This window comes from Salmo trutta, chromosome 15 (assembly GCF_901001165.1).
Source record: "Salmo trutta chromosome 15, fSalTru1.1, whole genome shotgun sequence".
NCBI lineage: Eukaryota > Metazoa > Chordata > Actinopteri > Salmoniformes > Salmonidae > Salmo > Salmo trutta.
This window is the reverse complement of record NC_042971.1, coordinates 14,514,039-14,658,217: the sequence shown is the minus strand read 5'-3', so window position 1 is coordinate 14,658,217 and position 144,179 is coordinate 14,514,039. Positions and strand designations below refer to the sequence as shown.

General features: G+C 42.3%; 1 protein-coding gene across 6 annotated transcripts; it reads left to right on the top strand.

The window, feature by feature from the left end:
• The first annotated feature begins 36,048 nt into the window (after window positions 1–36,048).
• gabrg2 (gamma-aminobutyric acid type A receptor subunit gamma2) lies at window positions 36,049–99,050 on the top strand. Of its 6 annotated transcripts, none has more exons than XM_029690490.1 (10): window positions 36,049–36,835; window positions 43,387–43,529; window positions 45,883–45,950; window positions 56,974–57,194; window positions 57,754–57,836; window positions 59,621–59,758; window positions 88,518–88,670; window positions 93,679–93,740; window positions 95,161–95,184; window positions 97,840–99,050. In XM_029690490.1, exons 1-10 carry the CDS (start codon window positions 36,720–36,722, stop codon window positions 98,116–98,118), a joined length of 1,287 nt encoding a protein of 428 aa, XP_029546350.1. In that variant the 5' UTR covers window positions 36,049–36,719; the 3' UTR covers window positions 98,119–99,050. The 6 variants fall into 6 exon arrangements, with proteins under 6 accessions (XP_029546350.1, XP_029546349.1, XP_029546345.1 ...); XM_029690489.1 differs by having other exon boundaries at window positions 97,837–99,050; XM_029690485.1 differs by having other exon boundaries at window positions 36,238–36,835; window positions 93,679–93,884.
• Window positions 99,051–144,179: the final 45,129 nt, after the last annotated feature.

Genomic DNA, 144,179 nt, shown 5'->3' with positions numbered 1-144,179 from the left:
TTCTGCTGAAAAGAGAAGACTATAATCTGTCAGCTGTAGGCTACCAAAATATTTGATCAACTTCCAAGTATTGTTTTACAAAGTAAAACAAGAGTGAGAGAGGCTTTTGGCATGAGCGCATAGGCCATCATATCATTGGGTGAGTCAGTGAAACTGGAAAGCATTTTAAGGACTATAATTTCCTGCTCATATTGTAGCATCCAATATGTCTCTCCATACACCTAGGCCTAGGCTATTGATGGATTCAAGACAAGGTCGTTTTCATTGATCTCAGATTCTTTGTTTGTCAGTGTCAAAGTAGCCTGTCATTTCAATCATTTGTGCGGTATTATGGTGTTTTCAACACAACTGGGAACTCTGAAATAAACAAGGTCGAATCGTGACGTCAGATACCTTCAGGTCTGAAAGTCGACACTTTAGAAAGAGGCCATAGTTCCCCATTTGGAATTCCGAGTTGGATGACCGTTCAAAACACATTTTCCCAGCCAGAGCTTGTTTTTTCCCGATTTCCCAGTTATTATGAACTTCACTGATATTGGAAGTCAGAGATTTTCCAGCTCAGAGTTTCCAGTTGTTTTGAAAGCAGTATTAAAAAAGATTATGCCAAAATCTCCAGTTATGTAAAATGGCGTAGAATTACATGAAATACGTTTATTAAAGGACATACATTTTCAAAAGCATATGGTGATGTCTTCACTATTATTATACAATGTAGTAAATAGTAAAAACTAAGAAAAACCCTGGAATGAGTAGGTGTGTCCGAACTTTTGACTGGTACTGTATGTATTATTGTTATGTTCATTGCATTGTTGGGAAAGAGCTCTCTAGGTAAGAATTTCCCTGTACTGTTTTACACCTGTTGTATCCTGTGCACATGGCGAATAAACTTGATACAAAAAAAACAATGGTACTAGCCATTCTGTCATCCAGGACCAGGAAGATGTTATTTTTGTGAGTTGCTAGACTTACGCTGTTTGTTTACAGACCATTATATAATAGAAGTTATGTAACATAATTAGAAATTCCTTTTTTAGGATCATTGCATTACATTCATTTAGTTTCCTTGTGCCAGCCGTGAATCCCAATTCAGATGTCTTGACCCCTTTTCTTGTGAACATACATTTCTTGGATAGAAGAGGAAATGTTATGGCTTTATCCCATTAAATTGCAAGTGAAAGCGATCATGCGGCTAAATAACGAATTTTCACAGTAATTGGGGCACTTTGGATACTGTGTAAAACTGTAAAATAGTTCCATTTCCTTTTTTAATGAGGCTATTAGACCAATGCTGAACATGGTAGAGTGGTGTGAATGTTAAAGCTTTGAACACTGCATTGGGTTTGTATGTGAGTGACCAATGCCTTAAACCTGAGGGTTGTCCCACCCTCAGGGCGATGCATTCGTAGAATTAGGAATTAGAATACTAGTAATAATAGTAATTTAATAGGATCTCTTTGGATATATCTGACTCAGCTGGCGGGCAGTCAGCATTGGAAACGGTCCTTGGCCCAGAGCATTTGTCCAGCCTGGATCTTTAGCATGGCGGACATGTCTGTTGTGCGTGGCCAAAGAGCTCTATTTTCATGTCACTTGACCAAAGCACAGGTTCCAATCCAAGTGCCAATGCCTTTTCGCAAACTCCAGGCGTTTACATTTGTTGGATGACAACAAATCAAATCACATCAAGCTATATTTATATAGCACATTTCAGACATGGAATGCAACATAATGTGCTTCACAGGGGAAAAAAAATTAATAAAAACAATGAAAATATAAACAGAAATATTTACTACACAACAAACATACGAGGATAAAAAACAAAAGAATAACAAAAACTGAACGACTAAAAAAAGCTAAGCTAAAAAGGTATGTTTCAAGATCTATTTTAAATATATCTACAGTTTCGGCCACCCTCAGGTTGTCTGGCATGCTGTTTCAGAGTCTGGGGGCATAGTAACTAAAGGCTGCCTCTCCATGCCTCTTGGTCCTAGGCTTTGGGATACTTAAAAGGCCAGTGCCAGAAGACCTCAGGCATGGGACTTACTGGGTACATAACTCAAAAGCATGTCTGACATGATTGGGGTTCAACAATTGTGGATTGATTTAAAAACCAATAGAATAATCTTAAAAATTATTCTAGAACTCACAGGCAGCCAGTGCAGAGACTTTAAAACCGTGTGATCTCCGTCTGGTCTTGGTCAGTACCCGTGCTGCAGCATTCTGTATGTTTTGCAGTTGACCATTGGCTTTCCTGGGTAGAACAGACAGGAGAGCATTACAGTAGCCAAGCCTACTTGTAATAAAAGCATGGATGAGTCTCTCTGCATCAGCCTGAGAGAGAAACGGCCGCATCTTGGCAGTGTTCCTCAGGTGGTAAAACGCTATTTTGGTCACATTCCTAATGTGTAAGTCCAGAATCTAAAATAACACACTATGTTTTTTTACCTGGTGTTTTATCTTTATTGCCCGTGAATTAAAATGTGCGGCCAGATTATCTCAACAATAAGTACCTCTGTCTTGTCTTGCTTTAGTTGGAGAAAGTTGTGAGCCATCCAAGTATTTAAATCACTAACACAGTCTAATAATTTATCCATGAAGCAAAATTCCTCTGGTGACACAGAAATGTAAAGTTCTGTGTCATGAAAATCAATAATGTGCTTTCTGATAACAGTGCCGAGGGATAACATACTATATAAACTCAACAGTATCAGACCCCAAATAAAACCTTGTGGAACGCAACGTGTGATATGTATTTTCTCTGAGTTATGTTCACCAAGGGTGACAAAAAACTCTCAATTAAATAGGTCCTAAACCAATTTAGAACTGGACCGGAGAGGCCAACCCACCTCTACAGTCTGGCCAGAAAGACATCATTGTCGCTAGTGTTGAATGCAGCACTTAAATCCAAGAACAGAGAGCTGTTTGGCGTCTGTGTTGGCTCTAAGGACATTTATCACTTTAACTAAGGTTGTCTCTGTGCTGGGCCTGAAAACCAGATTGGAATTTTTCAAAAATACAATTGGCACTTATAAAAATCATTTAGCTGTTTGAAAACCAATTTCTCCAGAATTTTGCTTGAGAATGGAATGTTGGAGATTGGCCAAAAATTGCTAAGAGGTGAATAATCTAAATTGCTTTTCTTCAGAAGGGTTTTCACGATAGCAGTTTTCAGTGCAGTAGGGAAAGTGCCAGTGAACAGGTAGTGATTAACAACAGCTTGCACTTCTTTAGATGTGCAATTAAAAACTATTTTGAAGAAGTTGGTGCGGATAGGATTGAGAAGGCAGGTAGAAGACTTAAGTTGTGATATCACTTTCCTCAGCATTTCTGTGTGTCAAACAGGGTAAATAAATCCATAGTGCCTTTGCTTGGTAGGCTGGGCACATGTCATTAAACTTCTCGTCAGGTCTTGCTTGACTGATACCCTAATGTTATAGGATTATGCCAAGTTGCTCTCTCAGTATATCATAATGGACCTGCAACTTTGACTTTCTCCACCTCCTCTCTGCCGTTCTGCAATTTCTCTGTAGTTGATTTGTTTCCTCACTCATCCAAGGGACTCTACATTTGGATGTGGCCTTTTTCAACTTTACTGGATCTATCATTCCAGGCTGTGATGCAGTCCAACAGTTTGCTCTTGATGGTGCTCCTGTAGAACCCTGTGAGGGTCCCTGGGGGCAGGACAAATTTATTCAGCATCCTGAGGTTGAAGAGTCGCTGTCGTTACGTCTTCACCACGGTGTCCGTGTGGTTTGACCATTTCAGCTCCTCAGAGGTGTGTACGCCGAGGAACTTGAAGTTTTTAACGGTCTCCACGGTGGACCTGTTGATGAGGATGGGGGCATGCCCAGACTTGTTCCTCCTGAAGTCCACAATTAGATCCTGTATTGTACTGACATTGAGGGAGAGGTTGAATACCTGGCACCACACCGTCAGAGGGCCAACTCCTCCCTGTAGGCTGTCTCGTCCTCGGGTGGTAATCAAGCCTACTACTGTCATTATGTCAGCAAACTTGATGATGGAGTTGAAGCTGTGTGAGGCCATGCAGTTGTGGATATACAGGGAGTACAGGGTTGGACTGAGGACACACCCTTGTGGGGCCCCGTGTTGAGAATCAGTGTCAAGGAGGTAATGTTGCCTATCTTCACCACCTGGGGGCAGCCCTTCAGGAAGTCCAGGACCCAGTGGCATAGGGTGGAGTTCAGTCCCAGAGCAGTGCACTTTGTGGTGAGCTTAGAGTGCACTATGATATTGAAGGCCGAGCTGTAGTTGATGAACAGCATCCCCACATATGCATTATATTTGTCCAGGTGGATGAGGGCAATGTGTAATGGCGATTATCATCTCCCTGTGTTTCTGACATTTTCACCTGCTTCAAGATGTCCACTATCATCCCCCTGCCAAAGAAAGGGAAAGTAACTGAACCTTGCTCCACTGATCCCTCATCTACTGGGTGTGCAGACTTATATTCCAGCCCAGAAATCACAAACTTGATTATCAACTCATTAGTGTTGAAATAGGTGTGTTAATGCTGAGCTGATATAGAACCCTGCACAACCAGCAGAGATCCAGCAGGGTTGGCCTGCTCCAATTATAATAGGTTCATATACTGAACAAAAATATAAACGCAACATGTAGTGTTGTTCCCATGTTTCAATATCTGAAATAAAAGATCCCAGAAATTTCTCTCAAAATGTGTGCACAAATCACTGTTAGTGAGCATTTCTCATTTGCTAAAATAATCCATCCCCCTGACAGATGTGGCATATCAAGAAGTTGATTAAACAGCATGATCATTACACAAGTGCACCTTGTGCTGGGGGCAATAAAAGGCCACTCTAAAATGTGCAATTTTGTCACAACACAATTCCACAAATACCTCAAGTTTTGAGGGAGCATGTAATTGGCATGATGACTTCAAGAATGTCCACCAGAGCTGTTGCCAGAGAATTTAATGTTAATTTCTCTACCATAAGCCGCCTCCAATTTGGCAGTATGTCCAACCGGCCTCACAACTGTAGACCACATGTAGCCACGCCAGCCCAGGACCTCCACATCTGGCTTCTTCACCTCCGGCATCGTCTGAGACAAGCCTCCCGATGAAATTGTGGGTTTGCACAATCGAAGAATTTCTGCACAAACTACCGGAAACAATCTCAGGAAAGCTCATCTACGTGCTCGTTGTCCTCACCTGTGTCTTGACCTGACTGTAGTTTGGCAACGTTGTCACGTCCTGACCAGTATAGAGGATATTTTGTTATTGTAGTTTGGTCAGGACGTGGCAGAGGGTAGTTTATTTATGTATTACGGGGTTTTTTTGGTCACTGGTCTATGTTTGTATTTCTAAGTGTATGTTCTAGGGTAGTTTTTCTATGTGTAGGTTGGGCGCTGGACTCTCAATTGGAGGCAGGTGTTTCTAGTTGCCTCTGATTGGGAGTCCTATAAATAGGTGTGTGTTTTGTTTGTCACTTGTGGGTAGTTGTTTGAGAGCACTGCTTTTGTTGAGCCTGCTGCTCTGTTTCTGTTAGTGTTTGCACCTGACAGGACTGTTTTGGCTGTCAGTTTTCTTGTTTTTTGTATAGTGTTCACATTGTTCTATTAAAATTCGAATGATGAACACATCCTCTGCTGCACCTTGGTCTACTTCCAAAGACAGCCGTAACAGAACTACCCACCACAACAGGACCAAGCAGCGGAGGAAATCTGGCGAGGACCGGGGAACACGACTGGTAAGGGAGCCCGAGAGGCAGCCCCAATATTTTTTTTGGGGGGGGCCCAAGGGCAGTTTGGCGGGGCGAGGATGGAGCCCCAGGCCAGCTCCCCGTAACCTTTTTGGGCAGAGACATACTGGACAGGTCCCGTGCTTTGGGGTGATGGGTGCTGTGGCGAGGCCGGGTATTTTCAGGCCGGTACACGCAGTACCAGCGCCCCGCATGTGCCAGGGGAAATTGGGCATCCAGCCAGTAGGGGTGATGCCAGCCCTGCGCTCGAGACCGCCAGTGCGCCTCTACGGTCCAGTGTTTCCCGCTACACGCACTAGCCTTGAGGTGCGTGTCTCCAGGCTGGCACGTCCAGTACCAGCCCCACGCATCAGGCTTCTAGTGCGTCAACCCAGTCCGACTCGGCCTGTTCCTGCTCCCCGCACTAGCCCTGAGGTGTGTGTGCCCAGACTGGCACATCCTGTACCAGCACCACGCATCAGGCTTCTAGTGCGTCAGCCCAGCCTCGCCAGTCTGGTGCCATCAGAGCCGCCCGCCAGTCAGGAGTCGCCTGAGCCGCCAGCCAGTCTGGAGCCGCCAGAGCCGCCAGCCAGTCTGGAGCCGCCAGCCAGTCTGGAGCCGCCAGCCAGTCTGGAGCCGCCAGCCAGTCTGAAGCCGCCAGCCAGTCTGGAGCCGCCAGAGCCGCCAGCCAGGCCAGAGCCGCCAGGGTCATCAGCCAGGCAAGCGCAGCAAGAGTCGCCCGCCAGCCGGGCACAGCCAGGGTCGCCCGCCAGCCGGGCGAAGTCAGGGTCACCCACCAGTCCTCTGGAGCGGCCAGGGGCGCCACCTAAGTGGGCGACACCGAGGGTGGAGCGGGGTCCACGTCTCGCACCTGAGCCGCCTCCAATATAGGTGGGTTGGGGAGGGGGGGTGTAGCACAGTGCCGTCATTGATGGCAGCCACCCTCCCTTCCCTCCCTTTAGTATAAGGGGGATTTTTCTGTTTGTTTTGGGGGTTTTCTGTGTTTTGTGTAGGTGCATCCGGGGTCTGCACCTTTGGGGGGGGTACTGTCACGTCCTGACCAGTATAGAGGATATTTTGTTATTGTAGTTTGGTCAGGACGTGGCAGAGGGTAGTTTATTTATGTATTACGAGGTTTTTTTGGTCACTGGTCTATGTTTGTATTTCTATGTGTATCTTCTAGGGTAGTTTCTCTATGTGTAGGTTGGGTGCTGGACTCTCAATTGGAGGCAGGTGTTTCTAGTTGCCTCTGATTGGGAGACCTATAAATAGGTGTGTGTTTTGTTTGTCACTTGTGGGTAGTTGTTTGAGAGCACTGCTTTTGTTGAGCCTGCTGCTCTGTTCCTGTCGTTAGTTTGTTTATTGTTTTTCCGTGGTGTTCACATTTTTTATAATAAATATGTTGAGCACGCAACCCGCTGCGTTTTGGTCCCATTCACAGCTGTGACAAACGTAACCGCCTTCAGTGGGCAAATGTTCACCTTCGTTGGCCACTAGCTCGCTGGAGAAGTGTTCTCTTCATGGATTAATCACGGTTTAAACTGTACCGGGCAGATGGCAGACAGCGTGTATGGCATCGTGTGGGCGATTGGTTTGCAATGTCAATGTTGTGAACAGAGAGCCACATGGTGACGGTTAGGTTAGGGTATGGACAAGCAGTTACGGACAACGAACACAGCTGCCTTTTATTGATGGCAATTTTAATGCACAGAAATACCGCCACTATACGCCGCCATCACCTCATGTTTCAGCATGATAATGCACAGCCACATGTTGCAGGGATCTGTACACATATCCTGGAAGCTGAAAATGTCCCAGTTCTTCCATGGCCCGAATATTCACCAGTATACGGTCCAGAGCATCCCATGTGCGGGATGCTCTGGATCGACATGTACAGCAGCGTGTTCCAGTATCCGCCAATATCCAGCAACTTCGCACAGCCATTGAAGAGGAGTGGGACAACATTCTACAGGCCACAATCAACAGCCTGATCAACTGTACGCGAAGGTAATGTGTCGAGCTGCATGAGGCGCATGGTGATTACACCGGATACTAACTGGTTTTCTAATCCACGCCCCTACTTTTTTTAAAGGTACTGTATCTGTGACCAAAAGATGGATATCTGTATTCTCAGTCATGTGAAATACATAGATTAGGGCCTAATGAATGTATTTAAATTTACCGATTTCCTTATATGAACTGTAACTCAGTAAAATCATAGAAATTGTTACATGTTGCGTTTATATTTTTGTTCAGTGTACGTTGTGTGTGATGCTTAACTTTATTTTTGTATACAACATTTGCTAGGCCTACACATACAGTGACTTCAGAAAGTGTTCACACCTCTTAACTTTAACCACATTTTGTTGTGTTACAGCCTGAATTTAAAAAGGATTCAATTGAATTTTTTTTTTTTTATGTTTACAAATTAATAAAAAATGAGAAGATGAAATATCTTAAGTCAATATGTATACAACCCCTTTGTTATGGAAAGCCTAAGTAAGTTCAGGAGTAAAAATGTCCTTATTAACAAGTCTCATAATATGTGGCATAAACTCACTTTCTGTGCAACAATAATGTTTAACATGATTTTTGAATGACTACCTCATCTCTGTACCCCACAAATACAAGTATCTGTAAGGTCGCTTGGTCTAGCAGTGAATTTCAAACACAGGTTCAACTACAAAGACCAGGGAGGTTTTCCAATGCCTCGCACAGAAGTAGTTGCCGGAGAGGAAGGAAACTCCTCAGGGATTTCACCATGAGGCCAATGGTGACTTTAAAACATTTACAGAGTTTAATGGCTGTGATAGGAGAAAGCTGAGGATGGATCAACAACATTCTAGTTAGTCCACAATACTAACCTAATTGACAGAGTGAAAAGAAGATAGCCTCTCCACATTAAAAACTATTCCAAAACGTGCATCCTGTTTACAGCAAGGCACTAAAGTAATACTGCAAAAATGTGGCAAATCAATTACCTTTTGTCCTGAATACAAAGTGTTATGTTCGGGGCAAATCCAATACAACAAATTACTGAGTACCACTCTCCATATTTTCAAGCATAGTGGTGGCTGCATTATGTTATGGGTATGCATGTAATCGTTAAGGACTGGGAGCTTTTCAGGATGAAAAAAAGAAATGGAATGGCTCTAAGTAGAGACAAAATGCTAGAGGAAAACCTTGTTCAGTCTGCTTTGTACCAGATACTGGGAGATGAATTCACCTTTCAGCAAGACAACCTAAAACACAACGCCAAATTGACACTGGAATTGCTAACCAAGAAGACAGTGAATGTCCCTGAGTGGCCGAGTTACAGTTTTGACTCATCAATTTGCAAACATAAAAAAAAAAAAGTTTTCTTTTTGTCATTATGGGGTATTGTGTGCAGATGGGTGAAATCTATTTAATCCATTTTGAATTCAAGCTGTAACACAGCAAAATGTGGAAAGAATCAAGCGGTGTGAATATTTTCTGAAGACACTTTATAACGCATAGGATATACCCTTAGTCTCTTTGGACATTCATTGGGACCTCTCTCTTCATCTGCAAACAGGCTTTCACAGCTTTCCATATCAGAGGACAGAAAACATTACAAAGAAACAGGCTTCATTATAATCAAATTAGACAGCACTGAATAGTAATGTATGCTGCTATTATCTCTCTGTCCTCAAAGTTTAACCCTCTAGAGACTTGAACTGGAGAATCTTTTCATAATGTCCTCCCACAAAAGAACCTGCCCTGTGCAGTAGCCTACACTTTCCCTTTACTGACAGCTGGAGCTGCAATGTCGCCCTCTTCCATGGCTGTTATCTAGAAATGCGTTTGGAGACCACTTCTAATTTACAATGATTACATTAAGAAAGCTAGCTAATACAACGTTAGCTAGCTGATTACATTTACTTCACTTAGCTAAACAGTGTGTAAAGCTAGCTAGCTAACTAGCAGCTTAGCTGAGCTAGCCTACAAAGTGGCCTACATAATGTTTTTACATTTCAAAATGCATTTACTTACTTGAATAGGCACTCCCACTGCCTCCATTTTATGTGTCCCTTCAAAAACTAAATAATGAGCAATCTTCACACTGTTTTTTGTGCTAACAATGTAAAACCGGCAGCCATGCAGACAAATGGAGACAAGGAAAACAAGTGTGTTTGTCACCACAGCGGTTTAGAACATGTTGTGACGTTTGACTTTACTAGCGTGATCCACTTTCAATTTCAATAAATATAAATTGCAGACTGTCGGCCACACTTGAAAACTTGAAAACTAGCATTTGAAACTAGCATAGGCAACAACTACCTGGACGGAAAACAGTGACGCACATAACACTCAGAACCCCTTCCACGGTCATGTGGGGGAGGGTTCTTAAAATGTAACAACCAATCAACATCTTTCCGCGGACCATTCAAACTGACGTGATTTTGGAGGTGTGGCAATACGAAACTATCTCAATATGACATTCTGCCTGAGGACTCAGGGCATGAAAGCCTTGCTTATTTTTTTGAAGCACTTAAGCTCCAGTTGATTCAGAACACACCTTTTTTCCTTCTTCTTTTGAAGATGCAGGAACTTGGCTAGGGTTTATAAATTAGAAGTAAATGAAATGTCCTCAATCACATGTCATTGACCTGTGTGCTCTGCTGCAGGCTAACCTTTACACACTGCCTGTTTATGTTAATGTTATTGTTTTTTTCCCCCACAGACCTTTTTTAGTCTGTTTATTTACATTGTTTGATTTGGCTCACAGCTCGCGCACCCCTGGCATGATGATAGCCACTGAACGAGTCAAACTTGGAATCTTTAAGTCTTTATCGTGAAGCAAAAATCACATTTAGTTTGGTTGTCCTTTGACTTTGTGTGTGACGCTGCACACACTGTTAGAATACTGATGGCTGACTTTGAGAAGGACGCCAGTCCATATTGATTCATACCATTGCAGTTGGGTGACATCAACTCTCATAAATATTCAAATTTCAGCCGTCTGACCAAACCGTTCCAACACTATTTGAGAAATGGACATTGACAAATACTGTCGTTGAGTATTACTCAGAATGCATGGCGACCATTCCCCCTCTCCCACAGTTTATTACCTTTACTGAAGGCTGTGCTTTACTCTGCCAAATACAAGAAACGTTGTAAGAGTGAAGTAACAAATAAAGAGGGGGAAAAAAGGCAAGTTGATGTAACAAAATGAATAGAGGGAGAAATAGGGAGAGAGAGAAATAGCAACAAAGGAGGGCAGAAAAAGAGACAGAATGCAAGAGAGAGTTTAAAAGAGCGTGAAGAAAAAGAGACGAAAGAGAAAGAGGGAGCAAGAGAGAGAGAGAGAGAGGGAGCGTGGAAGAAAGAGTGGAAGAGAGAGAGAAGAAGAGGAGGAGAGAACCTCAGCAAACACTCCATAATTCATCAGCTCATCTCACTGCAGTAAAGCCAGCAGGGGGAGTTGTTGTAATATTTGGTGGTGTGTGAAGCAATGCGTCAGGCAGGCAGACACGTACAGTCAGAAACAGCCTAGCTCTATCAATCCAGTCAATATTACCAAGTGCAGCAAGGGACTGTCAACTCAGAGGAATTCTGTGGCAGTAAATTAACCAGGCCGTCACTGGCTGTCATAGCTCACTGTAGGTGTGCAGCCCATCTTGGCCACAGCTCCATGAAATGTTTCCTGCACTTGGAAGGCACTGACATTTTGCCTGCTATAGTTCTCTGGTCTCACAGGTGAGACTAGCTGAGAGTCTGAACTGAGGTGTATTTTATGCAGAGCTGTGGTGGAGGATAGCTTGGCAGTATGGATATCTGTTTGTTTGAGTTGCAGGACCGAGTTTGCGCCTGAGCTCATATGATGTGTAATTTCTTCTGTGTACTTCTGTACCTGAATTGGGAGAAAAAGTAATTCACCCATGGTTTAGAGGAAATAGATGATATATTAATACTCATACTGTAATTAATAACATATATTTGTGTTGTTGTTTCTTTCGGAATCATAAAAACAGATTATGCCCTGGGGTGGTTATTGTGGAATGATATGAAGTCTTATTTTGTATTACATTAATAACTCATGCCCAGTCTCAATGCACCCAGAGACTCTGCTGCTATTGCTCACTGAGACTACAGCGGGAGAAGTTGATTTTTCAGCACTGAATAATGTCCCGCTGCCATGTCCCAAAGTCATGATGACCACTGACGTTGCTGCTTTCAACTCGATTCCAACTAAATTCAGGTCATAGGGTTTACATTGGTAAAATGTTAGCTCTAAATATTTCATTATCACTATGAAACCTGTGAGGAGGAGACACAAATAGCCGAGTGGTGTGACGGGGAGATAACGATCTGTAAAACGCATGTGTCAAAGCTGAAATGGAGCACAAGGCTTCCTCTTTAAGCCTTCCCAACACAGGCTAGGCAGCAGAGTGTGTACTCAGGCTGTGGGTCCGCTGGGGCCAGACTATGGTGGGTTAGCTGCTGATTGACAGGGGATCAGATACGCCGCTGACAGGGGAGGCGAGGGCAGCGCTATCTCATGGCCCCCTCTGTTGACACGCCGCCTGTTCCCATCCAGCCCACGGAGCCGGAGATGCTAAATGCTGCACTCAACGCTGGAGTATGAGTAGTGGAGGCAGAGAGGCAGGAGGTGGAAATATTCTAATCCAGGTTTGAACGCTCTCCAGAAAAGTTCTTACCTAAATCTATTATGCTCAAGTGAGAGGGTTTCCTTTCCACTAAATTTAATCACATGGCCGAGTAATTGTTTTTACGTTGGAGAAATGGGCCCCCTGACCGAGACAGTAGACAGCTGAGGGTTAGGCTAAGGTGTGGACCAATTAAAATAAGTGCATCTAATGCAGAGAGAAACGCTGCATATCTCAGCCAGAGCACTTTTCAACCAGACAGAGATATTGTAAATTAGGCTTAATGCATATTTGATTAACTCATAAATAACCCAATGCAGCACAAATCAGAAGTTAATACACATTGCTGCCAGGGTGCATTATTTGTCATTCGTTCTGGCCAAGTACAAAAAAATGACTGTGTAGCTCCAGACGTATTACTCAAACCTTCACAGTGTGAAGCTGAAATTGACCTTTACATGTGGGCATAAAAGGGTTGCTGCATAATTGAAAATCTTTCAAATCAACATTTTGGCCTTCTCATAATTTCATCTGTAAGCATTGTGATCAATGCAAATGATCAGTTCTGACTCTAACAAATGGAGTCTGCCATTTATTTATTTACTGTATCAGTACATGAATTGAAGATGAATAGAACACACTCTTAGAAAAAAAGGTTCTGGATAGAATCAAAAAGGGTTTTATTGCTTGCTTCATATATGGCACCCCTAATGGTTCTATATAGAACCCTTTTACAGGGGAACCCCAGGTGTTCTTCTTCAATTAACCATATAGAACCCTTGGGTTCCATATAGGGTTCTATATGAAACCAATTTCGGTTCTATATAGAAAACTTAAGGACGCCATAAAATATATGAAGTAAGCATAGAACCATTTTCGGTTCTATCCAAAACCTTTTTTCTAAGAGTGCAGTGTTCACTCACACTGTAAAACAGTAAACACACATGTAACATCAACGCTCTGTGCCTCAGAAGCCTTGACATGGGCTATGCAGTTACTCAGGCACACTCTGTTAGGTGGACAGAGTCTAAATCTGAACACATGCATCACACGCCGCCTAAGGCACTTCTCCCAAATTAGACCCAATATTGTCTCGGCTTGCCAGGTGATACATGGTGGCCTGGGGTAAGGCGGCAGGCATAAAGACACTCATAGTGACATATCTTCAACAAAGTCAAGTGCATATCTTCTCCAAAGTCAAGTTTCAGATGTGTCAAAGAATTATTAAAGGACAAACCAGTTTGTGACGCCTGGCCTTGTCAAGAGCAAAAAATCTGTCAACCTCTATCGTCTAGACTGTCCATTCTCTACTGGTCCAACTAGTGTATTCAGGAGCCAGGAGGTGTATCTAAGGTCATGTCAGAGCCAGTCCTTACGTGTTCCACTTCTTCGCACTGGCACTGTAGCCAGTGATGCAGTGTTGACAGTTGGCAGGTGAAGCGAAGCCCAGGGGTTGGGCCTCAACAAGCCAGCTTTAGCTGTACTTCTCACAGGGGTCTTTGAAGGCCGCTGAGCACGAGGCCTAACCTTTCCCCACCTCCTGCTGCTGCACCCCCAGGGATAAAGAGCCCTTGTTACACACAGCCTAGCACACGCAGCAGCAGAGACAGAGAGAGACATATACTGCATATTTACCTAAGATGACACAGGGCCATACTTAACATTCTGGATTTAGCACTAACCCATTCCATTTAACTCTCTGTTTTGTAAAAAAATATATATTTGTGATATTCTTAATTAAGTGTTCTGTGTCATGGTGATGAGTAAGTAAAATAGTTGGAATGGTGATGAGTAAGTAAAATAGTTGTGTCACGACTTCCGTCGAAGTCGGTCCCTCTCCTTGTTCGGGCGGCGTTCGGCGGTCGACGTCATCGGCCTTCTAGCCATCGCCGATCAATTTTTCATTTTCCATTTGTTTTGTCTTGTTTTACACACTTGGTTTCAATTCCCCAAGTACATGTTCATTATTTAACCCTCTGTTTTCCCCATGGTTTTTGTGCGTGTTTGTTTTATGTATTTCAGTCCTTTTGTGTGGGCTTGGTATTACTACATTTATTTGGTAATTTTGAGTAAAGTTACGTTTATTCCTCATCTCTGCTGTCCTGCGCCTGACTCCTCTGCACCAGCTACACCCAGACCTTTTACAGAAACACGCACCTTGTAAATGGAGTCAGCAGGAGCAGACAACCCCCGTTTTTCGGTCGAGGAGCGTGTCCAGCAGCATGCGACCATGTTGCAACATCTCGGCACCACCATGGATCGCGTGCTGCAGACAATGGACCGATGGGAGAGAGGAGGAGTTCTGCCAGCGCCTCCACCGGCACCACTACAACAGCCACCACCATTCACCCCTCCTTCAGCCAGTCCCAGAGGGATTCGGCTCGCGCTCCTGAGGGAGTATGACGGGACAGCTGCCGGATGCCAGGGGTTCCCACTCCAGCTGGAACTCTACCTGGCGACCGTCCACCCGGCTCCTTCGGTACATGAGAGCGTGTCAGTCCTCGTCTCCTGTCTCTCAGGGAAAGCCCTGGAGTGGGCCAACGCCGTATGCGGGGAAGGAGAAGCGGTGTTGGACCATTACGCGGAGTTCACCCGTCGCTTTCGGGCAGTTTTTGACCACCCGGCTGAGGGTAGAGTGGCGGGTGAACGTCTGTTCCACTTTAGGCAGGGGATGTGAAGCGCACAGGAGTTCGCCTTGGACTTTTGGACCCTGGCCGCCAGCGCGGGATGGAACGACAGGGCCCTGATCGATCACTACCGGTGCAGTCTGCGCGAGGACGTCCGTCGGGAGTTGGCCTGCAAGGATACCACTCTGACATTTGACCAGCTGGTGGATCTGTCCATCCGGTTGGATAACCTGCTGGCTACCCGCGGACGTCTGGATCGGGGCCTGTCAGTTCCATCCCCCAGCACCTCCGCTCCGACGCCCATGGAGCTGGGAGGTTCTGCGCTTAGAGCGACTGGAGGAGGGCCGCAAAGGGCACACTGCTGGTCGGTGCTGGGGAGGTTCCTCTGGAAGTCGAAACGGCAGGCAGGGTACTCTCGTGTCACCCCAGGTGAGTCGGCACCAGGCTCACTCAGAGCCCCCTGTTGCTCACATGTTTTTGTTTATAAATCTTCCTGAGTTTTCCTCGCATTCCCAGCATAAGGCGCTCGTAGATTCAGGCGCAGCTGGGAATTTTATTGACAGAGCATTTTCCCATAGTTTAGGGATCCCCATTGTTCCTGTGGATATGCCCTTCCCTGTGCACGCCCTAGATAGTCGACCATTAGGGTCAGGGTTAATTAAGGAGGCCACCGCTCCACTGGGCATGGTTATGCAGGAGGGTCACAGGGATAGAAGTCTTTTTTTCCTTATTGATTCTCCTGCATTTCCCGTGGTGCTGTGCATACCCTGGTTGGCCTGTCATGACCCCACTATTTTGTGGGACAGAGGGCTCTCAAGGGGTGGTCATGAAAGTGCTCGGGGAGGTGTTTAGGGGTTTCCGTCGGTGCTACTATGGTGGAAAGTCCAGACCAGGTCTCCATCGTGCACATCCCCTCTGAATATGCCGATTTGGCTCTCGCCTTCTGTAAGAAGAAGGCAACTCAATTACCACCCCATCGACGGGGGGATTGTGCGCTAAATTTCCTGGTGGACGCAGCACTCCCCAGGAGTCACGTGCATCCCCTGTCACAGGAAGAGACGGCGGCTATGGAAACATATGTCTCCGAATCCCTGGGGCAGGGGTACATTCGGCCCTCCACTTCACCTGCCTCTTCGAGTTTCTTTTTTGTGAAGAAGAAGGATGGAGGTCTGCGCCCGTACATTGACTATCGAGGTATCAACCAAATCACTGTGAGGTAAAGCTTCCCGCTGCCTCTCATAGCCAGTGCGATAGAGTCAATGCACGGGGTGCGCTTCTTCACAAAATTGGATCTCAGGAGCGCATACAACCTGGTGTGTATCTGGGAGGGGGACGAGTGGAAGACACCATTTAGTACCACCTCAAGGCACTATGAATACCTCGTCATGCTGTACGGGTTGATGAATGCTCTATCAGTCGTCCAGGCATTTGTAGACGAGATTTTCCGGGACCTGCACAGGCAGGGTGTAGTGGTGTATATCAACGACAATCTGATATTCTCCGCTACACGCGCCGAGCATGTGTCCCTGGTGCGCAGGCTGCTTGGTCGACTGTTGGAGCATGACCTGTACGTCAAGGCTGAGAAATGTCTGTTCTTCCAACAGTCCGTCTCCTTCCTAAAGTACCGCATTTCCACTTCAGGGGTGGAGATGGAGAGTGACAGCATTTCAGCTGTGCGTAATTGGCCGACTCCCACCACGGTAAAGGAAGTGCAGCGGTGTCTAGGGTTTGCCAACTACTACCGGAGGTTTAGCAGGGGCTTTGGTCAGGTAGCGGCTCACATTACCTCAGTGCTGAAGGGGAGACCGGTGCGACTGCAGTGGTCAGCTGAGGTGGACAGGGCTTTTGGTCACCTGAAGGCTCTGTTTACCTCTGCTCCCGTGCTGGCTCATCCGGATCCCTCTTTGGCGTTCATAGTGGAGGTGGACGCGTCCGAGGCTGGGATAGGAGCCGTGCTCTCTCAGTGCTCGGGTACGCCACCAAAGCTCCGCCACTGTGCTTTCTTTTCGAAGAAGCTCAGCCCAGCGGAGCAAAACTATGATGTGGGGGACCAGGAGCTGTTGGCTGTTGTCAAGGCTCTGAAGGCCCTTTTCTCATCTGGACTGACCACCGCAAGCTGGAGTACATCCGGGTGGCGAGGAGACTAAACCCTCGCCAGGCAAGGTGGGCCATGTTCTTTACCCGTTTTGTTTTCACCCTGTCCTACAGACCAGGTTCCCAGAATGCTAAGGCAGACGCACTGTCCCGGATGTATGACACAGAGGAGCGGTCCATGGATCACACTCCCATACTTCCGGCCTCTTGTCTGGTGACACCGGTGGTGTGAGCTGGATGCGGACATCGAACGGGTGTTACGTACAGAGCCCACGCCTCCCCAGGGTCCAGCTGGACGTCTGTATGTTCTGTCTGATGTCCTCGACCGTTTGATCTATTGGGCCCACACGTCACCCTCCTCTGGTCATCCTGGCATCGGTCGGATGGTGCGTTGTCTTAGTGGGAAGTACTGGTGGTCCACCTTGGCCAAGGACGTGAGGGTTTATGTTTCTTCCTGCTCGGTGTGCGCCCAGTGCAAGGCCCCTAGGCATTTGCCCAGAGGGAAGTTACAGCCCTTACCCGTTCCACAACGGCTGTGGTCGCACCTATCGGTGGATTTCCTCACGGATCTTCTTCCATCACAGGGTAACACCACGATCCTGGTTGTTGTGGATCGGTTCTCTAAGTCCTGCCGTCTCCTTCCTTTGCCCGGTCTCCCTACGGCCCTACAGACTGCGGAGGCCCTGTTTACACACATCTTCCGGCACTACGGGGTGTCTGAGGATATAGTGTCTGATCGAGGTCCCCAATTTCACGTCAAGGGTCTGGAGGGCGTTCATGGAATGTCTTGGGGTCTCGGGCTTTCACCCCGAAAGTAACGGGCAGGTGGAGAGAGTAAACCAGGATGTGGGTAGGTTTCTGCGGTCTTATTGCCAGGACTGGCCGGGGGAGTGGGCGGCGTTCATCCCCTGGGCAGAGGTGGACCAAAACTCGCTCTTCCACTCCTCCACTAACCTCTCTCCCTTCCAGTGCGTACTGGGGTATCAGCCGGTTCTGGTACCTTGGCATCAGAGCCAGATCGAGGCTCCTGCGGTGGACGAATGGTTTAAGCGCTCGGAGGCGACATGGGACGCCGCACATGTGCACCTGCAACGGGCCGGGAGGCATCAGAAGGCAAGCGACCGATCGCCACCGCAGTGAGGCCCCGGTGTTCGCACCAGGGGATTGGGTCTGGCTCTTGACCCGAAACCTGCCCCTCCGCCATTCAAAGTCCTGAGGAGACTGAACGAGGTTTTCTACAGGTTACAGCTTCCCCCTGATTACCGTATTAACCCCTCGTTCCATGTGTCTCTCCTCAGGCCGGTGGTGGCTGGTCCACTCCAGGAGTCTGAGGTGCGGGAGGTTCCTCCGCCCCCTCTGGACATCGAGGGGGCCCTGGCATATGCTGTTCGAGCCATACTGGACTCGAGGCATCGGGTGAGGGGCCTACAGTACCTCGTGGAGTGGGAAGGGTACAGTCCGGAGGAGAGATGCTGGGTGCCGGTGGAGGACGTTTGGGACCCTTCGTTGCTGCGGGAGTTCCACCGTCTCCATCCGGGTCACCCTGCGCCTCGTCCTCCGGGTCGTCCCCGAGTTCAGTGTCAGGGGGAGGTACTGTCACGACTTCCGCCGAAGTCGGTCCCTCTCCTTGTTCGGGCGGCGTTCGGCGGTTGACTTCACCAGCCTTCTAGCCATTGCCGATCCACTTTTCATTTTCCATTTGTTTTGTCTTTGTTTTACACACCTGGTTTCAATTCCCCAATTACATGTTCATTATTTAACCCTCTGGTTTGCCCATGGTTTTTGTGCGTGTTTGTTTTATGTTTTTCGGTCCTTTTGTGTGGGCTTTGTATTACTACATGTATTTGGTAATTTTGAGTAAAGTTATGTTTATTACTCATCTCTGCTGTCCTGCGCCTGACTCCTCTGCACCAGCTACACCCAGACCTTTTACAGCTTTGCAGGTAAGAAATTAATAAATTTTGTCTGCCACCACAAAAAGAACACAACAACTGTTTATTACCTCAGCTCAAAACCCAAATCATTCCAATATGTTGTGAAACATACAAATATACATCCAACCTTGCAATACATGAATTAAGTCCTCAAGGCGGTCTAAATTGCACTGATTAAAAATTCACATGAAAGATTACTAGAAGTGCAATTTGATATTCAAAATTCAGAAATATTAAATTGTGCAGTCTCAAACCATCAGGTGCTAATCCATGAATCGCAATACATCTCTTCATCTTTCCTAATTCACAGATGTACAGTGCCTTGCGAAAGTATTCGGCCCCCTTGAACTTTAAGACCTTTTGCCACATTTCAGGCTTCAAACATAAACTGTAATTGTTTGTGAAGAATCAACAACAAGTGGGACACAATCATGAAGTGGAACAAAATTTATTGGATATTTCAAACTTTTTTAACAAATAAAAAACTGAAAAATTGGGCATGCAAAATTATTCAGCCCCCTTAAGTTAAGTTAATACTTTGTAGCGCCACCTTTTGCTGCGATTACAGCTGTAAGTCGCTTGGGGTATGTCTCTATCAGTTTTGCACATCGAGAGACTGACATTTTTGCCCATTCCTCCTTGCAAAACAGCTCGAGCTCAGTGAGGTTGGATGGAGAGCGTTTGTGAACAGCAGTTTTCAGTTCTTTCCACAGATTCTTGATTGGATTCAGGTCTGGACTTTGACTTGGCCATTCTAACACCTGGATATGTTTATTTGTGAACCATTCCATTGTAGATTTTGCTTTACGTTTTGGATCATTGTCTTGTTGGAAGACAAATCTCCATCCCAGTCTCAGGTCTTTTGCAGACTCCATCAGGTTTTCTTCCAGAATGGTCCTGTATTTGGCTCCATCCATCTTCCCATCAATTTTAACCATCTTCCCTGCCCCTGCTGAAGAAAAGCAGGCCCAAACCATGATGCTGCCACCACCATGTTTGACAGTGGGGATGGTGTGTTCAGGGTGATGAGCTGTGTTGCTTTTACGCCAAACATAACGTTTTGCATTGTTGCCAAAAAGTTCGATTTTGGTTTCATCTGACCAGAGCACCTTCTTCCACATGTTCAGTGTGTCTCCCAGTTGGCTAGTGGCAAACTTTAAACGACACTTTTTATGGATATCTTTAAGAAATGGCTTTCTTCTTGCCACTCTTCCATAAAGGCCAGATTTGTGCAGTATACGACTGATTGTTGTCCTATGTACAGAGTCTCCCACCTCAGCTGTAGATCTCTGCAGTTCATCCAGAGTGATCATGGGCCTCTTGGCTGCATCTCTGGTCAGTCTTCTCATTGTATGAGCTGAAAGTTTAGAGAGACGGCCGGGTCTTCGTAGATTTGCAGTGGTCTGATACTCCTTCCATTTCAATATTATCGCTTGCACAGTGCTCCTTGGGATGTTTAAAGCTTGGAAAATCTTTTTGTATCCAAATCCAGCTTTAAACTTCTCCACAACAGTATCTCGGACCTGCCTGGTGTGTTCCTTGTTCTTCATGATGCTCTCTGCGCTTTAAACAGACCTCTGAGACTATCACAGAGCAGGTGCATTTATACGGAGACTTGATTACACACAGGTGAATTCTATTTATCATCATTAGTCATTTAGGTCAACATTGGATCATTCAGCTGCCGGGATATTATAGAAAAAGAAAGGTAAATAAGACCATTGTACATCATTAACAAATAGGCTATAATTTCATCAAAATATGTTAGATTTTTTAAATAATGTTTTAATTCTGTGTATTTAGGATACATTGTATGGTAGCTGTTCAACTAGAGTGTGCATGCTGGAATCCCTACTATTTATTACCAAATACAGTAAAAATGTAATTCCCACCACATAATGAACTGTGATGTTAAGGACAGAATGTGGTGGTAATGGCAAAATGTATTATTTCATCAATTTTTACTTATCTTAAGGCCTGAAAAGACACTCAAATTACATATACGATCACGGTTATGTTGAAATTGAACATTTAATTGCTAAGTAAGACCATCACATTTTGTAATATGTTAGGATGATTGAGTGATTTTAATGTCTATTTATGTTACTTACTGTGGTTATTACTGACTTTAATTAATTATTTGTCTATAAGTTGCCCCCTAAATCAACCAAGAAAAGGACAAGGACATACACTATATATATATATATATATATATATATACACTGCTCCAAAAAATAAAGGGAACACTTAAACAACACAATGTAACTCCAAGTCAATCACACTTCTGTGAAATCAAACTGTCCACTTAGGAAGCAACACTGATTGACAATAAATTTCACATGCTGTTGTGCAAATGGAATAGACAACAGGTGGAAATTATAGGCAATTAGCAAGACACCCCCAATAAAGGAGTGGTTCTGCAGGTGGGGACCACAGACCACTTCTCAGTTCCTATGCTTCCTGGCTGATGTTTTGGTCACTTTTGAATGCTGGCGGTGCTTTCACTCTAGTGGTAGCATGAGACGAAGTCTACAAACCACACAAGTGGCTCAGGTAGTGCAGCTCATCCAGGATGGCACATCAATGCGAGCTGTGGCAAGAAGGTTTGCTGTGTCTGTCAGTGTAGTGTCCAGAGCATAGAGGCGCTACCAGGAGACAGGCCAGTACATCAGGAGACATGGAGGAGGTCGTAGGAGGGCAACAACCCAGCAGCAGGACCGCTACCTCCGCCTTTGTGCAAGGAGGAGCACTGCCAGAGCCCTGCAAAATTTCCTCCAGCAGGCCACAAATTTGCATGTGTCTGCTCAAACGGTCAGAAACAGACTCCATGGCCTTCCCTGTAGCTCAGTTGGTAGAGGATGGTGTTTACAACACCAGGGTTGTGGGTTCGATTCCCACGGGGGGCCAGCACAGAAAAAAAAAAAAGTATGATATGTATGAAATTGTATGAAATGTATGCATTCACTACTGTAAGTTGCTCTGGATAAGAGCGTCTGCTAAATGACTAAAATGTAAAATGTAAATGAGGGTGGTATGAGGGCCTGATGTCCACAGGTGAGGGTTGTGCTTACAGCCCAACACCGTGCAGGACGTTTGGCATTTGCCAGAGAACACCAAGATTGGCAAATTTGCTAATGGCGCCCTGTGCTCTTCACAGATGAAAGCAGGTTCACACTGAGCACATGTGACAGATGTGACAGATGTGACAGAGTCTGGAGACGCCGTGGAGAATGTTCTGCTGCCTGCAACATCCTCCAACATGACCGGTTTGGCGGTGGGTCAGTCATGGTGTGGGGTGGCATTTCTTTGGGGGGGGGGGGGCCGCACAGCCCTCCATGTGCTCGCCAGAGGTAGCCTGACTGCCATTAGGTACCGAGATGAGATCCTCAGACCCCTTGTGAGACCATATGCTGGTGCGGTTGGGTTCCTCCTAATGCAAGACAATGCTAGACCTCATGTGGCTGGAGTGTGTCAGCAGTTCCTGCAAGAGGAAGGCATTGATGCTATGGACTGGCCCGCCCGTTCCCCAGACCTGAATCCAATTGAGCACATCTGGGACATCATGTCTCGCTCCATCCACCAACGCCACGTCGCACCACAGACTGTCCAGGAGTTGGCGGATGCTTTAGTCCAGGTCTGGGAGGAGATCCCTCAGGAGACCATCTGCCACCTCATCAGGAGCATGCCCAGGCATTGTAGGGAGGTCATGCAGGCACGTGGAGGCCACACACACTACTGAGCCTCATTTTGACTTGTTTTAAGGACATTACATCAAAGTTGGATCAGCCTGTAGTGTGGTTTTCCACTTTAATTTTGAGTGTGACTCCAAATCCAGACCTCCATGGGTTGATAAATTGGATTTCCATTGATTATTTTTGTGTGATTTTGTTGTCAGCACATTCAACTATGTAAAGAAAAAAGTATTAGAATAAGATTATTTCTTTCATTCAGATCTAGGATGTGTTGTTTAAGTGTTCCCTTTATTTTTTTGAGCAGTATATATATATATACACTACCGTTTAAAAGTTTGGGGTCACTTAGAAGTCTTGTTTTTGAAAGAAAAACAAATTTTTTGTCTATTAAAATAACATGAAATTGATCAGAAATACAGTGTAGACATTGTTAATGTTGTAAATGACTATTGTAGATGGAAACACTTTTATGGAAACATGTTCTTTCAAAAAGAAGGACATTTCTAAGTGACCCCAAAGTTTTGAACTGTAGTGTATATACAAAAGTTTGTGGACACCCCTTCACATTTGTGTATTTGGCAATTTCAGCCACACCCGCTGCTGAAAGTTGTATAAAATTGAGCACACAGGCATGCAATCTCAATAGACAAACACTGGCAGTACAATACCCGTAGTGAAGAGCTCAGTGGCTTTCAACGTGGCACCGTCATAGGATGCTACCTTTTCAGCAAGTCAGTTTGTCAAATTTCTACCCTTGTAGAGCTGCCCTGGTCAACTGTAAGTGCTGTTATTGTGAAGTGGAAACGTCTTGGAGCAACATCGGCTCAGCCACATAAGCTCACAGAACTGGACCTCCAGGTGCTGAAGCGCGTAACACATAAAAATTGTCTGTGCTTAGTTGCGACACTCACTACCGAGTTCCAAACTGCCTCTGGAAGCAACGTCAGCAAAATCACTGTTCGTTGGGAGCTTCATGAAATGAGTTTCCATGGCCAAGCAGCTGCACACAAGCATAAGATCCCCATGTGCAATGCCAAGCGTCAGCTGGAGTGGTGTAAAGCTAGCCGCCATTGGACTCTGAAGCAGTGGAAATGTGTTCACTGGAGTGATGAATCACGCTTCACCATCTGGCAGTCCAATGGATGAATCTGGGATCGGCAGATGCCAGGAGAAATCTACCTACTACAATGCAGAGTGCCAAATGTAAAGTTTGGGCATGGAGAAATAATGTTCTGGGGCTGTTTTTCATGGTTTGGGCTAGGCCCGTTAGTTCCAGTGAAGGGAAATCAAAACACTACAGCATACAATGACATTCTAGACGATTCTGTGCTTCCAACTTTGTGGTAACAGTTTTGGGGAAGGCCCTGTCCTCTTTCAGCTTGACAAAGCCCCCATGCACAAAGTGAGGTTCTTAACCTTGGTTTGTTGAGATTGGTGTGGAATGGTCTGCGCAGAGCCCTGACCTCGACCCCATCGAACACCTTTGTGATGAATCGGAACGAATGGTCTGGTCTATATCTTCAATCAAATTAAACATGTACAACTGTGACATTGAAATGTTTAATGATATTTTTCATTGGTTGTTTTATATGAAATGTAAAATCCACCACACTCTGTCATTGCCACAATATAAAGTCATTACCAACACAGTACATATTTTTGAGGCAAAGCTTACAATTGATATTTATGACTTTTACCATGTGTGAACCTTATAATATATTCACTTGTTCAAGATAATTCCTAAAAGAACATAAAATATTAAGATTTTGATGTGATAAATACATGTTTCTGAGTATCATCAAGGCATATATGGACATTTAGACATTACAACATTGAATACATATAATTAAGAAAACTTCTGAATTGTTTAAAGAATAAAGATGTCAAAAAAATCTGGTGAAATGTTATAGAAAATACCTTAGGCACAATTTATGTAATTTCCTTTTCAACTAAAATTGCACATTTTAGGACGTGGTGGTAATGACATTTCCCCTCGGGTATTTGGGGAAACTGATAAACATCTTTATGTTATTAAATAGCATGGTTTCAGCCACTACTAAATCTTGTTTCCAGACAGTGAAGAAAATAATTTGATAGACAAAAAGCAGTTTCAAAAGGTTTCATTTTCAAAAACATTTAACTTCTATTTGTCACATGAGTCGTATTGAAGAGACCAAGGCGCAGCGTGTTGAGGGCTCATCTTTTACTTTTAATGAAAGCACTTCACAAAGAAAAAACAAACGACAGCCAAACAGTTCTGTCAGGTATACTAACAAACTAAACAGAAAGCAACCACCCACAAAACCCAAAGGAAAACAGGCTGCCTAAGTATGGCTTCCAATCAGAGACAACAAAAGACACCTGCCTCTGATTGGAACCCATACTCGGCCAAACATGGAAAACGAAACATAGAAATAGAAAACTAGAACAAATTCCCCTAGAACCAAAAAAACCCAAAACACACAAAACAACCCTCCTGCCACGCCTGGACCATTCTACTATGGCAAATGACCCGTTTCACTGGTCAGGATGTGACAGCTCTGGGCTGCAGACCGTCGCTGAAGACTCAGGGCTGCAGACCGTCGCTGAAGACTCCGGGCTGCAGACCGTCGCTGAAGACTCCGGGCTGCAGACCGTCGCTGAAGACTCCGGGCTGCAGACCGTCGATGAAGACTCCGGGCTGCAGACCGTCGCTGAAGACTCCGGGCTGCAGACCGCCGCTGAAGACTCCGGGCTGAGGAGCGTCGCTGGAGGCTCCGGGCTGAGGAGCGTAGCTGGAGGCTCCGGGCTGAGGAACGTCGCTGGAGGCTCCGGGCTGAGGAGCGTAGCCGGAGGCTCCGAGCTGAGGAGCGTCGCCGTAGGTTCCGTGGATCATCACTGGAGACTTTGTGCCATGGATCATCCCTACAGGCTCCGGGTCATGGATCATCACTGGAGGCTTCCTACGGGGAGCTGGAACCGGTCTCCCTGGACTGGGAGACTGGGTGCGCAGAGCAGGTACGGGGCACACTGAGCCGTGGAGGCGCACCGGAGGTCTGGAGCTCAGGGCTGGCACACCCCGTCCTGGCTGGATGGTCACTGTAGCCCGGCACGGGCGAAGTGCTGGCATATGGCGAACTGGGCTGTGCTGGGGAATGAGGGCTGCCATGCGTAGAGCAGGCGCAGGATAAACTGGGCCGAGGAGATGCACTGGAGACCAGATGCATTGAGCCGGTGCACTTCTTCCTGGCTGCCGGCCAACTCTCACATGGCAACGCTGCGGAGCCCGTACCGACTGCACCGGACTGTGCGTGCGGATGGGTGAGATAGTGCGCATCACACCGTAATGCATCACACCGTAATGCATTTCTCGCCCCTCTGCACGCCCGCTCCGCAGTGCCCTTTCCGCCAGTACCACTCTCCGGAATCTCGCGTCGAACTCCGCGCTTGACTCCTTAACTGGCTCCGGGTTGCTCCACGGCTCTCTTCTATATGCCCGGGAAGTTAGGTCAGGGCTCCCCCCTGACCTAGCCAAACTACCCATATGACCCCCCCAAAAAATAATTTGGGGGGCTGCCTCTCAGCCTCCTCTTGCCGTCCCAGCCGTTCCTCCCAGTATCGCCATTCCACCCTCGCTGCCTCTATGACGATACTCTCCCGGCCTAGTCTACGGTCCTGCCCCATCTTGGATCTCTTCCCAGGTCCATGACTCTGAGCCATAGTGTTCGGTCCCGCTCTTCCTCCCACGCTGCTTGGTCTTCTTGTGGTGGGTGGTTATTTTCCGTTTAGTTGTTTACCTGACGGAACTGTTGGTCGTTTTTGTTATTTTTGTAAATCGTTCTTCATTAAAGAATCAAGAATGAGCACTAGCCACGCTGCGCCTTGGTCTATTCAATACGACGCTTGTGACACTTTTTGTGCCGTATTAGCAAAATCAACATAAATACATATACAGTGCCTTCAGAAAGTAGGCATTGTACGTATTCCACACTTTGTTGCATTGGAATACCTCCCTGGTCTTTGTGGTTGAATCTGTGTTTAAAATTCACTACTCAACTGAGGGTGGGGTACAGAGATGAGGTAGTCATTCAAAATTCATGTTAACACTATTATTGCATTCAGAGTGAGTCCATGAAATGTATTATGTGACATGTTAAGGACATTTTTACTCCTGAACTTATTTAGGCTTGCCATAACAAAGGTGTTGAATACTTATTGACTCAAGACATTTCAGCTTTTCATTTTAATACATTTCTTAAAATTTAGAAAAACATAATTCCACTTTGACATTCTGGGGTATTGTGTGTAGGCCAGTGACACACAATCTCAATGTAATCTATTTTAAATTCAGGCTGTAACACAACAAAATATGGAAAAAGTCAAGGGCTTTAAATACTTTCTTTATTTCATCATTTGAGTTGACACGCTTTTCATTAAATGCTTCGTCAAGTATTATTTTGACATAGCAGCTAAAATTAAGGTTAGATCTCTATATTCAGCAGTAGAAACAGTCGTAAAGGTTATTTATCATCTTTGTCCACTGGTGACGACACGTGCACTCGTCTTTATCCCCTTAGTCAGGGAGAAAATGGTGGACACTCAAAAAAGCTGGATGAATGAACAATTGTAGGCTGAGTAACTATTGCTGTCTGTATTCACAGTGAGAGAAATCTATGGGTTTGGGTTAAACAAGAGTTATATAACTACCTGATGAGAATGCAGAAAAGGCTGGGATCTACCAAACATCTCTTGGGCAATAAATTAGATTTTACATTTAAGTCATTTAGCAGACGCTCTTATCCAGAGCGACTTACAGTAGTGAATGCATACATTTCATACATTTTTTTCCCCCCGCACTGGTCCCCCGTGAGAATCAAACCCACAACCCTGGCGTTGCAAACACCATGCTCTACCAACTGAGCCACACGGGATTTTCATCACAATTCTGCAGCGTTGAGAAATACTGAACACAGAGATATGTGTCATTCTGTTAATTCAGGGGCTCGTTGCCACACAGGTTGGTTGTCACAATGCTCATAACTCAACATTTGGAGGGTGCTGTGAATTGTGTGTGCCCACAGATCAGCCATGTTGGTCATGCATGGCAATTTGGATCAATATTGCTGCAGAATTATTTTCCTGTTTAGAGACATGCTGTGTTTTTCGAAGATACTGTATTGCATTAGCTCAACCCAGGGACAGCAGTGATCTGCTGACCGTTTTGCAGTGTTCTGACTTCTATGAAGGACAAATCTTATTGTTATTAAATGAGACACAAACAATTGCAGGCTCTACAAATTGAATTCCCCACTGTTATCTCAATGGCTTTGATGGCACATTCTGTCTTTGTACTGATTGTGGTAACATTTCAGGGCTAAATGACTTTATGATTGTCCCGCATGCATGCATTTCCAGGCATTGGGCTCCATTTGTCATTAAAATCCAAAGCAGATGATAGTGTATGTGGCTAAATGTTCCCTGGCTATAAAAACCCAGTTACTGGCATGGGTAAAATTCATTCTCACTATTACATAAACATTAGGAAAGATCAGGGACTCATTATTTCAAAAGGAAATGTCTTTCATTTTGGCGTCATCCTACAGAATAGTCCGAAGTGTTGGATCATGGATTCACAAACCAAGAGAAATCTAACTTTTCACTGATTTTGATGGCAGGATGCGATGCGTGAACAAGAAAAACTGTTATAGTTTCTAGAATAAATAATAGTCATTTCTGGGAGCCTTCGATATCATCCTATCCCACTGTCAGAGGGGGTCAAGAGGTTAGTGGAGACATGGGAGAAGAGTGGGAAAAACTAAATAATTCACCACAACTTGGCAGAGCAATACTATTTCAGAGATTGCTGCTCCAAGAAACCTGAAATGAGTCACGCTGCTCTCGAGAACTACTCTGCTGTTTGTCGTGAAAAACAACTATGCCATACATACATGGGCACCTCATGTTCACCTCAAGAAACAGAAACAGAATTATTTGGCTTTAGTTTGATTTAGTTACGCAGTTGATTAGAGACATGGACAGGGAAATGACCCTAAACACCGCTTGAACACAGCTCATTTTCTTCCATAGTAAACAGAAGTTGAAGATATATGAATTATTTTGGGCTCTAAAATCTGAGATCAGAAATTGCATTGTACTGCTAATCTAAATAGTCACTGTTTTGTGTTGGTCTTGGGTAGAGTCTCTATTTAAATCTGTTAGTTTATTCTATTAGGTCTAATTGGCCCAGTCGCAGTACTTGAATGAAGCAAATACTGTACATGGATATTGAGTTATACCTCGTATTTGCTCACTTGGTAAAGGAGTGTTGATCTTTGCAATAATCACTTATTCTTGGCAGGGGAAGTAATTTATTTTCAAATATCAACAGACCCTTATTTTTTACCATTTGATTAGTAACTCTTCTCATTTACATATTTATCCACATCAAACATATCTTGTTGCATGTGATGAAAGGGCAATTTAGTCCAGAGGATTATTTAGTATTATTTATGGAGGCGTAAATACTTTTGGATGACAATTCAAATAAAAAATTCATGCTGGCATCTTATTAGAAAATTAGATTGGCATTTCATCAAGCAAACAGTTTAGTTTATGTTTCGTCATTTAGGAGAGAGTGTGGGTAAAAACAAGAACATGAGGAGTTGAAGATTTAAACTCGTAATCAGAGAAATCCATAGGGTGTCGAGGAGTTTGCAATCTGCCTGAGGATATGCTAATCTTGATTATACAGACCATGAATGATCGGGAGGGAAAGAGCGCTTTGACAACATCCTAAAGCAACATCCTAAAGCAGCTGAATCTTTTGGCAACAGATTTACATACTGTATGTGTGTGTTGACATTACTTATACTGTATATCAGATTCCATCTTTGATTAATTAAGAGTTAGTGTAGGGCTGAAAAAGCAGGCTATACGCACAGTTCTTTTTTTGTTAATAATACTCTAGTCTACGAGACTATAAAACATTCATGTGGCTAATCACCTGTTCCCCATCTGTAATCTCCTTTTGGGTATAGCTAAAAAGCCTCACATACAAGGCAATAGTTATGATGTCTATTTCAATTGCTACCTCCCTACAGAGAGGCCCCGCAAATAATATCTAAGCCGGAAGGGGAAACTCAACATGATCTACCTTAGGGAGGGGAGATTATACCTGCTTAATTTAAGCAGCACAAATACTGTATCAGAGCAGCAATTAAATCATCCTGCTGACGTCTCCCATAATCACAGCAAAGAAAGAGAGAGAGAGAGAGGTTAGAAATAGCCACACAGGCACCCCCACTGCTCACAGTCCAAAAGGAAGAGATGCCAGCCTTTCAGAAAGAGACGTAAAGTAGCTTTAGTGTGCTTACAAAATGGAGGAGTGCACTTTTTCATTCAACCCCAGTTAAGGAACTTTTTTGGTCATGATTGTGTACTTATGACTACAGTACTATCCTTGTTGTGATAGGCCACATGGCACTTTCCAGCAGTCAATTGACCTAGTGGTCTCAGTGTTATTAATGAACAGTACAAAAAAATATGTTGAAAATTCGGTGTTTATGTCAAACGGTTTTGTTTTATTTCAGTCTATAAAATGTAATATTAGGATGCAAACTCAAAATGGAATACCTTTCACCTCTGAAATGTATATCTGACATGGTACAGGTGTCTTCTTTTTCTTAAGCCCATAACCATGAGTTAGGTGTATACTTTTATTTCAAAGTAGATCTGTTTAAGACTATCAAGAAACACTCTGTGTGACCCTGATTCAGCCCACTGCAGTAAAAGGTTAAGTGTTAAATGAATCTGCATCACTATTCTACAGATGTGTGTGATATCAGCACACTTGGGTGGAGGAGGGGGCTTGAGATGCAGTGAATTTATTTCGTTTGGATAGGTTTGGACCAGAGCAATACATCAGCCCTAGATATAGGGTGTAAATAGACTTCCTGGGTATCATGATATGGGTTAACAGTCTTGGGAGCAGGTTTGTTTGTGTGGTCACTGTCAAACGTTTAATGAGAGTCATCAACTACTGTAGGTGCAGAGGCTTAAAAACTGGAAGCCCAGTTTGCTGTCTATGCCTTAAAGAGGCAGACCTCTGTGGCAGAAAATCAAATGGAATATGTACTTTTTACCTGATGGTTAGGAAACAAGTACATATTCCTCTTGATTTTATCTCACATTTTAGGGCCTCCATTGGTGAGTACATAAATAGTTTTTGAAAACCAACATAAAAATTTAGACATGTCGTGATCTGCAATTTTAAAGGTGGTTGATATGTACCGAGATGAGTTTTCATAACCCGGACTGCTCAAAGATTTTGAGGTAAACTCTGTCTGGCAGACAATGCATGGTCTAGTATCTCTAATGGCCCCATAAGTCCATGTACATAAGAAAGCACTCACTGGAGACAAATATGTCTGCTCCTCCCTTACCAATGGTAATTCTGGCGTTACCTTACTTTTTAAAACAATGCTCTGACTTGAACAAACTTCGGAAAGAATTCAGACCCCTTTACTTTTCCCACGTTTTGTTATTACAGCATTATTCTAAAATAGTTTGAATTCATTTTTTCACTCACCAATCTACACACAATACCCCATAATGACAAAGCGAAAACTGGTTTTTAGACATTTATGCAAAAAAGACCTTATTTACATAAATATTCAGACCCTTTCCAATGAGACTCGAAATTGAGCTCAGGTGCATCCTGTTTCCATTGATCATCCTTGAGATGTTTCTATAGCTTAGTTGGAGTCCATCTGTGGTAAATTCAATTGATTGGACATGATTTGGAAAGGCAAACACCTGTCTATGTAAGGTCCCACAGTTGACAGTGCATGTTGGAGCAAAAACCAGGCCATGAGGTCGAAGGAATTGTCGGTAGAGCTCCGAGACAGGATTTTGTCGAGACACAGATCTGGGGAAGGTTACCTAAAATGTCTGCAGTATTGAAGGTCCCCAAGAACACAGTGGCCTCCATCGTTTTTAAATGGGAGAAGTTTGAAACCACCAAACTACAGAGTAAATGATTCAGAACCGATTACCCTCATTACAATGTTCTAAGTATATCCGCCTGAAAGGCTAGTGGTGTAACCTAAGTGTGGCATCTTCGCAATGTATTCAAACTGCACGGTCTCCAAAATGGCAGCCTATCAAAGATTCATAAGAATCCCTTTAAAAGAATGCCCTTAAAAATACATGATACAAGAAGGGGGAAAAAAACATTTTAAATATTGGTGATGCACTTAACGCTATGATTGGTGTTCAAAGATGCACATTGAACAGGAACAACAACCTAACACAACAATTGACCAATTCCTTCAGTTAATCTAGTCAATAGAGTGTGAAGGGGTGGTGTAGCTAAGAGGAGGCTGAAATGGAAAGTGGCTGTTGCTGAGATGCATATCCAGGTGAGTATTAGGGAGAGAGTACAGGGAGGCACTCTTCGGAGAGAGCCCAGGGAGGCAGTACAGCACAGGTGTATGCGTGACAGGACAGATGAATGCGTGTGGAGGGAGCTTTCCCGAATCACTCTCCTTCTGTGACCGTTGAACCAACTCTTTCACCATGCAACCTGCCTCTCTTAAAATCCAAAATAACCTGTGCTTGACTTGACTGAGTGCCCAGACAGTGTTATGAGAAAAATCCTCTCTTGGTCCATCTCCAATGGTTATTGTGTACTGTGCAACTGCAGTTTGCCTGTTTAAACTACTGTAACTACAATCACTCGTGTTCATTGAAAGGACACAGTTACAGTTTTATGCATTGATTGTCAAACACATATACACACGTGCGGTGCTACATAAAAGGTAGCTGTAGAAGTGCATAAGAAGTTACTTTACCCGAAATATTGAATGAATTAAAACGAGCAGCAATGACCGCTGGAAAATAAGCATCTAATCGACATCCAACCAAATCAATATCTCTGTACCATCTTTGGGGATTAGCAGTGACCTGAGCAGTGTCCATGACAGTACCAATGACATGGTGGCCTGCCTCGGAGTGTGATGCTGATGCATCAGTCCCTGGGGTCTGTGTTATTATGGATGTTTTCAGATGAACAACAGACTATAGAGTCTAGGTCCATGTGAGCAGTTAGCCAGACTCACATTAGCATACTGGTGCCTTATTATCTTGCGTTTAATGATGACAAATAGAGAGGGCTCTGGCAACCTCAGAACATGGAGGCTGGGTATGGGAAGGAGTGGTTGAGACTGTATTACTACTTTGTAGACAAAGACTACAGTGGAAGTGAGTTATGCCGTGGCTGATTCTACTGAAGCTGATAAAGAATTAAGTCTATCAGTGATCTGTACAAAAAGGATGTTTCCCCCACCATGCAAATTAAACAAATGTTCCTACTTATACATTCATGTTTGTTGACTTCATATCAGCATGAAGGGCCCATGTAGATAATTAATTAATCCCTCTGATATATGAAAATGCAAACAATGTATGTGACCAACTATTGGAATTCGTGCTCCACCAGTATGGTACACAGATTAGCTGACAGGAAATTGACATAAAGCCCTAGAATCTGTATATTAATCCAGCAATCATTCCAAGCTGTTGTAAAGCTCTTTGTTCATCATGTCTGTCTATGTGGGGTGACCAGGAGAGCTGTGTCATTTATATAACACCGAACTAAACAAGAAGAGTTGAATTAATCTGCAGACAACTGATTGATAAAGCCCTCAACCTGGTCTGTGTACTCAGGCTGTGTAATCTGCCTCCCCTCAAGAAATAAAAGAAATAATACACAGGCTCATACCTGTATTATGTGGTTCGTGCTGTCGCTCCAGGTGACATTAAATGCTTATGGACTTTACACCCACTAGTTGTAAATGTATTATAATTAGCCTCCAACAGGAAGTTTTATTCTACACAGGTTCAAAGCTAAGTATAGACTTCTTCACTATCCATTGGATGTCAATGTACCATGTGTTGGCTAAGGGTTAAAGGGGTCATTGCGAGAATATAAAGTAACAACGACAGTAGGAGATGAATAATAATGCTGTCCCCTGTCTTCTTTGCCCTTGTAGATCAAACCAAGACCTCCCCTCTGCACATCGCAGAGCTCTTTCACTGTCCCACATATAATCTACAAAGACCTCCTTTTTCAGATGTAACTATGTAATTTGTCTAAAAACAATGGAACAACGAAGAATTATTTTACACTGGTACCATTCAATTGTATTTATTTGGGGTTATGATATGTAAAGAATTCAGAATCCCCTTTTTTAAAGTCATCGAATAGAAACACAATGGAATTTTAGGAGCAACACAGATCCAGTAGCGTTATATAGCCGGCGTGGCTGGGGAACATGAGGCTTGCCTGAGACTAGATTCTGTAATTAATTAAATCCCAATTATTTTCCAGGTCAGTGCAAAAAGCACAAGTTTGCTGGGTTATATAAACATGGGCACGTGAGGTTTTGTTATCATCACTCTAAATGTAGTTCCTCATCAGTGTAGATATGTGGGTGGCGATGAGACTGAAACTTCTAGCATTTCCACATGTCGTGTGCAGTACATTGCTTGTGACTCTGATAACTTAAGCATCGGGCGCAGCTGAGAAATTGGGTTCAAAACCATTCATGTGGCGCTAAAAAATATGACAGCATACTCTCTTTCTTTTCATTAAAGGTGCTTGTTGACGATATTATTGTAGACCTGGTGAACCAGCATTCAAATTTCCCACAAATAATTATATCCCTCCAAGCTTCAATTGTTACAAACGAGTACATGGTTTTGTTTATTAAACCAAGGCACCTCACTATCTATGCATGACACAGGCAGCTGGTAAGGCTAGCCATTCAATGGGATGAATTTTAACCAGATAGTGAAACTAAACTGATCTGTCAATGCTAATATGCATAGGGGTTGATGCAAGGACACTGGATCCTGATGTGTATCTGAATGAAACAGTATTTACTATACAACGTGGAATTGATACATGCAAACAGTTCATCGCCGCTATCCTCATAGGACCCTCAGCGTTGCGTGTCTGTTGTTGTGTATGCGTGTGGGCTAAGTGTTCAGAGGGATTTTGGCAAGCATCCCATTAAAAGATGTAGACTACTGGATACATCTGTTCCTGTTGAATTCAGATGAGAAAGATGATATTTTTTGTGAGAAAGATTTTCTGACAATGTTTGTTTGTTTTCAATTCAGAATATTTTCTTTGGAAACACTGAGCATGTTAGTGCTGGGCAAAAATATTTGATTTGTGAAGGGAAAACATAAGACAAACCCTAGGACAGCACATGACATCAGGGTCAAATGTCATGTGTTGTCTCATGGTGTAAGGCTATGCATTTGGTTGATTTAAATACATACCGTGTTGCAATTTAATTGAAACAATTTCCCGTGGAATAGATTCTAGAAATGTAGGCTACTGTACCATAGGATGTGCTGCTTAGATGTGCCAATGTTCCACAAATTAATGTATACATGTAGTGTACTATACATATTCTTCCAGTGAGCACAATGCTGCTTTAGATCAGAGCCAAAGTGGCAAACTTCAAAGGACTGCTAAGCACATGTGATGCCTTTGATGACATCACAAACTTGCAGACACTTCTCAAACACATTTTTTTTTTTTTTGGGGGGGGGGGGGGGGGGTCTTCCCCCAGGTGAATGTAAATGGAGACTGACCATTTAGTTATAACTGTCTCCCATCAGATAATTTGTCAGACAAATGATATTATCTGATTTTATGTTATAGTAAATAACCCAATGTGACCTCAGAATGAATTACAGCAAATAAGAACATTAATAAGAACATTAATCCCCGTGTTAAACACATTTGGAGACTAAAAGAGACCAGTGAACACCACAGTGCTCATACATTACAGCTAACAAGACAGTTGTTAAAATAGCCCTGAACTACAAACCTCCAAGACCATTTACACTACTGGAACAAAGGGTTCATAAAAGGTTATTCGGCTGTTCCCATAGGAAAACCCTTTTTTGGTTCCAGGTAAAACCCTTTTTGGTTCAATGTGGAACATGAACTTGGAACCAACAAGGGTTATTCAAGAGGGTTCTCATATAGGGACAGCCGAAGAACACTTTTAGGTTCTACATAGCATCTTTTTTCTAAGAGTGTAACCTACATCAAGCATCTTGACAACTAAAACGTGTCATACATTTTCTTTCCTATGGAAATCTACACATTTGCAATTTTTTTTTGGTCATATTCTAGCTTCCATTTTGAAGATTCATTTTTAAAAAATCTTCATATTACAACCATCGTAACGTAATTCTTGATAATAGGTTTGCAATCGCAGGCGGAAACCTGGGGGGGGAGCTGTCCGGGGTGCTGAAAGCAAAACCGTAGGGGATGTGCGCATGGTGGCAACTAGTCTCGTAGGCTATAGCCTAGATTACATTTTCAGCTCAGTGAAATACATATTGTTTCCATAGTTTACGATGTGAAAGATTTAGCTATAGGATACTTCTTACCACCATATCAGCTGTTTGCTGGATCTATTTAGTAGCACCCAATTGAATACACGTCTGTCGCACGCTCAAACCTGCCAAACCAACTCTCTCTCAACATTTTATGCGGCATTTCTAGTCTGGCAAAATAACACCCACAACGATTTAGGGTGCATTTTTTAAGGACAGTAGCAAGCTAAGGTTTATGTTCATCTCTCCACATATCTGCTTCCGCGCGATGAAACCACGCATGTGTTGATCTGTGCTGCAGCAACGTGCATCCGTTCCTCTTTGACCCCAGAGTTAATCTGCATTCAGACTGACGATCCAATATATTTCTCAGAATTGGGATATTAGGCTATTCCGGAACCGTTGTATTTATGTAGTTTTTACTATTATTTCGTATGATCGGTCAAGCTTGCTTCGATTCAATCCGTTTTGTGACCGTTTTCCTCAACACGGCAGCAGGTCTACATTTTCCCGAACCGAATGCTAACGCGAGCCGCTTATGCTATTTGCGTAATGTATCACAGTGAGGATAGACAGTAAATAAGGGGACCCGTCCATCTGCAATAAAGAGGAAAAGAAGATGGTGATAATGGCTCCTACAAATGTAGCATCTAAATGCTCGACAGCGATGGCGAATGCTTCCTTCCCTGTGAAGCTATTTCTCTGGGTGTTTTTATTCGCTAATCTTCCTACAAGGTAAGGCTTTTATTAAAATGCAGTCACCAGAGACATGTATGGCCGGGCGAATGTGTTTTTGTTCCTCCCTTACTAGAATGAGAGCCCAGCCCAATTATTTCAATGTGTTATGTTCTCTCGAATCTTCGTCTTATGCTTTCTCTCAGACACGATCAAACACTGTCGCTTATTACAGGGGGCTTGTTACAGAACCAGAACTCGTTTAGTCAGGCTACATGTCAACCATTGTTTTCGCACATTGTAATGATATGTTAACAGGTTGGTTAGGTAGTGTTGGCCCCGCCAGTTCATTCACTGTGATGGTTTAACGTGATTCCAATAGAGCCGTTTTTGGGGAGATTCTGCAGGGTGTCCATTCTTTTCACGGGTGTATTCGTTGTAGAAGGAATATAATCACGGTTCTGTAGGCTACTGGGCAAAGCTATTCAGATCTGAATAATATTTCAAGCCATTGCCATGAACAAGAACAAAATGTATAAAATAGCATACCATATCTATACATTGAACCATTGCAAATGTAAGCGACTTTTTGCATGTACTGTATAACCTAATTGCATATGTGAAGACCTGGTGAGGGTATAGTCTATTGATGTATGTTCCTTATGTTCCAAGTTCCAAAGCACCACCATTCCCCGAATGTTTTTAAGGTGATGGACTGTGACTACAAACCATCCCGATGTCTTAACGTTTGAGAATATTATACTGATTCACTGCTAACTCCTGAATCTGTGGAAAGAAAATTCTCAGTTGACTTGTCACGAAAAGGCAGCCATTGCACCAAGAAAATGTGAACACTTGAGAAGGAAGCAGATGGTTTAAGGGCTCACATCGCTTCTGTCTTGTGTGCTCCTTGAGGGTGAGAAATGGAGGGTGATAGATCAGTGTTCATTCGATCACCATCGTGGAAAATGTGACCATGGAGCTCTCTGGCCTAGATTAAAATGTCTGCACTGTGTGCGCAATTGTATTCACACATATTTCAGCCTTTAACGTGATTCGACCCTAATTGAATAGGATTCCGTGGTTAAGAATTCAGAAATGTACAGTAGGATTTGCATATGCATCTGGGACCTTTGGTTATATCATATCACAGATCACATGAGCATGTTAATTAGATGCATGAAATGTAATGAACACCTTGATTGCAGCTCATGTTTATCAAAGAAAGACACCGTAAAGGTGCATTCTGGTTAGTATATTCTAGGAGGAATACTTACATGATACATACACAGGCACCTGTGAAAGAGCAACACTATATAGGCTGTCAAGGCTAGGTAAAACGTAAGGTTTGGCCTGTCCCTACAAAAGACATAGGGATTTTATTTTGACACATTTATTTGAAGGGTAAAGTTGTTACTACAATTTCCTTACTAGCTATTTCAATTTCAATACTGAGTATGAGTATGACCTATGAAACCACTGTTAGTAACAATAAGATATTCATAACAATAAGATACTCATACAATAAGGTACTCATAACAATAAGGTACTCATAACAATAACAAACTTCCACTCCAACTATTTGGTTTACAGTATACTGGGCCATGCTCCAACGACCACCCATAGTTCACTGTTGGTAGCACCGGCACCCAGGGGAAACACGTGCCCTCTGATGGAATCCCCAGGAAGTATCTGTAAGCCCAGGAAGTTCCAAGGCTTTGCCAGTACGAAGTAGTGTCACAGTGAGAGACTACCTGTAGCCTAGTGGCCCTCCCTTGGACCCCACCCCACCCAGGCATTTTCTGTTGTGATGTCTCTGATTTCAAAAGGTCAATAGATCATCACAGGTCAGGTAATCTGTGTTGAGTGGATTATCACAATATGATTATTAAGCCATGCCCTGACAGTGCTGGATTAAGGTGGGCCCTAGGCCAGAAGCATAGAAAACAATAGGTGTATTAAGCTGTATCTCATTGGTGTGCCTTATCAAATAAATGTGTCGTGTTTGGTACATTATGCAACCATTTCAGGCAAACACACTGTACCCACACCATGTACTAACTAGATGGTCAAGTCAGAGCTCCAGTGCAGCAAAACTCAGCATGGCGCTACTGTCAAAATATCTATTGTTAATTTGCTCCTCTCGATGTGTCCTCTCGCTGTATACTCTCTTTCATCTCACTTGACATAGTCAACGATGTTGGATGTATGTTGGACAGGTTGAATAGCCTTTTGTCAAAGATGACAACAATACACAACTACAGAATGGCATATGGAGTACATTTGTCAACGGCTTATAAGAACCAAGGGCTTAAATCAAGTAAATCACTGTATTGCATGCCAGAAGCAACGCCCTGGGTTGGAGCCCATGTTGCCCATTGGGTTAAACTGGCCCTGATCATAGCATCTGTTGCTATTACACAACTTATATGTCAGACGAACTGCATCTATAGTGTGATCCCTCAGAATGTCTATGTTACAATGACCTACAGGTGTCTCGTGTCTCTACTGGGCAAAACTTCAATGAATGAAGTGGCTGGCTCTTTCTGTTTTCTTTGATGGATGGAATTGGAGATAGAAAGGCCTGTAGGTTTGGCCATGCACATCTATGTATGTGCTTTGGGTATGTCTGCATTATTTTGAGAACACATTTTTACAATTGTTCACAAGATATGAAGAGATGAATCTTCTCTCTCCCTGGTTGAAAGCATTTCTATGTGAAGAATGTAATGTAATGTAATATATATGTAATGTAATGTGAAGTAATTTAATGTAATGTAATATATAGGTAATGTAATGTGAAGTAATTTAATGTAATATATAGGTAAAACCTGAGGGGACTTTACTTCTCCGCCGTGACTCAGAGTTTGTCGTCTCAGATACCCATAGGGGAAATGTGAGGACAGTTTTAGATTCTGGGATACGACTGTGATTTGGGTCTCAGTGTTGAACTGATAACACATGTAGCCAGGACCTTCCAGTCAGTATTACAATAATCCTGAAGTAGGACCACAGGGATTTATATATACTTTTGCATTAGACACTTCATTTTCCTGGTGCATAAGGTACCGCTGACTGTGAGGTATCTCAGGATGGTCACTGCTGTGTTAGCCTGCGGGTAGTGTTTTACAATTATCCTGATAGACACTCTGAATATGGGCCGCTGGGCCTATTCTTAATCCTAAAAAGCAAGTTTATTTTCAAAGGGCACAGGGCATAAGCCTACTGTAGTGGGTAAACTGAGGATGATACTTTTCCACAGTATTTATACATATAACCTACTTCCTTAAATTCCCACCTGCATGACACTTCATGTGTAGAGAATTACAGAAGGCCTACGTAGTCCCATCTTTCAGTTGAGCCGTTCTGTTTTAACCAATCAGCTTTCAGTCCTTCCAGGATTCTGCGATCACTTTTTTTTGTTGCAAAATTCCCTGCATATTATGGGAGGGCTTGCAAATTTGACCAATCGCCGCACTATTTCCGCATAAAAAAATCAGTTAGTCACAATATTATCGCATAAAACTGACCTGTCACCGCAGTACAAAGATAAGGCTTGCAATTTCAACCAATCCGCACATTTACCGCATAACATGGTTCAATCAAGCGACTCGTCAGCAAACGTTTTCCTTCATCAGTGCATTTTCGCAACAAATTGGACAAAACCATTGCATATTTCCATGCAAAATGTCCGAATCGCTACAGCTAAATCAAACATTTTTGCCCGCAAATATCACAAAAAAATCCCTGAGAAATCCTGCAGGGACTGAGCTTCAGTGTGTTATTAGATTTTGAGTTGGATTTACCATCTTCTGCTAGCTAGTTCCCTCACAAACCTGTGTGTAGGCCTACCGTTCCTTTTTTTCTTATCTGAACTGTTGATACAAATTAAACCAAGAGTCTTGTGCCTCTCAAATTGGCCTAATCTGCCCTAAGTTTTATTTCATAAAAATTGTTATTTAACCTTTATTTGTCCAGGTTAGTCTCATTGAGAACATCTCTTTTAAAAAAATGTATTGTTGGGAAAAAAATCCTCATGTTTCTAATCTGTTTGATTCCATTTAGTTAGGATCATCTGAGTCCACAAATATCGCTGCTGCAAGAGGTGAGCTAATCAGGGCAGGCCACCACAGGTCAGTTGATCTGTCACTAATAGCTCTGTGTCCTCAGGACAGGGCACCGGGAGGGAAGCCATTTTGTAAAATCTCTGCGAAACTGCAATCTCACTTTCCATGAAATGAACAAACATAGGCATTTTCATATTGTTCCACCAGGGATATCCTAGTACCTTCACTATAGCAATAACACGCAAACTGGTGTGAGGACCTCCATTAAGGCAGTCTGTGTTATTGTATTTCATTAAGATTGTGCTAGCTAGCATAATGAGTCTTCATTAGATGTAATGATTGTAAGAATGGTGATTAGTGATTGCCTAGTGTCTTGTGTGTGGTTGGCTGCATGGGAAGAGAGTTCGGAGGGCCGTGCCAGCATTAGCCACAATCACAAACACAGGGAAATGATAGCTTACGGAAACGTGACATACTATCAACAGGGAAGCAGGGATTTTTCCACATGATAATATTATGCTCAAGAGACCATTTTAAGTACACATCAAAATTATCACAGCCTTTTTTGTAACATTTGAAATGATGGTTTAGTCACTGATTTGGGTGTCTTAAATGTATATTGGTATTTGATGAATTCTTGGTTTTGATAAACATTTAATCAGACAGCATATTTAACAGTACTCACGTAACCTGCATTTTCAAATACATCCTAAATGGTTTCATGAAGACCGTGCTTCACATGCTGACGTTTGAGTTCTCTTTTCATCTGATAACAGTTTTCACATGATGCAACCACTGTAAAGGACAATTTAAACATTTGAGTATACAGTAGGAAACAGTCCTCTTGTGGTTAGCTAGGCCCTTCTCAATAGAGGTAGCTACAATAACATTAGTGCACTCCAGTGCACTCCAGCATCACACTCTAGCTTGGACATATTTATGGGCCTCCCTTTACCAAATGAACCACTGATACTTCAGATCTGTCTGAGGTACATGCACAGATTTGTCTTTCATCCAGCCACTTCTGGAGGATTTCCATTGACAGTACAGAGTTCTGTTAAAACCGAGTAACAGCACCTGAATGCTATTGGCTCAACTCTGTAGTAGATTAAAACCACAGATCTAAAATGTTCATTCTCTTTCAATGTACATTCTAGTTCTATGATTCGAATCAGATCCATTTACAGTGTCCAAGATGGCCCAAAAAGATCCAAGCTGTCCTGAATCCGTCTATGAAGTTTTAATGTGAGGGTGGTGCCGCCACATAGGAATATTGAGCACTTAATGCTGCCTCAGGAAGACTGGTAGTCAAAACACGATATCCTGCACCATACCTAAGTGCATGAAAAAGCCATTAGAGAGATATGTGATGTGTGTCTTTTGTTTTTGCACCATGGAAGAACAAAAATTTCCAAGCTCAAAAGCCTCTCTCTGCTCAAAGGGCTTCCGGTGGCTGGCTGTTCTCAAGGTTGTTTATTATATATCCCTCAGATGCCATGGTTACTGAGTTGGGGTGAGCTCTGGAGCTGTGAGTTCTGATACAATGGAAATCCTTCATATTCCATCGTATTGTGCCATTGGCAGTAACAACCTCCCAGAACCCACAATCTGTGTTTGTTAGGCTGATCACACACTCCATGGCAGTTTGTTGCCGTTAGCACTTCTAGATCAAGCTCATCTGTGGTGTACTCCAATGCACCATTATTAGCCTATATATGTCTCCAGCCTCAGTTTCCCCAGACCCATTGCAAAACACATTTTATTCAGCATGCAATTCAGTTAGCTGACTCTTGGCTGTGTGAAACAAACATTTATGAGGATTGTTGAGACGTCTTAATGAATTGAGACGTTTTACAGATGTGAGCCAAGTCTCAAGACTGACCCTTCTGCTTGAGCACTGAAAAGAGTGCAGAAAACCAAAGAATCCTTTTACAAAATCTCCCAAATGAAACACTGTCTGTACCTTGTATTTCTTCAGGGTTGTGGAAGGGTTTTGGTAACGGAATTATCTCTCCCCATGTTTCTCCCCTAACTGGGTATTTTGGGGACTTGGTTGTCTTTACAAAATCTCAGAAATGGAACAACAGGTCAACTGTTTGTACCTTGCATTTATTCAATGTTTTATGAAAGGGTTTTGGTAACGGAATGTTCTCTCGCCATGCTTTTCTCACAACTGTGTTTTTGGGGACTATGGCACTATTCATTGCCGTTATCCTCAGTTCCAGCCGCGCTGTGGGACTGGTGTCAGTTTGTGAGGACTTTCATGTAGGGCAACACATAGAGATCAGTTGCAATCAGCAGGAGTTCTTCCCTTTTATTCCGTTTCTGGCTTATCCTTTAATTTCAACCAGAGGGAAGTGCACATTTGTAAGAACGGAGCCTCAACGCATAGCAAGCTTAGCCTAGCGTGATGTGGTGGTCTTTGCTGTGCTGATGTTGTGGAAAGTCGCTGATTTTCTCTCTTTTCATTTGACCTCGCTGCTTATAGCGCTGGTGGAAAAATCATTTATTCATATTTCCTCTGTTCCCTTTTTCTCTCCTCAGCTCCATCCAGACTGAAAATGACGATGATGAAGTGACAAACAAAACTTGGGTGTTGACTCCCAAAGTGTACGAGAGCGATGTCACCAACATCCTAAACAGCCTACTAGATGGCTACGATAACAAACTGCGACCAGATATAGGAGGTAGGTGTCATACCAACACACATTGATTGGCTGCTGCTGCTGCTATGGCCGCCCTCCCCGTTACCAATCTCCATTCTCATCAACATCGTCAACACATGCCATGAGGGATGAGCAGACACCATCATCACTGATAGCATCGTCAAAGACAGCCATCTCATTTCAATGAGCCCATTCAGACTACAGGACCATAGACCCACCACAGTATGACTCATGCAGCATTGTTATGCAGAGGCAGCGTCAGCTGTGAAACCCGGACGGGCTGGTAATGCATCATGGGCCTATTAGCATTGTCCGTCACTGCACTGTTGTGGGCCAAGTATAGAGCCAGTGAAGTAGCTTTCTCTCCCTGGCAGCTGGGCTCAGCTCCCATGTTCAGACAGAGAATGCATATACGGGTGTAAGATCTTAATTTGACCCGTATCGTTGCAGGAAAATTATTCTGCAGTGACAGGATTTGAATGTTTAGTCCATAATGTTGCATGATCAGTGGTTAGGCTAATAACTGACCAAAATTAGGCTACGAGAAAAGTGCAATAATGTTAATGTAACCATGTGTTAGTGCAGGTGTTCAGTGAATTTGTGTATATCATTAAGCTCATTTGCATTTCCTGCGGCGCAGGAAAATTCTCAGTGACAACAGAGTGATCAGATTAAGATCCTACATCTGTAGCTGCAGTATATCTACACTCTTAGAAAAAATGGTTCTAAAAGTTTTCTTTGGCTGTCCCCATAGCAGAACCCTTTTTGGTTCCATGTAGAACCCTTTTTGGTTCAAGGTATAACCTTTTTGGGTTCCATGTAGAACCCTCTGTAGAAAGGGTTCTACATGGATCCCAAAAGTGTTTTACCTGGAACCAAAAAGGGTTATTCAAAGGGTGCTCCTATGGGGACAGCCGAAGAACCCTTAAAGGTTCTAGATAGCACCTTTTTTTCTAAGAGTGTACTGAGGCAGCCACCACCATCTTACCATCAAACATGATCTGATTTTGCACCCTGTCATGTTCTCCCATACTGTCAGAGTTACACAGATACAGTGGTGGAAAAAGTAACCAATTTTCATACTTAAGTAAAAGTAAAGATACCTTAATAGAAAATGATTCAAGTAAAAGTGAAAGTCACCCATTAAAATACTACTTGAGTAAAAGTCAAAAAGTATTTGGTTAAAAATATACTTAAGTATCAAAAGTAAAAGTATAAATAATTTCAAATTCCTTATGTTAAGCAAACCAGACGGCACAATTTTCTTGTTTTTGTTTTATTTATGGATAGCCAGGGGAAATGTACAAACAAAGCCTGTGTGTTTAGTGTGTCCACCAGATCAGAGGCAGTTGGGATGCTAGCACATACCCATAGACTTCCAGTCATTGTGCTAACGCTAGTTAGTAATTTCACTAGCGCTAGTTAGCAACTTCCTTCAAACTGCACACAGAGACATAAAAATTGTCTCCACGAGTTCATCTGACTCTGGGGAAGTAGATAAAGGGCTTCCTTGCCAAAATCCCAAAGTATCCCTTTAAGTACTTTACACCACTGCACAGATACAGTGGGTTATAATTAGCTAACAACAACCAAGAGTGCTTTTTCTCCTCCAAGCACTGAAAACTTGGATTTGGATTCATTGCAGATTGTGCCACAGTTCTTTTGAAGTCCATTTTGCAGCTCATTCAATTTTAATGCTGCTGCAGTCTATGTATAGCAATAGAGCAAACAAGAGAGATAGACGGGGAAAGACATGTTCCTTTCCTCGATTTATGATATCACAAGGGCACAGTATGGATTGTCTTTATGGGTGAAAATAAATGGTGTGCTTCATAGAGTGCAGGTATAAACAAGATATAATATGAAGCCATCCTGGAGCAAAATGAAATTGGACATCCAAATGGACGTACTGATAGTTTGCTTCATTTATTGTTTTGCTTTAGGTTTTACACGTCATTGCACCTTTGATGAGTATTCCAAGGATGAAAGTAGAAGTTTGTTTATATAACCGCATTAATGTTATCATTCTCAAAAGTGGCGGGGAATGTCTTTATTTAATTTTGTGTGCCACCATATTTTGGGTGTTTTTCAAAGACACACATATATATTTAGAGAGAGCGTGAGAGACAGAGAGAAAGAAAAAGAGAGAGAGAGAGCATTCAGTTCAGGGTATGGAAAAGTCTATTTTCAGCACCATGGACAGCTAACACCATACCATCATTTCACACTCATACACACTAACTGCTACAGCACCAGAAGCTATATAGCCCTGACATAAGATAGACAGAAAGATAGACATCAACAACACCTAAACACAGAATAACCCCATCGTTCATCGAATGTGGATCATTACACTTGTTTTTTCTTCTTTCAGTCAAACCAACCGTGATCCACACGGACATGTTTGTCAACAGTATTGGCCCAGTAAATGCTATCAATATGGTGAGTATACTAGTCCCCTCTCTCAAATTACACTCTGATGCTACAGTAATATTTTATCTCGGTAGCTGGTGAATTCTTTTTGTTTATCGTCTCACCATTGCACTTTTTCCATACATTTGGCATCATAGATTCATTTGAAGTTGTAATGTTTATGAATTGCGTTATGTAATGAATGACATAATCGTGTTGTGCTTGTGTTGCTTTCATGTCATGCCATGGATTGCATACATCAAACTTGAGATAATATGGCCTAATTCCTGCTCAAGGTAATATCATGGCTTTTGTTGCATTTCCTTGGCTATGGTTGTCGGATAAACATATAGAATTAAATGGAGTAGGCCCATACTAACTTGATGGAATAAGCTATTTGTTGCTATTTGTAGACGGAGTACAGGCGTTAAGCTGAGCTGTAAAAATAGGGCAGGATGGGTATGGCTTGAAGAGCCTGTACTTTAACTGAAATCCCTGCTGAGGTTCGTATTTCATTGTAATTCAGCACAACAATCTCTCATCTCCATCATCGGCGAGCACCAAGCCACAGAAAGTCTTAACACAAGTTTGGCTCTTTTACTGTCATCACAGGGTTAAGAGACAGTCACGGTTTTGATCTCCTGTTAATCACCTTGAGGCTGTGTATGTGTGCGTTGTGTGTTTGTCTGCATGTGAGCATGCCTATGTGTGTGCATGCACATGCATGTGTGAAGACCACGTTGATCTCTGTACGTTTAGATGTAATCAGTGCTGTAGGTACGTTCACAATAAATCACATAGCTGTTGTTGGGGTGAGGATGCTAGCTTTTCTAAAGAGAAGAGGATTATGGGTCGACTGATGATGCAGGGGTGTCTCAAAGCATGAACATAATGGTGAATAGTATGGTATGCACTAGGACTACTCACTCTGCCAGAGCTCTTAGGACCGTCCATTTGGAGCAAGGCCTGCTTGGGTGGGTCGTCAGTTGAAATGTCCTGTACGAAGATATTTTTGAGGTTTTTTTTTGTCTAGGAGTAGAACAATCCCTCATTGTTCCTATTCATTCTTGTATTTGGGAAACTAAACTGGATGGGGTTAAAACAACATCAAGTGCAGATAAGCACGAGATGAACCCAAAGTGGCATATGATGCCCCGTGGCCTTCATGGGAGGGGTGGAACCAGCCACGACTAAGCATTCTTAGTGTCAGCTATATAAGAACCAGGATTCCTCTGTAAAAGTTAAGCTCTCTGCAACACACACTTTGGAGTGTGTGGTCGACCAGCTACATTATTGCAATAATTATATTAAATAAAGATGATTGTTTTAAGAAATGACAAAGTCTCTCTCAGTATACATGACTTTCCACGACAGTGCCCTCTTGACAAAAGTGGTGGTGTTGTTGGTTCATGTTTTGTGGATGCAGAGGAACTTAAAACTGCTGACTCTCTCTACTGCAGTCCCGTTGATGTGGATCGGGGCGTGTTCCCTCCTCTGCTTCCTGATGTTAACAATCAACTCCTTTGTTTAGCTGATGTTGAAGGAGAGGTTGTTGTCCTGGCACCAAAAGGCCAGTTCACTTACCTCCCCCCTATAGGCTGACTCATCGTTATTGGTTATCAGACATACAATCATGTTGTCGTCAGCAACCTTGATGATGGAGTTAGCTTAGTGCAAAGCCACACAGTCATGGGTGAACAGGGAGTACAGCAGAGGGCTGAGGACACACCCCTGGGGGGCCCCTGTGTTAAGAGTTAGTGTGGAGGAGCTGTTGTTGCCAATCCTCACAGCCTGTTGTCTGCCCATCAGGAAGATCCAGTTGCAGTGTCCAGACCCAGGAGTCTGAGCTTGGTGTGGAGCTTAGACGGAAAAATAGTGTTACATGCCAAACTGTAGTCATTGAACAGCATTCTCACATAGGTATTCGTCTTCTCCAGATGTGTTAGGGCTGTGTGAATAGCGATGGAAATGGCATCTTTCGTGGATCTGTTGGAGCAGTGGGCAAATTGGAGTGGGTCCAGTGTGCCTGGCATGCTGGCCCTGATGTGGGCCATGACCAGCCTATCAAAACACTTTATGGTGACCGTGGTAATTGCGACTGGGCGATAGTCATTTAGGCATGTCACCTTGGTTTTCTTGGGCACTGGGACAGGGACAGGTTTAAGATGTCCGAGAAGACGCCAGCCAGCTGGTCATCACACACTTTGACGACGCGGCAAAGGATACCATCTGGGCTGGAGGCTTTGTGAATATTTACTCTTTTGAGAGCAAAAACACCTTGTTGTCCAGAGCAGCAGGTAGAGTCTTCCTGGATTGCTCGATATTGTCTGCCTCAAAGCGAGCATAGAATGTGATAAACTTGTCTGGGAGGGATGCTTTGGTGGGCACCACACAGCTGGATTTGCCTTTGTAGTCCATGATAGCCTGTAGTCCTTGCCACATGCTTCGTGAGTCTGACTTGTCGAACATCGATTCAAGTTTGAGTTTGTATTGTTTTTTTTCATCTCTAATGGATTTGTGGAGCTCGTACCTGGTTGCCTTGTACATTTCGCGTGTCACCGAGTCATCAGGGTTCATTCTGCTGACATTGAATGCTGCAGTACGGGCTCTCAGCATGGTACGGATTTCTCTGTTCATCCAGGGTTTTTGGTTGGGCTATGTCCGGATTATTGCGAGTCATCATCAACACATTTCCTAATGAAGCCTGTGACTGATTATGTACTGTATATTCCTCAATGTTGATAGATGAGTCCTGGGTGGATGAATCTTCCAATTCGCATTCTCAAAACTCCTGCAGCATTGAGTCTGCCTTCTCTGTCCAGCGTCTCACTTTGTGTTGGTGGCTAATTCTTGAGTTGCTGCTTGTAGGCGGGGAATAGAAACAGAGAGACGTGACCTGATTGGCCAAAGTGGGGGCGGGGGATGGCTTTGTACACATCACGCATGTTTGCGTACACATGGTCCAGCACATTGTTTCCTCTCAAGGGGAAGGATACATGTTGGTGATACTTTGGAAAAATTTGTTTTAAATTTGCTTGGTTAAAATCTCCCGCGACAATAAAGACCGTTTCCAGGTTATACCTCTAGTTTTGGGTTTAATGTGTCAATGTATAGTTCATGTACATGAATAATCAATTAATTTAATTACTATTTTACCTTAGCCACGGAATCCCTTGTTTGATATGAGACAGACAGACGGAATCTGGGCAAGCCCCTTGCCATTTGATTGACAGCCAGCAAGCAGCAACAGTAGCAGTGTGTTTTCCCTTTACGAGACAGACAGCCTACAGTAGTCGACCTAATAACTATCAGTAGTTAAAACAAATATTTTCAAGAAAAAAACATGTCAGCCGAACAGGTAACGTATAGGTTATCCATAATACACCACATGACCAAAAGTATGTGGACACCTGTTTGTCAAACATCTCATTCCAAAATCATGGGCATTAATACGGTTTTGGTCCCACATTTGCTGCTATAACAGCCTCTACTCTTCTGGGCAGGCTTTTCAATAGATGTTGGCACATTGCTGCAGGGACTTCCATTCAGCCACAAGAGCATTAGTGAAGTCAGGCACTGATGTTGGGCCATTAGGCCTGGCTCCCAGTCGGCGTTCCAGTTCATCCCAAAGGTGTTCGATGGGTTTGAGGTCAGGGCTCTTTGCAGGCCAGTCAAGTTCTTCCACACCAATCTCGACAAACCCTTTCTCTATGGACCTTGCTTTGTTCACGGGGCCATTGTCATGCTTAGGCAGGAAAGGGCCGTCCCCAAACGGTTGCCACAAATTTGGAAGCACAGAATCGTCTACTGCCAATGTTTGTCAATGGAGAAGCATTGCTGTCTGCTCAATTTTATACACCTGTCAGCAATGGGTGTGGATGAAATATCTGAATTTGAAAGGGGTCCACATACTTTTGTATATATGGTCTATGTTTTTATTCCAAGTGTAGACTATTATTTATGAACACGTATTTATGTATTGACGTATATTTTACAACAACCATTGTTATGTATAGAATACTGCTTTTAAAGTAGCTTATTCTTAAAAAAAATAAATGCTACAAAGTATGTGATGTAAATGTTATACTGATGTACAGGAGCAGCAATGCAGGATGGACTGAATTGATTTCTGAGGCTTCATGTACAGTAGGCCTCGATATCCTGACTGTTTGATTATACTTGTTTTTTTAGACTGTGAAAGCTCATTAGCTCTGAGACATACAGAGAGGGGAAAAAAGTATTTGATCCCCTGCTGATTTTGTACGTTTGCCCACTGACAAAGAAAATATCAGTCTATAATTTTTATGGTAGGTTAATTTGAACAGTGAGATACAGAATAACAACAAAAAAATCAGAAAAATGCATGTCAAAAATGTTATAAATTGATTTGCATTTTAATGAGGGAAATAAGTATTTGACCCCCTCTCAATCAGAAAGATTTCTGGCTCCCAGGTGTCTTTTATACAGGTAACGTGCTGAGATTAGGAGCACACTCTTACACTCTTAAAGAGAGTGCTCCTAATCTCAGTTTGTTACCTGTATAAAAGACACCTGTCCACAGAAGCAATCAATCAATCAGATTCCAAACTCTCCACCATGGCCAAGACCAAAGAGCTCTCCAAGGATGTCAGGGACAAGATTTTAGACCTACACAAGGCTGGAATGGGCTACAAGACCATCGTCAAGCAGCTTGGTGAGAAGGTGACAACAGTTGGTGCGATTATTCGCAAATGGAAAAAACACAAAAGAACTGTCAATCTCCCTCGGCCTGGGGCTCCATGCAAGATCTCACCTCGTGGAGTTGCAATGATCATGAGAACGGTGAGGAATCAGCCCAGAACTACACGGGAGGATCTTGTCAATGATCTCAAGGCAGCTGGGACCATAGTCACCAAGAAAACAATTGGTAACACACTACGCCGTGAAGGACTGAAATCCTGCAGCGCCCACAAGGTCCCCCTGCTCAAGAAAGCACATATACATGCCCCTCTGAAGTTTGCCAATGAACATTTGAATGATTCAGAGGACAACTGGGTAAAAGTGTTGTGGTCAGATGAGACCAAAATGGAGCTCTTTGGCATCAACTCAACTCGCCGTGTTTGGAGGAGGTAGAATGCTGCCTATGACCCCAAGAACACCATCCCCACCGTCAAACATGGAGGTGGAAACATTATGCTTTGGGGGTGTTTTTCTGCTAAGGGGACAGGACAACTTCAACGCATCAAAGGGACGATTGACGGGGCCATGTACCGTCAAATCTTGGGTGAGTACCTCCTTCCCTCAGCCAGGGCATTGAAAATGGGCCGTGGCTGGGTATTCCAGCATGACATTGACCCAAAACACACAGCCAAGGCAACAAAGGAGTGGCTCAAGAAGAAGCACATTAAGGTCCTGGAGTGGCCTAGCCAGTCTCCAGACCTTAATCCCATAGAAAATATGTGGAGGGAGCTGAAGGTTCGAGTTGCCAAACGTCAGCCTCGAAACCTTAATGACTTGGAGAAGATCTGCAAAGAGGAGTGTGACAAAATCCCTCTTGAGATGTGTGTAAACCTGTTGGCCAACTACAAGAAACGTCTGACCTCTGTGATTGCCAACAAGGGTTTTGCCACCAAGTACTAAGTCATGTTTTGCAAAGGGGTCAAATACTTATTTCCCTCATTAAAATGCAAATCATTTTATAACATTTTTTACATTCGTTTTTCTGGATTTTTTTGTTGTTATTCTGTCTCTCACTGTTCAAATAAACCTACCATTAAAATTATAGACTGATCATTTCTTTGTCAGTGGGCAAACGTACAAAATCAGCAGGGGATCAAATGCTTTTTTCCCTCACTGTAGATCAGGCTGGGGTGGAATGGGATGGACCCCCCTACTGTGTTGAGAGACAGAGGTGGGATAGGGAGCAAATTTGAGCTCCCTCTTGGCAAGGCCCAAATGAAAAGCCATGTCATTGGCTTTGGGCTGTCTGTTTATTTATATATTTTTTATATGGCCTATTGAATTGGCATAAGTGTGTTCTGGGTAACAGAGTTGCTTTTTATCTCGTTTATGACTCTTTGGTGTGGATTTGGGCTTTATTGTTAGGCTAAGCTTTGTAGAAAATGTAATGCCTCTATGCCCTCTCACACACACACAACTCCCCAGATTTTTTTTTTACCCGCACATCACTTTTGAACCTCAGGGCTCTACCGTTCCATAAAGCATAATGAAAAAAATAAAACTGTCAAATAGTAATCAAATAATATACCCCCTCTCAGCCCATCTCTATTTTCTCTCTTTCACTTTCCCTCTTTTTCTTCCTTTCTCTCTCTCCTCTCATGCTCTCAATCTCATCTCTCTCTCTCTCAATCTCATCTCTCTCTCTCTCAATCTCATCTCTCTCTCTCTCTCTCTCTCTCTCTCTCTCAAACACACATGCACACGACTATACACACACACACACACACATGCACTGCTCTCCCCTTTCTTCAGTGCTCTATTGAATACCCTTCATATACAGTACCTTCAGAAAGTATTCACACCCCTTGACTTTATCCAAATTTTGCTGTGTTACAGCCTGAATTTAAAATGGATAAAATTTAGATTTTTTTGTCACAGGCCTACACACAATACTCCATAAAATCATAGTGGAATTATGATTTTAGAGTTTTTTAAATAAATTAACTAAAAATGAAAAGATGAAATGTCTTAAGTCAATAAGTATTCAGGAGTAAAAATGTGCTTAACAAGTCACATAATACGTTGCATGGACTCTGTGTGCAATAATAGCGTTCAACATGATTTTGAATGACTACCTCATCTCTGTACCCCACACATACAACTATCTGTAAGGTCCCTCAGTTGAGCAGTGAATTTCAAACACAGATTCAACCACAAAGACCAGGGAGGTTTTCCAATGCCTCTCAAAGAAGGGCTCCTGTTGGTAGATGGGTAAAAAAACAGACATTGAATATCCCTTTGAGCATGGTGAAGTTATAAATTACACTTTGGATTGTGTATCAGTACACCCAGTCACTACAAAGATACAGTCATCCTTCCTAACCCAGTTGCCAGAGAGGAAGGAAACTCTGAGGGACTTGACCATGAGGCCAAAGGTGACTTTAAAACAGTTACTCAGTTTAATGGCTGTGATAGGAGAAAATTGAGGATGGATCAACAACATTGTAGTAACTCCACAATACTAACCTAAATTACAGAGTGAAAAGAAGGAAGCCTGTACAGAATAAAACATTTCAAAAACATCCATGCATCCTGTTTGCAACAAGGCACTAAAGTAATACTACAACAAATGTGGCAAAGCAATTAACTTTTAGTCCTGAATAAAACGTGTTATGTTTGGGGCACATCCAATACAATACATTACTGAGTACCACTCCATATTTTCAAGCATAGTGGTGGCTGCATCATGTTATGGGTATGCTTATAATTGTTAAGGACTGGGTTGTATTCCAGGGTAAAAAAGAAATGGAATGAAGCTAAGCACAGGCAAAAAAAAATCCTAGAGGAAAACCTGGTACAGTCTACTTTCCACCAGACACTGGGAGATGAATTCACCTTTCAGCAGGACAATAATCTAACACCGGAGTTTCTTACTCAGAAGAAAGTGAATGTTCCTGAGTGGTCGAGTTACAGTTTTGACTTAAATCTGCCTGAAAATGGTTGTCTAGCAATGATCAACAACCAATATGACATTGCTTGAAGAATTTTGAAAAGAATAACGGGCAAATGTTGCACAATCCAGGTGTGGAAAGCTCTTAGACTTACCCAGAAAGAAACACAGCTGTAATTGTTACCAAAGGTGCTTCTAAAAAGTATTGACTCAGGGGTGTGAATACTTACAGTACCAGTCAAAAGTTTGGACACAAATACTCAATACAGGGTTTTTCTTTATTTTTGCTATGTTCTACATTGTAGAATAATAGTGAAGACATCAAAACTACAAAATAACACACATGGAATCATGCAGTAACCAAAAAAGTGTTAAACAAATCAAAATATATTTTATATTTGAGATTCTTCAAAGAAGCCACCCTCTGCCTTGATGACAGCTTTGCACACTCTTGGCATTCTCTAAACAATTAACATGTGTGCCTTGTTAAAGTTAATTTGTGGACTTTCTTTCCTTCTTAATGTGTTTGAGCCAATCAGTAGTGTTGTGACAAGGCAGGGATGGTATACAGAAGATAGCCTTATTTGGTAAAAGACCAAGTCCATATTATGGTAAGAACAGCTCAAATAAGCAAAGAGAAATGACAGTCCATCATTACTTTAAGACATGAAGGTCAGTCAATACAGAACATTTCAAGAACTTTTAAAGTTTCTTCAAGTGCACTCGCAAAAACCATCAAGTGCTATGATGTAGCTGGCTCTCATGAGGACTGCCACAGGAAAGGAATACCCAGACCCTGCTGCAGAGGATAAGTTCATTAGAGTTAATGGACAAGCAATGGACATTCGGCCAGTGGAAATCTGTCCTTTTGTCTGATGAGTCCAAATTTGAGATTTTTGGTTCTAGCTGCCGTGTCTTTGTGAGACGCAGAGTAGGTGAACAGATGATCTCTGCATGTGTGGTTCCCACCATGAAGCATGGAGGAGGAGGTGTGATGGTGTGGGGGTGTTTTGCTGGTGACACTCTCTGTGATTTATTTAGAATTCGAGGCACACTTAACCAGAATGGCTACCACAGCATTCTGCAATGATACGCCATCACATCTGGTTTGCGCTTAGTGGGACTATCATTTATTTTTTAACATTCAATGACAAAAAACACACCTCCAGGCTGTGTAAGGACTGTTTGACAAAGAAGGAGAGGGATGGAGTGCTGCATCAGATGACCTGGCCTCCACAATCACCCGACCTCAACCCAATTGTGATGGTTTGGGATAAGTTGGATCGCAGAGTGAAGGAAAATTAGCCAACAGGTGCTCAGCATATGTGGGAACTTCTTCAAGACTGTGGAAAAGTATCCCTCGTGAACCTGCTTGAGAGAATGCCAAGTGTGAGCAAACCTGTCATCAAGGCAAAGGGTGGCTCCTTTGAAGAATCTCAATTATAAAATAGATTTTGATTTGTTTAACACTTTTGCTTACTACATGATTCCATATGTGTTATTTCATAGTTTTGATGTTCTCACTATTTGTATACAATGTAAAAATAGTAAAAATAAAGAAAAACCCTTGAATGAGTAGGTGTGTCCAAACTTTTAACTGGTACTGTATGCACATTAGATCTTGCTAAAGATATATAGATATATTACATTTGCAAAATGTATGGGATATTATGGGATTGTGTGTGTAGATTGGTGATAACAGAAGTATGTTTAATCCATTTTGAATTCAGGCTGTAACAAAACAAAATGTTGAATAAGTCAAGGGGTATGATTACTTTCTGAAGGCACTGCATGGAGGTAACTGCCAAAATAAAGGAAACACTTGTGTAAATGAGGGATTCAATGTATATTGAAAGCAGGTGCTTCCAAACAGGTATGATTCCTGAGTTAATTAGGCAATTAACATCCCATCATGCTTAGGATCATGTACAAAACTGCCCAGTTGCCCATTATTTTGGCTACCATAGAAGAACAGTTCTCAGTGTCTTTGAAAGAGGGGTCTCAAAGGAGCATAGGGGTTTTTAAGGGTGTGTGTGTGTGTGTGTGTGTGTGTGTGTGTGTGTGTGTGTGTGTGTGTGTGTGTGTGTGTGTGTGTGTGTGTGTGTGTGTGTGTGTGTGTGTGTGTCGGTCACCAGATCTCAACCCAATTGAGATTCCGGAGTGGCATCTGAGACAGCATTTTCCACAACCATCAACAAAACATCAAATTATCTAATTTCTCATTGAAGAAGGGTGTCGCATCCCTCCAATAGATTACCAGACACTTGTAGAATCTATGCCAAGGTGCATTGAAGCTGTCCTGGCAGCTTGTGGTGGCCCAAGCCAGGAGGACGAGAATGAGGGGAGGAGGAGAGAGAAGGACTGGAGGAGTTGTGAGAAGTGTAGGAAGTTACCTGTATATCCCAGCCCTGTTGAATGGGAGACAGTGATCACTGCAGAAAACTCTTTTCAGGGAAGTTATGAGGTTAGATAATGCTACTGCTTTACAATGGAAAGTTAAGATCACTTTATTTGTCAATTGCACACAAGATCCAACTGAAATGTGACTTTCACTTTTAACCCAACCCCTCCGAAAGACACACACACAGGTTTTGGAGAGGTCCGGTGAGCTGCCACACTGGGCACCCAGGGAGCTGTTATTGTGGGGCGTTGAGCGCCTTACTCAAGGGCACAACAGCAGGCAATGACTTCTAGGATTTGATACCCTCCGGTTGCCAGCTCACTTCCCAACAGATTTTTTCCTGTCAGACCCAGAATTCGAACTGGCAAGCCTCCAGTTGCTGGATCGCTAAGCTACCTGCCGCCCCAGGGAAGCCATTCTTTACCCCGTTAAACATTTCATTTTCAGGTTGATAGGGTCCAGTTCAGCACCACTATTTCATCAGGACAAAGGATTCATGGCCTGAAAGGAAGCCATTTTTCTTAGAGAAAGTGCTCTTCCAACATATGGCAGACAGCATTACGCTTCAATGTAGTTGTAAAACTGCCCTCAGAATAAACCGTTTTGGTGGAACCTGGAGAGTGATTTGTATTAACAGTTCTGGATGACTCTCGTTCCTGTTAAGGGTCTCAGGGCACTCTAGTTAAGGATCCCAGGGTGCTCAATGGTAATGTTTTTATTAGTTGTTAAATTTCAACACAGACTTTAACATGTATATAAAGGATGACTGTATATGGAATTCACTCAAAACTGCCATAGTGATGGGCTTTGTGTCTTTTGACACAGAGCCCAATAGTTTATGAACTACTGCCTGTGCACGTAGTTCTTATTCTGAAATGGGATACATCTACCTGTGAGGGTTGTCTACCTTGTAATAGTAGCAGGTTGTTACAGTAGCAAAAAAACATTATCTGATCTCATTTGGCCTTAGGAGAAATAGCTACTGCGTAATACCGCAATGCCGGTTTGATTGAATCGAGCCTGTGTTTTTTGTTTCTCCGCAGGAGTACACCATCGACATCTTTTTTGCCCAGACGTGGTATGACCGGAGGTTAAAGTTCAACAGCACCATGAAGGTCCTGCGTCTCAACAGCAACATGGTGGGCAAGATCTGGATCCCCGACACCTTCTTTCGCAACTCCAAGAAGGCCGATGCCCACTGGATCACCACGCCCAATCGCATGCTTCGGATCTGGAACGATGGACGGATACTCTACACACTGCGGTGAGATGTCCAATGAAGAAGCACCGATGGATGACCCTGATACAGTCCAATTGACTGTATCTGACAGGCGGTAGTTCTCTATCGGCACTGATTGAGCTTTGGACCACGTTAATTATCCTAATTTGGTGCCCCCGGTTAAGAAAGGAGAGTAGCTTCGGCCTGGCAGTACTGATGTGGTCTAGTCTAGAGAACGCAGTGGTCAAGGATGAACGGTATCTACTATCTAGCTAGATAACTCTCTCATACTGTCTAATTAGAGGAGGAACTATGCTGGACTGGACTCCTCAACCCAGCTGTGATTGATGTTCTCCCAGAATGCAACCGCAGTTCATTAATTCGTTAGGGAACTCCAACCTCACCAATGGCTAATTGTATCGTCCTAATGCTGAATAGAATGATACATGACAAAAGTGGATGGATGAGTAACGTCATTATTGGCCATTTTGTCATTTAGAAGGTTTAATGAGTCTGACTTTCAAGTCCGCTGAATGGTAGAAATCAGACAGGATTGTTACAAAACAGAACCAGCACAGTAAACGGTGTGTTTTTCTGTTTGCAGGTTGACTATTGATGCCGAGTGCCAGCTTAAACTGAACAACTTTCCAATGGATGAGCACTCCTGTCCCCTGGAGTTTTCAAGCTGTAAGTCTGGCCATATGCTCTCTACTACCCCACCGTCTCGCTCACTCTCTCTCTCGCTCACATACACTCTATATCTCTCTCTGCATGGCGTCCACATGCCCGCTTCCAACTGCAACAGCAGTGGCAGCCAAGAACAAGCACCATACCATGCTGATGAAGACATCAGCACAGTGGACAAAATGCTCCCATGTTTTTTTTCTTCCCTTTTTACTATTGTGAGATAGGGGAAAAGGAAAGAGACAGGAGTACATTTTGAAAAGGGAGAAGCAATACGTTTTTACATTGACCTCCAAACCGTAGGAGTTTAGATCCAGTACAGTAGCAGTGGTGGAAAAATAATTCAATTGTCATACTTGAGTAAAAGTAAAGATACCTTAATAGAAAATGACTCAAGTAAAAGTGAAAGTCACCCAGTAAAATACTACTTGAGTAAAAGTCTAAAAGTATTTGGTTTTAAATATACTTAAGTATCAAAAGTAAAACTAAAAGTATAAATAATTTCTTATTCCTTATATCAAGTCAACCAGGCAACACAATTTTCTTGTTTTAGACAAGGGCCCACTACAACACTCGGACATCATTTACAAATGAAGCATTTGTCTTTAGTAAGTCCGCCAGATCAGAGGCAGTGGGGATGACCAGGGATGTTCTATTGATAAGTCTGTGAATTGGACCATTTCCCTGTGCTGCTAAGCATTCAAAATGTAACGAGTACTTTTGGGTGTCAGGGAAAATGTATGGAGTAAAAAGTACCTAATTTTCTTTAGGAATGTGGTGAAGTAAAAATAAAAGTTGTCAAAAATATGAATAGTAAAGTACAGATACTAAAAAAAACAGCTTAAGTAGTACTTTGAAGTATTTTTACTTAAGTACTTTACACCACTATACAGTAGCCAGGCAGGCAGGGTTGGTGAGAGAGACCACAGCCAGAGAAATCAGTGTTCCTCATGAGGAGCTGGTGGGGATGGGGTTCGTGGTAATGAGCCTGTAAGTGAGCTACAGATGCACCATGGGACGGTCTTGGGAGAGGGAGGGAGGGGGAGAGAGAGAGAGAGAGAGAGAGAGAGAGAGAGAGAGAGAGAGAGAGAGAGAGAGAGAGAGAGAGAGAGAGAGGTTCCTAAATAGCTCCAGGGCAACAAGAAAGAGAAATGAGAGTTGAAGCTCTAAAAACAGAAGAGAAAAACACATTTAAAATTGATGAAAGCCACGGATGATTCCAGTGGCTGAAATCAGTTTGAAGTGCATTAGCTTCCCTCAGTTGCAGCACACGATGCAGCATACTTTTTTTTCAGCACACACAGAGAAAGAGTGCCACATTCACTGCAACCATTTTGTAATGTATCCTGAAAGCATAGCCATGGAAGCATCTTTGGAAGGATAGAATGGCCTTAATGTGGACAGCAGATAAAGACTACAACCTTCAATCCTATGTGTTTAAAAAATGTAAAAACTTGCACTTGGGAAAGTTGAGGTGCATTAAATCACCCCATTTAGCATGATGTAGCATTGTTGTTTTCTTCTCTGGACAGAAATCAACAAAGACTTGACTCAAGGTCAGTCGTTATTAGTGTCCAGTCACTATTTAGGATTGCACCGTACGATGTTACTGAATATACATTGTCCACTTTACATTACAGTGGCCTTAAACCTAATAACCACTGGAGTGCTACAGAAGTACATAGTTTAACACATCACCTGTGCAACACATTTTAATATGGGATGAATTCAGTCATAGACCACCAGGTAGTAATGTCTAGAGCTTAATGGTCAACCCCCCTGTTCAGATGGCTACCCCAGAGAGGAGATAGTGTACAAGTGGAAGAGGAGCTCCGTGGAGGTGGGAGACATCCGCTCCTGGAGGCTCTACCAGTTCTCCTTTGTTGGCCTGAGGAACACCTCCGAGATCGTCAGGACCGTGTCAGGTAATGGTCTCGTTATTTTTCCTCTATCTCTTTCACTCTCTGTCTCTCTCTCTCTGAGCTTCCCTGTTCTGAATGTGCTGTGGTTTACTCAAGGAGCCCCCCTTTCTGGCGCATGCAGCGTGCATGATATGTGCACCCTGGTGAATTAAAATACTCTGTGCCTAGTAACAGAGGAAAACACATGCATTATTTCAGGAGATGATCTTATCCAGAGCGACTCACGGTAGTGAGTGCACACATTTTCGTATTCTGTTTGTATTGGTCCCCCATGGGAATCAAACCCACAACGTTGGCTTTGCAAGTGCCACACTCTACCTACTGAGCCACACAGGACATTTTGCATGCACACATTGTCTGTTGGTGCATTCCACTAGAAACAAAGCAGGAAATGAATTAACCTGAGGAAAATGGCTCCTCGGCAGCTAAAGTTTATCAGAGGCTGTTTTTAGTTGTTGAATGCTTATTATATGTGGTGGTGTGTTAAGAGGCTTGTATAGAAATGCGTGGATAGGTTGGGTAGTCACCGTGATATTCTTTGGTGTACAGCCTGACAGGGAGCTTTACCTTTGGCCAACACAAAATGGCTGACACGTTTCCTCTAAAAGGCCAAACCTAAATAGTGACAGTCATGAAGATATAATGTCATTTTAGCAGTTATTTCCCCTAAATGGCAGCTACAGAAGTGATAACCAGAGGAAACACAATCTGTTACAATTATCATATAATGTGGCAAGAGTCTTTTTGGCTTCTGGAGGGAGGGATGGAGTGCAAATTAAGAAAGATCTTTAAAAGATACTTCATTTATTTAGATGTTTCGCTTAAATGGATATTGATCACGCAGAATGGATCTATATTTCATCTGCTTAGGACTATCTCCCTGGCATAAAGAAACAGACGTGATTGTATCCGACATGCTTTAGTAGAGCAATTAGGTCTAAACATTTTCTTCAGATTACATCTCTGTATATTTAGAAGGCAATTGTTGTTGTACCGAAGGTACACATTTTGCTATGTTCTAAGACACTTCCGGATAGTTTTCCATTTACTGCGAAGGGGACATAATGTACGATGCATTTATTATATTGACTCTTTTGGTCATTGATTTTAATACTGGTGTCATTACACATATGATTGTTAGGCTACACTCGTAGAAACCTAAAAGGGTTCTTCTGCTGTCCCCATAGGATTACCTTTTGAATAACCCTTTTTGGCTCAAAAAGGGTTTTCCTATGGGGACAGCCGAAGAACCCTTTTGGTACCTTTTTTTTCTAAGAGGGTACAGATGTCAGATAGCCTATTCATTTTTCAAAAACTCCATGTCGTGGTCCTAACTAGTATTGTGAAAGATGAACAGAATGTCTTTGATGACAACAGATCCAACTCCTTTCGGCATATAGCCGTTATCAGGAGGTCACGTTTGAGGTACTCTTTTAAGTAGCCTGTATATCATGTGAACTATTGCACGTATAGATAGTGAAAGGTAACCTGACCTGTTGAAAGTGTAAAGCGGTGTATGGAGAAGATAAACTGAATGGGCAGCCACAGTCATTCAGACCTGTCAGTGTATGCGTGCAGTGCGACGAAACCTGGCACGCCTCATTTTCGTAAAGATTAAAAGCAAATAATAAATGACAAAGAAGCGCTCAGTATCTACCATGCACAGCTGCTCCGACAGCTGTTGCCTTTTATATTCACATGCTAGCCTCAGATCCCCGGGATAATACTTTCTCTGAAGTCGGTGAACAAAACAGAGGTACGATACAATGTCTTGGAAAGTCACTCACTGTCTATACAACTGAGAGGGAATTACATTGATTGGAAATAGTATACTATAATCAGACTGATTTTGCTTTCAAGCAATAGATGCTGTGTGGAGGAGGACTAAGTGGAAAGTATTTTTCTATTCTTTTGACATATTGGTTAGATAAACAAAATAGGTGTTCTGTTACGTAACAAGGGAAAGTGAATGCCCCTGTTGTAATGATGTAGTCCTTTGTGGAGTTTGCCTCTGTTTAAGATTCTGGAACACACCATCTGGTGAAAATGTATTCAGAGGTAGCAGAGGAGGGATCATGCCCTTGCACTCTGTATTTTAACTACCGTTCCATTTGTGCTGATATGGGAAATGTTGACCACTGGTAGGGCATTAGGTATATTGTACATTCAGAGCACATAGCTGGAGTTTTATTTCAAGTTTGGCCATAAGCACATAAAGACAGAGTCACTTGATTAGCGTGATTTATTGAGTTCTGTACCGGTTGTAAAATAGGTCAGTTAGGGGGAGCACAAGGATACAGAGAAACAAGATGTTTGTTTCTTACTAAGGTTTGCTTTATAAGGAGGCTGTGTCTGCTTTGATTTGGTATTCATCCTCTGGCAATGTCAACAAACTTAGACCTTCACTATGTCACATCACATTAAGGCCCCTCGAGGGCCACCAGTCTACCTGCGGATCCCTACATCCTCCTCAGACAGTGTCCTGATCTAGCCCCATGCTGCTGACAACTAAGGAACTAGCTTTCCATGGGCAAGCAGGGCAAGCAGTCCGAGAGTGAGAAACAGACAACACACTAGAGGATTTGTCTGTAAGTCATTGCAGTGTCTGCCTCCATACTTGGGTAACCTTAATGCAAACTCAACCCTTTAGTCACTGGGCTAAGCCGGGGGTACGGAGCTGCTACACCCATCTGGCTGGCTGTTCAGAGATCAGGGCAGATCATTGATGGGGGGGGGGGGTTATGGGAGGGAGAGCAGGAAGATAAAGTTCTTTGAGAGCAAGTTGTGTCAGACCTTGTTGTTTTCTTCCATTTGATTAGTCCCTTGCCAAACACATTTCTGAGCATTTGCGTTGACCTATTTAGTCCCATTGGTCACAATAGTGAGAGAAAATGTTTTGTTGTACTTTACAGGCTCTAGAGAACTTAAAGTTGTACTTATCCACAAATAAGTCCTATACTATGCATTATTAAGGTTACCACAATCAAAAAGTTGCACTTTCAGAGACTAATTTGGCACCACAAGTCACTATTCAACAGCTTAAAAAGCACATACATTGTTGACATTTTAAAATATTTTCTTTGTAAATATAATGTTTAAAGGGTCTAGTTTACATACAGGCCTTCATGTTCAATACATTGAATCCATGATGCTTGTGGGATATGAAAATATAATTGTTACCAATGGGAAAATACAGTGGCTCTAACTTATTATATACAGTATATTTAATCATAGCAGATTATTTATTTTTTGATGTTGGGTTACGGATATACTTGATCAAGATGATGCTACAGATGATTGTACCATTATCCATTAGCCTTTACATTTGTTTAAATCAGTGGTTTTGACTGTAAAATGCCATATTTTGTTATTTTTGAGGGGGAATTGTCCATGTATAGACCCATAAACTGAACTTGGGTAATAACTAAACACGTATTTAATGTCAATAGGTTTGTTTAGTGTCTTTTGCACAATGTTAGATCTTGCTGAATAGCCACAGGTGTAAACCTGGTTTGTATGGGTTTTGGGGCTGAGATATGCAGATGTAGATCTGGTTTATATTAGTATTGGGACTCAGTCAAAGGTGTAGACCTGGTTGGTAGGAGTACTGGAGCTGAGGTGCAGGGATAGACCTGGTATACACTTTATGAGTATTCAGGCTTCAGCACATTAAGGCCAGGCTAAGTTGACTAATTGAGTTCAAGCACAGGCGCAGACTATGTAGGTAAGTAACTTGGAGCTGAAATACAGGTGTAGACCTGATTTGTATGAATATTGGGGCTGAAATGCAGGAGTACTCCTATTTTTATGACAATTGAGGCTGACATGTTTCAGTTTACCTGTTTTTTTTGTATATATTTTTTTTATCAATATTGGGTTGGACATGCAAGTGTACACCTGGTCTGTAAGAATACTAGGGTAAACCTCTTCTATATGAGTATGCCCATGGATTTACCTGGTTTATATGAGTAATGGGGTTTAGGGATACAGAAGGCTCATACTGGTAAAGGGTCTGGATGGATGTCTATTGTCCATTTAAATGTCCATTCAAGTTTGCGGTAGGAAAAAAGTAAATGGGGTTGGGACATGTGTTATACCACTGTGCTATGAGTTTTCTATAAGATGAGTAGCGAATACATGGCCGGAGGACACAGGACTAAGATATGCAAATAACAGGATTAGGATGTGCAGCAAAAAGCTGAATATGGGTTACTGTTTGTGATTTGGGGAACACAGGCCTAAGGAAAGTGGGTAACAAGGCTGAGACAGGCAAGTAATAGGGATGAGGTGTATTGGCAAAGGAACTGGGGTCTATGAGTAACAAATAGGACATTTAGGGCTAGTATATGGGTGTATGACATTCATTAGTCTCCTTCTTAGCACATTAACAGAATAAATGAATTGGAAAACCGTTGTTTAAACAGAGCCCGGGTTAGAGCTATACTCTCAACCGTAAAAAGAATCAATCGCATTCGGCATGTTTCAATTTTCATATTCCACATCCCCCCCCTTCTATCGCTCTAAGATGAGTCATAGTCTGGTTTTAAACAGAGTAGCTAATGGTTAATTTGTTATGTATTTGTGTGTGTGTTTTTTTGGGAGAGTGCTATTCTTAGAGTGACCTTTTAGATGCTGTGGCGTGCAGCTCTGTTGTCTGTGTGCGTCAGTCTGTGTGATTTAGCTGGAGTCGAAAAAGCCTCGGGACACATCATCATCCTCCTCCGATTATGGAGCCCCACAGTTTGCAGATGAAATCTGGAGGCATTGTGGATGAAAGGAAGTGACCGGGGTGAGGGACGAGGGACAAGCACAGCACACAGGGCATAACGCCGCCCGCCCGCCTGGTTAATGCGTCATTGTTCTCTCCCCTCTTTAGCCCTTCAGTCCTGCAATGGGGGCCGGCAAAGAAACAAACAAAACCCAAATACCAACACGGGATATTTTCTGAGGCAATCCCCACTTAGGGTGAAGAGACAAACCTTGTGGAAATATAGTGACTGTGGTGGGGAGAGGTTTGGGATTCATCCCAGGGGCACCGTGGTAATGGTCTTGCACCTGGTTCGATAGAAGTAATCAAAAGCAGATTAAGGACAGAAGGTGTCAGACTGTTAAAGAAGATGACCAAGAAGAAGTGAAAGCTCAAAGTTGCCCTTTCACAGGGCAGTGGAATGAATGAAGTAGAAATAAAAAAAACCATATTCCTGCCAAGAGATATTTCCACGTGAAACACAAGTGCATAAACTATACTTACAGTACATCTACACTATTTCAGGTTCTCCTTTCCAGATAAAAACAGTTACTCAGCGATGACAGTGGTCAAAAATCACATCAAATCAAATGTTATTGGTCACATACACATGGTTAGCAGATGTTAATGCGAGTGTAGCGAAATGCTTGTGCTTCTTGTTCCAACAGTGCAGTAATATCTAACAAGTAATCTAACAATTCCCCAACAACGACCTAGTACACACAAATTTAAAGGGGTGAATGAAAATATGTACATATCAGTACACTGCTCAAAAAAATAAAGGGAACACTAAAATAACACATCCTAGATCTGAATGAATGAAATAATTACATAGTTGAATGTGCTGACAACAAAATCACACAAAAATAATCAATGGAAATCCAATTTATCAACCCATGGAGGTCTGGATTTGGAGTCACACTCAAAATTAAAGTGGAAAACCACACTACAGGCTGATCCAACTTTGATGTAATGTCCTTAAAACAAGTCAAAATGAGGCTCAGTAGTGTGTGTGGCCTCCACGTGCCTGTATGACCTCCCTACAATGCCAGGGCATGCTCCTGATGAGGTGGCGGATGGTCTCCTGAGGGATCTCCTCCCAGACCTGGACTAAAGCATCCGCCAACTCCTGGACAGTCTGTGGTGCAACGTGGCGTTGGTGGATGGAGCGAGACATGATGTCCCAGATGTGCTCAATTGGATTCAGGTCTGGGGAACGGGCGGGCCAGTCCATAGCATCAATGCCTTCCTCTTGCAGGAACTGCTGACACACTCCAGCCACATGAGGTCTAGCATTGTCTTGCATTAGGAGGAACCCAGAGCCAACCGCACCAGCATATGGTCTCACAAGGGGTCTGAGGATCTCATCTCGGTACCTAATAGCAGTCAGGCTACCTCTGACGAGCACATGGAGGGCTGTGCGGCCCCCCCAAAGAAATGCCACCCCACACCATGACTGACCCACCGCCAAACCGGTCATACTGGAGGATGTTGCAGGCAGCAGAATGTTCTCCACGTGACTCTGTCACGTCTGTCACATATGCTCAGTGTGAACTTGCTTTCATCTGTGAAGAGCACAGGGCGCCAGTGGCGAATTTGCCAATCTTGGTGTTCTCTGGCAAATGCCAAACGTCCTGCACGGTGTTGGGCTGTAAGCACAACCCCCACCTGTGGACGTCGGGCCCTCATACCACCCTCATGGAGTCTGTTTCTGACCGTTTGAGCAGACACATGCACATTTGTGGCCTGCTGGATGTCATTTTGCAGGGCTCTGGCAGTGCTCCTCCTGATCCTACTTGCACAAAGGCGGAGGTAGCGGTCCTGCTGCTGGGTTGTTGCCCTCCTACGGCCTCCTCCATGTCTCCTGATGTACTGGCCTGTCTCCTGGTAGCGCCTCCATGCTCTGGACACTACACTGACATACACAGCAAACCTTCTTGCCACAGCTCACATTGATGTGCCATCCTGGATGAGCTGCACTACCTGAGCCACTTGTGTGGGTTGTAGACCCCGTCTCATGCTACCACTAGAGTGAAAGCACCGCCAGCATTCAAAAGTGACCAAAACATCAGCCAGGAAGCATAGGAACTGAGAAGTGGTCTGTGGTCACCACCTGCAGAACCACTCCTTTATTGGGGGTGTCTTGCTAATTGCCTATAATTTCCACCTGTTGTCTATTCCATTTGCACAACAGCATGTGTGCTTCCTAAGTGGACAGTTTGATTTCACAGAAGTGTGATTGACTTGGAGTTACATTGTGTTGTTTAAGTGTTCCCTTTATTTTTTTGAGCAGTATATATGGATGAGCGATGGCTGAGTGGCATAGGCAAGGTGCAGTAGATGGTATAAAATACAGTATATACATGTTATATGAGTAATGTAAGATATGTAAACATTATTAAAGTGGCATTATTTAAAGTGGCTTTGTTTTTAGTGACTAGTGATCCATTTATTAAAGTGTCCAGTGATTGGATCTCAATGTAGGCAGCAGCCTCTCTGAGTTAGTGATTGCTGTTTAGCAGTCTGATGGCCTTGAGATGCAAGCTGTTTTTCTATACTGTTTTTCAATACTGACCTCGCCTTCTGGATGATAGTGGTGGTTATTGTCCTTGATTATCTTTTTGGACTTCCTGTGACATCGGGTCCTGTAGGTGTCATGAAGGGCAGGTAGTTTGCCCCCAGTGATGCGTCGTGCAGACCGCACCACCCTCTGGAGAGCCTTGCTTGTTGAGGGTGGTGCAGTTGCCGTACCAGGCTGTGATACAGCCCCGACAGGATGCTCTCGATTGTGCATCTGTAAATGTTTGTCAGGGTTTTGGGTGACAAGTCACATTTCTTCAGCATCCTGTTGCGCCTTCTTCACCACACTGTCTGTGTGGGTGGACCATTTCAGTTGGTCTGTGATGTGTATGCCCAGGAACTTTCCACCTTCTCCACTGCTGTCCCTTCGATGTGGATAGGGGGGCGCTCCCTCTGCTGTTTCCTGAAGTCCATGATCATCTCCTTTGTTTGTTGACGTTGAGTGAGGTTGTTTTCCTGACACCACACTCCAATTACCCTCACCTCCTCCCTGTAGGCTGTCTCGTCGTTGTTGGTGATCAGGCCCATTACTGTTGTGTCGTCTGCATACTTGATGATTGAGTTGGAGGCGTGCATGGCCACACAGTCATGGGTGAACAGGGAGTACAGGAGAGGACTGAGCACACACCCTTGTGGGGCCCCAGTGTTGAGGGTCAGTGAAGTTGAGATGTTGTTTCCTACCTTCACCACCTGGGGGCAGCCCATCAGAAAGTCCAGGACCCACGTACTTTTATGTTAAAAGGGTTAGGAAGGATACACACTGTATACAGTGCATTGGAAAGTATTCAGACCCCTTCACTTTTTCCACATTCTGTTACGTTACAGCCTTATTCTAAAATTGATTAAATAGTTTTTTCCCCCTCATCAATCTACACACAATACCCCATAATGACAAAGCAAAAACATTTTTTTTTTAAATGTTAGCAAAAACTGAAATATCACATTTTCATAAGTATTCAGACCCTTTACCCATTACTTTGTTGAAGCACCTTTAGCAGTGATTAGAGCATTGAGTCTTCTTGGGTATAACGCTACAAGATTGACACACCTGTGTTTGGGGAGTTTTTAACATTCTTCTCTGCAGATCTTCTCAACAACTGTCAGGTTGGATGTGGAGCATCGCTGCACAGCTATTTTCAGGTCTCTCCAGAGATTTTCGATCCGGTTCACGCAAGGACATTCAGAGACTTGTCCCGAAGCCACTCATGCATTGTCTTGTCTGTGTGCTTAGGGTCGTTGTCCTGTTGGAAGGTGAACCTTCGCCACAGTCTGAGGTCCTGAGCGCTTTGGAGCAGATTTTCATCAAGGGTCTCTCTGTACTTAGCTCTGTTATTCTTTCCCTCGATCCTGACTAGTCTCCCAGTCCCTGCCACTGAAAAACATCACCACAGCATGATGCTGCAACCACCATGCTTCACCGTAGGGGTGGTGCCAGATTTCCTCCAGACGTGACGCTTGGCATTCAGGCCAAATATTTCAATCTTGGTTTCATCAGACCAGAGAATCTTGTTTCTCATGGTCTGAGAGTCTTTTAGGTGCCTTTTGGCAAACTCCAAGCGGGCTGTCGTGCCTTTTACTGAGGAGTGGCTTCCGTCAGGCCACTCTACCATAAAGGCATGATTGGTGGAATGCTGCAGACATGGTTGTCCTTCTGGAAGATTCTCCCATATCCACAGAGGAATTCTAGAGATTCTGGTCACTTCCCTGACCAAGGCCCTTCTTCCCTGATTGCTCAGTTTGGCCGTGCGCTAGGAAGAGTCATGGTGGTTCCAAACTTCTTCCATTTAAGAATGAAGGAGGCCACTGTGTTCTTGGGGACCTTCAATGCTGCAGAAATGTTTTGGTACCTATCCCCAGCTTTGTTCCTCAACACAATCCTGTCTTGGAGCTCTACCGACAATTCCTTCGACCTCATGGATTGGTTTTTGCTCTGACATGCACTGTTAACTGTGGGACCTTATATAGACAGGTGTGTGCCTTTCCAAATCATGTCCAATCAATTGAATTTACCACAGGTGCACTCCAATCAAGTTGTAGAATCTCTAGGATGATCAATGGAAACAGGATGCACCTGAGCTCAATTTTGAGTCTCATATCGAAGGGTCTGAATACTTATGTAAATAACATATTTATTTTTCAAATTTGTAATAAATTTGCAAAAAGTTCTAAATGCCTTTTTTTCTTTGTCATCATGGGGCATGGTGTCACGTCCTGGCCAGTATAAGGGTTAATTAGTATTGTAGTTTGGTCAGGACGTGGCAGAGGGTATTCGTTTTATGTGGTTCGGGGTGGTGTGTTTTGTTGAAGGGGCATTTGGTTTAAGTATTCCGGGGTTTTTGGGCACTGTTTGGTTTTCAGGTATTCTATGTTTAGTCTAGTATGTCTGTTTCTATGTTTGGTTAATTGGGGTTGGGACTCAGTTGAAGGCAGGTGTTGTCTATCTGCCTTTGATTGAGAGTCCCATATATTAGGGTGTGTTTGTGTTTGTTATTTGTGGGTGATTGTTCTGTGCTTAGCCTTGTGCCTAGTCAGACTGTTTTGTTGTTCGATCGTTCGTGGTTTTTGTTATTTTTGTATGTTCATTTTGAATATAAATAAACGTCAAGATGAGCCTGCACGTACCTGCTGCGTTTTGGTCCTCCTTCACCGACGACAACCGTGACACATGGTGTGTAGATTGCTGAGTAAATGTTTTATTTAACCAATTTTAGAACAAGGCTATAACGTAACAAAATGTGGAAAAAGTCAAGGGGTCTGAATACTTTCCGAAAGCATTGTATGTATTTTTTAAAATTGATGTAGTTCTGTCCTTGAGCTGTTCTTGTCTATTAATGTTCTGTATTATGTTTCATGTTTTATGTGGACCCCAGGAAGAGCAGCTGCTGCTTTTGCAACAGCTAATGGGGATCCTAATAAAATACCAATACCAAACTCATATTCATTATATAAATAAGCATGTTTTATTTTGTCTGGCTTGCCATTCCAAATAAAGTGAAAAGGGGAAGAGTTCTGAATACTTTCCGAATGTACTGCATAATCAATTTACCAAGGCGGAACAGCTGTGCTCCTATAGGAGCAGGTCTCTGAACCCCTGTCTTCCTCCTGGGTGATGCCAGTGATGAGAAGAGTAGAGACTGAGGCTGTGATTCAGACACAATCCTCTCTGCTGAGTAAAATACCTCCCTCTACATCCAGCCTGTGACAGTCCTATAATAAGCCTATAATTAACACCTGGACATTGATGCTCCTGATAAGCCAAAGAAGAGATTGAATTGGGAAAATAACCGCTTGTTTTCCTCACTATTGACTAACACCTGCATATTAGGAGCTTCTGTAGCACCAGAGAGGGGGATATCGCGAAATAGAGAGAGTGAAACAGGGAGCAGGGGGGCTAGAGAGAAACAGACAAATTGAAATTTGAAATTCCAAACAGTTTTGCCTTTCCACTGATTCTCTCCCTCATTTTCTAAAGTGTAACCGCAGCATCCTGCCTCGTCGCGAGTCAGAGAAATAAACTAGGACTCAGGAATACATTGAGCAGAAATAAAATCATTTGTGAGTGTGGGACATTTTGAGGCTGCGTGACAGTTGTTTGTTGCTTGCGCGAGATGGAGGCTGCAAGGCGAGAGGGGTATAGTGTATAAACAGGCCAGGCTGTTAGGGAGCTGCTGGTTGGCCCGCTCCCCAGTGTCTTCTGGTGCAGCCAGCAAGGCAAGGCTGCCACGCTGCCACATCCTGGCATATCATTATCTTAGCTGGGAGAGCTGCACTGGGGACCATCAGGGGGCTAGACTAGCCCAGCCAGCACACACTTTAATATCACTTTATGTAGCAAGGCTCATGCCACACCAACCTGAGAATACACCTTTCTAAGCCATCATTTGGCTGATTCAGAAGTGAATAATGAGAAAAATATAAAACGGAACATGCAACAATTTCAACGATTTTACTGAAATAAATTCATTAGCCCATAACGACCGGGGAGGGGAGCAGCCATGGGCAGCCAGGCCATGAGTCTTTTCCTACAAAAGGACAGAAATGCTCCTCAGTTTCATCAGATGTCCAGGTGGCTGGTCTCAGATGATTCCGCAGGTGAAGAAACCAGATGTGGAGGTATTGGGCTGGCGTGGTTACACGTGGTCTGCGTTGTGAGGCCGGTTGGACGTACTGACAAATTCTCTGAAACGACGTTGGAAGCGGCTTATGGAAGAGAAATGAACATTACATTCTCTGGCAACAGCTCTGATGGACATTCCAGCAGTCAGCATGGCATTTGCACGCTCCCTCAAAACTTGAGACATCTGTGGCATTGTGTTGTGCGACAAAACTGCACATTTTAGAGTGTCCTTTTATTGTCCCCAGCACAAAGTGTACCTGTGTAATGATCATGCTGTTTAATCAGCTTCTTGATATACCACACTTATCAGGTGGTTGGATTATCTTGGCAATGAAAAATGCTCACCAACAGGCACAAAATATGAGAAAAATGGAATATTTCTGGAATATTTTGTTTCAGTTCATGAAACATGGGTCCAACACTGTACATGTTGCGTTAATATTTTTGTTCAGTATATTTGTCAACTAAATGTCACTTCACGGTTTCTTTCAAAAATAAAAACTGTCAATATTCATACTATTACCTGTGCAAATCACCTTTTCTCCTGGACTTTACTATTGGGAAAAGTGTGAAACGATGTCACAAAAGAATGGGGGTGTCATCAGAAATCGTAGATATAAAAGTTTGATAACACTTTATTTGAAGCATCATAACATGTTATAACAGTCATAACCATGTCGTAATATGTCACAACAGCTGACATAACTTGTCATAATCGCTCCTAATATTGTCATAACACTGTCATGACAAATACATTTAGACCTGTTGTGGCAAATATTGTGTTATTTTTTGGCTACCCCACAAGGCAAGTCATTCCATTACACCATAGCTTACATGTAAACAGTATGTTTGTTATATAACATTTCCTGAATTGGCAATAATTGTCTTGTCAGTGTCATAACGTGTATTTACTTAGTCCAATTAAAGTGACACAGGGTGGTCATAATGCTTCTTAATAGTGTCATAAAGTGTATTTACTTAGTCCATTTAAAGTGACACAGGGTGGTCATACTGCTTCTTAACAGAGTCATAAAGTGTATTTACTTAGTCCAAGTAAAGTGACACAGGGTGGTCATAATGCTTCATGACAGTGTCATAAAGTGTATTTACTTAGTTCAAGTAAAGTCACATATGAAGGTCATAATGCTTCATGACAGTGGCATAAAGTGTATTTATCTAGTCCAGGTAATGTTGCACAATATGGTTATGGTCATAACACGTTAATGCCTTTCTAAAGCACAGCCCTGAATCTACACTAACATAAATTGACATAATGTTAACAGCATGACTATTAAACAGGTGTTAAAAACCTCTCTGGGACATCTGGGACGCTAGCGTCCCACCCGCGGTACACACTATCAACAGCCAGTGAAATAGCAGGGTGGCAAATTCAAAACAACAAAAATCTCATAATTCAAATTTCTCAAACATACAAGTATTATACAACATTTTAAAGATAAGATTCTCCTTAATCCAACCACAGTGTCCGATTTCAAAAAGGCTTTACGGCGAAAGCATAAAATTAGATGATGTTACGACAGCGCCGAGACAAGAAAAACCACACAGACATTTTCCAAGCAAGGAGAGGCGTCACAAAAAACAGAAATACAGCTAAAATGAATCACTAACCTTTGATGATCTTCATCAGATGACACTCCCAGGACTCAATGTTACCAAATACATGTATGTTTTGCTTGATAAAGTTCATATTTATATCCATAAACCCCATTTTACATTGGCGTGTGATGTACAGAAAATGTATTCCCACCAAAACCGCCGGTGAATGAGCACATCAATTTACAAAAATACTCATCATAAACGTCGATAAAATTTACAACAGTTATTGAAAGAATTATAGATACACTTTTCCTTAATGCAACCGCTTTGTCAGATTTTAAATTAGCTTTACGGCGAAAGCACATTTTTCAATATTCTGAGTACAGAGCTCAGCCATCAAAGCAAGCTATACAGTTACCCGCCAAGTTCTGGAGTCAACTAAACTCAGAATTAGTATTATAAATCTTCCCTTACCTTTGCTGATCTTCGTCGGAATGCACTCCCAGGACTCCCACTTCCACAAGAAATGTTATTTTTGTTCGAAATACTCCATATTTATGTCCAAATACCTCCATTTTGTTCGCGCGTTCAGATCACTAATCCAAAGGCATAACGCGAGAGCGCAAAACCAGAGACGAAAAGTCAAATAGTTCTATTACCGTTCGTAGAAACATGTCAAACGATGTTTACAATCAATCCTTATGGTCTTTTTAACATAAAACTTCGATAATATTCCAACCGGACAATAACGTATTCATTACAGAGGAAAAAGAAGGAGCGGCGTGCCAGTGTGCCCGCGCAATAAACAACTCACTGGTCCCAGGCAGTCCACTGATTTGACTGAGCTCCTATTCTCTGCCCAGTAACAGTAGATGCATGAAACAAGTTTCTAAAGGCTGTTGACAGCCAATGGAAGCCTTGGGAAGTGCAAAATGACCCCACAGACACTGTAGTTTCAATAGGGATTAGATAGAAAAACTATAGGTCACTTCCTGGTTGGATTTTTTCTCAGGTTTTTGCCTGCCATATGAGTTCTGTTATACTCACAGACATCATTCAAACAGTTTTAGAAACTTCAGAGTGTTTTCTATCCAACTAATCTACTAATAATGTGCATATTCTACCTTCTGGGCCCGAGAAGCAGGCAGTTTAATTTGGGCACGCCTTTCATCCGGACGTCAAAATACTGCCCCCTATCCTAGAGAAGTTAAAGTTACAGCATAAAAATAAAATATGTAATGGGTTCAGTTAAATAACATAATGTTTACAAATGGCAATTGTTTCCCTGTGTAAACTTTATTCAAAACTAAAATCTATGTTTTAAGTGAGAATAGGCATTGGTCTAAAGTGGAAAAAGAAAGGAAATTCACGAGCACCACAATGCCTATTCCACCCATGCTCTACCAAGGTTTTCCAGCACACAGCTTTGACCTACTACAGTAGCTAGTTGCAAAGTAGCTAAAAAATAGTAAGTAGTTGCAATTAGCTAAGAGGATAAAGTTTTCCATAATGAGATTGGAAAACTCAACCTTTGGGTTACTAGACATTTGTGTTATATGCCCATCCTTCCTCCCAACCAACCAACCTTGTTTTTGCCTTAAGTAGCCTTCTGTCTTAAGTAACCATACCAAAAGTAATATATCTACTAATTTCAGTGTCCCGGATTTACATTTTCTATGTTACGTCTAGTCTATGGGATCAGGCTGCAACACAGCGTGTTGCACATGCAGTGATTTTGATGTTGTTGTTTTACACTGGTGCATTGTGTGCAGGCCCCTGACTACTTTTTACTTGTGCATGGTGACTTGAACACTGAACAGTAACTTGACACTGTGTTGATCAGTCAGCACACATTTGGATTATAAGAATGACAAGACAGCAGGAGAAAGAGCTTATGTCGGAGCTGGAATTTATTCTACACGTTTGAAATAGTGATGCTGTCAGTCAAGTCTGCACAACTGAGGTCCTGTTTACATGTGCATTTGGGGTTCAGCCATTTACTATGCGGTTCATAGCTAGCTTAATGTTTCTTAACAAAACTATTTGTTTTCTCGACTATGGTTTGAGTGGTCTTGGTTGTTCTTCGAGGAAATGTAGCATAGCTAACTGCAGTGTTTGACCTGTCTGAAATCTGGCTACCTCATTTTACCGTGCTTAGTTTGGTCTGTGCAATGCAAATGAACGTGAGTATCATGGCAGCTTCCCAAAGTTTGGTGGTTGGTTTTAAACTTAACGCTTTGTGTAAGAAAGTATAATCTATTGTGGTGCATACACTGGCTAGACACATTAGGTAATGTTCCAATCCTATATTGGCTAAGGTTACTTAGCTAGCTAAAGTTAATTGGCTATCATAGCAGCCAATGACATTCACTAGTTTATTTGTACATATTTGTTTGTGCTCCGATTACACACAAGTGTCTAGATCAGCAGTTTACACAACTTCAGCCTTATTTGAAAAACCTTACTTTGAACAATATAGCTAGATAGCTTTTCTCACTTGTTGGTTAGCTACCTAGCCAATGTTAGCTCTCATCTGACTGGTATAACGTTCCATTAGCTAGCTAGCTAGCTACCTAGCTAATCAAAACAAAAACACATTCATTGGCTAGTTACCTTTATTTGCCTGTGTGTTAGCTAGCAAGCTTTCAACTGACTACTGTTAGCTAGGTACATAAGCTAGATGCTAGGCTTTGTATAATCAAGCTAACGTTAGCTACGTAACATTAGCTACCTAGTTAATCAAAATATCTGTGTGCCTTTATTGGTTAACCTAAGCTTGAATACCACCACATAGCTAGCTATAAACAGTATCCTAGGTTTGTTCGCATACACTCCTTATGACTGGCAGTGGCAGCATTGTGCAAGCAGCTGTGTTGTTGCCGAGCAACCAACCCTGTGTTAGAACTCTGAGTTTCGGCTAAAAGAGATGTTAGCATTTTCAGAAATGCTACAAAAAGGTAGCACATAGTTGGTTCTTCACGGACAGTAATTAGCATGTGAGAGCAATAAATTATACATTTAATAAAAATGTTGCACCTACAAACTTAGTAATTTTTTTTGTCCAATGTTCACTTTATGGATGCTATAGTCTCATTTTAATCGGATGTCTAGAATTTGAGCTAGGTAAGCGCAAGAAATTCTCTTAAAAATCAATTGCCAATGACCCTGTTAACAAATATGGTATGTGGTTCTTGGTAACGGCTGAGCGGCTCATGACGAGTGTGTTGTGTACCTCCAATCAAGTTTATTAGGATTTTTCATCAAGATTGGTGTCATATGGGCTTAGATATGGTGAAAGGAAGATTTTAATTTAACACTGAGCTTCATCCAATCCCTATAATTGACGCGACTATCGTTGCATGTTTAATTTTTCCATGTGGCTTGTCTAAAAGAGAACAGAATAATGTATCAAAAAACTAAACGCTGTTGTGTCACAAGCGTCGTATTGAAGAGACCAAGGCGCATGAAAGCACTTCACAAAGAAAAACAAACGACAGCCAAACAATTCTGTCAGGTATACTAACAAACTAAACAGAAAGCAACCACCCACAAAACCCAAAGGAAAACAGGCTGCCAAAGTATGGCTTCCAATCAGAGACAACGAAAGACACCTGCCTCTGATTGGAAACCATACTCGGCCAAACATGGAAAACGAAACATAGAAATAGAAAACTAGAACAGATTTCCCTAGAACCAAAAACCCCCAAAACACACAAAACAACCCCCCTGCCACGCCCGGACCATTCTACTATGGCAAATGACCCTTTTCACTGGTCAGGACGTGACATGTTGAATGAATGAAAGCATCAAACCCAGTCACAAAATAACTATACTGCTTCAGAAAGAGTGTTCAAGACCTTGGCTCCTTGAATGCAGATCTCCAAATGCTCTGGATGTTGGTCCCTCATCCATTTGTTGACCCCAAAGACCTTCAGCTCATATTGATAAAGGTTCTCTTGGATCATATAGTCTTCAGCATCGTGATTAGTTAAAAAAACAAAGTAAATGCACATAGTCAAAGCTACTAGATCCATAATATCTCAGATCAAGACAACAAAGAATAATGATCAATCATTACATTGATTATTGAACTATTGTAATTTTACTGTAATTCTATGTGAGTGGGCTGGAACAGGCCATCTGTCGTTGAGGTCACTCACAGGAGGTTAGATTCAAAGTTTGTTTCTAGCATTCTCCCTCAAGGTCTTCACCTCCACCCCTGGATGCAGACGCAACTAGCTACTAGCATCCTGACCAGTTGCATCACCGCCTGGTATGGCAACTGCTCGGCCTCCGACCGTGTCAACATCCTGGCAGAGGCAACCAGGTTTTGGGCTAAATTGTCCCGGTACTTGATAAAGTTCATGATGCCATCGCATTGACCTTAACAATGCCATCGCATTGACCTTAACAAGTGAAAGCAAAATAGCCCCATAACATCAAAGATCCACCACCAACTTTTACAAAAGATATGAGGTACTTTTCTGCAAATGCTTCTGGTTTTCAATGCCAAACCCACCACTGGCTCTATTTTCATGTCATCTGACCATAAGCACCGGTTCCAATCCAAGTGCCTGTCAGAGTCTAGGTGATGTGGGTAAGGCGGAGTCAGGCACAGGACACAGAGATGAGTACATTTACATTTACATTTAAGTCATTTAGCAGACGCTCTTATCCAGAGCGACTTACAAATTGGAGAGCGACTGAGTACTAATAGTAACTTTACTCAAAATCAATCTTCCAACAAGGAGAACGAAAATCCAGAATCACATAAACAAGACAACTGACAACAAAAACAAAACCATGATGACTCCAGAGGGTTAAATAGGGAAATATTTAAAACGTAATGGGAACCAGGTGTGAATAATACAGACAAAACAAATGGAAAAAGAAATGTAAACCAGTGGAGGGTAGAAAGCCGGTGACGTCGACCGCTGAACGCCGCCCGAACAAGGAGAGGCACCAACTTCGGCAGAAGTTGTGACAGTATTCCCCCCCCCTTGACGCGCGGCTCCAGCAGAGCACCGACACCGGCCTCGGGGACAACCCGGAGAACGAGGCGCAGGACGATCCGGGTGGAAACAGTGAAATTCCTGCAGTAAGGAAGGGTCCAGGTTGTCCTCCACCGGCACCCAGCATCTCTCCTCCGGACCGTACCCCTCCCACTCCACGAGGTACTGAAGACCCGACGCCTTGAGTCCATAATGGCTCGCACAGTATACGCCGAGGCCCCCTCGATGTCCAGAGAGGGTGGAGGAACCTCCCGCGCCTCAGACTGCTGGAGCGGACCAGCCACCACCGGCCTGAGGAGAGACACATGGAACAAGGGGTTAATACGATAATCAGGAGGGAGCTGTAACCTATAACAAACCTCGTTCAGTTTCCTCAGGACTTTAAATGGCACCACAAACCGCGGACCCAGCTTCCGGCAGGGCAGGCGGAGGGGTAGGTTTCGGGTCGAGAGCCAGACCCGATCCCCCGGTGCATACACCGGGGCCTCACTGCGGTGGCGGTCGGCGCTCGCCTTCTGCCGCCTGATGGCCCGTTGCAGGCGCACATGGGCAGCGTCCCATGTTTCTTCCGAGGTCCGAAACCATTCGTCCACCGCAGGTGATTCAGTCTGGGTCTGATGGAACGGTGCCAGGACCGGCTGATAACCTAATACACATTGAAAAGGAGATAGGTTAGTGGAGGAGTGGCAGAGGAAGTTTTGGGCCATCTCTGCCCAGGGGATGAAAGCCGGCCACTCCGCCGGCCGGTCCTGGCAATTGGACCGCAGAAACCCACCCACATCCTGGTTAACTCTCTCCACCTGCCCGTTACTCTCGGGGTGAAAACCTGAGGTGAGGCTGACCGAGACCCCCAGGCGTTCCATAAACGCCCTCCAGACCCTAGACGTGAACTGGGGACCCCAATCAGAAACTATATCCTCAGGCACCCCGTAGTGCCAGAAGACGTGCCCTGACACCCGGCAGCCGATCCATCGTATATCCTCGGGAGCGCGAGCCGAATCCCACTGGATCCAGGTGAAGGAGGGGTGGACAGCGGTGTGGGTTGTTGTGGGAGCTGGGGTGATGATGATGGGGTTGCTGGAAAAACCCCTCTCTTCCATCGCTCCATTGTTTGCAGCACGCGATCCATGGCTGTGCCGAGACTTTGCATCATAGTTGTGTTCTGCTGGACGCGCTCCTCCATAGGTAGAGGAGGGTTGTGTTCACCTGCTGATACCATTTGAAGGTGCGTGTTTCTTTCAGAGTCTAGGAGATGTGGGTAAGGTAAGGTCAGGTGCAGGACACAGAGATGAGTACTAAAAGTAACTTTACTCAAAATCAATCTTCCAACAAGGAGAACGAAAATCCAGAATCACGTAAATGAGACAACTGACAACAATAAACACACACAAAACCACGATGGCTCCAGAGGGTTAAATATGGAAATAATTAAAACATAATGAGAACCAGGTGTGAACAATACAGACAAAACAAATGGAAAAAGAAATGTATATCGGTGGAGGCTAGAAAGCCGGTGACGTCGACCGCGGAACGCCGCCCCGAACAAGGAGAAGCACCAACTTCGGCGGAAGTTGTGACAGTGCCAATGCCATTTATCATATACCAAGCAGTGCTATGGTATGTATTATTTATTTATACAGTCTTTTTTGCTCAAGGTTGGCAATAATATTTGACCTAACTGTATACACAGTGCATCCCCCATATGTCAGTCATAAGTCACACATGTTGTCCTGCCCCTGCATTCATTCCAGTCATGAGCAACAGAGCATTGAGGTAAGCACATGTATGACATCAATGTGTGTGACATGGTAATAAAATGGCCAATTTCAGAAAATGTTATATAACATTCTATTTTACAAGTAGGCTATGCTGGAATGGTGTGGTTTTCGTAGTTTGTTAGGTTTTGTTGGTTTTGATGTAGGTGTCAGAACCAGCCATAAAATGTTGCAATATATGTCAGAACAGGTCTAAATATGTGTCATGACAGTCTTATGACAATGTTAAGACAGGTTATGAAAAGTTATGTCAACTTTTCATAACATGTTATCACAGTGTTATAAGGTGTTATGACGCTTATCTTCAAATAAAGTGTTACCAAAAGTTTTGACCCATGTGTTTATCAAAGATGATATATTGATGGGGATTAAGCGCACTGACAAGGCAACCACATGACAAGAGAGAAGAGAAAATGGTCTGCTTACAGTGAATGTTCCCCTTTGTGGGAATGAATATTTTTGATGTTTGATTAGATGTAATGTCGCCACTCAGAAAAGAAAGCCGATATGAAAAATCCACATACACTATATAATTAAAAGTATGTGAACACCCCTTCAAATTAGTAGATTCAGCTATTTCAGCCACACTCGTTGCTGACAGCCAAATCGAGCACACAACTATGCACTCTCCATAGACAAACATTGGCAGTAGAATGGCCTTAAAGAAGAGCTCAGTGATTTTCAACGTGGCACTGTCATAGGATGCCATCTTTCCAACAAGTCTGTTCGTCAAATTTCTGCCCCTCTAGAGCTGCCACGGTCAACTGTAAGTGCTGTTATTGTGAAGTGGAAACGTCTATGTGCAACAACGGCTCAGCCTTGAAGTGGTAGGCCACACAAGCTCACAGAACGGGACCGTTGAGTGCTGAAGCATGTAGCGCGTAAAATTAATCTGTCCTCGGTTGCAACACTGACTACCGAGTTCCTAACTGCCTCTAGAAGCAACTTCAGCACAATAACTGTTCTTCAGGAGCTTCATGAAATGGGTTTCCATGGCCAAGCAGCCGCACACAAGCCTAAACTCAATAAATCACGCTTCACTATCTGGCAGTCCAACAGATTCATCTGCGTTTGGTGGATGCCAGGAGAACGCTACCTGCCCCGATTCATAGTGCCACGTGTAAAGTTTGGTGGAGGAGGAATATTGGTCTGGGGCTGTTTTCCATAGTTTGGGCAAGGCCCCTTAGTTCCAGTGAAGGGAAATCTGAATGCTACAGCGTACAATGATATTCTAGACTATTCTGTGCTTCCAACTTTGGGGAAGTCCATTTCTTGTTTCAGCATGACATTGCCCCTGTGCACAAAGCGAGGCCCGTACAGAAATCGTTTGTCGAGATCGGTGTGGAAGAACTTGACTGGCCTGCACAGAGCCCTAACCTCAATACCATCGAACACCTTTGGGATGAATTTGAATGTCGGCTGCAAGCCAGGCCTAATCGCCCAACAACAAAGCAAGCCCCCGCAGTAATGTTCCAACATCTAGTGGAAAGCTTTCCCAGAAGAGTGGAGGCTGTTATAGCAGTGAAGGGGGAACCAACTCCATATTAATGCACATTTTGGGGGAATGAGATGTTTGACAAGCAGGTGTCCACATACTTTTGGTCATGTTGTGTATCAACAATCATGCAATTGTTTTATCTTCCCCCTATTGTCAAATAAATGTGCATTGGTTTATTCTAGATAATTCGATTATATCCATATGTTTATGAAAATAGTTGGTATTTTAAAACATTATTATTCTATCAGTATATTAACAAAAACATATAAAAGCGCCATATATATAATTTCAAAGAAGAAAAAAAATTATATTTGACATACAACTGAATACATGAAGTCCCACCAAAATGTATGGATTCCATTAATTTTCTGTCTCTCATTATCCAATTGTTTATGTCCTATAATACTGTCAATATTTCATGGATTTTTTTTATAAAACCATTGTTGAGTATCTTACACCATTATGCAGCTGTTACATTTATCAGAGCTGTATTTTTGACCATTAATACATTTTTACATTCGTAAATGCCCTCTCTCCACTTCTAACCCTACACTGTTGAGACAGCACAGCAGCTAGCCCAGTACCAGTATCATCAGTACATTGAGTTTTAAGCGTCAAGAAGCAGTGCAGAGTCAAGGTAGGGGGAGAGGAGAGTCGTAGAGATCATTATCATTTTATCCAGGCAAACAAAGTCTATGAGAGCTCAGTAAATTGCCTTCCATACAATAAAATTGCTAGGTGGCTAGTATTACAGAGAAAAAAACAAAACATGTTTGTTTTATTTATTCATCAAGGAATCAATAGGCTTCATAACTTGATCAAATGAATTTACAAACATACCTCTTGCCCATCACCGGCAGCTAAAATCAAATCCAACGCTGTGAGTGTCACTCTATTCTCTCTCTCCTCCTCCACTGACGATACTGCAGGCACTAGAGTATCTAGCGTATCTTTGTTCCGTGCACCTACAAATGGACTACTTACTTCGGAGAATTAATTATGATAAAGCGTGGGCTTAAAAATTAAGTTTAGTCAAAACATCTGAAAAATGTAGAACAGGACAAATCTGAGAGGGCACGTGCCTTAGTACCCCCTATGGACATGACACAGGAGTCTATGGCTCCATACTCACTCTAGCCCTAATAGCTCTCCAAGCTAATAAACAAGGAAATTATGAGGTGAGAGGAGACTTGCTGGTCTCACTTTAACTTGTGGCTCGCTGATTAGTTTTTGACATACTTTTTTATTGTTTACTACAAAAGAAAGTGTGCTCCATAGTACTATAATATAGTATGTAATCTCTTCATGGAAATCTGAGCAACCAACTCAGATCATATTTCTGAGACTATACATTAGATGTCAGATCACTTAGACTGCAGGCAATGAGAGGATTACCTATCTCTAAGATAGTGGTACCTGGTACATTCAACATGAATCTCTGTGATATAATTCCACTATTACAGCTGAGCTGTCGTGTAAGCTATTTTGCACCTTTCCCATGTCCAAATGAAATGTGAAATATTCTTAGCTTGTAGGAGCTCCTCGAAAACCCCCTCTAAACTTATTACTTTGCGAGGATGGATCCGTGCGTAGAGAAAATATTGCTATGACAACTAGAAAATGACAGCACGTGCAGTACAGTATGAGTATGATTGAACAGACCCCATGCCTTCTGTTTTGGGTTTGGAAAGCCTGCACTAATTGCACTGTGTTCTGCATACCTCTAAGCTATAAGGGTGCATCTCCTTACTGCCGAAGCTCCAGGTCTACCGACAACCACCGCATTGGCTTGCCTTCACTAATTAGATCTTGTCTTTTTGAATTGCAGATTATCTTATTTTTCCAAGCACATCCGGGATTAGAGTTTGCTCATCAGTGCTCTGATTGTTCTGTGAAGGGGATAAGTCTCCCCCTAAACCAGTTCAAATGGGTAGCAAGCGGAGGAAGATAAGGAAATAAATGTATTAGATATGGGGAGTGGGGACTGACTGGACTGGGAGTTAAAATTCAGATCTGGGTGGTTACGTAAACCCCAGATGTGGTAGTCCGATCCTGGACCTGAGACCATGGTGGTAATCTCTTTGAACAGCGGGCACACTATTCCCTGACTAAGACATGCTGTATAATCCTCCGCACATAGGCATTAATAAAGACCCTAGACAGACACTGTAACTGCTCTGTCCCCACTCCCCAGTGTATTGTGCTGCTCAACATCTCCTCTTATACTGTAGCTGAGCCCACAGTCGTGCTTACTATCCTTTCTCATAGACTGTGCTCTGTGGTTATGCAAACCGTCTCCTCTCATAGCCGACCCTTGACAGCGAGGCTGAGGCCATAGCAAGACATCATGCCATCCTGTCACCAGATGCCTCTGACTGTGGGACGGCCAACATGTGCCGCAGGTCCAAGCCTGCCTGTCTCCATCATGCCAATTTATAGGGGGTGAGAGAGATTCTCCTGTGGCAGCAGCTTTTCTACTAGTCAGCAACCCAACCTGGGATTACCATATCCCATCTCCTGAAACCAGTCGACCCGGCAATATGCAACCAGCAACATACCTGGGACTGATGTTTCAGCATTTCCTCCACCCATCCAAAGACAATATTTCTTTCCATCTACAATAGGAAATTTAACTGCTTTTTTACCACAGTAATCTTGTTGCAGTGGGATCTGGGATGGTTGGAGTATGAGCAGAGCGAGGCCTGTGTTGTGTGTTTAATTCTATCTAGCAGTCCCAGAGGTTTTAACAGTGTGCTCTGAATGATCTTCCTCGCCAAGTTATTATTGCATTCCATAAATCTTTACAGGAGGAGACGATTACATCTGTGAGGTTTCTTACTAAATTGCCTGCATCAGGAAAATGTGCAGCTATACTAATACAAATACAGAAAACAATATCTCAATATAAACAATGAGTTCGATTTTGAGTCATTGTTTAGACTATATGGTGGATTTTTCACAGCATTATCATTTTTTCTAAAATGTTCTGTTTTATAGTAGAGCAAGAGGTCTATTTAAATAGAACAAAACAGAAAATCTCCAACCAATAGCCCACCAGTTAGGCTAACCATTAGACGAGGAAGAAATATTTTAACCCACATAGGCTAATTGAATCCAAGATCTACAGTATCTCAACCTGAATATTGAAGAGGCTTCATCTTCATTGGCATGACCCAACCAAAACCATTGAGCCGATTTCCAACCATCTTTAATGTTCCTGGATAAGGGCCTTGCATTTTCTCACATCAAAATGAAGTAAAAGAAATATGATAAATATATTAGGTATAGTCCCACCAGAAGAGTTGCCTGCCTGTGAGAAGGCAGCGTTGCTTCATGCATTCCCACGGTGTGAAGATTAAAGGAGGACAGGCATTTCTACACCTACGCCATTTGTTCCATTATCTTGTGGGCTGACAGATCAGATCTTCTGACAGAAAGAGAGGAGCTTTGAGGTGTGTGTGTGTGTGTGTGTGTGTGCGCGTGTGCGCGTGTGCGCATGCGTGCGGGCATTCGTGTGCACACGCTAGGCTGTCATTAGGGAGAAGCAGACAGGGCCCTTTGATGTCCTGGAGTGCACTGAGAAATGCATTGGGATGAGCCGGCTACTTCCCTCACAGAAGCTTTGTAGATTCTGTGGAGGGAGAGATAGAGGGAGACCTATGCAGCACATGCCAAGGACCCAATATTACATTTCACTAAATAATTTGGGAGGGCTATTTTTAGGGCTTTTACTGAAACACAGAAAAAAGAAAAGAGGAGAGCCAGGAATGGTGAGCCGTGGGCCATGATAATGTGTGATGTGTCACTGCTGCCGTGCCGTGCGTAGCCCCATCGAAGCATGATTGGGTTGTGTTCATCAGTGGTGTGTGTATCAAAGCTACACCCTATGTACTTTGTTCATCACACTGTCTACTGCACTCATGTAATGCGTAAATGGGATTAACCAGATACAGTTGAAGTCGGAAGTTTACATACACCTTAGCCAAATACATTTAAACTCAGTTTTTCACAATTCCTGACATTTAATCCAAGTAAAAAGTCCCTGTCTTAGGTCAGTTAGGATCACCACTTTATTTTAAGAATGTGAAATGTCGGAATAATAGTAGAGAGAATGATTTATTTCAGCTTTTATTTCTTTCATCACATTCCCAGTGGGTCAGAGGTTTACATACACTCAATTAGTATTTGGTAGCATTGCCTTTAAATTGTTTAACTTGGGTCAAACATTTTGGGTAGCCTTCCACAAGCTTCCCACAATAAGTTGGTTGAATGTTGGCCCATTCCTCCTGACAGAGCAGGTGTAACTGAGTCAGGTTTGTAGGCCTTGCTCGCACACACTTTTTCACTTCTGCCCACAAATTTTCTATAGGATTGAGGTCAGGGCTTTGTGACGGCCACTCCAATACCTTGACTTTGTTGACCTTAAGGCATTTTGCCACAACTTTGGAAGTTTTCTTGGGGGTCATTGTCCATTTGGAAGAGCCATTTGCAACCAAGCTTTAACTTCCTGACTGATGTCTTGAGATGTTGCTTCAATATATCCACATAATTTTCCTACCTCATGATGCCATCTATTTTGTGAAGTGCACCAGTCCCTCCTGCAGCAAAGCACCACCACAACATGATGCTGCCACCCCTGTGCTTCACGGTTGGGATGGTGTTCTTCGGCTTGCAAGCCTCCCCCTTTTTCCTCCAAGCATAACGATGGTCATTATGGCCAAACAGTTATATTTTTGTTTCACCAGACTAGAGGACATTTCTCCAAAATGTACAATCTTTGTCCCCATGTGCCGTTGCAAACCGTAGTCTGGCCATTTTATGGCGGTTTTGGTGCAGTGGCTTCTTCCTTGCTGAGCGGCCTTTCAGGTTATGTCGATATAGGACTCGTTTTACTGTGGATATAGATACTTTTGTACCTGTTTCCTCCAGCGTCTTCACAAGGTCCTTTGCTGTTGTTCTGGGATTGATTTGCACTTTTCTCACCAAAGTACTTTCATCTCTAGGAGACAGAACACGTCTCCTTCCTGAGCGGTATGACGGCTGCGTGGTCCCATGGTGTTTATACTTTCGTACTATTGTTTGTACAGATGAACGTGGTACCTTCAGGCGTTTGGAAATTTCTCCCAAGGATGAACCAGAGTTGTGAAGGTCTACAATTTTTTTCTGAGGTCTTGGCTGATTGCTTTTGATTTTCCCATGATGTCAAGCAAAGAGGCACTGAGTTTGAAGGCAGGCCTTGAAATACAGCCACAGGTACACCTCCAATTGACTCAAATGATGTCAATCAGCCTATCAGAAGCTTCTAATGTTATGACATCATTTTCTGGATTTTCCAAGCTGTTTAAAGGCACAGTCAACTTAGTGTATGTAAACTTCTGACCCACTGGAATTGTGATACAGTGAATTAGAAGTGAAATAATCAGTCCGTAAACAATTGTTGGAAAAATGACTTGTGTCATGCACAAAGTAGATGTCCTAACCGACTTGGCAAAATTACAGTTTGTTAACAAGAAATTTGTGGAGTGTTTGAAAAACAGGTTTTAATGACTCCAACCTAAGTGTATGTAAACTTCCGACTTCAACTGTATATCTAGCTATCGTATCTCCATTTTACCTCTCATTCATTTACTAGCTCCAACTCTTTTGTTGTCCACTGACGGAATAATAATGTTTGCCGTGGTGAGAGATAATGGGGTTCTGAGCTAAACAAATAGACAAGGCGATAAACAAGAAAGCTGAGTGTTTCAGGACAACAGGAAGGCATTATTGAATTGATACTGATACATTAGCCATGATCCCTAATGGAGGAGGTTGTCGATATCCTCACCTCAAGTCTCTATCAGGAGAGCACTGTTCTCTGTAGTGACTGTAGGAAACACTGCCAGAGATGTTCTGTACTGTTGCGCAGCGGGGGATGTCTTACACTAAGGTAGTATTTGAGTCCGTTGGCGAAGCCCTTCATTATAAATAGTGGAGGGTAATGCAATGTGGCTAAGCCACTGCTGACCAAGCTCAATAAATGTATTAACTGGCAGTTTGTCAGCTGCCAGGGGCTCTCTGTGCAACTTCCAGGCCTTAACTTATGTAATGTTAATAAAAACAAATAGTGGACCACAGACCCCTCAGATCATTCTTCATGTCTCTCTCTCCTCCTACCAACTGCCTCATCAGCAGAAAATAACACGGAGATAAGAGCGGTAATGGTGCTCTTTCTCCCTTTCTGCCGCTGTACTCGGCTATCTAATGATGCCATCAGTGTGGGGGTGAGGAAAGGTGTAACCTGGGATTGATCACAAAGTCCTGCTGTGTGCACACACAGATGTTGGTGTTTTGCAGATATGGCAGACAACGTGTGTTTCTTTTTTTTTTTTACTCGTGAGATAAATTACCAGGTTGCCAAATTGCTTGGTGCTTTATTAATAAAGCCAGCTGTTCTCATTCCATCTGAGAAGCAGCGCTGCCCCACTCGCCGAGCAGAAAAGGGGCTAGGAGAGTATGCTCAATGCCTCACAGGCTTACAAGCACAAAACTATAGTAGGGGACAGGAGGGTTTCTGACACAGCTTACATCGTGGTGTTAATCAATTAGTGTACAACATACGGTGAGTTCTCTGTAAACCTACACATGCAGGGTGAGCTGCTGGCACTCTTACGAACTTTGTAACTCCGTATAGCGGACAGAATAGAGCAGATCCCGGAAGGTGTCGGAGGCAGGGATACCCTGTGATAAGGGGAGATGTAGTCTTCAGGATGGATGTTGTGCTGTTATGTGCACATCGGATTTCCAGTATACGCAATACTAAAATCCCACATATTTACCTACTTCTGTCTACTGTTTATGTGTTGACTGTATGGCATTTATGTATTTCTCTATGGTGATTCAAGTTGTATTGACTGCATTGCCTTCCTGCATATTATGTGTACTGAACAAAAATATAAATGCAAATGAAACAATTCCAAGATATCACTGAGCTACACTTCATATAGGGAAATCAGTCAATTGAAATTAATTCATTAGGCCCTAATCTATGAATTTCACATGACTGGGTAGAGGTGCAGCCATGGGTGGGCCTGGGAAGGCATAGGACCAACCACTTGGCAGCCAGGCCCACCCAATGGGGAGCCAGGCTTTATTACAGACATAAATACACCTCAGCAGCACAAATAAATTGTGATGAGAAACAAACAAAACAGATACAAAAGTAAATAAAATGACATTTGGTCATTGCAAAACCGCCTTTACCCCATACACATTGGCAAAGGACAAATGCTCACCAGTAGGGATGTAAACACATTTGTGCATACAATTTGAGAGGAATAAGCTTTTTGTCTATATGGAAAATGTCTGGGATGTTTTATTTCAGTTCTTGAAACATGGGACCAACACTTTACTTGTTGCGTTTATATTTTAGTTCAGGGTAATTTCCAAATGGTGATTCAATGTTCTGCTTTCTCTCTTGTTGTCTCTCGTCTTTAGGAGACTACGTTGTTCTGACAGTCTTCTTCGACCTGAGCAGGAGGATGGGTTACTTCACCATTCAGACCTACATCCCCTGCACCCTCATCGTTGTCCTCTCATGGGTCTCCTTCTGGATCAACAAGGATGCTGTACCTGCTAGAACATCCTTAGGTAACAACAAAGCAATACAAATCTCATCCATAATTCATTGATTTCAATCGAATTCGAGATAAATAAACAGAGAATAAAAGAGAGTGATAATTCTGCCTCTGCCCTGTTTTTAATCTCATCAGATTCACGCCAAACATTCATTTTCATAATCAGCCAACCTAGCCCCAACACAAACATACGTTTTTGCAGCTTTATCAGTGGAGTTCATTAGCGGTGTGGTCCCTAATTAATCTCTGTCTCTCATAAAATAGGACTTGTTGTGGTCCAGACCGACCTTTAGCGCGCAGAGAGGGCAGCTGCTTCAGTAGCTAGTCCATCTTGATTCTATGAGCCCAGCCTGACGCATATGTTTTATGCAAAGCTCAGGGGAGATGCAGCCTTTGCGTAAAAAATGCAGGGGCCGAACTTTGCTTGAAGCAAAAGGGGGGACGTTTGAGGAGAACGTCATCTTTTAGTTACATATTCCTTAGTCAGTTTCTTATGCACCTCCAAGCCTCTCGACCCTGACCGCAAGCACTCACACCAGGATCTTTGGAAGTATTGCTGAACGTAAATCAATCCAGTTCACGGACATCCACTTCTTATCAGAGAAGAGCTTTTGGACTTTTAGAAACAATGTTATACCTTATTACTGTGAGAGGTTAATTTATTATTAAATGTACTGCCAGTGTCTATGTCTTAGATATATATATTTTTTTATATAATCTTCATAACATTTGACTAATATCATGACAAATTGAGTTGCCTGCCAAAATGTAAATGGAGTCAAATAGCTTAATTTCCTTCCCAAAGATAACAGGGAGGTAAATGTTGGTTCGCTAGCTGGAAGGATTAATGGCTGTGACATAATTCTTAATCCTTCAGTGCCATCCAACCAAATTTCCCAATCACTCCAGGCACCCCTATGGATATTACAACATTAATCTTGAGGCATGATGATGTCTCTCATTTTGAATAAAAAATAGATAAATAACAACCAGATTAGCCTAAAGCCCTCATGATATATTAGAGTGACTTGTTGAAGAGCTGGAGTGTGTGTTTGAGGCAGGGATGTTGGAAGATGTACACGATAAAGACATATCTGTACTATCTGTGTGCTTCGTTAAAGGGTTTCCCCTGATGAAGTGTCTCCCTCAACATCATCATGTCTCTTACATGCACCAGATGGCTGGTGGTAAAGCATGGTATGAACATATTGGCTGAATTCGAAAGCCTGGATATGTTGTGGATCAAGCAAACCAAAACAGCTGGTCGCTATGCCATCCGTTATGGGAGACTATACATCATACTGTGTCAATTGGTTGCAATTAAACAGACACTGCATTAAATAATCCTTTAGTTTCACGTAATCCAGTACTCAAACCCGTTCCGGAATATTTGTTTTCTGATCACTATACTAAATGATATTGTTTCATTGGGTTCCTTTTATTTGGGGTATAAGTATTATATGGATTATATGTTACATGTCCAGATAAATCACTTTGGTATAACCTGCTGGAATAAAGTATGTCATGCATTTAAAACCCATAAGGATAAAATAGCAAGCTCTATTCATTTGCATCATGCTAAAATTGTTCAACCATCCCCACTGTATATCATACATATTTTATTTTGTTCAACCAGTCTGAGATTCCTCCATTCTAATAATCTCCTATGAGAATACAATTTTGTACAGAAAGTTTATTTAGAGTTTTTGTATCTTATTTTCTCACATCTCTGAGACCATTGAATAAGTAGATAAATCAGCAATAATTAAAGGAATACTCTCACAACTTTTCATGTTAGCCTTCTACATCTCCTACATTTTTGAATGCCACCACAGCACAATATCCCCAAATCCTAGAATCCAAAATCCCTAAAAATGTGACCAACATCCCTAAAAATGTGACCGACCACCTCGATTAGGTGGTTGGTCACAGCTAGCTAGCTAAACATAAACCATAATCCCAACCCCATAGCTACAGTACAAACTGAATGTCATAGCTAGCCACCATGCATGAAATGCTATAGGATGAATCTGCAGGTAGCTAAAGCTAATCAACTAGGTTCAATGTTAGTTAGCTAACATTAAGCTATAACTAGCAATGTAAATGGTTTTCTGAGATACTAATAATATTACTACTCAGATTATACACGTAACATTAGCTTGCGAGACAGCGAGCTAATGTTTTTTTAGCTAGCGAACAGTACGATTTAACTTGCAAAAAAACGACTTCCTGACAGAATTATGAACTTATAATATCTGAAAATGTAGCTAGACTCTTACCCGTATACATGGATGACGGCACACATTATGGCAGACTGGAACCACTTTAAGTAAGACGTCCTTTGTCTTTTCCGTTTAATTTGTAGCTAGCTACAGCTTGTTTGGCCCTTTGTGTCAAGTCACTCCAGTTTACACTGATCGTGTGCAGAAAGTAGTCTATCACAACTTTTTACTTTTTCCCCGTCTTTGTCGATAGTGCCTGCTAAATTAAGGACAGTAATTTTGTTGAGAGTAGTAGCAACACTTCACCATGGCTAACATTATATCTTTAAAAAAAGCTGCGGTAGCAAAGATTATCTACACATGCTGAACAGTTCATGTTAGACAGACGCGAGCTGCATGGCAGACTAATCCAAACCTATCTCTCGGCATGTCAAGCCCCCCATTATCTCAGCCAATAATGGCTAGTGGGAAGGTTCCTGACTTTTTCCGTGGCTAAACCAACTAGGCTTGTAATTTAACAATTGTATTCGTATTTACAGATGGCATACAAGTTTGTTATTAAGGCACATGGGAGTTCACATGTTCAAGAAGGCATTTCTCTATCTCAAGGCATTCAGACTGTAAAACAGCCATCACTAACACAGAGAGGCTGCTGCCTACATACAGACTTGAAATCATTGGCCACTTTAATAATGGATCACTAGTCACTTCAATAATGCCACTTTAAAACTGTTTACATTTCTTGCATTACTCATCTCTGTATTTTATACCATCTATTGCATCTTGCCTATGCCGCTCGGTCATTGCTATTTATATATTTATATGTATATATTCTTATTCCATTCCTTTACTTAGATTTGTGTGTATTAAGTAGTTGTTGTGGAATTGTTAGATTACCTGTTAGATATTGCTACACTGTCGGAACTAGAAGCACAAGCATTTCGCTACTCGCAATAACATCTGCTAATCATGTGTATGTGACCAAAACAATTTGATTTCTGCCAAAAAACAAATACTTTAAAAAATATATAATAATAAACATTTAAAAATTGATTCTCCTGTGAAATTGTGACGTGTGACATACAGTTGAAGTCGGACGTTTACATACACCTTAGCCAAATACATTTAAACTCACTTTTTCACAATTCCTTATTTTTAATCCTAGTAAATAGTTCCTGTTTGAGGTCAGTTCGGATCACCAATTTATTTTAAGAATGTAAAATGTCAGAATAATAGTGGAGAGAATGATTTATTTCAGCTTTTATTTCTTTCATCACATTCCCAGTGGGTCAGAAGTGTACAGACACTCAATTAGTATTTGGTAGCATTGCCTTTAAATTGTTTAACTTGGGTCAAACGTTTTGGGTAGTCTTCCACAAGCTTGCCACAATAAATTGGGTGAATTTTGGCCCAGTCCTCCTGACAGAGCAGGTGTAACTGAGTCAGGTTTGTAGGCTTCCTTGCTCGCACACGCTTTTTCAGTTCTGCCCACACATTTTCTATAGGATTGAGGTCAGGGCTTTGTGATGGCCACTCCAATACCTTGACTTTGTTGTCCTTAAGCCATTTTGGAAGGTTGCTTGGAGTCATTGTCCATTTGGAAGACCCATTTGCGACCAAGCTTTAAGGTCCTGACTGATGTCTTGAGATATTACTTCAATATATCCACATAATTTTCCCTTCTCATGATGCCATCTATTTTGTGAAGTGTACCAGTCCCTCCTGCAGCAAAGCACCCCCACAACATGATGCTGCCACCCCTGTGCTTCACGGTTGGGATGGTGTTCTTCGGCTTGCAATCCTCCCCCTTTTTCCTCCAAGCATAACGATGGTCATTATGGCCAAACAGCTCTATTTTTGTTTCATCAGACCAGAGGACATTTCTCCAAAAAGTACGAACTTTGTCCCCATGTGCAGTTGCAAGCCGTAGTCTGTCTTTTTTATGGCGGTTTTGGTGCAGTGACTTCTTCCTTGCTGAGCGGCCTTTCAGGTTATGGCGATATAGGACTTATTTTACTGTGGATATAAATACTTTTGTACCCATTTCCTCCAGCATCTTCACAAGGTCCTTTGCTGTTGTTCTGGGATTGATTTGCACTTTTTACACCAAAGTACCTTCATCTCTAGGAGACAGAATGCGTCTCCTTCCTGAGCGGTATGACAGCTGTGTGGTGTTTATACTTGCGTACTATTGTTTGTACAGAGGAACGTGATACCTTCAGGCATTTGGAAATTGCTCCCAAAGATGAATCAGACTTGTGGAAGTCTACTTTATTTTCTGATATCTTGGCTGATTTCTTTTGATTTTCCCATGATGTCAAGCAAAGAGGCACGGAGTTTGAAGGTAGGCCTTGAAATATATCCACAAGTACACCTCCAAGTAACTCAAATGATGTCAATTATTCTATCAGAAGCTTCTAAAGCCATGATATCATTTTCTGGAATTTCCCACGCTGTTTAAAGGCACAGTCAACTTAGTGTATGTAAACACTAATTCCCACTGGAATTGTGATACATTGAATTATAAGTGAAATAATCTGTCTGTAAACAATTGTTGGAAAAATTACTTGTGTCATGCACAAAGTAGATATCCTAACCGACTTGCCAAAACTATAGTATGTTAACAAGAAATTTGTGACAGGTTGAAAAAAGGTTTTAATGACTCCAACCTAAGTAAATGTTAACTTCCGACTTCAACTGTTCGCCTAGCTTCTTAAAATAGGTCACAAATGGTATATGTTACCCTTTGCTGCTATACCATCTCTATACCCTCATCTTGACGCTCTTGTCCATTGACAGGCATTACCACTGTGCTGACCATGACTACGCTGAGTACCATAGCCAGGAAGTCGCTGCCTAAGGTATCCTACGTGACGGCCATGGACCTCTTTGTGTCCGTGTGCTTCATCTTTGTTTTCGCCGCTCTGATAGAGTATGGAACACTGCACTACTTTGTGAGCAACAGGAAGCCAAGCACAAAAAAGGACAAGAAAAATAAAAACCCGGTGAGTGTTGTATATTAAAAACAAAATAGGCCCACAAGTAGTGAATACAAAATTGCCAGATTTTCTGTCAGGGAACTTATAGTATATGTGTACATTTCTCCTCAAAGAATTTAGCATTTGAGCTTAGTGTGTTTTCACAGAGTTCTTATTTCCAGCCTCTGAAAGCTTTACCAATCACTCTCACTGTATTACTGTGTTACTGTAATGTATAGCCTACTACTACTAGGTTCCCTTAAGGGAGAAGACATTGTGAGTGCCATGCAGTCTGCATGAGAGGCACGGGAGAGATTGAACCTGTCCTTAATCCACACCACAGCTGTGCAGTTGTAATTTAGACCTTTGTCACATGACCAGACGTTTTCTTAGGGGCTTCAAATCCCCACAACATCATGGTGGCTTAAGTGAAAGCACCAGAGTTAGCTAGCAAGGTACTGAACAGGCTATGGGATGCTGCAGTTTCAGCTTCTCTGTAACTAAGATTTGCTTTTGGATATAAATGTGTGCAGGATGAATGAGTAATGATCTGGATGTTCTCACCGAGGTTGTTCTCACTGAGGTTCTTCACATGGTCTGCCAAGATATGATGCAGAAGCCTTTGACTGAGCTCCTTTTGATCTTCATGAATAGCTAAGAATAAAACAGGAAATCGAGGAAATAACAGCCTTTAATTTCTCATAGGCTTTGGGTGTAAGGGTCTAACCATTTCATGAAAAATAAAACATAATAATGTCCTATTTCATGTTATGATGGTATTTGTTCAGATATTTGCATTATGCATGAGGACAACAACAGGTTATTTATAATCAATCTACTAAATGTATGCGTACTGGAACTGATTAGGTAATCTAAAGTATTTTAAGTTAGATGGAGAAAGAGAGTATAAAGTACTACAAATCCATATTCAATATGTTTTTTTAGATACAAATGCCATTATCTGTACAAAAAAATGACATTGTCTTGTTGGTGTAACGGGTCAGCTTTGAGCCCTACTAGGATCAATATCACCCCTAAACCATTGATGTCAAGTTTGTTTTTATCATGGATATAACACATCTCTAAAGGTAGATTTGGCTGGGGATCAACCTGGTCTCCAGTGTGATGTATCCTGTCATGCACCTTCCTCCTCCTGTATGTGTGTCTCTCTACAGTATACTGTTCTCTTTCTACTTTTATGTTCTTTTGATGTTCTCTATGTTTTTGTTTTTTTACATGTGTTCTTTTTTTGTGTTGTTTTCTTTTAATTCCACATATTCTTTGTTTCCTGTTGGGACAAAAGCTCCTCCGGCTCTTTTCCTCAAAGGTATATTGCCTTTAGTTTCAACTATTGACTGCATGTGTCTGCTGCATTTTGCCTCTTTCTGGCCCCAGCTAGCGCATCGCACTGCTACTTGTCTGTTTTAGATACCCTTTCTTTACCTTTACCTCAGAATCTCTTCCGCAATACCATCAAACAAAGTGCTCACAGGAAAGTGCGGAGGCAGCCAGACGTACTTGTGTAGTGACAACATTCCTCTCTTTCAACCAGCCCACACACGTCACTAGTAAAAAGATGGCACGCAATGGTTTCATTCTGGCTTTTTCCCCCATTTCTTTCTGCCTCACACTGTGCAATTTTGACTGTAAACCGGTGGCATCTTTTTCTCCGCTATCAGTTAACCTACCCCGTGTATTTGTGGGGCTTTTAACCTGACGCTTCCTATAGAGTCAGCAGAGCCTTAACAGACTGAAGTAGACAACCCCTACACTGTGCTAGGCCTCATTAGTAGTGATCATCTTAATGGCTACACACGCAGCAGAGTAGATTCAACCCCAGTAATGTTCATACGCTCACAGTGCACAGGGTGCTACTGAAGAGCTATATTTAACACTCAAATAAAGAAGATGGTGTGCTTTCAAAACCTGAATCACCCTTAATCTATGGTATGAAAGAACATTTCTTAATGGGGTCATTTGACTGAATTTAAATACCATTAGTCAGAGAATACTATCAGTAAACATTTGAACCAGCCGTTTATAGGAAGGGCATTTTCTATAGCTATTTTAAATTGACAAATAATCAACAACAAAAATGTACTGCAGCTGACACTAAGCTTAGATTAAAGTGGTACGGATCCAGAGCAGAAGCCTGTGTTTCCGTCAACCATTCCTCCCTAGAGGTTGTCTACTTTCATCCGGTTAAAGCTGCAATGCCACTGTTTTGTTTTGCAAACCCCGGCCACGCTGCAGTATCTGTGTTTGTTACACTGCTTGAGCTAGCTCCTACCACACTCTTCCTTCTCCCGTGCAATCCCCCTTTGAGAACCGAGTCACATGACCTGATGCTGCTCCCTGCTGCAAATCCCCTGGCGGCTGTCAATCAATCAGGCAGTATTGTGGAACCAGCCAATCATGCTTTACACAATGGTTATGTATCGTTTTCAAAGAGACGACAATAACCCTTGTGTTCTAGTGCTGGGCAAATTTGAGCTGCAGGGAGCGAGTTAAAGTCAAATCAGTGTTTTGAGCTTTTATGATGACACATGCCTTAAACAATTTACCCCAATGCTTATGGCATTTGAGAAGTGGTACTTGACACACATATGAATCATTTTATAAAGACCAAACATTCGGAAAGCAGTATGATTACCTAAACATAGTACTGGCACGGCATCACATTGTAAATATAGCTACAGTAAAGGCTCATGAAGAGCAAAAAGGCTTTTGAAAGTGGCTAGGGGCTTTGTCTCTGTTCAGTTAGTAGCGATTCCATTCAGTTTATTTTAAGCGGGACAATACAATATGTAACTGCGTCATTATATTTCTAAGTGACTCATACAGAAAATATTATGCTGGGTCAAAACTCATTCTTAAAGTTAATCATGAGAGTTTTTTTGTTTTTTTTTAAAGGCGCCGTGTTGCTTTGAGATTAAAGCCCATGAACATGCCCTATTTGAATGCTAATTGTGCCTCTTTTGACTGATGGAGCAAAGGACTCACTGATGTCACTGACCTATTTTAGGAATCATCAGAAATAAAACGCTGTGCCCTTAAGTGGTGAGCAGGCTTAAATGGAAGTTGATTTAACCCATTTAGGGACAGGAAATGGAGGATGGAGGAACAGTGAGTCCCTGCTCAGGAGTCTTTCTTATCATACAGCTTACATCATAAGCGATTTACAATAAATTCCGATTTCCTCCCTCTGAAATCCATACAAGGGCATCCACGTACAGAACAAGAATTGGTCCCACTTTATTTGAAGTGCATCTCATGAAGTCTTCATAAAGCCTTCATATAGACTTCATAAGCACTACATAGATGGTTCACAAATAGTCTATTAACAAATATCATGCTCTATAAAGATTCATAATGTGACATAAGTGTGACGTAACCGTACAGTTATTTGTTCACATTTGCATGAAATACGGCTAGAGGTGATTTGTGACCCATTTATGTAGTGCTTATGAAGCTTGTTTAATTGCTTTATGAAGCCTTCATAATATTCACTTCAAATAATGCAGGACTGATGTAATTTGAGTGAATCATAATGCGAAAGGGGACTATGGTTTAGCTTTGGGACTAATGATAACCACGATACTCCTTGTGTTTTCCCATGATGTGCAACAGCAGAGCTTCTAATGGGTTGCCCAGCACTAGCATCATCTTTCTGCTAAATAAAGCAAAACTACACAATGTTTCTGACAGAAGCTAAACTTAGTACTCACAGGCTTTACCCTAAGGTGTAATTTGCATTACGTGTTCCAAAGGGAACAGTCCATTGTCATCTTTAAGCCACTCTAATTAAATGCAGGTACCACTGATATGTAAACATGCATTTGCTGACATGCTTAAAAAGATCCCATTGGCAAGTAAGGTGCAAATTACATTTTGTATACTAACATAAAGAGAGACTAAATTAGGTCCCCTGTGCTGCCTCTTAGACTCTAGTCGCTAACTGTGATCTCTCTGTTAAAAGCAGACACCTACGGTGGACATACGCCCTCGCTCAGCCACCGCCATCCAGATGAACAACGCCACCCACATGCAGGAGCGGGATGAGGAGTATGGCTACGAGTGCCTAGACGGCAAGGACTGCACCAGCTTCTTCTGCTGTTTCGAGGACTGCCGCTCCGGGGCCTGGCGGCATGGGCGGTTACATATCCGTGTCGCCAAGATAGACTCGTACGCTCGCATCGGTTTCCCCACCGCTTTCGGTCTCTTTAACCTGGTTTACTGGATCTCCTATCTCTATCTCTAGATCCAGCGTGTAGCCAGACTTAGAATATACGTTCTGCTCCAGCTAGACCATTTTTCAGAAGGGGACCCACTGAAATGTTTTCCTTTTCCTTTTGTTTCTGTTTGATTTTATATGTTTGTTAATTCATATTTCTCCGAATTTCTTGATATGGTTGAGGCAAAAGTTGTAGCAAAACCATTAGGCATGCAGGGATCTGGAGTCTGATAGTGGAACTTCGACTGTGCTTTGTGTAAGGCAAGAACCTAAGTTCACCGTAGTGATTCTGCATGACTACATTTTCCAGATTCCCCTTGATCAGATCATTGGTTTATGTAGAAGGTAATCACAATCAGGGCCGCTTCAATGTTTTTTTGGAATTTGCCCTTTAGTCAGTATATTAGATCACAGTAAACATTTTCACAGGAAACAAACTTCATTCAAACTGAAAAAGTATTAAGGCATGTTCCCGTTTTCTTGCATTAACAAGTCACGCATGCGCCGTAGAAGACAAACGGAAGATTTGACATCAGCTTATTTTCCCATCTTTTAAAATATGTATTTATTTATTGCTATATTCCATCCATCCAAAATACAAAATAAGCTCAATCTAAAGCACTTTAATAGATATATAGGTTGAACAGTAAGTATGATTTTCAATGATCATTTAAAAGCTAGGTTTCTTTCATCTAACTGTAAAATATTACTTTTACACAGTTAAACATAAAAAATGTTATGTGTGGTCAGAGCGCTAGAAAATGCTGTTTATGATCAATGGTCAACTGTACAGACACTGTATATATTTTATTATTATGTAGTGGTTTACATTTATTGCATGCACCTTTCAGGCCCAAAATCAACATGTTTTAAAGGGGCAATCCACAGTTGCTACATCCATTTTCCGACATATAAATTAATGATATTCTCATTGATAATTGAAGAATATAACTTAGAAAGGCCTCATGAGCTTACTTCAACTGTCGTACCCCACCACAACCCAGCATATAAGCTTGTTTTACTCCAATGTTTGTAAACATTGTAAATGTAAACAAACACTGTATAGCCTCAAAATATGTTTAAATCCATCATTTAGATTTCATGGATGGTCAGTCCTTGCATCAATAACTCTGTCTATAAATTTAAGAGTGGTTACATTTCTTCAGGCCCATCCCTCAGCTTTTTACCAAGACAGAAGTGGGGTTTCCGTTTGTTATTGTTTAAACTGTGGATTGCTCATTTAAGGTCTTCTATTGTTGGCTACGGATACAAAAAAGAACACTGCTGATTATCTATCTGGATTTCGTCTTACTTTTTAGGAAATGTAGAAAATGAGACAACAAAGTCAGATTTTGTCTTATAAATTAACGTTAATCTCTACCAATATGTATTACAAGAGGATAAATCCAGACCTTACAGGAAAAACTTTGTTATATCAACTTTTTTTTAACTTGTAGACTGCTCTGAGAAACTCTTCCCTTTCAAACACTTTGCTATTGGTGGCTATCTTCAATTGACACACAAGTATGGCTGTGCTGGCTCCTTTGGGAAGTGTGTAGATAAGAAATAGGCATCAAAACAAATGTATGGTTTTCTTACATCAAAACATATTTTCTTACATCAAAACATATTATGCTCCCTTTCTCTCCCCCACAACCACTTGGTGGAAGTGAATATCATGCAAACACAGCAAGCAGTGTTTTACTTCATTCAATGGAAGCGGCTGTAGTTCTGAATGCATACACCCATCAAAATGCCAAAATGCTCAGTGACAGAAAACACACTCCCATTTGTCATAAGACTGAACTGCATTACTTAGTCACTGCATTAAAACAGGATCCATTCCATCTGTCTCAATGGGTGGTTTAGAGGGACTTAAGGCAAAAACAAACCATTTAACTTGAGGAATATTGATGAACATGACAGCTCCATGGAGAAGAAAGCATCTGCTTGTGACCAGACCAGATGCATAAGCCTTACTCTCTTTGAAGAGAAACACTGTGGAAATTACAATGATCTGACGCTGAAAATGTATTGAAAGATCTGGGAGAAGTTCAGGAATTAATTTTTTGTTTGTTTTGTTTTTCTGTGTTTACAATGGATCATTCAATCATTCATGTGTCAATACAGCACTACTCATTTATAGTGTAGCACATTGTGAATGTCAACATAAGTACTCAAACTATTTGTGCTTCACATCATATGCTAATGGAACGCTTACAATGCAACTTATGGGGTATTTGTATACCCAAATCATGGCCAACCTGTTCCAAAATAGTACCTTAGCTAAAGGCAGCCAGAGGATGTTAAAGCAGTGCTTTAATCTAAATCAGGGTTTCCCAAACACGGTCCTGGGGCCTCCCATGGGTGCAGGTTTTTTTTTTTTTTTGCCCTAGCACTACACAGCTGATTTAAATAACTCATCATCAAGCTTTGATTATATGAATCGGCTGTGTAGTGCTAGGGCAAAAACCAAAACTTGCACCCCTGGGAGGACCAAGTTTGGGAAACCCTGATCTAAATGAATAAGACATTTTACTGTACATATTGTAAATCACATGATATTATGTACATAGTAGATCACAAAAGGAAACAAACACTTATCAAACCCTTCAATTTTTGAAAGGGGCAATGATATGTTTTATTTTCTTCATTTATCCCCTTTCATTGATATCATTATTATCATTGTATTATGCTGGACTGTGTGGGATATTATAGGGCAGGTGTATTCAACTCTTACCCTACGAGGATAGAGCCTGCTGATTTTCTGTTCTACCTGATAATTAATAGCACCCACTTGGTGTCCCAGGTCTAAATAAGTCCTTGATTAGAGGGGAACAATTAAAAAAAAGGAGTGGAACTGGCTTTGAGGTCCAGAGTAGAGTTTGAGTGTTGTAGGGTATTTTTCAAGGAAATTGTGTTTCCCTATTTAGAAAGCCCTCAACGAAACGGAGATGGAGAATGTCCTTTGTCAACAATATCATAGAGACATAATTTCGTTCTATAATGAATTTATCTTGTTGTTGTTGTATTTTCTATGTTGTGGTCTACATAGGCTCTAAAGACCAGTTATAGTCAGTTCACTGAATGGTATGACTAAAAAGGTCGGTGGCGAAGTTACTTATTAACCAGCCTCAATTGACAATATCTTTTCAAACATTCAACTGTGATGTTAGCTACTCCCTGAGGTACTGAAAAGATGTGCTACTCTAGTCTAAAGTGACCGTCAGAGTTTCTGCATTAAATTGTAAAGTTTCTTAGCAACAACTGTACTAGCCATTGTCAGTTGAATGAAGTGGAAAGTGAGTGGAATTTGAAGCTCTTCCCCTTGTGCATTCACTAGTGGTCCTCTATTTTGTACCTGTTGCGAAGCTATCACTCAGTACAAGGTTTTGTCTTAAAGGTGTGTGTTTTTTTTCTCACTTGAACAGAAAGGAATGGATTTTTGGCCACTTGATAGTTTACTTCAGTTGAAATGTAGAGGAATGTAAATGTGTGGAAAAACAACTTTAAGTGCCGAACTTTGACACAAATGTGATACATCCATTCAGAAACCCATATTATTCAATGATCTCTTAATTCATCAAAATGAACTGTTATTTTGCACTGGATTTTTGAGAAATATGTGTGAATGGGAGAAATGCGTTTTGTGTTCTTAGAGAAATAATATTTAACAGATATCATTTACTATTAACACATACAGCATGAGACATTATTTGTATACCTTCATTTATCATTATTACATTTCACAGACGCTGTTATCCAGATCAACTCACAGTAGTGAGTGCGTACACTTTCTGTACTGGTCCCCTGTGGGAATTGAACCCACAACCCTGGTGTTGCAAGTGCAATGCACTCCTAACTGAGCCATCCGGAACATTATCTCATAACATTATCTCATGGTCTATGGCTTATGAACAAATATCAAAGCACAAGGACCAAACCGTGCATTAGCTTTATCTTAATGCCTCTGTCTCAGAGACACACTTTAATTAATTCAAGTATAACCTTTGAAAAAGAGAACGAGTTAACATAGGGGATCTTTTTTTGTTTGTTTGTAAGAAAGGCTGAACGAGCACATTCAGAAAGTAGAGATGTTTTTAACTGTGAGAAAGTAGTTACTGAGGTATCAAGTGTATGTGTGTGGTTTATAAATACCCAATGACCAACCAGTCATATTGAACGGTGCTGGCATACAACATTTGATTATTTATATCAACTATTTAAACGTTGCTTTACTATACACAAAAAAACATTATATTGTATTTTTGTGATTTCTTTATTTTCTTATGTTAGTTTACACACATACGGTATGGTACATACAGTATTACACATGGTTAAAGGTTTTGGAATTCTCCTGGTACTTGGAAGGAGATAATCATAAAAGATAGTGTGCACGCAATATATAGGTCAATCACAAATATGAATATATTTAACATTTAGGTAATGTGGTATTACTCAGCTTATTTTAATTTGGCCTCCATCTATTCGACCATCTCATGACCAAATTTAGGTTAGAGGAAGTCAGAGCATTCAAAGATAAAAGAAGACAGAGATATTTTATTTTGGGGAAACTACAAATAAGACCTATGTGAAGAGCACATGTAAATAATTTCTATAGTTATATACTTTGTCAGACTGGAGAAGAAAAAAATATATATACCAGTCTAATGTGCATACAGTACCAGTTAAAAGTTTGGACACACCTACTCATTCAAGTTTTTTTTTTATTTGTACTATTTTCTACATTGTAGAATAATAGTGAAGACATCAAAACTATGAAATAACACATATGGAATCATGTATAAACCAAAAAAGTGTTAAAGAAATCAAAATATATTTTATATTTGAGATTCTTCAAAGTAGCCACCCTTTGCCTTGATGACAGCTTTGCACACTCTTGGCATTCTCTCAACCAGCTTCATGAGGTAACCTGGAATGCATTTCAATTAACAGGTGTGTCTTGTTAAAAGTTAATTTGTGGAATTTATTTCCTTCTTAATTTGTTTGAGCCATTCAGTTGTATTGTGACAAGATATGGGTGATATACAGAAGATAGCCCTATTTGGTAAAATACCAAGTCCATATTATAGCAAGAACAATTCAAATGAGCAAAGAAAAATGACAGTCCATCATTACTTTAAAACATGAAGGTCAGTCATTCCGGAACATTTCATGAACTTTTAATATTTCTTCAAGAGCAGTCGCAAAAACCATCAAGTGCTATGATGAATCTGGCTCTCATGTGGACCGCCACAGGAAAGGAGGACCCAGAGTTACCTCTGTTGCAGAGGATTTCATTAGAGTTACCAGCCTCAGAAATTTCAGCCCACATAAATGCTTCACAGCATTCAAGTAAAAGAGACATCTCAACTGTTCAGAGGAGATTGCGTGAATCAGGCCTTCATGGTCGAATTGCTGCAAAGAAACCACTACTAAAGGACACCAATAATAAGAAGAGACTTGGTTAGGCCAAGAAACACGAGAAATGGACATTAGACTGGTAGAAATGTGTCCTTTGGTCTAATAAGTCCACATTTTTGATTTCAACCACCATGTCTTTGTGAGATGCAGAGAAGGTGAACGGATGATCTCTGCATGTGTGGTTCCCAACATGAAGCATGGAGGAGGAGATTTGATGGTGTGGGGGTGCTTTGCTGGTGACAATGTCAGTGATTTATTTAGAATTCAAGGCACACTTAACCAGCATGGCTACCACAGCATTCTGCAGAGATACACCATCCCATCTGATTTGTGCTTAGTGGGACTATCATTTGTTTTTCAACAGGACAATGACCCAAAACACACCTCCAGGCTGCTTAAGGGCTATTTGACCAAGAAGGAGAGTAATGGAGTGCTGCATCAGATGACCTGGCCTCCACAATCACCTGACCTCAACTCAATTGAGATGGTTTGGGATGAGACAGACCACAGAGTGAAGGAAAAGCAGCCAACAAGTGCTCAGCATATGTGGGAACTCCTTCAAGACTGTTGGAAAAACATTCCAGGTGAAGCTGGTTGAGAGAATGCCAAGAGTGTGCAAAGCTGTCATCAAGGCAAAGGGTGGCTACTTTGAAAAATCTAAATTGAACACTTATTTTGTTACTACATGATTCCATATGTGTTATTTCATAGTTTTGATGTCTTCACTATTATTCTACATTGTAGAAAATAGTAAAGATAAAGAAAAACCCTGGAATGATACGTGCGTCCAAACCTTCGACTGTTACTGTATACAGTATACCACACCATAATTGCAGTACTGGGTACCTGGGTTCCAAAAACAAAATACATCTATTATGAATTCCATTGATATCTTAGTTGTTTGCCATCTCTGTATATTTATTGAGTATTGTACAAAAGGGACACTGATTAATTATTGTTAGGGTCTGCATAATATACTAAATGTACTGAAAAAATCCTTTTCATAAGGGAATTGCACACAGTTGTGGAATTTTACAATAAAATGATTGCATTATCAATGTGTCTTGTTTGTCACATTAATGCCTTGTGTTATTCTATGGAATGGCATGGTATAACAAAACAAATGTGACCATACATCAAAACATGACAAACGAACATTTGCTGCTGATTTTTAACGCTGTATAGACCATAGAATACTTGTGAGAACAGGTTCAAATCCTTATTGATATAAAGTGGTTGGTGCTGTTCCTGAACAAAACAAGATGCATATTTGGGAGGCATGTGAATAATCTTTTGGTTTGCGAGTTGAGGTGTGGTTGACTGTTCAGTGATGTAATGGGAGCATTAGCAGGAGCCCAGCGTTTGATGTGTTTCAGGGCAGCAGCGTGCTAGGCTGGCTGGCGCTGGGAGTTCTCTGCTTTGGCACCTCATCCCCTGGGTTGAGTCGCAGCTGCTGGGTCAGAGATGGCAGCGGATCCCCCTGGTTATTACACAGCGCGCTATCAAAGGTAGCCTTTCATCTGCAGAGGAACAGGCTCTTCTGAAGAAAAACTGGAACTACAAGGGTCCACCATTAATAATGCAGCACAGCCACTCATTTTTTTAATTAACATTATTATCATCTTGATGCCAAACATTCTGTTATCTGGTCCATGGCGAGTTGAGGCAATATCCAGGATTTATTATGCTGCTGGAGTTACATTTCACTCTTACAATACATTGATTGAGGTATGTCGTTGATTGAGGTGTGCATATCCCTGGAATGTTGTCATAAAGTCAATTCTATAGGACTTGCTTTTCACCGGGATTGTAGCTTTCCATAAGCTTGGCAAGCCAAGATAGAGGTTAACTAACCTACATAGGCTAGGTGGTTGGAGAGGAAAGTAATTCCAGGGACATAACAACAGAGGGATTCGAGTCATGCGGATTATAAGACATGCTGAACTTTAAAGAAGTTTGTCCAAAAAAATAAATGTCTCTGATCCTACAGTCTACCTATAAAATACTATATGGACCTGGAGAGTCAATAACACAGCATTTGGATTTATAGATTAATTAAACATGGTTGATAGCTCCATTTAGCATGTTTTAGTCAAAGACGTTGCTTAATCTATGTCTGGGAAAAAGCCCCCTAGACATAAGTTGTTTTGAGTAGATCCCTCCCCCCAAAATTGAGGGGAAATCACCCTTTCCCACTAGCACTGACTTTGCTGATAAAAACTTGGTTTGAGGGGAAATTTACATGAAACGATTCAGATGTGTTGTTGTCTCACCTAGCAATCTTAAGATGAATGCACTAATTGTAAGATGCTTTGGATAAGAGTGTCTACTAAATTAGTCAAATAAAATAAAAACTAAATAATAAAGCATTGCATGCATCTATGCAGACTAACAATAAAATACAATTCCTAAAGTGATGAGCAGCCTAAGCATAGGACCAGATGTGGTAAAAGTTTTTTAAAAAGCCTGCTGTGAACAGTACACACATTTCATAATTATTACAATGGGTGTGTATGAGAGAGAGAGAGAGAGAAAGAGAGAGAGAGAAATGATAGTGGTGTGTAAATTAGTAAACACAAGATTGTGCCTAATAAAACTGAGCACAAAAACAAATAGTTTTTTGGACCATTGACAGCTATACGAGACATCGAGGAGAAAAGCACTCACCTTGATCCAGCACCGGTGGGGCCACGCCCTTTGTTGCTTGCTAGTGCAACAAGCCTACGTGTTTGATTTTATTTTATTTTAGTCCTCATTTGTACTAATCTTCCGAGAGTCCTTAAACAATTAAATACAATTCATAATGCAATCACATTTTCACATATTGACCAGATAAATTCTCTAACAGTCTGAAAAGATAGATTGATTCCTTAATCTACCATAGTCCTGGTTCTCAAGTACTGTTTGAATATATATATTGAAAGGTTTCTGGTTTGCTCAGATAAATTATTCAATTTCTTTATTTATGTGAATCAAAATATTATTTAGCCTATTTCTCTTGTCTGTTTGAATAATAGATGATGGACAATCTATTCCTAGTATTTTTTAAATGTTGTACATTGTGAAATAAAATAAGCATGTTTTTTTCAATTATCTTGTTGATTGATGACCAACCAAGAGCATTGTGCATGACATCTTCACCTGAAAACAATTCTTGCTGCTTTGTTCTGTGCAATCTGCAGCCTCCTATTTTCACTCGTCGATGCATTTAACCAGACCACAGAATAGTAGTTCACCTGACTCCCAATTAATGCTTGGGCTGTTTGCTTAAGAATCTTTCCTGGTAAATATTTAGCTCCTTCTGGTCATGCATGCATTTAAAAAAAAGTATTGTTCATAGATGAGTAGTTGTCTAGCTGCAACCCTAGTAGTTTACTTTCTGCCACTTCCTCAATTTGTCCTCCCCCATACTTAATAATTGTATCCCATGCTGTGTTGGCCTTTTCCTGGTGGAACAGACCAACATAACCTTGGTTGTATTTGTGTTCAAAAACAGTTTGTTCTCGCAAACCCACTCCCTGATATTTCCCAGATCTACTTGTAGAGCAGCTGTCCTGCGGTATTCCACAGTTTATAGCACGAGGTGAAGAAAACGACCCATTGATATAGGTGGACTGTTTCCTGTCAGTTAGCTATGACTGTACCCAATTCAATGCTGCTTTCTAAACCCATAATTCAATACTTTTGTCAAAATGATTTCATGATCCACTAAATCAAATGCTTCACTAAAATAAAAAAACAATAGTACACCCACAAACCTGCCATTATCGATAGCATTGAGCCACTGGTCAGTCATGTCAACCAACGCAGTGTGGTGGAATGGTTTTTGTGATAAGCGTGCTGTGATCAGATCATTCTTTTCCATGTACTCACATATTAGTTTACTCACAATACCCTCCAATATCTTACTGAGTGAAGGGAGTAGACTAATTGGATAACTATTGGCAGGAATAATGGGTTCTTTGCTGTCTTTCGGGATTGGACACAGTTTATCATGCTTCCATACATTTGGAAATGTCCCCTTTTCCAGTGCCCAATTAAATATGTAATTCAGTGGAGCTGCAATCTGGGGAGCAGCATAGCGAAGTAAAAATTGTCCATAAAATCATAACCCGTAGATTTACAGTACCATTGGGTAAGGAATTCAATAGGTTTAACACCTCTACTGACGCCATTTGTAGACTAAAAGAGCATATTTTTTTGCTCATAATATGATCATCAATCCATTGGACAGTAGCTTGTTTGGAAGAATGGGTGTTTACATTATCGCTCAGTAAATACATTTTCTTTGTAAGAAAAATCAGCATAATTATTGGCAATATCAGCTGGTTTTGTTATTTTTCTCCTGTCAACCTCCACACTGGATGGGCATGGTGAGATAGATGTACCAAGTAAGCCCTAAACTGTATTCCAAACCTTTTTAGAATAATTTTTACAATCAATAAAAGCATTTTTGTAAAATAATGTTTTTTTCTTTCGATTTAATTGAACTGCATAATTACGTAGTGTTCTATTATTCTGTTAATCAATTTCTAATTTAGATTTGGCTGCTAAGACTTTTGGCAAATTTCTTTGAGAAAATGCCTTAACCAGTAGATCATCAATCCACGGAGATGGACGAGCATCAACTGTAATCTTTCTTGCTGGGGCATGATGGTCCATTACCTCAGTGAGCAAATCAATAAAACATTCGGTAGCATGATTTAAATCATCCTATAGATAAATCAGCTCCCAGGGTACAGCAGCCAAATCATTTTGAAATAGCTCATGATTAAATGTCTTAAAATGTCTCTTGACCACAATCCTTGTTTTTTTCTTTGGAGCCTTGGTGTTCATGGTTATGGTTACAATATTAACATGGTCCAAGCACACCAAGACAGTCGTGAAGAGGGCATGACAAACCTATTCCTCCTCAGGAGACTGAAAAGATTTGGCAATGGTCTTCAGATCCTCAAAGGTTTTTACAGCTGCACCATCGAGAGCATCCTGACTGGTTGCATCACTGCCTGGTATGGCAACTGCTCGGCCTCTGACCGCAAGGCACTACAGAGGGTAGTGCGTACGACCCAGTACATCCCCGGGGCCAAGCTTCCTGCCATCCAGGACCTCTATACCAGGCGGTGTCAGAGGAAGGCCCTAAAAATTGTCAAAGACTCCATCCACCCTAGTCATAGACTGTACCGCAGCGCCAAGTCTAGGTCCAAGAGGATTCTAAACAGCTTCTACCCCCAAGCCATACGACTCCTCAACAGCTAATCAAATGGCTACCCAGACTATTTGCATTGCCCCCTCCCTACACTGCTGCTACTCTCTAATATTATCTATGCATAGTCACTTTAATAACTCTAGCTACACGTACATATTACCTCAATTACCTCGACACCAGTGCCGCCACACATTGACTCTGTACTGGTACCCCCTGTATATAGCCCCGCTATTGTTATTTACTGCTGCTCTTTAACTATTTGTTATTCTTATCGCTTACTTTTTTTGCATTTTCTCAAAACTGCATTGTTGGTTAAGGGCTTGTAAGTAAGCATTTCACTGTAAGGTGTACACCTTTTGTATTCGGCGCGTGTGAAAAATAACATTTGATTTGATTTGATTTTAATATTATGGTCTGTCCAGCCCACTGGCATTGATCTGGCTTTTAAGCATAGCAATGGTATATTACAGATCAATGCACATGTCCGAACGGTGACCTAACTTAGTTGATGATCTAGTAGCATCATTAACCATTTGTTTCAAACCACAGCTCTCGTCATATCTCATTAAAGTTGTTCTATTTTAATTATTAGGATCCTTCCAATGTATATAAAAATCACCCTCAATAAATATATCTCTGTTACGATCTGTGGCCTGGTGAAATCCAGTGCATAAGTCATCCAGATAGGACATCTTAGACTAGACCTAGGAGGTCTATACACACATCCTACCAAAATGGGTGCCTGGTGAGTTAGATGTACTTGAGCCCATAGTGCATCTCTTTGACATACATTAAGGTCATCCCTCCTCTTAAAAGGTATATGATTCTGAATGCACAGTGCTACACCCCCACCATTCCTATTCCTGTCCCTTCTCAGTAAACTATATCCATGAATGTTCATTTGCCCGTCATTTACAGATGCATCCAAATGCGTTCTGGTCAAAGCTAAAATATCAATATTATTTATTTTGACCAAGTTAAAAACCTCATGTATTTTGTTAGGAAGGCTACATACATTAACCTGAGCTATATGCAGCCCCTTTCTTGTCAAGTGAAGATAAATAGATGATGTATTTGTTATAGTTGAAGTTGTCATGGTACACTGCAACACACAAAAACAGATTTGAACATGGGATTAAAATAGCCAGGGAGTTACTCTAGAGTCCCAATACAGTTGGATTAAAATAGCCAGGGAGTTGTTCTAGAGTCCCAATACAGTTGGATTAAAATAGCCAGGGAGTTGTTCTAGAGTCCCAATACAGTTGGATTAAAATAGCCAGGGAGTTACTCTAGAGTCCCAATACAGTTGGATTAAAATAGCCAGGGAGTTGTTCTAGAGTCCCAATACAGTTGGATTAAAATAGCCAGGGAGTTGTTCTAGAGTCCCAATACAGTTGGATTAAAATAGCCAGGGAGTTGTTCTAGAGTCCCAATACAGTTGGATTAAAATAGCCAGGGAGTTACTCTAGAGTCCCAATACAGTTGGATTAAAATAGCCAGGGAGTTACTCTAGAGTCCCAATACAGTTGCCCGTTGGTGCACATTTTATCCATCACCAAGGAGACTCGTTGGTTCAGGCAATGCTTTTCTTTCATGATGGGATACCGTTTTTTTTCTCCTTTCATTGATCTCCGTAGGGAAGTGATCATTCATTAAAAAATCTGTGTTTCTGAGTTTTCTGCACCTGCTCTTCACCATTTCCTTTTGCTTAAAATGTTCCAAACATGCAATAATAGCCCAAATGCCTTACCCATTCAATGGACTCTGGGGAAAGTGACACTACGCATGACATCTGTGAGTAGTTTCAGTTGAGTTGACATAAAATCTTGAACAGTTTTAGATATCAAGTTTGGCAAGTTTTTTCATTGATGGATTTCAACAAGTCAACATCCATATCCGTAAACCCCTCCCCACTCTCCACACACGCCATCGTGCTTGGGGATGGTTTGATGCCATCATTGATACCGCTTGGCCAACTTGGCTGTGGTTTGTTTCTTTGAGCTCGTAAGTATCTCTCGTCGATGAATCGTTCAAGCTCTTCAATGGATTCTGAATCATCAAATCAAATGTTATTGGTCACGTACACATGGTTAGCAGATGTTATTGCGAGTGTAGCAAAATGCTTATAGGCTAACAATGTATGAAATAATACATAAAAAAATACTGCACAGAATCATCCAGCGTGTTTGCAGGCAGAGTAAAACAAAAATGGCAAAACAACGGATCTTTCCGGATCTATACAGGCCGTCGGTAGATACACCCAATACAACAAACAACACAATCAAATGATTGTGTACTCACTCCTGCCTGCTATATTGAAATATTTGCCGCAAACAATTAACCAAGTCTGAAAGACGTGTTTGACATGGAACGGAGCCGGCATGCAAGCCGAGGGTGAGAGTGCCTTGCTCCTTATTTAACATTGTTCCCATTCCCTTTTTGCAAAGTTATTAGAAAACAGAAGTAATAGAACTAATAGAAAATAGAAGTAGGAGACTATTGTGAGCACTGCTCCAGATCACCATGAGAGAGAGACGAGAAAAGGGAGAGAGCAAGGGGGAGGGGGACAGAGAGGATGGAGAGAGACCCGACTCAACTCAAACTAAACTGTCTATTGTACAGCAGAGCATGTGTCTGACTCCAACCCCCCACAACTGAATAGGTAAGAGCATAAATCATGACTACACCTCTTAAAAAACAGAGCTGTGAGCTCTCCATGCAGAATCGGGCTGGAGCCACCCAACTAAATCAAGCAAAGTTGACTCACTTATCACCTGAAACTCCCACCAAAGCACACAATCATTAGAAATAATTGCTAAACAAACCATAACATAACAGCGTTCAAGAAGAGAAAAGGCACTAATTTCAATAGCCAACACCATACTATCAACAAGCTATTGTGCATGGTGCACAAGAGTAGCCAACACATTAACATTGCAATAATATTACTTTTTTTATGCATCCTCAAATAAAGAATATTAACTGCACGGCGCAGATTATTAAACTATTGGAATTACCATGCGCGCCGGCAGTCATAAAACAGTTAAGTCAGTTAAGAACAAATTCTTATTCACAATGACGGCCTACCCTGGGCCAATTGTGCAACACACTATGGGACTCCCAATCACAGCTGACTGTAGTGACGCCTCTTGCACTGAGCTTCATTACATAGCACCCGCAAAACACCAGTCTCAACGTCAAAATTGAAGAGGCGACTCCGGGATGCTGGCCTTCTAGGCAGAGTTGCAAAGAAAAGCCATATCTCAGACTGGATGGGCAAAAGAATACAGACACTGGACAGAGGAACTCTGCCTAGAAGGCCAGCATCCGGAGTTGCCTCTTCACTGTTGACGTTGAAACTGGTGTTTTGCGGGTACTATTTCATGAAGCTGCCAGTTGAAGACGTGTGAGGCGTCTGTTTCTCAAAATAGACACTAATGTATTTGTCCTCTTGCTCAGTTGTGCACCGGGGCCTCCCACTCATCTTTCTATTCTGGTTAGAGACAGTTTGCGCTGTTCTGTGAAGGGAGTAGTACACAGCCTTGTACGAGATCTTCAGTTTCTTGGCAATTTCTCACATGGAATAGCCTTCATTTCTCAGAACAAGAATAGACTGACAAGTTTCAGAAGAAAGTCCTTTGTTTCTGGCCATTTTGAGCCTGTAATCGAACCCACAAAAGTTGATGCTCCAGACACTCAACTAGGTTAAAGAAGGCCAGATTTACATTTCAGTTATTTAGCAGACGCTCTTATCCAGAGTGACTTACAGTAGTGAATGCATACATTTCATAAAAAAATGTTTTTTTTCTCTCCATACTGGTCCCCCGTGGGAATCGAACCCACAACCCTGGCGTTGCAAACACCATGCTCTACCAACTGAGCCACACAGGACCACCATTTATTGCTTCTTTAATCAGACCAACAGTTTTCAGCTGTGCTAACATAATTAAAAAGGGTTTTCTAATGATCAATTATCCTTTTAAAATGCTAAACTTAAATTAGCTAACAAAACGTGCCATTGGAACACAGGAGTGATGGTTGCTGAAAATGGGCCTCTGTACGCCTGTGTAGATATTCCATGAAAATAAATCAGCCGTTTCCTGCTACAATAGTCATTTACAAAATTAAGAATGTCTACACTGTATTTCTGATCAATTTTATGTTATTTTAATGGACAAAAAAATTGCTTTTCTTTCAAAAACAAGGATATTTTTAAGTGACCCTAAACTTTTGAATGGTAGAGTATATATATACAGTTGAAGTCGGAAGTTTACATGCACCTTAGCCAAATACATTTAAACTCAGTTTTTCACAATCCCTGACATCACATTCCCAGTGGGTCAGAAGTTTACGTACACTCAATAAGTATTAGGTAGCATTGCCTTTAAATTGTTTAACTTGGGTCAAACATTTCGGGTAGCCTTCCACAAGCTTCCCACAATAAGTTGGATTAATTTTGACCCAATCCTCCTGACAGAGCTGGTGTAACTGAGTCAGGTTTGTAGGCCACAATCTTTTTCACTTCTGCCCACAGATTTTCTATAGGATTGAGGTCAGGGCTTTGTGATGGCTACTTTGTTGTCCTTAAGCCATTTTGCCACAACTTTGGAAGATTGCTTGGGGTCATTGTCCATTTGGAAGACCCATTTGAGACCAAGCTTTAACTTCCTGACTGATATGTTGAGATGTTGCTTCAATATATACACATAATTTTCCTCCCTCATGAAGCCATCTATTTTGTGAAGTGCACCAGTCCCTCCTGCAGCAAAGCACCCCCACAACATGATGCTGCCACCCCCATCCTTCACGGTTGGTATGGTGTTCTTTGGCTTGCAAGCCTCCCCCTTTTTATCTCCAAGCATAACGATGGTCATTATGGCCAAACAGCTATATTTTTGTTTCATCAGACCAGAGAACATTTCTTCAAAAAGTACAATCTTTGTCCCCATGTGCAGTTACAAACCGTAGTCTGGCATTTTCATGGCGGTTTTGGAGCAGTGACTTCTTCCTTGCTGAGCGGCCTTTCAGGTTATGTCGATATAGGATTCGTTTTACTGTGGATATAGATACTTTTGTACCCGTTTCCTCCAGCATCTTCGCAAGTTCCTTTGCTGTAGTTCTGGGATTGATTTGCACTTTTCGCACCAAAGTACGTTCATCTCTAGGAGACAGAACGCGTCTCCTTCCTGAGCGGTATGACAGCTGCGTGGTCCCGTGGTGTTTATACTTGCATACTATTGTTTGTACAGATGAACATGGTACCTTCAGGCATTTGGAAATTGCTCCCAAGAATGAACCAGATTGTAGAGATCTTCAATTCTTTTTCTGAGGACTTGGCTGATTTCTTTTGATTTTCCCATGAGGTCCCGCAAAGAGGCACTGAGTTTGAAGGCAGGCCTTGAAATACATCCACAGGTACACCTCCAATTGACTGAAATGATGACAATTAGCCTATCAGAAGCTTCTAAAGCCATGACATCATTATCTGGAATTTCCCACGCTGGTTAAAGGCACAGTCAACTTAGTGTATGTAAACTTCTGACCCACTGGAATTGTGATACAGTGAATTATAAGTGAAATAATCTGTCTGTAAACAATTGTTGGAAAAATACTTGTTTCATGCATAAATTAGATGTCGTAACTGATTTGCCAAAACTTGAAATTTGTGGAGTGGTGGAAAAACAAGTATTAATGACTCCAACCAAAGTGTTTGTAAACTTCCAACTTCAACTGTGTGTGTGTATATATACTGCTCAAAAAAATAAAGGGAACACTAAATTAACATATCCTAGATCTGAATGAAAGAAATAATCTTATTAAGTACTTTTTTCTTTACATAGTTGAATGTGCTGACAACAAAATCACACAAAAATAATCAATGGAAATCCAATTTATCAACCCATGGAGGTCTGGATTTGGAGTCACACTCAAAATTAAAGTGGAAAACCACACTACAGGCTGATCCAACTTTGATGTAATGTCCTTAAAACAAGTCAAAATGAGGCTCAGTAGTGTGTGTGGCCTCCACGTGCCTGTATGACCTCCCTACAACGCCTGGGCATGCTCCTGATGAGGTGGCGCATGGTCTCCTGAGGGATCTCCTCCCAGACCTGGACTAAAGCATCCGCCAACTCCTGGACAGTTTGTGGTGCAACGTGGCATTGGTGGATGGAGCGAGACATGATGTCCCAGATGTGCTCAATTGGATTCAGGTCTGGGGAACGGGCGGGCCAGTCCATAGCATCAATGCCTTCCTCTTGCAGGAACTGCTGACACACTCCAGCCACATGAGGTCTAGCATTGTCTTGCATTAGGAGGAACCCAGGGCCAACCGCACCAGCATATGGTCTCACAAGGGGTCTGAGGATCTCATCTCGGTACCTAATGGCAGTCAGGCTACCTCTGGTGAGCACATGGAGGGCTGTGCGGCCCCCCAAAGAAATGCCACCCCACACCATGACTGACCCACCGCCAAACCGGTCATGCTGGAGGATGTCTGTCACGTGCTCAGTGTGAACCTGCTTTCATCTGTGAAGAGCACAGGACGCCAGTGGAGAATTTGCCAATCTTGGTGTTCTCTGGCAAATGCCAAACGTCCTGCACGGTTGGGCTGTAAGCACAACCCCCACCTGTGGACGTCGGGCCCTCATACCACCCTCATGGAGTCTGTTTCTGACCGTTTGAGCAGACACATGCACATTTGTGGCCTGCTGGAGGTCATTTTGCAGGTCTCTGGCAGTGCTCCTCCTGCTCCTCCTTGCACAACGGCGGAGGTAGCGGTCCTGCTGCTGGGTTGTTACCCTCCTACGGCCTCCTCCACGTCTCCTGATGTACTGGCCTGTCTCCTGGTAGTGCCTCCATGCTCTGGACACAATGCTGACAGACACAGCAAACCGTCTTGCCACAGCTCGCATTGATGTGCCATCCTGGATGAGCTGCACTACCTGAGCCACTTGTGTGGGTTGTAGACTCCGTCTCATGCTACCACTAGAGTGAAAGCACCGCCAGCATTCAAAAGTGACCAAAACATCAGCCAGGAAGCATAGGAACTGAGAAGTTGTCTGTGGTGCCCACCTGCAGAACCACTCCTTTATTGGGGGTGTCTTGCTAATTGCCTATAATTTCCACCTGTTGTCTATTCCATTTGCACAACAGCATGTGAAATTTATTGTCAATCAGTGTTGCTTCTTAAGTGGACAGTTTGATTTCACAGAAGTGTGATTGACTTGGAGTTACATTGTGTTGTTTAAGTGTTCCCTTTATTTTTTTGGAGCAGTGTATATATATATATATATATATATATATATATATATATATATATATATATATATATATATATATATAGTACCAGTCAAAAGTTTGAACACACCTACTCATTCAAGGGTTTTTAACTTTTTTATCTACATTGTAGAATAATAGTGAAGACATCAAAACTATGAAATAACACATATGGAATCACGTAGTAACGAGTAGCAACCGTTGATGACAGCTTTGCACACTCTTGGCATTCTCTCAACCAGCTTCATGAGGAATGCTTTTCCAACAGTCTTGAAGTAGTTCCCACATATGCTGAGCACTTGTTGGCTGCTTTTCCTTCACTCTGCGGTCCAACTCATACCATACCATCTCTGTTGGGTTGAGTTCGGGTGATTGTGGAGGGAAGGTCATCTGATGCAGCACTCCATCACACTCCTTCTTGGTCAAATAGCCCTTACACAGCCTGGAGGCATTTTGGGTCTGTCACGTCCTGGCCAGTATATAAGGTTAATTGTTTTGTAGTTTGGTCAGGGCGTGACAGAGGGTATTTGTTTTATGTGGTTCGGGGTGGTGTGTTTGTGTAAAGGGTGTTTGATTTAGTATGTCCGGGTTTTGGTTTATGTCTAGGTAGTTCTATGTGGAGTCTAGTATGTCTGTTTCTATGTCTGGTGAATTGGTGTTGGGACTCTCAGTTGAAGGCAGGTGTTTTCTATCTGCCTTTGATTGAGAGTCTCATAAATGAGGGTGTGTTTGTGTTTGTGTTTTGTGGGTGATTGTTCTGTGTTCAGCCCTAGGCTTTGCCAGACTGTTTTGTTGTTCGTTGGTTAGTTCTAGTAGCTTTGTTATTTTGTATTCAGTTGTTTTTTGTAAGTTAATAAATCTAAATATGAGCATACACGTACCTGCTGCATTTTGGTCCTCATTCCCCGACGACAACCGTGACAGAATCACCCACCACCAAAGGACCAAGCAGCAGAGGAAGGAGCGGAGGATTTTCGAAGAGGACAAACGAGAGAGATGGACTTGGGAGGAGATCTTGGAGGGAGAAGGCTCCTACACTTGGGAGGAGATCCAAGCAGGGAAAGATCGCCTTCCTTGGAAACAGGTGGTACGCGAGAGAGAGGATAGGAGTAAGGCTGGTATGGACCGGGAACGTTTCCGAGGGACAAGACTGGCGTTGAAGCACGAGAGGCACCCCCAAGAAAATTTTGGGGGGGGGCACACGGGTAGTTTGGCTAGGCGAAGGAAGAACCGGAAGCCAGCTACCCGTGGTTATATGGAGGAGCGTATGAGGTGGGGAGCGCCATGTTTCGCTGAGAAGCGCAATATCTCACCCATACGCACGCACAGTCCGGTGCGAGTTATTCCAGCCCCTCGCAGGTGCCGTGCTAGAGCGGGCATCCAGCCTGGTAGGAGGATGCCTGCGCAGCGCATCTGGTCGCCGGTACGCCTCCGAGGACCAGGCTACCCAACTCCCGCTCTACGCACGGCTACCATCAAGCCCCTGCACAGCCCAGTCTGCCCTGTACGAGCACTCCGCTCGTGCAGGGCTACTAGTTCCATCGAGCCAAGGCGGGTTGTGCAGGAGGTAAGATCTAGACCGGCTGTGCGCCTCCATAGCCCTGGGTTTCCAGCTCCTGTCTCTCGTGCGGACCCGGAAGTGCGTCCACCCAGTCCGACTCGTCCTGTTCCCGCTCCCCGCACTAAACGGCAAGTGCGTAAACCCAGCCTCGCGAGTCAACAGTCGTCGGAGCTGCCCGCCAGTCAACAGTCGTCGGAGCTGCCCGCCAGTCAACAGTCGTCGGAGCTGCCCGCCAGTCAACAGTCGTCGGAGCTGCCCGTCAGTCAACAGTCGTCGGAGCTGCCCGGTCGGAGCTGCCCGTCAGTCAACAGTCGTCGGAGCTGCCCGTCAGTCAACAGTCGTCGGAGCTGCCCGTCAGTCAACAGTCGTCGGAGCTGCCCGTCAGTCAACAGTCGTCGGAGCTGCCCGTCAGTCAACAGTCGTCGGAGCTGCCCGTCAGTCAACAGTCGTCGGAGCTGCCCGTCAGTCAACAGTCGCCGGAGTGGCCAGACTGCGCTGAACTGCCGGAGTGGCCAGACTGCGCTGAACTGCCGGAGTGGCCAGACTGCGCTGAACTGCCGGAGTGGCCAGACTGCGCTGAACTGCCGGAGTGGCCAGACTGCGCTGAACTGCCGGAGTGGCCAGACTGCGCTGAACTGCCGGAGTGGCCAGACTGCGCTGAACTGCCGGAGTGGCCAGACTGCGCTGAACTGCCGGAGTGGCCAGACTGCGCTGAACTGCCGGAGTGGCCAGACTGCCCTGAACTGCCGGAGTGGCCAGACTGCCCTGAACTGCCGGAGTGGCCAGACTGCCCTGAACTGCCGGAGTGGCCAGACTGCCCTGAACTGCCGGAGTGGCCAGACTGCCCTGAACTGCCGGAGTGGCCAGACTGCCCTGAACTGCCGGAGTGGCCAGACTGCCCTGAACTGCCGGAGTGGCCAGACTGCCCTGAACTGCCGGAGTGGCCAGACTGCCCTGAACTGCCGGAGTGGCCAGACTGCCCTGAACTGCCGGAGTGGCCAGACTGCCCTGAACTGCCGGAGTGGCCAGACTGCCCTGAACTGCCGGAGTGGCCAGACTGCCCAGACTGCCCTGAGCTGACAGACTGCCCTGACCTGCCCGAGTTGCCAGACTGCCCTGACCTGCCCGAGTTGCCAGACTGCCCTGACCTGCCCGAGTTGCCAGACTGCCCTGACCGTCCCGAGTTGCCAGACTGCCCTGACCGTCCCGAGTTGCCAGACTGCCCTGACCGTCCCGAGCTGCCAGACTGCCCAGACAGCCTGGAACGGCCTGAGCCGGAGCCGCCTCCAATATAGGTGGGTTGGGGAGGGGGGGTGTAGCACAGTGCCGTCGTTGACGGCAGCCACCCTCCCTTCCCTCCCTTTAGTAAGGGGGAATTTTCTTTTGGGTATTGTTTGGGGGTAATTTTTTTTGTGTTAAGGTGCTTCTGGGGTAGCACCTTTAAGGGGGGGGTACTGTCACGTCCTGGCCAGTATATAAGGTTAATTGTTTTGTAGTTTGGTCAGGGCGTGACAGAGGGTATTTGTTTTATGTGGTTCGGGGTGGTGTGTTTGTGTAAAGGGTGTTTGATTTAGTATGTCCGGGTTTTGGTTTATGTCTAGGTAGTTCTATGTGGAGTCTAGTATGTCTGTTTCTATGTCTGGTGAATTGGTGTTGGGACTCTCAGTTGAAGGCAGGTGTTTTCTATCTGCCTTTGATTGAGAGTCTCATAAATGAGGGTGTGTTTGTGTTTGTGTTTTGTGGGTGATTGTTCTGTGTTCAGCCCTAGGCTTTGCCAGACTGTTTTGTTGTTCGTTGGTTAGTTCTAGTAGCTTTGTTATTTTGTATTCAGTTGTTTTTTGTAAGTTAATAAATCTAAATATGAGCATACACGTACCTGCTGCATTTTGGTCCTCATTCCCCGACGACAACCGTGACAGGGTCATTGTCCTGTTGAATAACAAATGATAGTCCCACTACTGGATTGGATGGCGTATCGCTGCAGTGTGCTGTGGTAGCCATGCAGGTTAAGTGTGGGCCAACCGCACCATACCTTGAATTCTAAATAAATCACTGACAGTGTCACCAGCAAAGCACCCCCCCACCATCACACCTCCTCCTCCATGCTTCATGGTGGTAACCACACATGTGGAGATCATCCGTTCACCTACTCTGCGTCTCATAAAGACACGGAGGTTGGAACTAAAAATATCTAATTTGGACTCATCAGACCCAAGGACAGATTTCCATCGGTCTAATGTTAATTTCTCGTGTTTCTTGGCCCAAGCAACTCTCTTCTTATTATTGTTGTCCTTTAGTAGTGCTTTCTTTGCAGCTTTTTGACCATGAAGACCTGATTCACGCAGTCTTTTCTGAACAGTTGATGTTGAGATGTGTCTGCTACTTAAAATCTGTGAAGCAACAGGGCCTGGCCTATGTTAAAATAGTTTTAAAAAGTACAATGTTTTGTTAGGTGTCAAACTTGTGTTAAAAGATGCTTAAAATGATTAAAAGAGAAAAAAAGTGAATGTGATTGTGTTGAAATGTGTTTGCTTTTAAAAATGTAGTGGTAACATTTCATTCAGTACAGAAATGTGTAGGCTGATTTACTTACTCAGTCCCGGGGCTCAATTTACCCTGGGGAAAGCCATGTTTTCACAATTTTGCTGTTTACATGAATTCTGATTATTTCCAGGGATACACAACATTGTGAAATATATTGTAGCAGACACAAGTGTGTGGGGTTTCCACATCACCAAGCTCAATAACCAAACACGCACAAGGAGCACAACTAGAACGCAAATGGGAAATTTATTAGGGAAATTTGCACACGGTGGGAATCCTGCAACCAGCTCACAACGGGTAAATGTACAGATAATTCTCTCGCTTCTCACACTCTCCATAACACTTGTTTCCCTCTCGGTCCTCTCCCTCTTTGTGGAGCCTGCTTCCTCTTTTATCCCCAAGCACTCAATGGCTTAACGAACTACCGGCTTGCCGCGATGGGGCAGGAAGTCCATATAAGTCTCGGGGGTGAAGACAGCGGGCTGCAAGATATCTTCCTTCAATCACCACTCCCTCACCTTTCCCTGCCGTCTGCCACAATATGTAGACATCTTTGTTTGAAATAATACTATATTTCCCTTGACGGAGTGATGCTGAATCAACTTACACCACTCTCCCCTATGGTGCATTTGGAAAGTATTCAGACCCTTTGACTTTTTCCACATGTTGTTAAATTACATCCTTATTCTAAAATGGCAGTCCCATAGGGCGGCGCACATTTGGCCCAGCATCGTCCGGGTTAGGGTTTGGCTGGGGTAGGCTATCATTGTAAATAAGAATTTGTTCTTAACTGACTTGCCTAGTTAAATAAAAATAAATAAAATATGATGAAACTTTGTAACTGCCTGAGAACCCATTTAGGTATAAGATCAAAGTCCACAAGATACTTTCGGTATGCCCTTAATTTCCCTCTAAATGTGTATTTTTGAAAGCAAACATTTGGAAGTTCAAAGAGGAAACCTGTGGGGCTCTCCAGTTATTAAGCCTTTCATTTTTTACATACTAATTGAACCTCTGGTGATTATGTTCAAGAAAACAACATCAGTTTAATGGTAGGACGCACCAGCCACTCTAGCCAACATGCCATAGGCAGAGATCGTACGTTATGATAAACACATGATAATAGATCGTTTCCCCCAGAAGACATAGTGCACAGTAGGTGAAGACACTTGAGCACCTTAGATACGTATCATAGCATATATGATGTCACGGCAGAGAGGTTAGTGCTTTTCTATTTATAGACCCACCTGACCTAAATCCAGATGGTATAGTCTTCTGCTCATATACCATGAGAGCCAGGCATGATGCTTTCTCACCTGTGAACAGAATTTTCCCAGTCTCCTAAAGCACTCAAGGGCCACAGAAGTTAAATGAACCTTAACTGAACAAAACTTACTCTGAGATCCATGAGCTATTTAACTTTCCACTTTCATTGCAGTTTCCAAATGTTTTCCCAAAGTGTTTGCTCATTGTTATTTGTTCATTTGATTATGATTAGTACCCTACTGTACAGTATGTGTTGCGATTAGAGCAGCAGTTAGCCTAGTGGTTTGAGCGTTGGGCCAGTAACCAAAACTTTGCTGGTTTGATTACCTGACAAGGTGAAAAATCTTTTGATGTGTCCCTTGAGCAAGGCACTTAGCCCTAATTAGCTCCAGCGGTGCCATACTATATTGGCTGAACTTGTAAAAACATCTTTGATGCAGTTAATATTGATGACATCAGCTGGTGTTTTGTTTTGAACTTGAATGTTTACGCTTAGGGTGATAGTCAGAAAACAGTCGATGCTGCTTTCCCATGCTGAGTGACTTGGCCAATCCAAAGTTTGTCACATTGAGCAAAATAAGAAAAATAAGATCCCATTACACTTTGGAGTGAAAAATGGGATGTGGACTTCATGGCCTATTTTTTTTTTGTACCTTTATTTAACTAGGCAAGTCAGATAAGAACAAACTCTTATTTTCAATGATGGCCTTTCAATGGTGGGTTAACTGTCTTGTTGAGGGGCAGTACGACAGATTTTATTTTTACCATGTCAGCTCGGGGATTCAATCTTGCAATCTTTCAGTTACTAGTCCAATGCTCTAACCACTAGGCTACCTGCCACCCCTATTGGGTAGCTGTCAACGGCATATACACCTGTTTGTATGTAAGCATCTCAAACTTATGTTATTCCATCTTGCTTTTGGGGAAGTTCATAATTTATCCAATTTAATATTTTATGAAAAATGTGTCCTCAAAAAGAACAGGATGGAAAGAGACCATGGAGGGGACTGACAACACTGCATAGCAAGCATCAGCTGCCAGTCATCATGGAGAGACACTTGGGAGTTGCAGAGAGGCAGACTTTCTACCTCATTGGGCTTGCTGTTTGGATGCCAAACATGCACATTTGAATTATTATATAATTCAAAGGCAAATAGCTGTGAGAAACTTTGGATACAATTTCATGGTGGGTTGGTCTTGTGTATATTTATATCATGCTACTATGGTGGCAGCTGACTGACAAGTACACTACTATGTCCAAATAACTAACATCCATATCTCATCATGTCCAGATCAAAACTACAGACCAGATACCATCAACACTCCCATTGAAAGATGTTTGCAATATTGTCCATACAGTGCATGGATATATTATTCTTTAAACAAGAAGCATCTACCTGTAAAGGGAGTCTACCTGATATTTGTATTATGCAAAAAAATAACAGTCTGTGAATTTCATGTGACATGGGGAAAAAGTGTTTAAATATTGCGGTGTGTGTTTGACTTTATTGCAACCTATATCCCCAAGCCATGAAAGGTGTTGAACAGGCATCATCAGATTCAGTTCACATGTTGAAAATAAATGGGTGAAACCATATGGCAAATACATATGAAATGTCTATTCTGGTACAGCACACATTTACAGTTCTTTGGTTTGAGCGTTGGTTTCAATTTGACACTTTGTGAAAGCTAACTCCCTGGGAATAAATAATATAATCCGGTGTTTCATTTTCTTCAGACCTGAAGTTCCACCCATTTTTCTTATATGCTGCTTACATAGAGATAGATAGAAGACTAATCTTTGTATCTGTGCCATTATAGCGTCCGTGACAACATGGGCAGTGGCATTGAGGCTATCTCCATTTTGAAGGAGTCCATTTTCTTCTTCAGGATTGGCTGATCCCTCCTGATAAACTGGTTGGACATGACTAGAACAGGGTTACCAGGAGGGATAAGTTGGAAGTCCCATCCAGTTGACTACATAAAAATGGTGGAAGCTCTCAATGGCGCTGCCTATGCTAACACAGGCTTTAGGACACTAGAGGCCTCTATCATTCTCTATGGCTGCTTATTAGTATGCTCCCCCTGCTGGGCTGGCCCCAGGTATGCAAATGTTTTAATCCATAATCTGCCAGACTGCCAGCGGTGGCTTCCTCACTATGACTGAACCTGGAGAAGTTAGAAGTTACAGAACACAAGCTCTGTATCAGTCAATGCTAAAGAGGTAATGTTATTACAGTACATTACATACAATCAGGGTAATGTTAATTACTGCACACTACCAAAACATTTTCCAATGAAAACTAGAGTTTCTTAGTGGACAAGTTCATAGTTCCTCCTTGTTTCAGTAAACATTTTTCTATTTGGTTGCTAGTGAATATGACCCAGGTGGGAAGATCACTGCACTGTTTCTGTCTTCTTTCCTGTGAAAGCAAGCACTTCCAGTTGTGTCTGTCTTATTGTTATTTATAACTAGTGAAATAAGACTCTCCAAACCTGGTCTGGGCTGCACGTCATTTCATGCTCAGCGTTGGGTGACTATTAAAGATAATCAAAGTTTGATAAGGCAGGCAGACACCATTACCAACCGTTTCACAGTTTGGGTTCCAGATGAACTATGGCAATGAGCTTTGGCAGGATTGATGGGGCGTGAGGCCAGGAGTGACAGAGCGCTTTACACCTCTGTAGCACCCACCCGGGCTCCATGTCAAAGGGGAAATCAAATCTGCAGCACAGTGAAACGGCAAAGGCCTGTGTTTACTGCCCATGCACCCGGGAGTGGAGAGTAGACATAGGGCTCTATTCAATCCATAGTGCTGAACATCCACTTTATAGCTCGATTGATAATTAAAAGCAATGTTCCCGCAGTAGTGGAGACTGCATTCATGGTAAATGCTGCATGCGTCAGCTCAATCGGAAATTACCTTTACATTTTAGAGTGGATTTTCTGCGATACTTCAGCTATACGGATTTTAATCCAACCCCTAGTTACTGGCACCACAGCGACATCAGACAGGCTGGCATTGTTAACCTACTGTAGGTTCTAATCTATGCAGTCTGGATCCTCTAAGCAGCCATATCACACTGGCTGAGGAGATACGCTAATGTCTTCATACAAATATTTTGTCAAATCCTATCAAATTTTATTGGTCACATACACATGGTGAGCAGATGTTAATGCGAGTGTAGCGAAATACTTGTGCTTCTAGTTCCGACCATGCAGTAATATCTAGCGAGTAAGAATATGTACATATAAATATATGGAGGAGCGATGGCCGACCAACATAGGCAAGATGCAGTAGATGGTATAGAGTACAATATAAACATATGAGATGAGTAATGTAGGGTATGTAAACATTATATATATTGGCATTGTTTAAAGTGACAAGTGATACATTTATTACATCCGATTTTTTATTATTAAAGTGGCTAGAGATTTGAGTCATTATGTTGGGAGCAGCCACTCAATGTGTGATGGCTGTTTAACATTCTGATGACCTTGAGATAGAAGCTGTTTATCAGTCTCTCGGTCCCAGCTTTGATGCACCTGTACTGACCTCGCCTTCTGGATGATAGCGGGGTGAACAGGCAGTGGCTCGGGTGGTTGTTGTCCTTGATGATCTTTTTGGCCTTCCTGTGACATCGGGTGAAGTAGGTGTCCTGGAGGGCAGGTAGTTTGCCCCCGGTGATGCGTTGTGCAGACCTCACTACCCTCTGGAGAGCCTTGCGATTGTGGCCGGAGCAGTTGCCGTTCCTGGCGGTGATACAACCCAACAGGATGCTCTTGATTGTGCATCTGTAAAAGTTTGTGAGTGTTTTTGGTGACAAGCCAAATTTCTTCAGACTCCTGAGGTTGAAGAGGGGCTGTTGTGCCTTCTTCACCACGCTGTCTGTGAGGGTGGACCATTTCAGTTTGTCAGTGATGTGTACGCCGAGGAACTTAACACTTTCCACCTTCTCCACTACTGTCCCGTCGATGTGGATAGGGGGGTGCTCCCTCTGCTGTTTCCTGAAGACCATGGTCAATCCCTTTATTTTGTTGACGTTGAGTGTGAGGTTATTTTCCTGACACCACACTCTGAGGGCCCTCACCTCCTCCCTGTAGGCCGTCTCATTGTTGTTGGTAATCAAGCCTACCACTGTAGTGTCATCTGCAAACTTGATGAATGAGTTGGAGGCGTACATGGCCACGCAGTTATGGGTGAACAGGAAGTACAGGAGAGGGCTGAGAACACACCCCTGTGGGGCCCCAGTCTTGAGGATCAGCGGGGTGGAAATGTTGTTTCCTAGCCTCACCACCTGGGGCCTACCTGTCAGAAAGTCAAGGACCCAGTTGCACAGAGCGGGGTCGAGACCCAGGGTCTCGAGATTAATGACGAGTTTGGAGGGTACTATGGTGTTAAATGCTGAGTTGTAGTCGATGAACAGCATTCTTACATAGGTATTCCTCTTATCCAGATGGGTTATGGCAGTGTGCAGTGTGATTGCGATTGCGTCATCTGTGGACTTATTGGGGTGGTAAGCAAATTGGAGTGGGTCTAGGGTGTCAGGTAGGGTGGAGATGATATGATCCTTGACTAGTCTCTCAAAGCACTTCATGATGATGGAAGTGAGTGCTACGGGGCGATAGTCGTTTAGCTCAGTTACCTTAGCCTTCGTGGGAACAGGAACAATGGTGGCCCTCTTGAAGCATGTGGGAACAGCAGACTGGGATAGGGATTGATTGAATATGTCCGTAAACACACCAGCCAACTGGTCTGCGCATGCTCTGAGGACGCGGCTAGGGATGCCATCTGGGCCGGCAGGCTTGCGAGGGTTAACACGTTTAAATGTTTTACTCACGTTGGCTGTGATGAAGGAGAGTCCGCAGGTTTTGGTAGCGGGCCGTGTCGGTGGCACTGTATTGTCCTCTAAGCGAGCAAAGAATTTGTTTAGTTTGTCTGGGAGCAAGACATCAAGGTCCGTGAATGGGCTGTAACGCTTCTCCTGAGGTTACAGAGGGTCTAGTAATTGCAATTTATTAGCATACAAACAAAAGGCTTATAGGTGTTCTCAGCATGTTGTTAGGTTTATGGCATTCTGGCATTCAATGGCCAGAGTAAAGGTTAAAGGTTCTTCTAGATGTCTTCTTCTATGTCCTCCAAAATAAATATATTTTCATATTTCACCGCAATAACTATTCTGATGTGTAACAAACAAAATAATGTACTGTATATAACATTTTCAAGCTTGATGAAGATATAGATATTTCATTACTGTATTTTCTTAGACCTTTCCAATACATACAAAGCCTTCGGAAGTATTCAGACCCCTTTACTGTTTCCACATTTTGTTAAGCCTTATTCTAAAATCTATAAAATAGTTTTTTTCTCTCATCAATCTACAAACAATACACCATAATGAAAAAAAAAAAGTTTTTTATAAATGTTTGCTAATTTGTGACCCGTTTCAGGAAATTAGGCGTATGTCGTAGGTCACTACTTCACACGAGAGCCATTTGAACGTAAACTTTTTTTTTAACAAAATGTGTTTTTTTGGCAGAAATGACGTCTCGAACTTATGAACTTTCATGTGCCTTAAATACAAATGTGTATGCCATCTGCAAATACGAATACAATTGTTAAGTTATGAGCCAAGTTGGTTTAGCCAAGGAAAAAGTCAGCAACCTTCCCGTTAGCCATGATTGGTCCCGTGTGGCTCAGTTGGTAAAGCATAGTGTTTGCAACGCCAGGGTTGTGGGTTCATTTCCCACGGGGGACCAGTACGGGAAAAAATAAATGTATGCATTCACTACAGTAAGTCGCTCTGTATAAGAGCGTCTGTTAAATTACTAAAATGTAAATTGGCTGAGATAATGAGTAGGCTGGACATGTTGAGAGATGAGTTGGAATTTGTCTGCCATATAGCATGCTTCTGTCTATTTGAGCTGCTCAGTATGTGTAGGTAATCCTGTACAAGGTGTTTAAAAAATGTTTTATGTAGTAAAACTGCATAAGTATTGCTCTCCACTTTCAGAGGACCGAGTTTTGAAATCAGTGGAATTCGAGTATGATAGCTAAGGAGATGGAGAAACACCTGTCTCCGGATTACATCTTCAAACTAAGGGCAACCATGGCATCCATGACCGGAGACGTGTCCATCCATAATGTTTACGGGTAGGATAGTCTACTAGCTACATTTTCAGATATTACACCAGCGTTTTCCTTGATGGCCAAAAAGCTCAATTTTAGTCTCATCTGACCAGAGAACCTTATTCCATATGTTTGGGGAGTCTCCCACATGCCTTTTGGCAAACACCAAACGTGTTTGCTTATTTTTTTCTTTAACTTCTTGCGGATTAGTGGGACGCTACCGTCCTATTTCGACAATTTCCTGTGAAATTGCAGAGTGCCAAATTCAAATGAAATTACTATAAATATTAAACTTTCATGAAATCACAAGTGCAATACATCAACATAAAGCTTAACCTGTTGTTAATCCAGCCAATGTGGCAGATTTCAAAAAGGCTTTACGGCAAAAGCAAACCATGCGATTATCTGAGGACAGCACCCAGCAGGCAAATGCATAACAAATATTTTTCAACCAGGGAGTTGCGACATGAAGGTCAGAAATAGCGATATAAAAAATGCCTTACCTTTGAAGATCTTCTTCTGTTGGCACTCCAAAAGGTCTCAGTTACATTACAAATGGTCCTTTTGTTCGATAATGTCCTTCTTTATATCCATAAAAACTCAGTTTAGATGGCGCGCTTCAGTCAATATTCCACTCGGTTTCCCTCCTTCAAAGTGCATACAAAATGAATCCCAAACGTTACCAATAAACTTATCCAAACAAGTCAATCAACGTTTATAATCAATCCTTAGGTACCCCAATACACAAATAAACAATCAAATTTAAGATGGAGAATCGTTATTGTCTTTACCGGATAAAAATACCAAAGAACGAGCTCTCAGTCACACGCTTGGAAACACTACAGCCAAAATGGGAGCCACCTAGAAAAACTTCAATTTCCACCTAATCTTTCCAAAAACCAGCCTGAAACTCTTTCTAAAGACTGTTGACATCTAGTGGAAGCCCTAGGAACTGCAATCGGGCACAATTTTGCCCTATTATAAAAGTGCCAGCCATTGAAATCAGTGGTAAGATGAATTCGTTTTTTTGTGGGGGGATGGTTTGTCCTCAGGGTTTCACCTACCATTTCAGTTCTGTTATATTCACAGACATTATTTTAACAGTTTCAGAACCTTTGAGTGTTTTCTATCCACATCTACCAATTATATGCATATCCTAGCTTCTGGGCCTGAGTAGCAGGCAGTTTACTTTGGGCACGCTTTTCATCCGGACGTCAAAATACCGCCCCCTATCCCAAAGAAGTTAACCTCTACAGGATCGGTGGGTCCCCCGTGGGATGGTTGAGCTAACGTAGACTAATGTGATTAGCATGAGGTTGTAAGTAACAAGAACATGTCCCAGGACATAGACATCTGATATTGGCAGAAAGATTAACAAGAATTAAAGTTAACTGCACTGTCCAATTTACAGTAGCTATTACAGTAAAATAATACCATGCTTTGTTTGAGGAGAGTGCACAGTTATGAACTTGAAAACGTATTAATAAACCAACTAGGCACATTTGGGCAGTCTTCATACAACATTTTGAACAGAAATGCAATGGTTCATTGGCTCAGTCTAAAACTTACATCTTTTACCAGATCTAATGTGTTATATTCTCCTACATTAATTTCATATTTCCTCAAACTTCAAAGTGTTTCCTTTCAAATGGTATCAAGAAAATGCATATCCTTGGTTCAGGTCACTGAAATATAGACAGTTAGATTTGGGTATGTCATTTTAGGAGAAATTTGAAAAAAAGGGCAGGTCCTTAAGAGGATTAACAGGTCAACATTCACACTGCAGCAGGGCCAGACAGTTTACCAGGATGTGTACTTTGAGCATGCGCTGACCAACTGTCAAGTGTCTTCACTGACATTTTCAACTTCTCCCTGTCTGTGTCTGTAATACCAACATGTTTCAAGCAGACGACCATAGTCCCTGTGCCCAAGAACAATAAAGTAACCTGCCTAAATGACTACCAACCCATAGCACTCAGGTCTGTCGCAATGAAGTGCTTTGAAAGGCTGGTCATGGCTCACATCAACACCATTATCCCAGAAACCTTAGACCCACTCCAATTTGCATACCGCTCCAACAGATCCACAGATGATGCAATCTCTACTGCACTCCACACTGCCCTTTCCCACCTGGGCAAAAGGAACCCCTATGTGAGAATGCTATTCATTGACTACAGCTCAGCATTCAACACCATAGTGCCCTCAAAACTCATCACTAAGCTAAGGACCATGGGACGAAACACCTACCTCTGCAACTAGATCCTGGACTTTCACAATGGGCCAACCCCCCCGGTGGTAATGGTAGTGGTAATGGTAAGTAACACCACATCCGCCACGCTGTTCCTCAGCACTGGGGCCCCTCAGGGGTGTGTGCTCAGTCCCCTCCTGTACTCCCTGTTCATTCATGACTGCACGGCCAGGCACGACTCCAACACCATCGTTTAGTTTGCCGATGACACAACAGTGGTAGGCCTGATCACCGACAACGATGAGACAGCCTATAGGGAGGAGGTCAGAGACCTGGCCGTGTGGTGGCAGGACAACAACCTCTCCCTCAACGTGAGGGAGAGGTTGTTGTTGTTGTCAAGACAAAGGAGATGATTGTGGACAACAGGAAAAGGAGGACCGAGCACACCCCCATTCTCATCTACGGGCTGTAGTGGAGCAGGTTGAGAGCTGTCCACATCACCAACAAACTAACATGGTCCAAGCACATCAAGACAGTCGTGAAGAGGGCACAACAAAACCTATTCCTCCTCAGGAGACTGAACAGATTTGGCAATGGTCTTCAGATCCTCAAAAGTTTTAACAGCTGCACCATCGATAGCATCCTGACCGGTTGCATCACTGCCTGGTATGGCAACTGCTCGGCCTCCAACCGCAAGGCACTACAGAGTGTAATGCGTACGACCCAGTACATCCCCGGGGCCAAGCTTCCTGCCATCCAGGACCTCTATACCAGGCGGTGTCAGAGGAAGGCCCTAAAAATTGTCAAAGACTCCAGCCACCCTAGTCATGGACTGTTCTCTCTGCTACCGCGGTACCGGAGCGCCGAGTCTAGGTCCAAGAGGATTCTAAACAGCTTCTACCCCCAAGCCATAATACTCCTGAACATCCAATCAAATGGCTACCCAGACTGTTTGCACTGCCCCCCCCCCTTTTACGCTACTGCTACTCTCTGTTATTATCTGTGCATAGTCACTTAAACAACTCTACCTACATGTACATATTACCTTAATTACCTCGACTAACTGGTGCCCCCGCACATTGAGTCTGTACAGGTACCCCCTGTATATAGCCTCGCTATTGTTATTTTACTGCTGCTCTTTAATTAGTTGTTACTTTTTTTTTGTATTTTTCTTACAACTGCATTGTTGGTTAAGGGCTTATAAGTAAGCATTTCACTGTAAGGTCTACACCTGTTGTATTTGGCGCATGTGAGAAATATAATAAGATTTTATTTGATATTGATGCATACGCAAGTCAAGAAAAATAACCATAACATGCGCGTGATGATACATACACACTCATTCACACAAACACAACACAAAATCGACACACAGACACACACACAAACACACCTCTCTGGGAGACTATCTGGACCCTGTAGAAGTGACTCAGCTGTCAGCTGGGTGACTCAGGTGTCCTGGGGGCGGCAGATGGGCAGTGGAGGAGACATAAAAGCACCCGACCATGGACCCTAGCCTCGGGGGAGAGTTCCAGTCCGGCACAAGCAGACAGAGATGACGTTGGAGCGACAGAGCCTGTGGCCCTTGGCTTCACGTGGTACAAGGAAGCAGCAAGGGCAACATCCACATTGGCCAATTCTGTGGACGTGCATTTTCAAAGCAGTGGTTTATCCTCAAGTGGACAGTGGGTGGGGATATAGTGTATGTCTCTGGGGGCTTTCCTCTGTCTCTGCAGTTATGGGCTTGAGATAACCAAAGCCAAGACCCCGCGTTGTCCAGAGGCAGCATGATCCTGTGATGAACTGGGTGTGAGCATGCTGTCTGTGGACCAGAAAGCCCACCATCATCAGGCCTGGACCTGTCAGTTCTGCTGACAGATAGTGAGGGGCAGCTGGCGGGGATGGCTTTGTTGGAAGTGGGGGAGTGAATGATAGGAAAGGGAGCCCCCCTAGGCTTTAGAGTCATGTGTCACCTGCACTTAAGATGGCAGTGGTGGAAAAACCACCATATTAACAGTTCTGATGAAACTCAGAGCTCAGACATAATGTGAACCTGGAGTCCGGACATCATGATATCGATCCATTTCTGGATTCCTTTTTCTTTGCTCATAATCAAATCACAGACACAGATAATCTAAGGATCTCCAATCGAGGAGTATGTCTCTGCTATATGTGAGGTTGTGAGTCATACCCTTTTATGTACGTATGTATGCCTATCAGCCAAAAACTAATGCAAGACACTTGCTGTCACACTGTCAGATATGATTGGGATCACACAGCTTTGATCCTTTTTTCATAATGAATAAAATGAACATCACATTTCATGAAGGTTTTGACACTTTAAGTGAGAAATTATTTGAAGTTTTGGGTTGATGACATGGTTTAAAACATTCATGAATTTCACAACCTTTCAAAAGTAACAAGGCCTTCAAACTACTAGATGATTAAACTCTTAGAAAGAAGGGTTCCAAAGGGTTCTTCAGCTGTCCCCATAGGATAACCCTTTTTGGTTCCAGGTAGAACTCTTTTGGGTTCCATGTGTAAAGGGTTCTACCTGGAACCAAAAAGTGTTCTTCAAAGAATTTTACTATGGGGAAAGAGCTGTAGAATACTTTTAGGTTCTAGATAGCACCTTTTTTTCTAAGAGTGTACAGTGCTCAAGTAGACGAAAGGGAATTTGAAGTACAGTGCCTTTGGAAAGTATTCAAACCCCTTGACTTTTGCCACATTTTGTTACGTTAAAGCCTTATTCTAAAATGTATTAAATCTTTTTTTTAATCAGCAATAATACACACAATATCCCATAATGACAAAGTGAAAACAGGTTTTTAGACATTTTTGCAAATGTATTATAAATAAAAAACAGAAACCTTATTAACATAAGTACTCAGGACCTTTGCTATGAGACTCGAAATTGAGTTCAGGTGCATCCTATTTCCATTGGTCATCCTAGAGATGTTTCCAGAACTTCTTTGGAGTCCATCTGTGGTAAATTCAATTGATTGGACATGATTTGGAAAGGCACACAAATGCCTGTTCTTGGGGTTCTTCAATGCTGAAGCAGATCTCTGCCTCAACACAATCCTGTCTTGGAGCTCTATGGACAATTCCTTCGTACTCAGGGCTTGGTTTTTGCTCTGACATGCATTGTCAACTGTGGGACCTAATATATGACACAGTGGCCTCCATCATTCTTAAATGGAAGAAGTTTGGAACCACCAAGACTCTTCCTAGAGCTGGCCGCCTTGCCAAACTGAGCAATCGACTCTGACAGAGTTCCTCTGTGGAGATTAGTGAACCTTCAAGACGGACAACCATCTCTGCTGCACTCTACCAATCAGGCCTATATAGTAGAGTAGCCAGACGGAAGCCACCTCTCAGTAAAAGGCACATGACAGCATATTTGGAGTTTGCCAAAAGGCACCTAAAGATTGAACCCGTTGGCCTGAATGCCAAGCATCACGTCTGGAGGAAACCTGGCACCAGCCATGCAGTGATGCATGATGGTAGCAGCATCATGCTGTGGGGATGCTTTTCAGCGGCAAGAACTGGGAGACTAGTCAGGATCAAGGAAAAGATGAACGGAGTAAACTACAAAGAGATCCTTGATGAAAACCTGCTCCAGAGCGCTCAGGACCTCAGACTGGGCTGAAGGTTCACCTTCCAACAGGACAACAACCCTACTAGGGATTTTCTTTATTTTTGCATTTTTCAACATTGTAGAATAATAGTGAAGACATCAAAACTATGAATGATAGTAACCAAAAAAATTTACACAAATCAAAATATATTTTACATTCGAGATTCTTCAAAGCAGCTACCCTTTGCCTTGATCACAGCTTTGAACACTCTTGGAATTCTCTCAACCAGCTTCATGAGGTAGTCACCTGGAATGCATTTCAATTAACAGGTGTGCTTGTTAACTTCTCTAGGGTAGGGGGCAGTATTTTGATGTCCGGATGATGGGCGTGCCCGTAGTAAACTGCCTGCTACTCAGGCTCAGAAGGTAGGATATGCATATCATTAGTAGATTTGGATAGAAGACATTCTGAAGTTTCTAAAACTGTTTGAATGATGCCTGTGAGTATAACAGAACTCATATGGCAGGCAAAAACCTGAGAGAAATCCAACCAGGAAGTGTGGAAATCTGAGGTTTGTAGTTTTTCAAGTGATTGCCTATACAGTATACATTGACTTAGGGTTCATTTTGCACTTCCTAAGGCTTCCACTAGATTTCAACAGTCTTTAGAATGTTGTTCCATGCTTCTACTGTGAATAGGGAGAGAATAAGAGCTCCTGGAAGTAGACAACTGAGAAAATTAAATGAGCTCAGAGGCGCATGCTCAGATGAGAGTTAGCTGTGTTCCTTTTCTTTTTTGAAGACATTGGAATTGTCCGGTTGGAATATTGCTGAAGATTTATGATAAAAACATCCTAAAGATTTATTCTATACATCGTTTGACATGTTTCTACGAACGTAAATATAACTTTTTTTGACTTTTCGTCGTGACATTTTGCGCACGCTTCCTGCATTTGGAGTAGTGGACTAAATGCGCGAACAAAAAAGAGGTATTTGGACATAAATGATGGACTTTATCGAACAAAACAAACATTTATTCTGGAACTGGGATTTCTGGGAGTGCATTCCGATGAAGATCATCAAAGGTAAGTGAATATTTATAATGTCATTTTTGTCATTTCTGTTGACTCCAAAATGGCTGTACTCAGATTATTGAAAAATTTGCTGTCGCCATAAAGCTTTTTTGAAATCTGACACAGCGGTTGCATTAAGGAGAAGTGTATCTATAATTCTTTCAATAACTGTTGAAAATTTTACCAACGTTTATGATGAGTATTTCTGTAAATTAATGTGATCATTCACCGGAAGTTTTGGGAGGCTAAAAACACTTCTGAACATTACACGCCAATGTAAAATGGGGTTTTGGGATATAAATATGAACTTTATCGAGCAAAACATACATGTATTGTGTAACATGAAGTCCTATAAGTGCCATCTGATGAAGATCATCAAAGGTTAGTGATTCATTTTAGCTGTATTTCTGGTTTTTGTGACGCCTCTCCTTGCTTGGAAAATGGCTGTGTGGTTTTTCTTGTCTTGGCGCTGTCCTAACATAATCTAATGTTATGCTTTCGCTGTAAAGCCTTTTTGAAATCGGACAATGTGGTTGGATTAACAAGAAGTGTATCTTTAACTTCCCTGGGCTAGTCAACAGCTAGTCAACAGCCAGTGGAATCGCGTGGCCTCAAAAATGCTATAACTTCAATTTCTCAAACATATGACTATTTTACACCATTTTAAAGACAAGACTCTCGTTAATCTAACCACATTGTCCGATTTCAAAAAGGCTTTACAGCGAAAGCAAAATATTCGATTATGTCAGGAGAGTACCCTGTCAAAAATAATCACACAACCATTTTCAAAGCAAGCAAATATGTCACAAAAACCAAAACCACAGCTAAATGCAGCACTATCCTTTGATCTTCATCAGATGACACTCCTAGGACATTATGTTATACAATACATGCATGTTTTGTTCAATCAAGTTCATATTTATATCAAAAAACAGCTTTTTACATTAGCATGTGATGTTCAGAGCTAGCATACCCAACGCAAACCTCCGGTGAATTTACAAAAATTACTCATGATTAACGTTCACAAAATACATAACAATTATTTTAAGAATTATAGATACAGAACTCCTTTATGCAATCGCGGTGTCAGATTTTAAAATAGCTTTTCGGCGAAAACACATTTTTCAATATTCTGAGTACATAGCCCGGCCATCACGGCTAGCTAATTTGACACCCACCAAGTTTGGCCCTCACCAAACTCAGATTTACTATAAGAAAAATTGGATTACCTTTGCTGTTCTTCGTCAGAATGCACTCCCAGGACTTCTACTTCAACAACAAATGTTGTTTTGGTTCCAAATAATCCATAGTTATATCCAAATAGCTCCGTTTTGTTCGTGCGTTCAAGTCACTATCCGAAGGGTGACGCGCGAGTGCATTTCGTGACAAAAGAAATTGAAATATTCCATTACCGTACTTCGAAGCATGTCAAACGCTGTTTAAAATCAATTTTTATGCTATTTTTCTCGTAAAATAGCGATAATATTCCAACCGGGCGACCTTGTATTCATTCAAAGGCTGAAAGAAAAAAATGGAGAATTCTCATGAACGCGCATCTCCAGTGTCACTGTTTCCAGCCTGACCACTCACAAAATCTCCTGCTGTTCTTCGCCCAGAGACAGGAGACACGTCATTCCACTTTCTGGCGCCTTTTGAGAGCCAATGGAAGCCTTAGAAAATGTCACGTTACAGCAGAGATGCTGTATTTTCGATAGAGATGCAACAGAAGGATAACAAATTGTCAGACAGGGCACTTCCTGTATGGAATCTTCTCAGGTTTTGGCCTGCCATATGAGTTCTGTTATACTCACAGACACCATTCAAACAGTTTTAGAAACTTTAGAGTGTTCTCTATCCAAATCTACTAATTATATGCATATTCTTGTTTCTGGGCAAGAGTAGTAACCAGTTTAAATTGGGTACGTTTTTTATCCGGCCGTGCAAATACTGCCCCCTAGCCCCAACAGGTTAAAGCATGGAGGAGGTGTTATGGTGTCGGGGTGCTTTGCTGGTGACACTGTCTGTGATTTCAAAGCACACTTAACCAGCATGGCTACCACAGCATACTGCAGCGATACACCATCCCATCTGGTTTGGGCTTAGAGGGACTATCATTTGTTTTTCAACAGAACAATGACACAACACACCTCCAGGCTCTGTAAGGGCTGCATCAGATGACCTGGCCTCCACAATCCCCTGACCTAAACCAAATTGAGATGGTTTGGGATGTGTCAGACCACAGAGTGAAGGAAAAGCAGCCAACAAGTGCTCAGCATATTTGGGAACTCCTTCAAGACTGTTGGAAAAGCATTCCAGGTGAAGATGGTTGAGAGAATGCCAAGAGTGTGCAAAGCTGTCATCAAGGCAAATGGTGGCCATTTGAAGAATCTGTTTAGCACTTCTTCGGTTACTACATGATTCCATATATGTTATTATATAGTTTTGATGTCTTCACTGTTATTCTACAATGTAGAAAATAGTACAAATATATATATATATATATATTTTTTTTTGTCTATATATCTATCTGTCTATCTATCTACAGTGCCTTGCAAAAATAATCATCCCTCTTGGCGTTTTTCCTATTTTGTTGCCTTACAACCTGTCATTTGAATGGATTTTTATTTGTATTTCATGTAATGGACATACACAAAATAGTAAAAAAATAAATAACTAGTTTCAAAAAATTCAAAAAAATACAAAAAGTTAAAGTGGTGCGTGCATATGTATTCACCCCCTTTGCTATGAAGCCCCTAAATAAGATCTGGTACAACCAATTACCTTCAGAAGTCACATTATTAGTTAAATGAAGTCCCCCTGTGTGCAATCTATGTGTCACATGATCTGTCACACGATCTCAGTATATATACACCTGTTCTGAAAGGCCACTAAGCAAGGGGCACCACCAAGCAAGCAACACCATAATGACCAAGGAGCTCTACAATCAGGTCAGGGACAACGTTGTGGAGAAGTACAGGTCAGGGTTGGGTTATAAAAAAGTATCAGAAACATCCCACGGAGCACCGTTAAATCCATTATTTAAAAAATTGAAAGATTATGGCACCACAACAAACCTGCCAAAAGAGGGACGCCCACCAAAACCACAGACCAGGCAAGGAGGGTATTAATCAGAGAGGCAACAAAGTGACCAAAGATAACCCTTAAGGAGCTACAAAGCTCCACAGGGGAGATTGGAGCATCTGTCCATAGGACCACTTTAAGCCGTACACTCCACAGAGCTGGGCTTTACGGAAGAGTGACCAGAAAAAAGCCATTGCTTAAAGGTCTTACTCACATCATCTGTGGAGAGCGTGATCACATACTCGTTTGGAACAGCTGATGCAAACATAGAAGTAATTTAGCTCATCTGGTAGGCTCATGTAACCGGGCCGCTCTCGGCTGTGTTTCCCTTTGTAGTCTGTAATAGTTTGCAAGCCCTGCCACATCCAATGAGTGTCGGAGCCGGTGTAGTACGAGTCGATCTTAGTCCTGTATTGACACTTTGCTTGTTTGATGGTTCGTTGGAGGGCATAGCGGGAGTTCTTATAAACTTCAGGGTTAGAGTCCCGCTCCTTGAAAGTAGCAGCTCTACCCTTTAGCTCAGTGCGGATGTTGCCTGTAATCCATGGCTTCTGGTTGGGGTTTGTACGTACAGTCACTGTGGGGACGACGTCGTCGATGCACTTATTGATGAAGCCAATGGCTGATGTGGTGTACTCCTCAATGCCATTGGAAGAATCCCTGAACATATTCCAGTTTTTGCTAGCAAAACTGTACTGTAGCTTAGCATCTGCTTCATCTGACCACTTTTTTATTAACCGAGTCACTGGTGCTTCCTGCTTTAATTTTTGCTTGTAAGCAGGAATCAGGAGGATAGAATTATGGTCAGATTTGCCAAATGGTGGGTGAGGGAGAGCTTTTTACTCGTCTCTGTGTGTGGAGTAAAGGCGGTTTAGAGTTTTTGTATATGTGGGTCAAACGTACATATTTTGTAGCATATGTGTCGCTTGTGAGTGTTTGTTTTTCTTTTAATCTTGTCGTCATTACCAGGGTCTACATTTTGTTATGAACCCAAGTCATTTTGCAAAACTAGCCAAAATACTACAACATTTTGGACAGTACATCGTTTCATGCGTTTCCTAGAATTTGAAATGAGAAGATAAATAGGGTGGCAAATAAAAGCAGTATTTGTCAGTGTGCATTGGTTCACCTAGCCAAGCTTCTCTCAACTCCACCATGTACATCACATCAATGGAGTTGAGCGGGGACGACTGTGGGCGGACTGAACCTCCTACCACATCGAGTCGCTGTCAGTCCACACTTGTAAATGTTTTAAACCCTTGCCTTGTACCTACTGTATGTTTGTCCTCTGTAGCTGCATGCCTTTCTTTGTTTTCTGAAATACATACTTTTTAATACAACGTTTGTCAAATACAACCACCAACTGTTTCTTCGTGTCGTCTGACAGCGACTCATTGTAGTCAGAGGTACACTCTGCCCACAGTCGTCGCAACCCAACTCCAATGTGCTGTACATATCGTGGAGTTAAGAAACCCAGCTTGGGTCACCATGCAGGATCAGTCTGTCCCACACACTAAAAAGAAATGGTTCTATATAGTGCCAAATAAGGGTTATTTGGCTTTCAACCATAGCGGATCTCTTTTTGGTGCTGAATATAACTTTTTTTTGGAAGGTTCCATAAGAACCATGCTCATACAGCTCAAATTGGAACCTGTGTGGTTCTATGAAGAACACTTTCCTGGCTCTTTTCCTGAGCGATTAGGTTTAAGTGCCTTGGCTTAGTGATTCAAACCAGCGACCTTTCAGTTACTGGCCCAACACTCTTTACGGCTAAGCTACCTATATATAAAAAATAGGTCCTATATAGCACAAAAAAAGGTTTCCGCTGCATAGCATAATGGTTACAACCCTTTTTCGGGCTATATAGAACCCTTTTTATGGTTCTTTATAGAACCTTTATGGACAATGGTTTAATAAAGAACCTTTTCAATCTTGCGTATGCTTAAATGTGTGGGTCATACAGATAAACCACATGAATTTAAGATGTGATCTCATGTGAATTTAATGTGAAAATATGTGACAACATGAAACTACAAATGTGAAAACATCATCTTGTGAAATAAATGTGACAAATTCCACATGTGAGAGCTTGATGCAAAAGTGCAAATTCTATTTTCACATGTGAAAGTGTAAATTAGATTTTCACATGTGAATGTTTTTCTCCTTGTGAAAAGTTGGTGTTAACATGTGAACTCTAAATGTAATACATGTGAACATATGGTTTCACATATGAACAAATTTCAGCTCAATATGTGCAAACAGCTTCAGTATTTCACGTGTGAAAATGCAATTGCCATGTAAAAATGCAATGTTCACATTTGAAACTACAAATTACACATGAATTTCAAGGGAGTTAAATTCTATGGGGGTTTTTAAAGTCAGTGGTATGATGTTCAGCTAAAATTGTGTAAAAAATCTTTAATAAATGACAATACGATTACATTTGACATGATTGCTTAGTACTGACTTTTTAATAACATGAACCCACCTGGGATTTCAAATGGTAACATCTGGATTTGGGGTATGCTGAGCTTTCTGCTGCGCCGCAAAGTCTGCAGCATTCCTCAACACATTCATTACCAATAATATGTCTCTGCACTCTGCAATCTGCACTTCTATTTTAGTTATCACTTAATCTGACTCTCATCATTGATCTAAATTACTTATTTCAGCAATTTCAGGGGTTTTCTTAATAGTTGTTTAATGTTAGTGGGCATGTTATTCTATGTTAATGTTACTCCTGAATCAGGATGATAAATATGATAGAATTTCTTGAGTGTATTTTTAACAAAGCTGAGGTTTACATGAATTAAGTCCAAAGTGTATGCATGCAGGTGAATTCAGTCATTGAAACAGACATGGTGGTGTAGCAGGAATATCGGAATACTGTGAACCAAGGTTGTCAGTTCAAATCCCAGTTGAGGACATGTTGAATAGTAATTACTCTATAAATACACATACACAGTCAAATTTGTACATTGTAAAACACTATAGGCACTGTTTGTGTGTGTATCCTAACAACTCATTTTTGTTTGCAGGGCACCAGCTGTGAAATCTTGTGAAAAATATTCTCAGGTGAAAATTTGAATCCACATGTGAAAGGTTATGTGAAATATCATCACGTGAAATGTTCCAAAGAAACATGGTTTCATATGATGTCACGTGGAATTTCACGTGAAATAAAATGATCATGTGCAAAGCGTGACAGTCATGGTTTTTCCTTAAGGGCGGTTCTTTGTAGATCCTTCTTAAGAACCATACAGGTTTTTTTTACTCTGGTTAACAATATACCATAGGTGTTACTATTATGTTAAGTTGAATCAGGTGAGCTATCTCTGGAACAGCTGGGTTCCCTAAATAAATAATTGAGAATCACTGACTTAGACAACAGTTCTCAGTTGACAGAAGACCATATTTTAGTCTTTCACAAGACACCATTATTGGCATGGTCATTTATAACATGTAATGGCATAACACAAAGGATTAGATGACAGGAATGACAGACTCCCTCACGGTTGCACAAAAAGAGCTGTGGACAAACCACTCCCCAAAATATACCGCTACCTATACATTTTAATTATCGCTTAAAGTTGCAAATAACCCTTTTGTGAACTGCAAAGAACCATTAAAGGGCTCAAAGGGTTCTGTGGGTCATTATGGTTCACCCTTCCCAAAGAACCCTTGAGGAACCCTCTTTTCTGTGCAGAGGAATGGGAGTGACTGGGCAGACAGGCAGCGTCTCATACAGCAGGCAGGGGGTGAATGGCCTGCCTGTCCTCCATCCATCCCTCCCTCCCTGAATCTGACTGTTATATAAGCCCTGCTCTCCAGATGTCTTCCCCCTCTTCTGTCTTTGTCAAGTCAGATTGCAGGACGGCTAATTCCTGGAAGATGCAAATAAATGTAGTGTGCTCCCGGGTGTGCTGTGTCTGGACTGTGTGGGTGTGTGTGTGTGTGTGTGTGTGTGTGTGTGTGTGTGTGTGTGTGTGTGTGTGTGTGTGTGTGTGTGTGTGTGTGTGTGTGTGTGTGTGTGTGTGTGTGTGTGTGTGTGTGTGTGTGTTTGGGGATGAGTGAATAGTAAGGAGGTCAAGGATTCTCACATGGGTATCCTCTCTCCTCTCTCAGGTCCCATTTGGCTTGAAGTTATTGTCATAGAGTGAGGGTTATCATAAGCTGTCATAATAATTTACATGCAGCCATAAATGTCATGGTCAATCACTCGTGCATAGCATGAGTGAGTGTCAGAGTGTCATATCAGAGCAGGGACTCTTGACATCTGGTAAAGGTCAGAGGGACTGATGCTATTTATTCTCACTTCACTCTACATGTCAACAGTTCCTGTACAGTACATTGGCTGGTGGCTTTTTGGACATTATTATAAGCCCAGCGCAGTCTAAAAAATTGATGTTCCTGTGCTTTATATATATTTGTTACGAAGTAATTATTTAATTTTGAGATAAAAATGGCTGCATTGGACCTTTAATGTATTCATCATTGAGTGATGAGATTCCGTTAGATAGGCTATTTACACAAGTGTAAAGATGCTGATCCTGTATTGCAACTCATAAATTCCTCATTAGGACCATGAAATAAATGTAAGATATATAACTGGATGGACCATAGGATGACATATGAGTAGATTATAAATATAGACATGTCTCTACCTTGAGTTTATCTATGCAGTAGACGGAAATGTCAACCATATAATGAAATGAAAGATATCCAGTTGTTGCAGTCAACTATATCGCATATCATCGCGATTCAGTTTATTGCACTTTTTCAGAGTGAAATGAGGTGCATTGAAGTCCGAGGCAAAATTAAGCAGTGACCGTTCACAACCCTGACCTTTCAGCACAGATGTTGCTTTCACATTACATTTCTGTCTCCTTTGGACCAATGGGCACCACAGCTGCTGTGCGTTCTATGATGTCACCATGAAATGTCTGTATGTAGAATCCCAGTAGGCTATACTGTAGGCTACTCTCAGACAACACAACACAACAACACGTCTTTTGTTGCTTTTGTTAGCTAGCTCCCAGCTATGTTCCAGATAGGAAGATGGTTTGTATCATGATGTTTTAGATTGTGCGCATAGCTATAATGCACAGTAAGTAGGTATAGACAAGAAAACATTCATCAAAGCAGTGCTACGCTACCTATAAAAATAGAACTACAGAAATCAAATAAAGCAAACTCACATACTGAAAAGAAGAAAGGATGAAGGCCTAATTATTTTTGCAAACTCAGTAATAACTCTCGCCTGACAAATACAACTTTGTTTTTAAAAGCCTCCGCCACACACAGAAACGTCAAGTACATGTTTTATCTTTGTAACCTTGTTTGTGTGTTTGAGATTTAATCTTGTCTGCGAGCCTGTGTGAGGTGAAGGAGCACTCAGACCTGTCTGATGTGTTTGTGATCTTATTTGGGAGCTGTGAAAGAAGGTCTGCCATGACACCACTATGATGGAAAGCTTATTGGAGTGCTACAGCACTCCTCTCTGTTACTCCCATGAGCCTCAGCTGCAGACACAGTCTGCTGGACCCTTGGGGGTTGACTGACAGACAGAGGGAGCAAGGAGCACATTTTAATCTTCCCTGTATTGTCCTACACTTTTGTCTGGTCCACTTAACCTCTCTCTCTGATTCTAAAAGGAATGGATTTTTGGGACTATGATAACATTTAATTCAGTCTGCAAGGTCATTTCAACAAGGTTGTCGTTTGGTTATGTATGGAAGAAATTATATTGGTTCAAAAAATAATTGTTTGACAGTAGGTGTTGGTTGGTTCTTTATGAAATGTCATTTGGTTTGACAAACACTACAAATAAACACAAATGCCAACATTGAGCAGGAAACAATATGATTTTGCAACTTAGCACCATGGAGCTACAGACAAACACAATTAACACAATTCCTCTTTTTAAAAGCAACGCTTGCAAAGTTACAGGTACTTCATTTCAATTTCCCATTGTGGTTGTTTAAGTGACAGTCAAGCCTCACTTTCCTTTTTTGGTCCAATCCCAGCCATGACGTTAGGGCTCTGGTTTGTTTCTTTAAGACAAATCCCTCAGCCTCAGACGGTAGGTAGAGTTAGTTTGATTGATGTCAGGGGAAGCCAGACCGCGATTAAGTGACTATGGCCACCTTTTAGCCCCTAATTCTAACACAAACTTTACTCTGCTGATACTAAATGATAGAGCAGAATACAAAAAAACATGAGATCCACCATTAGGTTTGTGTAAGTGACATTAGACTGCTGAAAAGTTTATCAAATGGCTACCTGGAGTATTTGCATTGACCCCCCTTTTGTTTTTGCACTGACTCTATGCACACTCACCGGACTACCCACGCACTCACAGTACTAGACTGAGACTCCAACACACACATACACACACACAGACACATAGGGCTGTGGCGGTCGTGAAATTTTGTCAGCCAGTGATTGACAAGCAAATAACTGCCGGTCTCACGATTATTGACGTTTAATTAACATAAAAACATTTAGCATCTCCTGGGTTCCATGCATAACCTACAAGCCATTGATGCAGAACTTTGGAACAAATAATGTACATTTTAAAAACATCACAATAAATCCATTACTTATTTTAGACAGGTCTAAAGAAACATCATACAAAGGAAATGTAGTCTGTTTCAGAAGAACAGAATAACATAGTCTGAGTTGTCCTTATGTAGGCCCTGATCTGGCTATGCCATATGGCTATGGCCTACACTAGTTCATTTAGCAGACAAGATT

What these genes read in the sequence shown, in the direction of transcription:
- gabrg2 (XM_029690484.1), top strand. Translation starts at nt 36,720, where the DNA reads ATGGTGATAATGGCTCCTACAAATGTAGCATCTAAATGCTCGACAGCG. An exon ending in ACTGCGACCAGATATAGGAG is followed by an intron (nt 43,530 to 45,882) that starts GTAGGTGTCATA and finishes TTCTTCTTTCAG; the next exon opens with TCAAACCAACCGTGATCCAC. An exon ending in ACAAGAAAAATAAAAACCCG is followed by an intron (nt 93,885 to 95,160) that starts GTGAGTGTTGTA and finishes TTGGGACAAAAG; the next exon opens with CTCCTCCGGCTCTTTTCCTC.